At 36.3% G+C, this 123954-nt stretch overlaps 6 protein-coding genes and 1 long non-coding RNA gene across 11 annotated transcripts; 2 read left to right on the plus strand and 5 right to left on the minus strand.

Moving 5' to 3' along the window:
- The first annotated feature begins 4295 nt into the window (after nt 1-4295).
- On the plus strand, nt 4296-11212 carry LOC149136252 (uncharacterized). The gene is made up of 3 exons (XR_016241688.1): nt 4296-4407; nt 6564-6674; nt 11079-11212. It is a non-coding gene; the product is annotated as an uncharacterized LOC149136252 (long non-coding RNA).
- LOC106872459 (DNA excision repair protein ERCC-6) lies at nt 6477-44571 on the minus strand. Of its 3 annotated transcripts, none has more exons than XM_089351459.1 (23): nt 44470-44571; nt 40339-40676; nt 39809-39908; nt 39466-39580; nt 37727-37820; nt 36533-37057; nt 34067-34262; nt 32847-32984; nt 31223-31375; nt 30365-30500; nt 29317-29487; nt 27522-27698; nt 26240-26356; nt 25644-25739; nt 23448-23663; nt 19933-20043; nt 18984-19198; nt 17643-18250; nt 16907-17050; nt 15372-15570; nt 14563-14647; nt 13282-14281; nt 6477-12607 (listed from the first exon to the last, which is right to left on the minus strand). In XM_089351459.1, the coding sequence occupies exons 2-22, from the start codon at nt 40652-40654 to the stop codon at nt 13886-13888; spliced, it is 4308 nt and encodes a 1435-aa protein (XP_089207585.1). In that variant the 5' UTR covers nt 40655-40676; nt 44470-44571; the 3' UTR covers nt 6477-12607; nt 13282-13885. The 3 variants fall into 3 exon arrangements, with proteins under 3 accessions (XP_089207585.1, XP_089207584.1, XP_089207586.1); XM_089351458.1 differs by lacking the exon at nt 44470-44571 and adding an exon at nt 44317-44382; XM_089351460.1 differs by lacking the exon at nt 44470-44571 and adding an exon at nt 44317-44377 and having other exon boundaries at nt 34067-34259.
- A 5545-nt stretch (nt 44572-50116) lies between these two features.
- Nucleotides 50117-61916, minus strand: LOC128247633 (uncharacterized). Its single transcript, XM_089351474.1, has 4 exons — nt 58365-61916; nt 56958-58319; nt 56230-56286; nt 50117-53205 (listed from the first exon to the last, which is right to left on the minus strand). Exon 4 carries the CDS (start codon nt 52828-52830, stop codon nt 51295-51297), a length of 1536 nt encoding a protein of 511 aa, XP_089207600.1. The 5' UTR covers nt 52831-53205; nt 56230-56286; nt 56958-58319; nt 58365-61916; the 3' UTR covers nt 50117-51294.
- A 1001-nt stretch (nt 61917-62917) lies between these two features.
- Nucleotides 62918-68128, minus strand: LOC106872452 (uncharacterized). The gene is made up of 2 exons (XM_014919460.3): nt 67878-68128; nt 62918-65376 (listed from the first exon to the last, which is right to left on the minus strand). Exon 2 carries the CDS (start codon nt 65022-65024, stop codon nt 63645-63647), a length of 1380 nt encoding a protein of 459 aa, XP_014774946.3. The 5' UTR covers nt 65025-65376; nt 67878-68128; the 3' UTR covers nt 62918-63644.
- Nucleotides 68129-71556: 3428 nt separating this feature from the next.
- LOC106872504 (uncharacterized) lies at nt 71557-79984 on the minus strand. The gene is made up of 3 exons (XM_089351470.1): nt 79011-79984; nt 75994-76084; nt 71557-75147 (listed from the first exon to the last, which is right to left on the minus strand). Exon 3 carries the CDS (start codon nt 74856-74858, stop codon nt 72570-72572), a length of 2289 nt encoding a protein of 762 aa, XP_089207596.1. The 5' UTR covers nt 74859-75147; nt 75994-76084; nt 79011-79984; the 3' UTR covers nt 71557-72569.
- Nucleotides 79985-84882: 4898 nt separating this feature from the next.
- LOC128247632 (uncharacterized) lies at nt 84883-109576 on the minus strand. Of its 3 annotated transcripts, XM_089351471.1 has the most exons (3): nt 108507-109576; nt 101794-103791; nt 84883-87160 (listed from the first exon to the last, which is right to left on the minus strand). In XM_089351471.1, exons 2-3 carry the CDS (start codon nt 103381-103383, stop codon nt 85376-85378), a joined length of 3375 nt encoding a protein of 1124 aa, XP_089207597.1. In that variant the 5' UTR covers nt 103384-103791; nt 108507-109576; the 3' UTR covers nt 84883-85375. The 3 variants fall into 3 exon arrangements, with proteins under 3 accessions (XP_089207597.1, XP_052823446.1, XP_052823445.1); XM_052967486.2 differs by lacking the exons at nt 101794-103791; nt 108507-109576 and adding an exon at nt 90744-91496 and having other exon boundaries at nt 84883-87740; XM_052967485.2 differs by lacking the exons at nt 101794-103791; nt 108507-109576 and adding an exon at nt 89639-90276 and having other exon boundaries at nt 84883-87740.
- On the plus strand, nt 90316-94243 carry LOC106872433 (uncharacterized). The gene is made up of 2 exons (XM_052967681.2): nt 90316-90453; nt 91760-94243. The coding sequence occupies exon 2, from the start codon at nt 92062-92064 to the stop codon at nt 93175-93177; it is 1116 nt and encodes a 371-aa protein (XP_052823641.2). The 5' UTR covers nt 90316-90453; nt 91760-92061; the 3' UTR covers nt 93178-94243.
- Nucleotides 109577-123954: the final 14378 nt, after the last annotated feature.

Here is a 123954-nt window from a genome sequence, read left to right on the forward strand (position 1 = left end):
CAGGGTAGTCGTTCCGTAGTTGCGGTTAAGGACATGAGAAAAACGTTGTATTAATAACTTTGGTAGGAAATATATTTCTCAATCGTTGCGAAAATATTTTCCAGCTATTTCTTTTGATATTTTCTGAAGCAAAATTTATTGTCGTTTACTTCCAAAAATATAAATCTAAAGCCCGAAATACCTGGTATCAGTGAAATACAAGTTCCTAATTGCCCTTCACATATATATGGCCCAATAATTTATTTCATTAACAGGTAATTATTAGGCAGCTTTGTTTAAAAAAAAAAAAACAGCAAAATGAAGTTCTTTTTAACCTTGTAAAAATTTGAGATATAAATTCATGTTTAAAGTAAAGGATATAATTTAGTGAATACAGGAATCTTATAAGAAGCCTGAAGTGCGTAAATATTAAAATTAATTTTAATTAAATCAGTAAGTGCTACGGTTGTTTCGTAACAGAGTTATCCACTCCTCTTCACTGTAGGATAGTTCCATAAATTTTCCTTTATATGAAAAAAGCGGGCTTTTTAAATTGTATTTTTTATTCTAATCTAGAATACATGAAAAACAAATCTTACTATTTTTGTTTTAGGCTTTTTGAACTCATGATTAATGGTGTACCTGTTATAATTCTTAGTTATAAGATTTTCTTATAGTTTTAAGTATAATTTTAAATTATTTAATTTTGTTAATAAAATAACTAGTGCTTAAAGATAGTAATCTAGAAAGTATTTAGTTTTTTTTGCTTGTTTGTTTGTTTTTTTTGTTTTGTTTTTTTTGCATAGGCGTAAGAGAATTAATAGAGAAATATCTCAACCTAGTGAGTAAATGACAGACTCTCACAGGCTCAAAACATAATGTTGTTTAGCATCAAGTCAGCTTTTATTTCACAGGTCTATAGGTCCATGATAAAAGTTTTCTGTGAGCATTCTTAATTTTGAATTCATTACTCACTTTGCATCCAATGACAGTACCAAATTATCCAGTAATTTGCATAGTATTTTTGAATAGAAGTCAATCCATTTCAGTTGCATGTTATCATTTTGAGCAATATCTGTATATTAAAGATTACATTCTCTGATATACTCTTTCTTTTTGAACATAGTAGTAATGCATAGTGTATATTGTACGTAGAACACAAGTTTCCCATACTTGTATCCAACAATCAGGTCTTTCCCCAGTGATTCTCCTTTTAGTAGTTTTGCAACTACTATGTAAAGAATTTCACAGGTGATATAATATCTTTTAGGAGAGACATTTACTCAGTAATCACTCCATAGCTCATTTAAGCATTAACAATGTGAGTGTATTGCTTATTTACATTCGCTCCTAGATTAACTCCAGATCATCCTAAGAGAAACATTTACAGCTTTGATGGAACTACCAACTTTTCATGCTCCCGTGTACAGTTTATGTTTGAAGCAAACTTCCAGTTGCAACATCTTACTGTAGCAAATCTTTTGACTTACCATAACTCTTAGTTCATGTTTAAAGAGACAATATCATACCTTTGACTATTTCTTAGCAGCAGTTCCTATAGATTTTGGAATTTTATTTTTATTTTTGCTGAGCCCTAGGACTCAGAAGGCTGATTACACAGTTTCAATGGCATATTAATGATGAAGGTCGCAACATTCCTCTGAACAAGATACCATTGATTGATATTTAACGTCTGTAACCACTAGGAGTTGTCGATCATGCTGTAAATTTGTCCAATGAGTAATTCCATGTTCGCTTCACTAGATGGTAATGATATGTAGAGAACCACTCACATCATTGATGCCAAAATGCAAGGATCACTATACATTCCACATTTTGGTATTTTTTTCTCCAAAGCAAATTTTTAATTTTTAATTCGTCTGAAGAAAATGTTTATTTTTGTTCATGATGTAGTCAAATTATTCATCAATAAAAAAACACGTCTGAAACAGCTGCAGTGAATCTTTAACCCATTTGTGTTCTTATGGTAAGAGCAGCCGTGATGGATATTTAATACTATACACTTCAGGTCATACATACATACATACATACATGCATACATATATATATATATATATATATATATATATATATATATATATATATATATATATATATGAATAAGGATAAGATCATTATTTAAAATACCAATCTTATCAGGTGGCCAACATGGGAATAAGAACCTTCAAAGGTAATAATTATTACTAAAATTATAATTTAGGGTATCTAAGAGATACCATCACGCTGGAAATAGCAGCCAAAACTTGACTCTAAAACCACATTAAATGTTCATACATATATATATATAAAAATAAAAGGTGAGCTGGCAGAATCGTTAGCATGCCAAGAGAAATACTTAGTATTTTGCCTGCCACTGAGTTCTGAGTTCAAATTCTGCCAGGATCCACTTTGCCTTTCATCCTTTCAGGTTCAATGAAATAAGTACCAGTTACATACTGGGGTCAATGTACTCGACTATCCCGTCTCCCAAAGTTTCAGACCTTGTGCCTACTATGGTAGAAAGGATTATATGTATATATATATTACTTATCTGTACTTTGCACTTTACTCCTTTAGAGGGTCTAAAAATATATTGCATCCCTTTCTACAAAACTTGAATTTCTATCAAATACCCTCTTTAGGTGTTCTTTGCGAAATATTACTTATGGACTATAGCACAAAAATTGAATATTTGTTTGCTGTATTCTATTCTTGTAGAAACATATACTCATGTATCCATCTCAACTTTATGTTACTTAATTAAAAACATGACAGACACTATTGTCACAAGAAACGATATTAAAATTAACGTTCACATACCTCATGTTGTAAGCATCAAAGATTTAAGTAAAAATGCATATTAACTAAGGAAAAGACTACAATAAGCTCAGTGAATGTTATTTTAAAATTTTGGATAAGGCGAATAACTACGGACATACTTTTGTTTCATTACATATGTAGTATTTGATTAGAGTGATAGCAGTTGAGGTCAACAATTGAGCAAGAACCATAAATATCAATGGAGAAGTGAGTGGATAAAGAGATCAGCGAATAAACTCCTTTTTTTTTTTCCCCCCACAAGACATTGTCACAGTTCTGAAGAAGGTTAAATTATTTTGGTAACAGCAAGAAGGAAGAATTGTGGCCAATGAATGAATAAATATATATATATATATATGTATGTATATATATATATATATATATATATATATATATATATATATATATATATATATATATATATATAGGAGTGACTGTGTGGTTAGTAGCTTGCTTACCAACCACATGGTTCTGGGTTCAGTCCCACTGCATGGCACCTTGGGCAAGTGTCTTCTACTATAGCCTTGGGTCGACCAAAGCCTTGTGAGCAGATTTGGTAGACGGAAACTAAAAGAAGCCTGTCATATATATATATGTATGTATGTATGTATGTGTATATGTTTGTGTGTCTGTGTTTGTCCCCCCAACATCGCTTGACAACCGATGCTGGTGTGTTTACGTCCCTGTAACTTAGCGGTTCGGCAAAAGAGACCGATAGAATAAGTACTAGGCTTACAAAGAATAAGTACTGGGATCGATTTGCTTGACTAAAGGCAGTGCTCCAGCATGGCCGCAGTCAAATGACTGAAACAAGTAAAACAGAGTAAAAGATACTTTTCCTAATAGGGGAGAGTTTGGAGCCTGAGACACACCCACCTCTCCTCACAAGGGTCTTTGATGTCGTCACTTCATCTTCATCCCCTACATTGCTCCCAAAGATGTGAGCACAAAGATTCTGGGCACATGGGGAAAATATTGCAGTTTTCATTATTACCATCACTAACATTCATTCTGTTTTCATCACCTCCAGAAATTAATTTTATGTCCTATGGGCTGCCCAACTAATCTTCAGCACAACCACTACACTCTTGGAGTGGTTGGCATTAGGAAAGGCATCCAGCTGTAGAAATTCTGCCAGATCAGATTGGAGCCTGGTGCAGCCTTCTGGCTTGCCAGTCCTCAGTCAAATCGTCCAACCCATGCTAGCAGGGAAAGCGGACATTAAACGATGATGATGATGATGGACAATAAATTGCTGTTATGTATAACATGAATTCATATGAGGGCTTTTATTTATTTATTTATTATGTGAATTACTCTAGAGGAAAAAGCTGTGCCCATGACTTTTGTAGGCTGTCCTAGATGAGTGAGTCAAGTCAGTGAATGTTCCTTTTGAAGAGTGAAGATCATAAGCAGGGAAAACATCGACACGAAGAGAATCCCTGAAGCAAAGAGGTTAGAGCATGGACATAGGTGATGCAAGGAAGAGAGGTGTGCTGGAGTAAAGGTGGCATGAGACCAGCCATCTCCAATGAGCAGAGGCCACCTTGACAGAAAAGGCACAGAGAGGACATAACATGTTTGTCAGCCAGGAGTTGGAGTGTACTGGTGAGTAGCCAATTTCGAAGTTACTGGTTTGAATGAGCCAGTTGAAATCTAATGCTTATAGGTGTGATAAGACCCTGGGGGAAGAGAGATTGCAAGATTATGCACCAGATGTAGGGTAGCTGTCATACTACTATGTACCACAGCTATAGAGCAATTCTCATACAATCATGTACCATAGTTACAGTGCAGGACTCTTACTATCATGTACTACAGCTTTAGGGCAGCTCCAACATGTATTATTATCTCCCAACTTGGCCTGAACACATGCAACAGAATAAACTTTGATAAAGGCACCAAGAGCCAGGAAGTAATGTTAAACTTGGTGGCAAGTTTGGACCAGTTGCTTTTGATAGAACTTGTCATTAATCTTCTCAGTTGGACTCAGCAGTGTTAGAAAAGTTTTAGTCATTCAAGAATATTAAAGGGAGAGAATCCTATACCATGTTAGACTTTATATTAAAAGACTGCATATGTATAATATTCAGTAAAGCCTTTAAGGAAGAAGGGAGTCTGATGAGGGATGAAATAAGGGTTAGGGTACAGTCAATAAGATCTGATTGGCAGAATTCATTATCCAATGTTAGGAGAGAGAGGTTTTTTTTTTTTATTGGACTACTTAAAGTATTGTCATGTCTTGCAAACAACTCGCACATGCAAGTGCTACCAGTCGAGAACTTCACATACTGGAAGCCAGCAAGTGTATGGGGTCATCAGGAGAGAATGCACACCGTTTCGGGGCCTACCTCTCGACGGCATCAATGCGCACCGGCCCCCCTCACTGATATGAGGCCCCGCTTGCTAGATCAACTGGTTATTAAAAACAAAGCTAAATATTTCTCTAGCCATCGCTCATCGTCTCTTTTTAACCAAATCCAGAGGCTAGCCTTCTCCACTGTAGTTTGGATATCACTAATGTTGGTATTTACCTTACGATGAGTTAGGCCTAACGATAACAGCAGTTGTCTCACACTGTGTCCTACAAACCCTCTACATCCAACTTCGATTGGAAAATGCTCCGCTTTCCAGCCTGTGTCTTCACATTTCTCAAGGAGGTTTACATAACGGTCAATCTTTCGAGCCCGCTAACATTAGACAGAATTCATTGAAGCAGATTTTCTAGTTATATAACCTTCATGTTGGTAACCCTCACCTGTTCCCATGCAAGGTAATATTTCCCCATAGTCAGACACAATTTTCATGGTAGAGTGGAAGCCAACAGCATTGCTTGTATGATAGCAGCACTCATTTTTAGAACCATTCAGTGATCTCAAAGCAAATGGGTATCCACACGCATTCATACATATTTTTTTTATCTTACTCGTTCAGTCATTGGACTGTGGCAATGCTGGGGTACCACCTCGAAGAGTTTAGCTGAACAAATCAACTCCAGCACTTTTTTTTTTAGTCTCTTATTTATTTTATTGGTTTCTATTCCAAACCACTAAGTCACAGGGACATAAACAAACCAACACCAGTTGTCAAGTGGTAGTGGGAGACAAACACACACAATGGTTTCTTTCAGTTTCCATGTACCAAATCCACTTACAAGGCTTTAGTTGGCCTGAAGCTATAGTAGAAGACATTTACCTGAAGTGCCACTCAGTGGGACTGAACCTGGAGCTATGTGGTTAGGATGGTCCATGGCTATAGCACAAAACACTAGCTCAAGATGACATACAATTAACCTGAGCCAGAAACCATACGGTGTGAAGCAAACTTTTTAAACCACAGAGCTATGCCAATGGAATGACCATGACATTTCTGTAGTTAGTCTTACTGGGTCAATGAGAAATAAAGCTATCATTGTTTGTTGAATATCATCTCATAATGATGTTACTATATTGTTTCTTTCTTTATTGCCATTGTGTCTAACTAAGTGAGAAAAGAATGATACTTATTTATCAGTAGATTCACAGCTGGCCAACATTGTAATGTTATCAAACTAGCTGAAGAGTCGATCCATATTTCTATCTCTTCACTCGCGTTGTACCATATCCATACCTCAAACACTTAACTCTCTTGTCCCTACTAAAATGTCATGAGTCAACATTAAATAACAAAAATGAAACCACATTAAATCAATCATTTTATTGGGTTATATAATAAATTATATTTCTTTTTTTTTTTTATATTACAAAAAAATTATTTTTTAACAGATTCATAATTAAATCAATGGGACATTGACAAATAAAAAGTGTCTGAAAATAATAAAATACATATATGACCTGAGTTAACCAGATATCAATATAACATTGATATGCATTTAAGTAAGTTATGAAAGAATTTTTTATTTACATCATTATTACACTTGTTAATTAGCTAGCATGACTTAAATGATTTAAAAAAAGAAAATGTAAATATTTTATTAAAATGCAGTAAGAATTTTTACAAATAAATGAGCATACACACACACACACAAAGTAAATCCAACATTTACTTTATACTCTGTAGAATTATATTTCACGAGAGCATTTAGTGAACTATTTAAGTATTTGAGAGCTGCATGTATGTGATAATTATCATTAGTCACCATCATTATTCAAGGTTACAAATAAAATAATTCTAATATAGAATTAATTCATATGCTCTATTAAGTGTTGTATAATATTCACCACATATTAATTGGTTTCAAATTTTGACACAAGGCCAGCAATTTCAGGGAAGGGAAAGGTCGATTACATTGACCCCAGTATTCAAATGATACTTGTTTTATCAACCCTGGAAGGATCAAAAGCAAAGTCAACCTTAGCGGAATTTGAACTCAGAATGTAAAGATGGATGAAATGCTGCTAAGCATTTTGTCTGGCATGCTAACGATTCTGCCAACTCACCTCATATTAACTGACAATCAACCAAGCTGGATAAGTTTATACAAAAACGAATTATATAATGACAGCCATCCAAGAATTCAAACAAATATAAAGAAAAATTAAGTAATTCTATAAGGATCTATGAACACTTAAAAAAATATGAGAGTGAGAGAAAAATAAGGAAACTAGTTAAAAATAATTTACACTTAAAAAAAAATGTGTGAGAGAAAAATGAGAAAACTAGTCAGAAATAATTCAAGAGAAACATTATCATAAGGCCTCCTTCCTGGCTTTTGTTGTCAACCTGGATTCATCAGTCCTTCGACATGCTGGTAGTCAACCAAACAATGAGGTGTGCCCCACATATCCAGCTTCTCTTATACCAGGTCTTTGCCTAAATGGAGACCATACTACAGTTTGACAAGCAATCCTGTAATGTAAAAGCATGGGATGCAGTATGATCGTCTGGACATACTGCACTCTCTCCATTACATGGAATCTGAGTAATGTGGACTTGGTCAGATTATAACAGATACTTCTCCTCTGTACTTACTGTTGGTTGTATGTTATTCATTTGGCCAGGCACAATGAAACCACACATGTCCTAAACTCCATATATTTGTAGTTTATGAATGTATTATATGCCAAGTATTTATTTTATCAACCCTGGACGGTTGGAGAGGAAATTGGATCCTAGTAGGATCTGGGCTCAGAATATAACTAAATACCACAAGGTGTTCAATTTAGCACTATTATTTCAGTTACCTAACTTTCTGACATGACTTATTCCGTTAAGTTGGATTCAAAAGAGGTTTATCTAAAAGACCCAGTTTTAAAAAATCACTGGCTCTTTTAAGGTGGACATGTCTTTCACATGGATTAAAACTGAATCAAGACAATCAGAGTTATCTTACTTGATTATTATGTAACCCATAAAAGAAGATACAAATTCTTGTCATAAATTGTTGTACTTCATTCTGGCAGTTGTAGAATCGTTAAAAGTTGGCAATGACCAAATGAATATTTTATGCATCAAACTAGAAAGTAAATCTGGAATCAAAACACGGCCATTTCAAGATGATCCATTAGGTTATCCTGAGATAATGGTTGCTGCCAGCTATGATTATTGTGATAAGAGAAAATGAACAGGATTGTTGGCAACCTGATGAATAATCCCTAGGTAAAAAGCATTTTGAAGATGATATTGTCTGTAATGAAGAATGAATTGTTCTACTAATCTACTTGAGAACCTTAATGATGAAAGGTATACATGATGATGTACATTGTGGAACAAAGGTAACAAGGAATTGGTTGAAATTCGAAGCATGGTAACCAGCTTACTGTGAAGATGTGGAACGATATTTAAACACCCAGCATGTTCTAGATTTAAAACGGAATTACTTCACAGCACACACGTGGCCTAAAAAAAAATTATAAATGCTCGGAGTGGTTGGCGTTAGGAAGGGCATCCAGCTGTAGAAACTCTGCCAAATCAGACTGGAGCCTGGTGTAGCCATCTGGTTTCACCAGTCCTCAGTCAAATCGTCCAACCCATGCTAGCATGGGAAGCAGACGTTAAACGACGATGATGTGTCTAAGGATCGTGCTTATTTAGGACTATTCACAATACTTGCTGATGTACATTCTAGGTGGCCAGAAAAGAATTATGAATGTAAAAAGTACAAAAAAAGAAAAAGAAAAGAAGCAATCAATCTTTCTTGGGCCCCTCAATTTCTGTTGCAGATACAGTGATCCTTATCCAGACTGCATATCACTACTTGCATCACTTCTTATACATGGTGTCCCACTTTTGTTGCAAGTCCAATAGTAAAGAACATCTGAGCACATAAAACTGGTGTTGGTATCGGAGCCAGTTGTCCAGATTAATGATGTTACAAAAGAAATTACTAAAAAGACTAATACAAGTGAAAAGGTTATATCAAGAATACTTTCACAAAACAGACATCCAGTACTAACCACAACTGAAACAAGAAACAAGATACTAAAATTTGGAAAGGGAAGCCATGGAGATTGTATGGCATATTTGAAGAGTAGAGAATTTTCTGCTTGTTTTTTGTTTTGTATTATAGGCTATTAGAATTTATTTTTTAAACAAAATTTGCTGTTTACCAAAAGTAACATCTGTGCATACTTTAAGATGGACTTGACAAATAACAGAATCCAATTATGAAATATATAAAGGGATTTCAAATACCACATGTTGATGCATTATCACAGTTAGAATTTATTAAAAATGTTGGTTGGAATGAACATCATGATGATGATGATGATGATTCTTTGAATCATCTTGAAAAAATTGACACAATGTAAAAATATAAGATTGGATACTGTCAATTAATCATGTTTCATCGGGCATATTAAAAAGGATTTTTAATAATAATAATCGAAGCAATAATTGCATTCAAAAGTCATTTAACCATTTAGCATCCAGATTATTGTCAAATATAATGTGTATTTATTCACATTATTTTGAATTAATCATGCACTATCTTGTAGCTTTGAGATTATGATGACGCATTTGCTTACTTTCGGAATGATATTGCAGGATAGCCGTGAGAGGCCTGATCTAGTCAGTTTGAACACAAAACACATAGAATATTTGGGTTCGATATGGTTGGTTTGAATGCTAAAAGGTAAAGTTATTAAAAAATAAGTAATAAATGGATTTAAAAGCATAGTCATAAAGTAAAGGTTCTATTAGTGCAATATTCATATTGCATGTTTTTTGAGTTATCAGACAACCTCTTGTGCACAATGACTTCTTAGTTCATCTGCTTCAATGGATAAACAAATATGATAACCACTAACAATGTCTTATGAAGATTGCAGCTCTAGTTTGATCTCAATGCAGAAGAACCACAAGAAGTTGAATTTATATGTCAAGTAGGAAATAACACAGCTGTGATTCTTAAGGGTGAACAGAATAAACCAGTTGATACAGATCAAATGAAATAATACCTGCCATAAATATTGAAAGTGAACATAATGTAGATTCAGTCTCTGAAGTTTGGAGTGAATCTATTAATTACTGATACAGGAACAAATGGTAATTAATGGTATTAAGTGCAATTAGTGGATAATGGTGCAGGTATGACACTGTCGTAAGAAGCTTACTTTCTAACCATATGGTTCCAGGTTCAGCCCCACTGCATGGCACCTTAGGCAAGTGTCTTCTACTATAGCCTGTAACCTCGGACCAACCAAAGCCTTGTGAGTGGATTTCGTAGATGGAAACTGAAAGAAGCTTGTCGTGTGTGTGTGTCTGTTTGTCCCCCCCACCACCACTTGACAACATCCCCACAACTTAGCAGTTCAGCAAAAGAGACTGACAGAATAAGTGCCAGGCTTTAAGAAATAAGTCCCGGAGTTGATTTGTTCGACTAAAACTTTCAAGGCAGTGCCCCAGCATGGCGGTAGTGACCCCTCATGGTAGCAGTCCAATGACAGAAACAGGTAAAAGATAATGAAATATAAAAGAATGAAAGCAATCAAAACAATTCATTTGCAGGAAATGTGAAAGTAATGATTTCTCTAATGTTGTTGTAGGGACTGCATGTTTTATATAATGATTAAGTTTATTTAAGGTGGTTACTAGTTCAATGTTGAATGAAGTTTATAAATATATGAGATCACATGTACTATGGTTTCACTTGGATAAATGCAGTATGACAAGACAATAACAATTTGTTCTTTAGATACAAGGCTAACCTTTTCTAAGTTCATTAAGGTAAGTGAAATTAGGGATCTTTTCTGCTGCTGTCACAGTTTTCTATTTTCTTAATTTTGTTCTAATTGTTCTCAAATTTGATGTACTGATGTAGTTTTGTATGCTAATTACAGAAACAAGGAAGAACAGAGATCATCAGTGATCCAATTTTTCTGGTCTGAAGGTGTGTCAGGGGCTGAAATTCATAGTAGGCTTTCAGCACAATATAAGGACAGCACTCTATCATGCAGATGTATGTATAAGTGGAGTGAGAAGTGTAAAAATAGCCAGACAGGTATGAAGCACAATGACGATGAAGATTCAACAAGCTCAAGAGATGGTTCTGATGAACTAACAAGTGACTACTGATGAAGCAGTATGTTCTCTGCAAATTAGTCACGGTTTTGTATACAAAACCATCCACTTCCAGAAAGTGTGCGTGAGATGGGTGTATGACAATGCACACCCACACCACTGAAACCACTGAAAAATTGGGTTTCAAGTTACCGGAACGCATTGCTCACAGCCCAGATTTCAACCCTTCCAACTATCACCTCTTTAAACCACTCAAATATCCTTTACAAGGTCGTTGATTTGCTATGGACTAAGAAGCATAGAAACCGATGCATAAATGGCTGCACAACCAGCCGTAAACCTTCTCCAAAGAAATAAGCAAGCTTGTGGACCACTGGAAGAATTGCATCAAAAAGCAAGGAGACTATGTTGAAAAATGATATAATTGTTCGACTCTTGCTTTTGTTTTAATAAATTACAGAAACAAGAGTGTGTATGATTTTTGACTTACCCTAGCAGAAGAAACTGAAACACCTTTTATCAAAAACCAGCTCAACTAAGCTAATCAGGGGCTTAACAACAACAACATGCCATGTTGGTTAACAATAAATAACATTCTATTTAAAATAATCATTACAACAATATTCCCTTCTATGTTATCATATCTGTTTTTAGCTTGACTATATTCTGTATTGCATAGTGCCTATGCACTGTCCTCACAGATTCAGCATATACACATGAGACTTTTCTTTGCTACAATTACAGCCAACACGTCTTGGAGGTGATTCACTGTACAAGACTGAATCAGGGGTACTATCATTTATTTCATTAGAATGACTTAAAACCTTGAGTGCAGACCATTCAACAAAAACATTCCTCTTCTCAATTACTGGTTTGTTTAACAGAAGACAGTTGTAAAGGGTAGAAAAGGTCCAGCTGTCTTGTTCTTCCTTACTATTGATATAAATTTTCGTTAAAAAAATAGTGTAGTAGATACTGTTATGATTTAGCATCCATTTTGGTTGCCCTAATTTCACTTAGACATTTTGTCTCTAATCTTACTTACACCATCAGATTTTCTTATTCTATTTGATAACTCAAACACTTCACTCTCAACCAATCAACAAACAGAAATTAAACTGCAGCATGAAAAGGAAATTTCCTTTTGAGATCTTTCTTTAGTTCAAGGACAAGTTTGTAAAAGAAGACAGATTTTTGTGTTGTTGATCTGCTCAACTCCTGTATATTATTGATATTCATTTTACCAATTCATGGATGTGATGCAATATGCTTGTGACGTGACAGGCATTCCCTATCCTCGTAAATCTATTACTGTTATCTGCTCAGCCACTGTATTTCTTGAAGCCATCTGAAATATCAAAAGCAATAAGCATCAATGTAAATAACAAAAAAAGTAGAATAGCTTTAGATTATTGAAATTTTATGATGATGATAGGCCATATGAAAGACATAGTTATGATAAAACATAAATTGTGAAAAAAAGCTAGATTGAGTTACGTAATTGAAATTATGCATAATTTACAGAAATAGAAGTCATGATTTGCTTCTCTAATCTCAAAAATAAGTACACCTTCTCCTTGACTTACAACCAAGCTCCGCTCCAACTGACAGGTTGTAAGTCGATCGGGTCATATGTCGGATTTATATTTTTCAACACTACCTCGTTTGGCAACAGGTGGGGGTTGGTGGCAGGAAGGGCATCCGGCTGTAGAAAACTTGCCACACAAATAGCGCTGCACTATTTTCATTCAAACGCAACTGATGCTTGAAAGTGACTGAGTGAAGGACAGTGACTGAGTGAGCTTGGGTCTGAGGGAGGCCTGCATTGCCAAGATGCTGCCATAGTGATCATATGTGCAGCTGCCCAACGTCCAAAAATCTATTTGCTATTTATTTATTTATTTTTTAATTTATTTTTTGTGGTCATAAATGCAGATGGTCAGTAGTCACATAGGTTGTAAGTCAAGGAGAAGGTGTATAGATTATTCTTTGGTATGTATAACCACTCTAGAATGTACTTACCAAGCACCATTTGTATTTTTGATGGCCCACTTTATACGTATATGTTCTTATCACATCATCCTGCTTTCACATACAGTTTCTTGAATATTTCATATTTTTTCATTAACAGCATTCTGTTCATTTCCCTTAGTTTTCTTCATTATTTTGTGACATAAACCTGTCCTTTTAACAGTGCAACTAACGATGAGATACTTTTGTTTTGTCCTTGCTTCCATGTGTAACATAAAACAACACAGTCTGTTTCATAATTCAACTTGTATGTTGAATATTTGAATAAACCTTTGAAATATCTAGAACCTTGATTAGAGGCGACCATTGAAAGATTTTTCATTAATATTTGTCAGTTTTCCCTTAAGTATTCCTCACATTTTATCTCATCTTTGAGAGCTTTCTATTTTTAATCCCAACGACCATTCACTAAAGTGAAAAAATTAAATATTGCTATATTCAAAGATAAAATTCATTTTCTTCAACAAGGCAGAATAAGAACTTTTAATGTCAATTTTTGAGGTGTTAAATTAATAACAGTTTCTGACCAAAAATATTTGACCAAATTGAGAAAATGATTAAATTATTATTTCCTTTTTGCAACAAAGTTGATAATTCATCGAAAGTCTTGTTTAAGTCTCCAAAAGCCAATTCCATTTTTCCTATTAAAGTTACATATTTCTTTAAGCATTGCTTTAAATTTAGCTGAATCACTGACAGGTATTTTAGGTTTGAATTCTTTTATGAGTTCCTCAGTCGTTGCTTCTCCATTGATGTTACATTGGAATGCAATAAAGTTACGTATGTCAGAAATAAATTCAATGTCAACAGCACTTGCAACATCATCATCATCAACAGAACTGTCTATTAAGGCTTTTCTGGCTTTCATACGTGTCAATAGTTCCTGAGAAGTCATAGGAGACAACGATGAGTCATCAGATGTTTTCTTATTTAAATATTTATTACCAGAAACATGGCCATCAAAGTGTGCTGGTGTTTCCTTCGCAGTTGCCTGAAATATCAAAATAGATTTTTTAATTTTTTATTTCCCTTTCAAAAATTAACAAACTTACCATATTTGATGGTATAAAAGATGTAAAACAATGTAAAATCAACAAATAAAACCTTAATTAAAGAAAATATTAAAATAGAAGATTATTTAAAAGGGACATACAATTTTACAGCTAAGGATATGAGTAAATGCTTACGCAAAGAATTATAAACAAAGGAATTTGAATATCTACACTGATTACAAATGGAATTCACAAATGGAGAATTTAAATAGTTCCTTACATTAGTGGGAATTTGTTTGGCTGGACTCTTAGGTTTATGTGCATCCTCTAATAATAATGAGTTCTTTTTCTGGCCAAATTTGGGTCTGTAATAAGAAATTGATTTAAAATAGATATAATATTATGTGTTTACACACACACACACACATGTATATGTACAAAGAGATATATGAAAACAAAGTTAATAGATATTGGTTTCAAATTCTGGCACAAGGCCAGCAATTTCAGGTTGGTGGGTTAAGTTGATTACATCGACGCCAGTATTCAACTGGTACTTATTTTTATCGACCCTGAAAGGATGAAAGGCAAAGTCGACCTTGGCAGAATTTGAACTCAAAACGTAAAGACGGACAAAATGTTACTAAGCATTTAACCTGGTGTGCTAATGATTCTACCAGCAAAGCTAATAGGTATTAACATCAACAATAACAATGAGATGAATATAAAATAGTTGTTAGATATAATCTAATAACAAATGTTTATCATATTGGTCTCAGATTTTGGCACAAGGCCAGCAATTGGGGGGGAGGGGGGTAAGCCGATTACATTGACCCCAGTGCTCAACTGATGCATATTTTATCGCCCTGACGTGACAGGCTTCCAGACAGTTTCCAGTTACCAAATTCACTCACAAGGCATTATTAGGCCTGGTGCTATAGTAGAAGACACGTGCTCAAGGTGTTGTGCGGTGGGACTGAACCCGAAACCATATGTTTGCAAAGAGAACTCCTTAATCAGACAGCCAAGCCTGCACCTATTAACATAATTGCTAAAAGAAGGAAAAAAAGGGAAAAAGTGTGGAAGACATACTTTGGCATATTCATTTTGTTGCCTCCATGGCTCCCAGTCCATGTTGGTATTCCGGAGGTTGCCCTGTTACACCGCTGCCTGGAAAGTTTCAATGCATTCATTGCTTGTTTAGCAACTCTATTCGCTTCTGATTCAACCAGCAGATAATCTGCTTGTGACGAATCCATGACTGTATCATGTTTTAGCGCACTGTGGACACCTAATGAGGAAAAAAGAAATTTAATTACAAATCATTGATCATTAACACCATCCACATCAGAATCGTTGCTACCAAGGTTGATTCTGAGACTAAACAATAACATTAACTCAAGCAATTAATATTGGTTTCACATTTTTACAGAAGGCCAGCATTTTTGAGAGAAGGGGAAAATCAATAACATTGACCCCAGTAATCAACTGGTACTTATTTTAGCGACCTTGAAAGGATGAAAAGCAAAGTCGATTTTGGCGGAATTTGAACTCAGAACATTAAGACAGGAGTGGCTGTGTGGTAAGTAGCTTGCTTACCAACCACATCGTTCTGGGTTCAGTCCCACTGCATGGCACCTTGGGCAAGTGTCTTCTACTATAGCCTCAGGCCGACAAAAGCCTTGTGAGTGGATTTGGTAGACGGAAACTGAAAGAAGCCCGTCGTGTGTGTGTTTGTGTGTCTGTATTTGTCCCCCAACATCGTTTGACAACCGATGCTGGTGTGTTTACATCCCCATAACTTAGCAGTTCGGCAAAAGAGACCGATAGAATAAGTACTAGGCTTACAACGAATAAGTCCTAGGGTTGATTTCTTCGACTAAAGGTGGTGCTCCAGCATGGCCACAGTCAAATGACTGAAACAAGTAAAAGAGTACATGAAATGATGCTAAGCATTTTGCCCAGCACAGTAACAATTCTTAGACAAGCAATTAATATTAAAGTGATGTTTATTCTGCCTAAATCAATCTTGCCTTTCACTCTTTCAGGGTCAATAAAATAAATACCAGTTGAGCACTGGGGCTGATGTAATCGACTTACCCTGACCCTTGAAATTGCTGACCTTGCACCAAAATTTGAAATCACTACTAAAGTGGTGTTTGGAACATAACTGAACAAAATATTCTCACATAAAATTATCATGGAAGAATTTAATTTAAATCAAAACGCTTTTAAAATGGATGGTTTTGTATTGGAACTATAGGTAGTGTAGGTTGGTTAGCATCGAAAGGATTAAGAAGAACTGAGATGCATCAATACAAATACTTCAAGAATTCACATAGACATAAAAAGTAATTATTTCAGAACTTTCAAATGATGCTAACTGGGAGAAATGAATATAAATGAACAGTGAGAAGTACCATATTTTATGGCATATAAGACACACATTTTTTTTTTTTTTTTACTAAAGTAAAAAAAAAAATCACTCTGGACCCCATATGCAAAGTTTGGTTTCCATAAGCTGTAATGCACTAAAAACGCCTTTTCCTGAATATGCAGTGCTGAAATCAGGCAGCATCTGATATGCCCATGTGTCTTTTATGCTACCAAATACAGTAATTATTTACCTGATTTTTTGAAAAGTTTCTGCAACACATAATCATCCATCATATTATTTAGTTCCTTGTCATTTGTTTTGTCTTCAGGATCATCAACTGCACATTTGTAAGCAGATTTCTTCACCAAATTAGAAATCACCTCACCATCACAATCTAAATTAATAAATACATGATTGTTTTAAATACAAACATAGAACGAAAATAGAACTAAATAACAAAAAAAAATATCAAATAATAATTGGCTTATGGCCAAGTGGTTAGTGTTGGGTTCACAACCATAAGGTTGGGGGTTTGATTTTCATGTGAAATTAAGTGCCTTGCTCCAAACACTCTTTGTAAATATATATATATAATTCAGTGTGAATTGGAGTCTTTTTGTCTTTACATTATGTAATTATTGTAAACAATACAATAAGTGTCACTATCATACTAACAGTACCCTTTGAAACCAATCCTCCATGGAAACATGTTTGGCCGTGGAAAAATATATTACCCTACTTGGAAACAGGTGAAGGTGAGTGTTGGTGACAGGAAGGGCATTCCATTGCAGAAAATTTCTCACAACAAATTCTGTGTGATCCATATGAGCATGGAAAGATGGACATTAAAACAAGAACAACAATTATGATTATGATTGTCTGACCATCATTACTAGACTTCATTCCACTTCCCATCTTCTCCATCATAAACTAAACAAATGGAAACTAAACATACAGTATAATCTGAAAAAGAAAAACACACTTACAAATATCTTTTTGTTTTTTCCGTTTGCTTTTGTGTTTTTCATGTTTGCTTTTGTGTCTTTCATGTTTTCTTTTTCTGTGTTCTTTCGAAGTATCTGAGTCATAACTGGTTCCAGGTTGAATATCTGCTTCAGTATGTCGATGATGAATACTGAGTGGAACCATTTCACTGTTTTTGTTATGGTCTGAAACCTTATCAGTTTGGTCAGAAACAATTTCATCTTGATCTGCCACATTACCATTCATTATCTCACCTTCAGAATTTTTCTCTTTTGAATCAGAAGCATTTTGCTTGTTAGCTGCCTCTAACTTGGACTTCTCTATTTTCTGGCTCAGTTTCTTCACTAATTTTCTCATTTTCTCTTTTTGTTTATTACTCAGTTCAAAATTCACAGAATCCTCATTCTGTTTTAAGAGATCAAATCGATTTGGCTTTTTAGGCTTAATATCAACTTCGGAGCCAGTTCCAGCAAACATGGCACCAGTTTCGGTTCCATTAGTTCCATCATCAGTTAGTGTAAAAAGTTCATGAAGTTCATTAGATTTAAAGAACCGTCGTTGTTTTGGATCTTTCAGGACTCGGTTACTCAGAAATTGTTTAAAAATTTGTCTATAATTTACAAAAAGAAAAAGGAAATAATAATAATAATAATAATAATGGTTTCAAATTTTGCCACAAGGGCAGTACTTATTTAATCAACCCTCAAAGGATGAAAGGTAAAGTTGACCTCTGCGGGATTTGAACTCAGAGCATAAGGCTGGAAGAAATGTCATTAACCATGTTGGCCAACATGCTAAAGATTCAACAAGCTCACCACTTAATAATAATAATAATAATAATAATAATAATAATAATAATAATAATAATAATAATAATAATAATAATCCTTACTACTCTAAGCACAAGGCCTGAAATTTTGGGGGTGGGGGCTAGTTGATTACACTTACCCTAGTGCTCAACAAGTACTTAGTAGGTCCAGTCACTCTGGCCATCCTTGCAACAAACACCCACCTTTCAACAAATTTACTGGGGGCAGCATATCCTGGCTTTAATGGTAGCAGGAATTAGAAAAACTGAAGGACCACTGTAATAAGTGTGCGAATCTGAGAGGGGAAGATATCGAATAAAATCATAATTAACTGATTCTCCTGTATTTTCTTTTACCCAAAGCCAGGATCTTTTCAGCACCCCCTCGTATTATAGTCATCCCACCCATCATGCTAGCAGTGAGAAAAGCATGTAAAAAGAAAAAAAACAATAAAATTTCATTAACACGAGAACAAATAAAAATGCTTTTAAAATTAATCATTAGTAAAAAAAACATGAACCAGCATTAACATACCTGTGGTAAATTTTTTCTTCGATGGTACCTGATGTAAGCAACCTATATATTGTGACTTGCTTTTTCTGTCCAATTCTCCAAGCACGTTCACGGGCTTGCGTGTCAGTGCTTGGGTTCCAGTCTGGATCATAGATAATAATACGGTTGGCGCCAGTCAAATTTACACCTAGTCCTCCAACTCTTGTTGTTAAGAGAAATATATAAATAGAACTGTCCTGAAAGAAGAATTTATTGGTGGCTTGTTAACAAATATTGAATATGTAACTCCTATTTTTTTTAATAATCTAAAATATAAGTGGATTTGTTAAACATACAATCATTGACTATTTTTTTCTTCCTAATGAGATAAATTAGAGAATACAGTAAAAATATTTCTAAAGAAAACAACTTTTTATAATACAGCTCATAGATGCAGGCATGGCTGTGAGGTTAAGAACCTCACTTTGTAATCATATGGTTTCAGGCTTAGTTCCATTGTGTGGCACCTTGGGCAAGTGTTTTCTACCCTAGCACTGAGCTGATTAATGCCTCGTGAGAGAATCTGACAGATAGAAACTGTGTGGAAGCCTGTAGCTGTTGCATGTGAGAGTGTGTGTGTGTGTGTGTGTGTGTGTGTGTGTTTCTATGTCTATGTGTGTCTTGGTGTCTGTCATTACACCCACCACTGCTTCACAACCAGTGTTGGTTTGTTTACATTGCCATAACTTAGCAGTTTAACAAAAGTGATCAATAGAATAAGTATCAAACTTTAAAAAGAAACATAAGTACTGGGGTCAATTTTTCAACTAAAATTCTTCAAAACAGCACCAGCATGGCCATAGTCCCAGGACCAAAAGAAAACATGTACAAGGTAAAAGACACAGATAATGCTTAATACAAAATGCTTAATATATTAATTTATTTTCATTTTTTTACTCCTTAAACTTTCTAGTGAAAATCATTAACTTACTTCATTGTAACGAGTAATAAGGGGTTGCCTGGCAGAGATTGCTGTCGTTCCATCCATTCTTATGTAGGAGTAGTTGTTATTTTTGCAAAAACCTTCAAAGATATCTAACATCTGCAAGAAATAAAGAAAACAGGACTTTAGTCTTCACCACCATCTTCTCTCTTTGCCAACTGGGGTAACCATGTGTCACCCTTACAGCAAGATAGCTGTTCCAGTTTCACTATCAAACTTTAACCTCTCATCACCTGGCATAAAGCTACCTCACTTAAAACTACTTCCCAATCATTCGAGGGGTTTTGTCTTGCAAGTTGTTTGGTGATCTGACTAGTGCTGGTACCATGTAAAAAAGCACCCAAAACACTCTGTAAAGTGGTTGGCATTACAAAGGGCATCCATCTATAGAAACTATACTAAAGCAGATATCAGAACTTGGTGCAGTCCTCTGGTATGCCAGATTCTGTTGTGTGTGTGTGTATGTGAGATACTCCAGCATGGTCACAGCCTAAAGGCTGAAAAGTATAAAAGATAAAGGAATGTATGTATCATCATCATCATCATCGTTTAACATCCGCTTTCCATGCTAGCATGGGTTGGACGATTTGACTGAGGACTGGTGCAACCGGATGGCTACACCAGGCTCCAATCTAATTTGGCAGAGTTTCTACAGCTGGATGCCCTTCCTAACGCCAACCACTCAGAGAGTGTAGTGGATGCTTTTTGTGTATATTTGTGTCTCTTGTCATGACATCACATGATTGCTGTAAATAAATGTCCTTCATTTTCAAAACCCTGTGAAAACGTCTGGCCATCCAACCAGAGAAAATCTGCCTCAGTAAACTTTATCCAACCTGAGCAAGCATGGAAAAGTGGATGTTAAAAACGACAATATATTTATATATGTCCAAATAGCATCAACCTTCCATATTGACATGGGTGGGGTGATCCAAGAGGATCCAATGAACTGCAGGGCTGCATTGAGTTCAATGCAGTCGTGTGTGTGCCTTGCCTTGTTCTATGTCTTCCTGGGTATATTTCTTCCACAGATTCCCTCCACAATTAGTGATCATCACTTCTTGACACAACTGTCGTCATATGAAAAAACATTACTCTAATTTAAAATTACATGAAAATCATTTTAGTCCTTCAATGTATGTGTCTTTCTTTAATAAAGAAAAGAAACAAGACATGTGAAAATGTACAAGAGAAACTGGGAAAATTACTGCTTATAGCTTTGGGAAATGAAAATTAATGCTGAAAAGTGACAAAAGATGAAAAAAGATTTCAGTAATTTTCACTCTCATTTATCCATTTTCCCATAGCTTGTGTGTCTCCTTTTCTTTTTAATGTTAGCCTATCCTATCAACCAGGAAGTGCATGTGGTACCTATTTTTCATTTAAACAAATTAAATTAATTCAGAGTACTGAACAAAAACAAAGTTAATGAAGAAGCCTCAATGTGATCACTAGACATGCTAGAAATAGCAACTAAATCTCCCTCAAACCATACTCTAAAATCTTAAATAGGATACTTTAGATCAGTGCTCCATAACATTTTTCAATTGTGGTACACTTATATTCTTCTCAAAATTCAATGGCACATATCTGAACTAAAAATATAACTAAAAGCACAGGGAAAAAATTATATTCAGGTTACATCACGGCACACCTAGCATCATCTTGTGCCACACCAATGTGTTGCAGCATACTGATTGCGGAACACTGCTTTACATCATTGTTTCACATAAGGATAGCCAGACCACCCCCACTAGTGGTGAGAACAGTGAAGACTAAATAGGAAACAACCAAATGAATATTGTACTTCTAACATTTTTTGCATATAAGGAATTATTTAATTACAAACTCTATTTTGTCTTCTCATTAAAAAAAAAAAATTTAAAAAAAAAAAACAAAGAAAAATTCCACTAATATAGTTTTTTTGAAAACATGGTTAGTGGCATAGCTAGAGTATCTACCACCAAGAGCAGCCCTTCAGTTTTCCCAGCCTGTCTCACCCCACCTCCTTTACAGGCTTATACAGCAGACCCAAAATTGCTGCTCCCATAAAAGCATCACCTAACTCCCACCCCCACTCAGCTATGCTACCAGACATCATATTTGTCTGCTTGAGATTCTCCCACTTTGGATGATGTAGTTGCATATATTGTACACATTGCTAAACAGATGGGATGATCATGACTGGAAAGCCTTTTATCACTGAACTACCATGGCTGACATGGAGATTAACAACAACAAATAAAAATAAAGACAGTAACATTGCTGAAGACTGGGTCATTGATTTTGCTTGTGCCAAATTTCAAATAATGTAAATGATGCACAGCAAGTGGGCGCAGACATGGCTGTGTGATTAAGAAGTTTGCTTCCCAGCCACCTGGTCCCAGGTTCACTCCCACAGCATGACACCTTGGGCAAGTGTTTTGTATTATAACCTCAGGCAGTCCAAAGCCTTGTGAGATGGGAACTGAAAAAATAACAGTCACGTGTGTGTGGAAATGTTTGTGTCTCCTTATCTTGACATCATGTGATTGTTTGTCAATGAATATCATTTATATCCAATATCCTGCAAAATCAAGTCCAGCTAAGGAGGAAATATTGCCTTACTTGAAAACAGGTCAGGATTGACAACAGGAAAGGCATCCAGCCATAAAAAATTTACCCCAATAAACTCCATCTGACCCATGCAAGCATGGAAAAGTGGATATTACAACAATGCTGCTGTTGCTGCTGATGATGATGATAAAGTGACAGGAATCATTTGTCCCTGTCAGAGAAAGGTCTGAGAACAAAGTTAAGAAAAATGATTCAGTTGAGAATCAAATCACATACAGAGCATCCTTATTATCAATGCTTTATAGGGCATATAGAAACATCTCTCTACTGAATTTATAACAGAGGAAGTTCAGTGTTCATTTAACAGAAAAAAGAGCAACTTTTGATAATAACATAAACAAGTAGGTGTGGTTGTGGCTGTGTGGTAAGAAGCTTGGTTCCAGTAGCACCTTTTCAAAAATTGTATTATATGTCGAAAAAAAAAAACCCAAAGAAAGTAGTAAAATTGTTTTAAAACAGAGATGGGTGTACATACATCATTTTGCTACAAAGGAATAAACATGCACCAGTTATCATTTAATGTTCATTTTCCGAGTTCAGTCATACTGTGTGGCACCCTTGAGCAAATGTCTTCTACAGCCTCAAGCCAACCAAAGCCTTATGAATGGATTTGGTAGGTGGAAACTGAAAGAAGCTCATCGTGTGTGTGTGTGTGCCTTTGTGTCTGTGTTTGTCTCTCACCACTGCTTGATAACAAGTTTTGGTGCGTTTACATCCCCGTAACTTAGTGGTTTGGCAAAAGAGACCAATAGAATAAGTATCAGACTTCAAAAAAAAAAGATTAGTAGTGGCATTAATTCATTCAACTAAAAATTATTCAAGGTGTTGCCCCAACATGGTCACAGTCTAACAATTGAAACAAATAAAAAAATAAAATATATACTTACTACTTTGCTTTGGGAAAATAATAATGTTCGATGACCTTGCTGTTTCCAAAGACGCAAGAGACCCTTAATGACAATCATCTTTCCTGATCTGCGCCAGTAGCCAAAATCAAGAGTCTCATCCTCTTCTATGTCGTCTCCAATGTAAACCCGTGGACCTCCTGTGCTGATATCAGGATGGTTGCAGATTTTACGAAGAGTTATCAAACCAGCAAATACCTGAGATAGAAATTTTAGTTAAGAATACAAGAAGCTTCTGTTGATTCATTCATTCAATGTGTAATTTTTCCATGCTTGCATGGCTTGAATAGAAATTGATTTCGAAGCAGGATTTTACAGATGAGTGCTTTTCCTATCACTAACCCTTACCTGTTTTTTAAGTAAATGATTTCCAAGTAAATATTTTTCATTCCAGAGCTCTTTGAAAGCATAGAGTGATCAATCACAATGTCAAGAAATGTTAACATCAAATAGTAACAAGGAAATTACGAATATGAATATTCATGCAAATTTACACTGAGGCGTAGGAGTGGCTGTGTGGTAAGTAGCTTGCTTACGAACCACATGGTTCCAGGTTCAGTCCCACTGCATGGCACCTCGGGCAAGTGTCTACTACTATAGCTTCGGGCCGACCAAAGCCTTGTGAGAGGATTTAGTAGACGGAAACTGAAAAGAAGCCCGTCGTGTATATGTATATATATATATATATATATATATATATATATATATATATATATATATGTATGTGTGTGTATATGTTTGTGTGTGTATATGTTTGTGTGTTTGTGTTTGTCCCCCCCAACATCGCTTGACAACCGATGCTGGTGTGTTTATGTCCCCGTAACTTAGCGGTTCGGCAAAAGCGACTGATAGAAGTACTAGGCTTACAAAGAATAAGTCCTGGGGTCGATGAGTTCGACTAAAAGGCGGTGCTCCAGCATGGCCACAGTCAAATGACTGAAACAAGTAAAAGAGTAAAAGAGTATACACTGGCACTCTGTTGGTTACAACAACAGGGGTTGCAGTTAATCCAAGCAATGGAACAGTCAGCTTGGAAAGTTGATGTGCAAGTGGCTGAGCACTTACAAATGCAAGTAGTCTTAATGTAGTTCTGAGAGAGTCAGCATGATATAGAATGTGACAATGCTGGCCTTTTGAAATACAAGTACAACTCATTTTTGCCAGTTGAGTGGACCAGAGCAATGTGAAATAAAGTATCTTGCTCAAGGACACAACATGCTACCAGGTATCAAAATCACAACTCTACGATCATGAGCCAAATACCTTAACTACTTGGCCACATCCCCTTCACAAATACACACATATACAGTTTACATCAACCAAATTCACTCATAAGACAACAGTAGAAGCCACTTGCCCAAGGTGCTGTGCAGTGGGATTGAACCTGAAACAATGTTGCTGCAAAACAAACTTCTTAACTACACAGCCATACTTTAACTACAAAAAGGATACAGAGATCGTTTAACGTCCGTTTTCCATGCTAGCAAGGGTTGGACGATTTGACTGAGGACTGGTGAACCAGATGGCTACACCAGGCTCCAATCTGATTTGGCAGAGTTTCTACAGCTGGATGCCCTTCCTAACGCCAACCACTCAGAGAGTGTAGTGGGTGCTTTTACGTGCCACCAGCACGAAGGCCAGATTATTCTAGAAGGCAGCAATTGTCTTTTTTATATCTTTTGTGATGTAACATTTTCAGTGCTTTGTAACAATTTACTGTGCCTTTTTAAAAATTGTATTATACGTCTAGTAGCACCTTTTTAAAAATTATATTATATATCGAAGAAAAAAAAACAAGTACTAAAGTTGTTTTAAAACAGAGATGGGTGCACACACATCATTTTACCACAAAGGAATAAACATGCACCAGTTATCATCATTTAACGTTCATTTTCCATGCTGGCATGGGTTGGCCTGTTTGACAGGAACTGGTAAGCCAGAAGACTGCATCAAGCTCCAATGTTCGCATTGGCATGGTTTCTACATTTGGATGCCCTTCCAAACACCAGCTACTTTAAAACAGATACATGTTAGCATCGGCAATGCCATCTTGCTGTAAAACAATGCCTCAATAACATATTTATCTAACCCATGCTAGCACGTAAAAAGCAAGCATAAAACAAATGATCAACAAATAAATACACAAACACATACAAACATGTACTAATATGTACATACCTTATAACGGCCATCTAAGATGTTCTGACACTCACGAGAATCAAGGTATTCTTGGTAAACATCTCGTTGTTCTTCTGTAAGTTTGCAGAACAGTACCTGAATAATAAGGCAGACTCTGATAACGGTACGGAAGTGACAATCTTTTCGTGATGCTGTCAGTCAACACAGAAAATTCTATGTATTTGCACAAAGACATGTAGATTAGAATTATCTGCTCTGATATACATTATAATCAACAGAGGAGTCCTGTGTAATCCATAGGCAGAAGTAGCTGAAGCGTAGAAAGTCCAGTAGAGAATCCATAGAAGTTCATAAGTGATGAGAGGAGACAGGATCAACTGGTGTGACCACATGAGCGTGTAGTATATGGGAAGAATTCGCAAAAAAAAACAAAAGACAAAGACAGGTAGTGTAGACAACAAACAGATGTATTAGTATAATGCTTGGGAAGTGAAGAGGTCTTTAATGTTTCGAGCCTACGCTCTTCCAAAGAAAGGAACACAGAAAAAAACAATGCAATAACTTAACCTAACCAGGCAAGATATAGAAGCAGATATAAATGCCTGATTAATAACATCAGTCACAAAAACACTTACTTGTTCATTTTTATCTGGAAGATCCAAACTGATTTTCACATCAGATTTCATCCTTCTTAAAAGGTATGGTCCAATTGTATCTCTGAGTACACAAGCACATTTATATGCTGTTTTGACCTGATAGAAAAGTGCAACAAATTATTATCTCATTTCTAATTAGAATACAATGGAAAAATTTACAGTTACCACTAAGCAGTCTTTCACATCTCACACTTTTTGTTTATTTCCTGAGCTGTAGTAAGAAGAAGGATCTGGTTTTGTCTTTTCCTTTGTATAGGAATTGGACATGTTGGAAAAATTAGACATATAAGACAGTTCTGGCTAAATAACACTAAAGAAATATTATTTATGTGTGCTAAACTGAATGAGATACATGGAGATGGGTATGTAACCTACGAGCAAAGCACAGAGTATGGATTGGACTTCTAACTATGTGTTCAATAATTTGAATAACTTAACCTAACCAGGCAAGCATTGTGCTTCCCTTAAAAGCAGACATAAATGCCTGATTAATCTCTTAAAGAGATTTTACAATGAATGAACAGCTCAGTATTACCCTGTTTATTAACCCTTTGCTTGTCCAATGTATAACATGTGATACACAGCATGTTTCCGTGGCATTCATGCATCACATATGATAAAAAAAAAAAAAAGAGTAAAGGCCCCTTTGGTCATGAATGACCATGGGATTGCACCTAGAAAGTTTCCCTTCTGAGGTGCAAATCCAGGCAAGGTTGTTTGTGGAAGACCAGCAGTCACCCATGCATACCAGTCTCCTCTCTCCATGTCACCAATGTTATTCAAGGGAAAGGCAAAGACTGAAACAGCTTGGCACCAGTGACGACGTTGCAACTCATTTCTACAGCTGAGTGAACTGGAGCAATGTGCAATAAAGTGTCTTGCTCAAGAACGCAACACATAGCCTGGTACAGGAATTGAACTCACTACCTCATGATTGCGAGCCCAATGCTTTAACCACTGAGCCATGCACCTTCACTCACATATAATACACATTCCCAATTTTTTTCAATCATTAGACTAAGTTAGGACTTATAAAAGGAAATCTTAACAATACTCAGAATGGATGAAACAAGATTTAACTAAAAGTCTGAAAACAGGCATGGATGTTTAGGATAAACTTACAAAAATGTTTTGGACAGGCAAAGGGTTAAGTATTTTAATAACATAATAATACTATTTTATTTACATATTCATTTACATATGAAGTTTTTTTTTAAGATGGTGTATAATACTATGATTAAACAAATATGTTAAAACTTACTTGTACTTCTGTTGCATTAGAATATCCACCTTGAACAATAGGGACAGAGAAATGCTGCATGAAATCTGGGAGGGTCCCAAGCTTTCCAGGGAACACAAAATCAAACAGAGACCATAGTTCTTTCAAGTTATTTTGAATTGGTGACCCAGACAAGATTATGCGGTGAGGTGTACGAATCTTGGAGAACAAAGAAAAATTAACATTAAACAAAAAAAAAAGTGCACAGAACATAAGTAATTAAATCCTAATAAAATTTACAATAACGTCCAAAGTGATAAAATGATATACACTCTTTTTACTCTCTTTTCCTTGTTTTAGTCATTTGACTGTGGCCATGCTGGAGCACTGCCTTTAGTTGAGCAAATCGACCCCAGGACTTATTCTTTGTAAGCCTAGTACTTATTCTATTGGTCTCTTTTGCCAAACCGCTAAGTTACGGGGACATAAACACACCACCATCGGTTGTCAAGTGATGCTGGGGGACAAACACAGACACACAAACATATACATATATATATATATATATATATATATATATATATATATATACGACAGGCTTTTTTCAGTTTCCATCTACCAAATCCACTCACAAAGCTTTGGTCGGCCCGAGGTTATAGTAGAAGACACTTGCCCAAGGTGCCACTCAGTGGGAATGAACCAGGAACCATGTGGTTGGTAAGCAAGCTACTTACCACACAGCCACTCCTGCCACTTCATATGCAAACATCTCTAAAATTAAATTTAGTTCTTTATAGTCAAGGGTTAGGGTTAGGGTTAGGGTTAGTTCTTGTGCAAATATCCAAATGAGCAGGATCATCCGGCAGAGGGGAATTGAACTCTAAGATGTATATCATCAACAGTTTTACATCCATCTTTAGGATAAATTACAGAAGTCTGCAATACAACATTAGTGGTGTTTTTAATTATATTTCATTTCATGAAGATCGAACAAAGGTTTTTTTTAAGCCTAGTAATCCTTCATATTGCTAAACGATGAGACAGACTGACAAGCTCTATATATTTTGACACCAATATTAAAGAAAATACATCTTCAGACTTAGTAGTTGGATCATTTCTATTCTCATTTTGGTTTAATTTTGTTCTTTTGAAATCTTAAGAAGCACCTTATCTTAATTCTGTGAAAATTGAGATATAAAAGGAAGAAAGAGAAAGCAAGATACAAACAGAGTACCTGGGTGTTGTTAAAATCATTATAATAGAGAACGAAGCAGTAACTCATATGTTACTAGCATACACTTAAGTTTATCAACCAAGCTGAGAAAAAAACTTGATAAGAAGTAAGTATGCAACACCTGGGTTTTGCAAGATGGCAAATTGACAACTGAAAAGCCAATGCTTAGAAACAGCATCATGTCATTAGTGTTGTGTTATGATGCACGAGTTACTTAACTTACAAATATAACAGTCCATTTAGCTGTAAATTATCACCTGTGTAAATAAAACCATTGTATGCAGTAGCAGTAGAAAATAAGTGACAGATATTTAGCTAGTTTGCAGTGCTAAGTTCAGATCATACCAGAAGACTAGTCTTGAAGTGTGGTCTCGCTCAAGAGATATTAGATAACATCAGATGAAAACAAAACTTTCAGTGGTGCCTCAATGAATTGAGAATAGAAATGATCCAACTACTAAGTCTGAAAATGTATTTTCTTTAATATTGGTGTCAAAATATGTAGAGCTAGTTACCAATGCTACTGAGACCAAAAAGCTGCTTAGAAAAAGCGAAATAAAAATTTAATAAAATGATGATGATTAATGAATTACCATGACTTACCATTTTACATGCAAGAGTAGCTTGAGCATCAGGATTTCGGATCTTGTGACCTTCATCTAAAATCACATAATGCCATTTGTGTTTGATAACGATGTCTTTATGAGCAACAAGATTATTGTATGAAGTTATTAGGATACCACAGCAGTTGTTGATGCTGTAAACAAGTTTTTCCTGATTAAGAAAAAAAGAAAAATTGAGACAAAGATAGAGAACATGTTCAAAGTAAAGAAAATTTCATTACAGAATATAATTAGAAATGTTCACGATCTCATCACCATGAAAATCATCGTTGTTTAAACATACACTTCTTCATGCTTGCATGGGTCGGGTGGAATTTGTTGAGACAGATTTTTTACAGCCAGATGCTGTTTGTCACCAACCCTCAAGTGTTTCAAAGGTCATTTTTTTTTTCTCCATGGCTGAACATGTTTCCACAGAAGCTTGGAAATGAAGGACACCACTTGTGTAGCAGTGACACTCATTTACAACAATCACACGATATTAAGACAGGGATACATCAACTCACACACACACACACCCACACACACACACACACACACACCCACACACACACACACACACACACACATACATACATACATACATACATACATACATACATACATACATACATACATATATATATATATATATATATATATATATATATATATATATATATATACATGACAGCTTTCTTTCAGTTTCCTGAAAGTTTTTCACAAGTATCAAAAAGTTTAACCATTTTGCTTCCAGCCTTAAAGATTTGATTCCTTATATCCAAATGTTTACATAAAGTATTTAAAGATTTAAATGATAAAAAAAATACATTGGACAATACAAAAATCTATATCTTAATAAAGTGCAAACTTGAGAAAATGCTTAAATGCAAGTAAATGTTAAGAAAGAAGTTAGGAAAAAAAAATTGATATTAATCAACAAATGAGCAGAAGGTGAAGTGGAGACATTTGGAGAAATAAGGAATTTGAGAAGAATAAGAAAGCTTATAAAACAAACAAACGAAACATCAAATAAAAGTGTACAGTACCTCACTTCCTGTAAATGATCCAGTAGCATGAAGGACTGCCACTCGACATTGTGGCCACCAACTATGAAATTCACGAACCCACTGATACATGACAGTTGTTGGACAGACGATTATGCAGGGACCCAGACCAACATACCTTCAAATTAAATAAAGCAACAATATATATAATGAAAACATATATTTTCAAGAATTCTGATTGTAAAGCAATGCAAATAAATTATTTATCTACACTTAAATTGCTTTTTTGAATATTTCATGTAATATTGAAATTTACAGTTTCGAACAAATCTTTGCAGTAAAAGAAAAATACAAGCATAAAATAAATCTGTAAACATATGCTTGAGTATATGTCCTGCAAGTCTATATATGCCTTGCATTGAAGATTCCACCACAAGGACCGTCATGTTGTTATGTGGTGGCTTGCAGGCATCAATGACCCTGTGAGTTGAACCAGCAAAGCACAAGGTCCTGCCAGGGCCTCCTATACTTGACAGGTCACAAGATTATTAAGAATCACCTCTTCCCAGATATAAAAATGAGTTTGCATAGGGCCAACTACCCTACCTAGAGAAAAACTAAGTTACAAACACATCAATAACAATTGAAAACCAACAAGATCTGGGAAAAGAAAGCCTTCCCTCCTGGAAATATATGAATCTACAGGAGTGAGGGATACTGAAGCAGAGATAAAAAAGCTGCTGGGATTTAACAGGAGCAAAGTGAAAAAGACAGTCCAAGGTTAAGAACAGTGAAGAAAAGTTGTCAATGGTGCATGCCCCAAAGCGAATGAAGGATTTAAGAATATTTTAGCATTTTGCTTGTCTTTTTTTTTTTTGTTTTTTTATGCAGTTAACTTACCCCAAAGATTTATCATGCAGCTGACTGTGATGGAGAGCAGCTAAAAAGCTAATTGTTTGTATTGTCTTTCCTAAACCCATCTCATCACCAACAATTCCGCCAGCTTGTTGGCAGTGCAACTCCCATAGCCAACGAACTCCAGTCTTTTGATACCTTCAACAAATAAAAGAAATCTCATTGAAACAATATACAATCAAATTTAGCTTCCATTAAAAAAATATGTACAACTTTATCATCATCATTTAACATCTACTTTTCTAAACTTGTAAGGGTCAGACGGAATTGGTTGAAGCAGATTTTTCTATAGCCAGATGCTCTTTGTATCATTGCTAGGTTCCAAGCTGGGCAATATTTCCCAATGGCCAGACAATTTTCATGGAAGACCTAAAATGAACACCATTGCTTGTGTGACAGTAAAGCTCATCTACAATCATCACATGACATCAAGACAAGGGTACACACACACAGACACACACACACACATATGATGGGCTTCTTTTAGTTTCCATCTCCCAAATCGACAAGGCTTTGGCTTTGGAGAGTTTTTCTCTAGTTTGGATATTTAATCCCTACTATATGTGAGGTAAGTATATTCACTTCCATACATGTGCATTTGAGACATAGGAACTGAGTTAACTGATTTCTGATTGTGGGGTGCTTTCTGGAATTCTCTACATTTCATATGGCATTAATACATACATTTTATTTTACTGCCATGTTGTCTGCGATGAGTCTAAGCTTAATTATTCTGTAACATACCCTCAATATCCTCAAAAACAATGAAGGTGCTGGAAAATCAAGCATGTATTCATGAGTTCAAATCTTATGATGGTCATTGTGTCCCTGATCAAAGAACATAGTTGCTTGCTCAAATTTGCCTAATGGTTGAGTACTTAATGGTAGAAATGGTATCTAACAGTAGAAACAAATGCATCAACAAATAAACAATTTTGCCAATACAAGTATGAAAAGAGATGTTAAATAATAGAAAAAAATTACAAAAATTATATAAAATTACTGGACGTAACAATTTCCCATAAAAGTACAAAGCCAGAAATTTGGTGGGAGAGATATAGTTGATTATATCAACCCTCGTACCTGACAGGAGGCACAATGGCCCAGTGGTTAGGGCAGCGGACTCGCGGTCGGAGGATCGCGGTTTCGATTCCCAGACCGGGCGTTGTGTGTGTTTATTGAGCGAAATACCTAAGCTCCACGAGGCTCCAGCATGAGGTGGTGGCGACCCCTGTTGTACTCTTTCGCCCCAACTTTCTCTCACTCTTTCTTCCTCTTTCCTGAGTAATGCTGCGATGGACTTGCGTCCCGTCCAGCTGGGGGGGGGGGGGGACACATACGCCATAGAAACCGGGAAACCGGGCCCATGAGCCTGGCTAGGCTTTGAAAGGGCGAAAAAAAAAGTACCTGACTAGTACTTTATTTTGTTAATTCTGGAAGGATGAGAGAGGAACTTAATATTGACAAGATTTGAATTCAGACTGTAAAGAGCTAGAACAAATACAGCAATGAATTTTGTCTAAGGCTCTAATGAATATTAGCTATATGAAAAAATTAAAAAATAGTAAAAAGGAAATGTCAAACAGTGTAAAAGAAAAAGAAATCTCACTTATAAAGCTGCTTCCAGGTTTTCTTTGGTACTTTTAATCCGCCATCAAATTCTGCATCAGAATAACCTTCTTCATCAGAATCTGATTCCTCAACGTCACCATTAACTTTCTCAAATATTTTCCTTGCATTATATTGTCTGGAATTATCGAAAAAAAAGTATGTTGGAACAGAATGAGTATCTCATTATTATTATTATTTCATATATGCACAACAGGTTAAACTGTTGGAAAAACAAAAATTCCTAACATCAGGCTACAACAAATAACCTTAGAGGTCAAGAACCTTCCTAAGTATCCTAGCTGTCCCTAATAACACTGTTTTCTGAAGCTGCACTAAACTAGGTTTTATGCCTATTTCCTCTATTCATCTGTTCAAATCATTAGGGATAATTCCTAATGCACATATAACAACAGGGATACATTTCACCCACATTTTCTGTAGCCTCTGTAACTCAATAGTTAGGTCATCAATAATAATAATAATAATAATAATAATAATAATAATAATAATAATAATAATAATAATAATAATAAAGAAATGGAAAAACTTTCAAAATACAAAGACCTGGAAATAGAGGTAACTCAAATGTGGAATCTAAAAATAGAAACAATTCCTATCATAGTAGGTGCTTTAGGAATAATAAAAAATATTCAGACAAATACATAACAAAAACACCAGGACTTACAAATATATAACATACAGAAAATTGCACTATTGAGCACTGCACACATCCTACGCAAAACACTTTCAATACAGTAACCATAAGAGCATCACAGCAAACCGCAGCACATACCCAAGACGTTATAAAAATAAAACTACTGAACAATAATAATAGTAATAATAATAATCCTTTCTATTGGAAGCGCAAGGCCTCAAATTTGGTGGAAGGGATTAAGTCGATTATATCAACCCCAGTACACAACTAGTACTTAATTTTTTGACCCTGAAAGAATGAAAGGCAAAGTCGACCTTAGCGGAATTTGAACTCAGAACGTAGCGGCAGACGAAATACCACTAAGCATTTTGCCCAGCGTACTAACAATTCTGCCAGCTCGCCACCTTAATAATAATAATAATAATCCTTTCTACTAAAAACACTTGCCCAAAAAGCCATGCAGTGGGATTGAACCCAAGACTTCATGATTGTGAAGTGAACTTCTTCACCATTCAATCAGACAAACATTTGTGATATGGAACAATAACTGAAAGTAAACTTACTTCAATCTTTTCTTATAAAAGGCAAGGTTACCATCGTCCCTAGCACGTTTGGCTGATACTGTCTTAGCCAAACGACACTTGCCATCATCGTCATCTTCATCATCATCTGAGCAGCTCAGCTGAGCAGCTCGAATTTTGTTTGTTTTTGTTTTTGAACGGTTTATTTTCTTCTTTGGTGTGGTTCTCACAGGTGCTTCTGGAACAAACAGAGAAATTAAACATATATATATTCACACACCACACACACATTTTTATATGTATAGGCGCAGGAGTGGCTGTGTGGTAAGTAGCTTGCTTCCCAACCACATGGTTCTGGGTTCAGTCCCACTGCGTGGCACCTTAGGCAAGTGTCTTCTACTATAGCCTCGGGCCGACCAAAGCCTTGTGAGTGGATTTGGTAGACGGAAACTGAAAGAAGCCTGTTGTATATATGTATATATATATATATATATATGTGTGTTTGTGTGTCTGTGTTTGTCCCCCCATCATCGCTTGACAACCGATGCTGGTGTGTTTACGTCCCCGTAACTTAGCAGTTCGGCAAAAAGAGACCGATAGAATAAGTACTAGGCTTCCAAAAAATGAATCGTGGGTCGATTTGCTCGACTAAAGGCGATGCTCCAGCATGGCCGCAGTCAAATGACTGAAACAAGTAAAAGAGTAAAAGAGTATATGTATTCAAACACTCTTGCACCTCTTCAAAAGAAAACAAATTCTGTGCAGACTGATCTTAGAAGCAAATGTACTTCATGTTTGACCTAAAATATCCATAAATATAGTAGACAGGCAGGGCAGGGCTGAGTGGTTAAGAAGCTTGCTTGGCAATCATGTGGTATCCAGATTCAGTACCTTGGGCAAGTGTCTTCTACTATAGCCTTAGTCTGACCAATGTCTTCAGAGTGAATTGGGTAGACAGAAATTGTGCAAGTCCATAATATGTGTGTGTGTGTGTGTGTGTGTGTGTGCACATGTGCATGTTTGTGCATGAGCATGTGTGTCTGTGTTTGTGCTTATCCCCCTGCCCTACACTTGACAATTGGTGTTGCTTTGTTTACATCCCTTAATGGTTCAGTCAAAAAAAAAAAACCCAATAGAATAAGTACCAGGCATAAAAATAAGTACTGGGATCAATTTGATCAGCTAAACCCTTCAAGGCAGTGCTCCAGCATGGCTGCAGTCCAATGATTGAAACAAGTATAAGTTAATTCTATTTGATAGACTGATTTTCATCACCTCACCATATTTCCAAGAGCCACAAATCCAACATTCCTAAATAGGTAGCAAAGTAATGTGACATGGTCCATTGGATGGAATTCATAATATAAAAGATCAAAAATCAAAACTTTCTCAGTCAATTAATCAATACCCCTACATACTACAACTTGAGTATTCCATCACAGAAATATCATTTTTGCCAACTGAGTGAATTGGAGCAATCATCATCATCATCATCGTTTAACGTCTGCTTTCCATGCTAGCATGGGTTGGACAATTTGACTGAGGACTGGTGGACCAGATGGCTACACCAGGCTCCAATCTGATTTGGCAGAGTTTCTACGGCTGGATGCCCTTCCTAATGCCAACCACTCCGAGAGTGTAGTGGGTGCTTTTACGTGCCACCGGCACAAAGGCCAGCCAGGCAGTACTGGCAACGGCCACGTGCAATATGAAATGAAATATTTTGCTCAAGAACACAACACATCACCCAGTTCAGGAATCAAAACCACAATCTTACAGTCATGAGACCAACACCCTAACCACCAAGACATGCACCTCCACCAAAACATCCTGTTTTAAAGTGATCTGAATTAAAATCCTCCATCAAAATTTCTTGTTAATTTAAGCTCCAAATAACAGTTAAATAATGATGGTTATTTCAGTAAATTCTTCATTATTTTCAAAATTAATTGAAATGAAGGCAGTATTTTTCAACAGAAATATGCTAACAAAAGGGCTAATCCTTTAGCATTCAGTACCGCCTGACTGGCCTCCATGCCAGCTGCACATAAAAAGCACCCACTACACTCTTGGAGTGGTTGGCGTTAAAAGGCATCCAGCTGTAGAAACCTTGCCAGATCAGATTGGAGCCTGGTGCAGCCTCCTGGCTTGCCAGTCCTCAGTCAAACCGTCCAACCCATGCCAGCATGGAAAGCGGATGTTAAACGATGATGATGAGGAGGATGATGATTACTTTATCAAATATAATGTTTATTTATTCACATCGTTTTGGAACTAATCCTGCATTATCTCACAGCTTCAAGATTTCAATGACATGATAATATATTTTTGAAGTGACATTGTGAGATAGGTGTAAGAGGCCAGTTCTTTCCAGGTTGAAAATAAGACAAGTAAAATATTTGGGCCGGATAAAGCTGGTTTAAATGTTAAAGGGTTAAATAAACACCAGTATAAAACCAAATAAAATCAACACAAAAAATGAAAATTCAGAGACTAAAAGAATCTTACCATTATCAGGGTACCACTCGTCGTCACTATCATTGTATCCTCTACCATCTCGACAATCTTTGACTGCAAATTCATTACCAGGTGAATCCTCATCACTGTCATCACTTACTTTTATTGTTTTGCTGCTTGACGATGGCAAAGGTTCGCTTCGAAATTGTTTTTTCCTTTCATCAAACCAATTGTTTTTTTTTTTCTTGCTTGGGCTTGGGGTTGGAGCAAAGCGAGAATCTTGCATGACAGAATTACGTTCTTTCAAGGTTGCTAATGTTACTGTTGATGTCTTCTGGTGCTTAGGAGGAGTACGTTTAATTTTGGTCTGTTCTTTTTCCATTAAGAACTTCTCAAAAGGTGACATATCAGACTCCGATGTTAAAGAAATACCTTTAGATTTTTTGTCGCTGGGATCTTTAGTTACAGAGCCAAATGGAGTCATTTCCCCAGTTCGAATAAGCTTTTCCTGTTCAGTTTCTTGTTCAGAATTGCCAAATGTCAACATCTGATGCAAAACGGAAAGTTCTTCAGTTTCTGCAGAATGGAAAATATTTACTTTAATGACATAAATTATTGGGGTGTGAGGAAACAACGGGGTTTATTAGAAATATAACAATCAACATCATTTTGATTTTGAGTGAGCACCACAGAGTAAGCTCCTGGGAATTTCAATTTCTTTTCATAATTACAGGTGTCCTCAATGTTACCAAGACATTGCATTCATGAAGATCTTGTGTTAGAATTCATCACCATCATTATTATCATTTAACATCCATGTGTGTTGTGTGTGTGTGTGTGTGTGTGTGTGTGTGTGTGTGTGTGTGTGTGCGTGCATGTGCGAGTGTTAATGTCATATCATCATACTAGCAGTGTCATTCATTTTCAATCTTCTGTGAATACATATCTAGCTATGGAGAAATAAAACATCGTTTTAGAAACAGATGAAGATTGGCAACAGGAAGGGTATCCTGCTGTAGAAAATCTGCCTCAAGGAATTTCATCCAAGCATGGAAAAGTGGACATCAAAATGATGATGATGGTGATTGAATTTAAGTTCCACAGTAACAGTATCACCTTCCTGCATGCCATGGGAAGCATGATATGTAGTATGGTGACATAAGTAGGATATTTATTTACAGAGTATAAAGACATATGAAATCTTAGTCGGCAGATTGATTTTTCCTCTTTTTACTTAGACATTACCTTGCTTAACAAGTTCCTCATCTGCTTCCAGTCCATCAGCATTGCCATAGATCTTAAGATGTAGTGCTTTCATCTTAGCTTTAATTTCTTTCATCTATCCCAAAATATTTGAAAAACAAAAAGAGCAAAAGCAGAGATCAAAATATAGAACATATTAGCCCTTTTGATGGGAACCCACCTGAAACAACCCCTGGATCTGTGACACAAACTTCCTGTTTTAAAGCGATCTAAATTATAACTTTTTATCAAAATTTCCCAGTAATTTATGTTCCAAACACCAGCTTAATAATCACTAAGTTATTTTATTTAAATATTTCATTATTTTAAAAACTAATTGAAACAAAAGCAATGTAATTCAACAGAAATATGGTTAAAAAAGAGTTAAAATGGTTTAGAATGATGAACTAGAAACATCACACTTCAGTGAATCAATCTATTTTTCGGAGATGTATTTGCATAGCAAGTGACCTGATCTGAGATCGTGTGCTGGAACGAAAACAACTGCAGCGTGGAAGGTGTTTATAAGCCATTTAAGAAACACAAAAAAAACCGTTAGATTCACTTCAACATCTAAATTTAATTTGCCAAAATATTTTCATCGCTTTGAGACCGCGACCTGTTCACTGACCATTTATTCAGAAAGCATTCAGTATTATTTTAGCCATATCCAAGAACTTTACAGCTTTTATAGTATCATGACTATGATAATATATTATAAACAAAAAAAAACTTGTTACATAACACCATAAGCAGTATGTAATATCTCAGATTTAATTGCTGTAGTTCAATCAAAGATGAGCTGCCATCTTGGATTGATACTGGCTCGGGAGCAGAATATATCATAACCATTAGTGTCAGAATGCAAAGAGCCAAAACAGATACTGCAAGGCACCTAGTGTGACTGTTTAATTGGGCTACCTATCAGCCTTGAAAGGACAAGGGGCAAAGCTGACCACAGTGGCATCAAGTGTTCAACAAAAGAGACAATGAAATGACTATAAACATCTTAACAGAAGGCTATGGTGTCAGTAAGGCTGTGTGATAACTAAAATGTTGTTATTTCAAATTATCTGAGAAAAATAGATATTTTATGTAAAGGAATATTTTCATGGAAAATATTTCAGAGAAAAGACATTAAAGTGCAGACATGACTGTGTGGTTAAGAAGCTCACTTTAGACAACCATGTGGTTTCAGGTTCAGTCCCATTGCATGACATCTTGGGCCAGTGTCATCTACTACAGCCCTAAGCTAACCAATAATTTGTGAGTGACTTTGGTAGATGGAAACTGTGTGAAAGCCTTGGAAAGTATATATATATGTATGTGGCATGTAAAAGCACCCACTACACTCTCAGAGTGGTTGGCGTTAGGAAGGGCATCCAGCTGTAGAAACCTTGCCATCTGGTTTCACCAGTCCTCAGTCAAATCGTCCAACCCATGCTAGCATGGAAAGCAGACATTAAACGATGATGATGATGATGATGTGCACATGTGTGTGTGTGTGTGTGTGTGTGTTTATCCCCACCACCACCACCATCACCATCATTGCTTGATAAATATATTGGTTTGTTTAAGTACCAGACTTAAAATTAAGTACTAGGGTCAATTTGTTCAACTAAACTCTTCAAGGCAATGCTCTAGCATGGCCACAGTTTAACAACTGAAACATGTAAAGATTATTTCTTTTATCTTTTAAGCAAAACAACTCGATAAATATATATAAAACAGTTTATACTCACTCTTTTTTCTTTATGTTGTTTAACAGAATCTAATTTTCTAATCTCTTTCAAAGGCGCACTCTTACGCATACTTGCAAGTACTCGGTCAACTCGAGCAATTTCTTGCTTCAACAGCCTAAAAAAAAAAAAAAAAAACAGATTAAAAGTATATTCATTATATGAATATTATAGAGATGTTAGTTATCTAATTCTCTGAACGCAAACTTCAGAAAATGAATAAAAATCATGAAACTAAAAACCATGTTTTATAAAACAATGAATTTTGCTCTTTAGAGACTCCCTCTTTGGATTTTAAAATTCATTGAGAGAAGCTAATTTGTGAAGTCCAAACTGTTTAACTTACTTGCAGTCATCTTCAGCCGCTGCTAACTGTTTAGTCATCTGTTTCTTTCGTCTTTCCTCTTCTTCTTTCTCAATAGCATTATCCACCTGGGCAATGACATCTGGAGGATGTCATTAAATTATTCAAAGAAAGATATATATGATTAACGGGGAATAAAGATTTATTTAAAACACAAATCTGAACATATGATGCTTCATTTACAGAATCATATCACGAAATGAAATATTTACAAAGTTAAAACTTCATGTAAAATTTTAAAATAAATGAACCTGTACAAAATTTGTCGCATGTGTGCATACATGAATGGAAAAGTGGGTATCGTTGTGGCAATGGTGCCATTGCAGCCAATGAAGTAAAAAAACTTCAAGTAAGGTAAATTAATAGAATCCTACAGGAAACCAAATAAAATGCAGTTTAACACAATGAAAAGAACAAAAAGGAATTATATCCTTCTTTCTATATACATTTACATGAAAGAAAAAAAAATGTTAATGTTAATGTTGTCTAGGAAATAGAAAATAGAAGCTTACTTTGTTCAAATTCTTCCTGATTAAAAACTGTAAGACCAAGAGAAGATAGTTCATCATTAACTTGACCTTCCAGATGAGCTTTTGGTATTAAACTTGTATCCACCTTAAATGTATCTGTAGCTTTATTTCCAGAGCTACTTTCACTTTCTCTCTCATCAGGATTGAAACTAGTATCCATACTGGAATTACCAGGAGTTTCTAGAATCTTCATGGATAAGAATTTACTTGACTTAACTTCGGATGTGGAAGGTTTTTCATTGTCCACATCAAAATTATCAGCATTATCACTGTCTGAGAATGATTGTTGCATATCCATATTTACCTGGTACTTTGACAGCCTATAAAGAATAAGAAAAAATTTTCAGAAAACTCATAATTTTCATTTTAATCCTCTCAGACCTAGGCCCCTGTGTCTAACTTTACCCTACCCTCCACCTGGGCTTCTGAGCAAAAAAAAATGAATAGTTGTACACACAGCTCAAGAGTAACATATGCAGGCAAATTAATGGACAGAATCACAAAAAAAAAAAAAAAAAGATTCAGGAGAATAACAATAATAGGCATATCTCTCAACTTGCATATTTCTTCACCCAAATCACTACTTTCTTCATCACTTTCACCAGCTTGATTGTCCGAATCACACTCATTGTCTACGTAAGGGTAAATTCTTCATCCGAAGAATAAATATCATCAATAATTTCCTCAATTGTAAAGAGTCTAGGCATTGCTTGTTTACCAAAGTGCTGGGTTCATCACATGCTTTTCTTATTGCAAAAAAAATTTGTTTTTTCTCAATTAAAAACAAAAGTAGGTAACAGCTATGGGGGATATCATTAACCCTTTTGTTATCACATTTATTTTGAGACGTTCTGTGTTTCTTTCAGTTAATTTTAAATATAATAAAGGATTTAGTAAAATAACTTAGTTATCATTTAGCTGGTGTTAGGAACATAAATTGTGACTAAGGTTTCGTGGAAGATTTTAATTCAAAACTTATGAAAACAAGACATTTGTACTACAAAGCCAGAGCCGGTTTCAGCCGGGTTGGTATCAAAAGGGTTAACGACGATTCATAAACACACTTGACTACAGAGTTGCAATGTAATCAGTTATCTATTTTTAGTACTTCATCTTCTTTTTCTACATGTATTGTTCATTACTGCTTTAATAGGAATCTAGTGGAGATTACATTTAGACGATTCCTACTGTACTGGGAACACAGCACAAATGAGTTAATAATTTTCATTTTAAAACAAGGAATTTTTTTTTAATCATTATTTTGTGCAGTGAAACTGCCATTAGCTGCATACTACTGAATTAGCTAGTTAATGATACTGGTATGACTGAGTGGTTAAGAAGCTTGCTTCTTCACCCTTTGATCTTAGGTTCTAGGTTCAGTCCCACTGCGTGGCACCTTGGGCAAGTGTCTTCTACTATAACCTTGGGCCGACCAAAGCCTTATGAGTGGATTTAGCAGACAAACCGAAAGGAGCTGTCGTATATATATATATATATATATATGTATCTATACGTGTATGTCCTTGTGTCTGTGTTTGTCCCCCCACATCATCGCTTGACAACCGGTGTTGGTATGTTTACGTCCCCGTAACTTAGCGGTTCGGCAAAAGCGACCGATAGAATAAGCACTAGGCATAAAAAAATTTCTGGGATCGATTTCGGAAAGACTTCCTTTTGTACCCCACCGCCCATAAAATTTTTTTTTTTAATATTACAACATGATGGAAAATTGATTTCCTGTCATGTCTTATAATAATAATAATGAGAAAGTCATAAAAATTAAGAATTTCTATTAAAAAACTTCATTTCTGTATTATGTATAGTCATGTCCCAATTTACCTAACGTTAAGGCCTAAATTGCCTAACTATGAAATTTGCGTAACCTTGGGACATGAATATACAGAATAAGAAAAGTTTTTTTTTTAATAGAAATTCTCACCATCGTTATTATAAGATATGGTAGGAAATCAATGCTCCACCAAGTCTAATATTGAAAAAAAAAAATTACAGGTAGGGTACATAGGGAAGTCTTTCCTCGATTTCTTCGACTAAAACATTTCAAGGCAGTGCTCCAGCATGGCCACAGTCAAATGACTGAAATCAGTGAAAGAGTATTATAAGCTGGAGCACGCTAAATACAGTAATATAACTTTTTATCAACTTGCTTGTTTTACAACATAACAACAGTACGTATATGAATGCGCGTGTTGTTATACAAACTATACATTTATTAATGGTTTAATTTTGTTAATAAAAAAAAAATGGAATTTATCGATCTTTGATCAAGAGAAGCAAGTAGGGGAAGAACTCTCTATATTCAAAATTAAGTTGACCTACTTTATAGATCGTAATTATTTCATCATGATTATATAAGATGACATTTATAATTCATACCCATATGTAAATAGCGGGTCAGTTTACTGAAGAACAGACTGCCAAGTCCTACATACCCTATATAGTCTATAACCGATAGGTATATTTGTGTGTATGATATGCCGTTTTACATGAGTAAATTTGGATTAAAAACCAAAAAGAAATTGCTTTAAGGACTGTACAATTTTAACAAAATGTTAGTATTTACATTTTTGATAAAATTGTAAATATTTTCTTTTATTCAATGATAATATATATCACCTGAAATATAGATGATAATGATGATGTTTTTTTTTTTTATTAACTACTAAGGATTCTCAAAACATTAATTCTTTATCTCATTTGTCGGTGCCAGTTTATCAACTTAAGATAGGATTTATAATCAAAGTGTAGGGAACACATCTCATTCAAAATATACAATACTGTTTTAAAAAGGAATAATGTAGTTTCTGACATACAAAACGATGGGATGATCATGTCAAAAGTTCCACTTAAAATGATCGAAAGGTTTAAAACCGAGAATCGAGATCAGTTTACAAAATACTACCGAATAAACTGTCTGCAATAATATTATACATGTATGTGAGTCAAACGCTACAGTGGTTGTATGTCCCCATAAAACTAGTTTCGATTGTCGCTTCTAAACCTTTCACATGTTTGATGAAGCTTGCGTTATTTATCCGCAAGTCAACCCGGGTCGAGCAAACATATATATATATATATATACCGGAGTAAGCACATAAATGTGCAACAAGGTGGGAAAAAGAGTACTCAAATACCAGAGGTAGAGTAATATGCTTTATTTAAAAGCAGCAGAAATATAACTAAAAACTGTTACTCGGAGTTTCGCGTTCCCGTTCATCGGACAATTAGTTTTGATTGCATCGTAATTTCTTTCCCATTTCTAACTAAACTGTCCGATAAATGGGAACGTGAAACTCCGAGTAACAGTTTTTAGTTATATTTCTGCTGCTTTTAAATAAAGTATACACATACACACATATACATATATATATATATATATATATATATATATATATATATGACGTTGGTAAAGAATACGCACACCCGGTGTTTAGGGTTAGGGTTTAATATATCGGGTATTATATTCCCCAATATGTCTTTCTTTAAGACGGTCGGGTGCGGCGATCTGAGGGAAATGTGGTCGCAAATTTTAGCAGGCAAATATTCCTCAAATAGACATGTTTTCCATCCATTGATTATATAAATCTAACCACGAGAAGTCGAAAAACTGGTTGCAAAAAATCGCACCATCAAATGAGATAAAGAAATAGAACAATTTATAAGTTTGTATCTCAGAAATAAATTAATGTGAAAAGAAATGTAAGGAAATCTCAACAATAGATGTGAAATAAATAATTTTAACTGACTCATCAATGTGCTTTGCTGGCTTGTCAAGTGAGTCAAAACTATTAGCTATTATATGAAATATTTAATTTTAAATTTAACTGTATGTATTTAGATTTACATTAATTAAAAATCGAACACGTTTGCTGTTTCAGAAAAAGTTTAAGACTTTAAGAAACAAAAATACAAGGCTCGAGAGAAAGCAGAATGGTAACTTACGGCAAACACCGCAGTTGAAGGACCAAAGTATTTATGTACAATGAGAAGCGATAACTCTCGAGAACAGAAGGTAGAAAATAGAGCACTTCGTCTGTAAACAAGTTATTTAGGATGAATGAAATTACTATTTGTTATTAGATTTGAAAAACACACCTCTAAAAATTTGCATTCATCATTTCCAATTGTTGGGGGTTTATATTTGCTTACTTTCCTTTTGTTTCGCATTGTCGTTTGTCGTTTTATCTATTACTTGTTTCAGTCACTGAACTTGCGGTTATGTTTGGGTACATCGAAAAGTTACCAAAACGTTCCGAAAGTGACCATTGCACCTTTTAAAAGTGTTTCGACCATTATTTCCAGCTATTAAAGTATTTTTAGTCTAGTTTCGATTTGGTTCACAATGATGATGATGACGACGATGATGATGATGACGATGATGATGATGACGACGACTACCACTCTTTCTTCTAAAGACACAAGATATGAAATGTTGGAGGCGAGGGGCAATTGGTTACATCGAACCCAGTGCTCAAATGGAACTTATTCTATCGATCTCGAAAGGATAAAAAGCAAAGTCGACCTAGGTGAAATTCGAACTCAGAACGTAGCTTATTGTGTACCGTGCTTCTCATTGGAGAAGCTAAAAACAGGGACTATAAGCTGTTGTAAGTCGAATAAAAAAATTACAGGAATGAGAGCCAAAAACAGAAATGTGGAAAATAAAAGAGCCATAAAGAGGAAAGGATGCATAGGCACATCAAAAGTAATGTTAGTAAATTTTGAAGGATGCAATGTCCTGGCTGTTAAACAACAAGGGTAGATTAATAATTAAACTTTAATTCATGCTTTGACAATTTTGCATCCAGGAACGCTACGAAAAAAATATATATAGAATAAAAATGAAGAGGACCATGGGATCATACAGCAGACCTCCAGACCTTCAATCTGAGTTCTGCTGTATCTGAGTTCTGTTGTATCTGAGCTGACATGAGACTAAATGACAAACAGCGAAAGAACCGGAGGAGCGGGGGTTACTGCCATAGCACAACAAGCTGAATATAGCAGCAATTTTCCTCGTTAATACATTAATTCCAGTGTTAAATTAATCAACAGACATATTGAAACCCAAAACCTTATTTTAATTAAGAAATCGGGGGAAATAACAGGATTGTTATTGGAAATAAAAAGAGTGAATTTGGTTGACTGGAACTATACAGAGGCCCGTTTAATATATATATATATATATATATATATATATATATATATATATGGTAATCTTCAAGTTTAGGGGGATAAAAAAAAATAAATAAAAATATTCAAGGGAAGTAACTGAACGTCTTACCAGTATTCTCCGTACATCTCTGTTTATAAATAAATCACACATGTGATTTGATTGACGTTAGGATTAGGGTTAGGGTGTGATTTATTTATAAACAGCTGGAAGAAAACGGATAATACTGGTAAGTCGTTCAGTTATTTCCCTTGAATATTTTTATTTATTTTTTTATCCCCTTAAACTTGAAGATTACCTATATATATATATATATATATATATATATATATATATATATATATATATATGTGTGTGTGTGTGTGTGTGTGTGTGTGTGTGTGTGTGTGTGGAGAGAGACAGACAGACAGACAAACAAACAAACCTCGTTTGGCCCTACCTGAGATTCCAAATCGAATCTAGAAATTCTCCCTAGCCATACGGCCTATTGTTCTGTCAAGGAGGAACGCAGATTTATGTGCTTTCCACTCGACTCGTAACCTTTTCCATGCCATGAAAAGTTGAAATAGATAATCACTAGCGCAACTAAAGTGTGTATCACCCGAGGCAGCTTTTCCGTTTGCTACCCCCGGACCCCACAAAAAACACATATTGCCTACACCAGACCCAAAAGTGCCGCCCCTACCGCCCCGCCTAGCTACGCTAGTGTAGATAATGAGTGACCTACATTAATTTAACTATTGTTAGAACAGTATGTCTATTTTCCTAGCTAATCAGCATCATTATAAATACTAGCAGTTACAAGATAAAATCAGTTAGTGAGAGCAACCACAGAGAGTAGGTTGACCGGCTGCACGAATGCCATCTCAATTGAAGTAACGTCACAGAGGGACAACTAATGGAATTCACCAACGATACAGTTGTCTCGTCACACCATTCTCTTACTTTCTCACTAGCTTATTTCCTTTCTACAACATCTCTCTCTTTCTCTCTCCCTCTCTCTGCCGCTTGAATGACCCGGGACATGTAAGTCTTACGCTATCCATTTATAAGTGAAAATATAACGCTCGTTACCTCGCATGCTTTCCGATTTACACGCGACTGCCCATTGTGGTTAGGCTATACATATTAAGTAACGGTAAATTAAATTTGGAGTCAATATCAACTTCGACCACTGTCCTTATTCCTTGAAATCCTATACAACGACATTCACGTCATTTTTCTTTTCTTCAATATCATAACCGCTACATTCTGGTAACCACAACTGTTACATTTGGTGACACCGACGTCTAACTCCGTTACACACACACACATACTAGCAGAAATACTCATTGTCGACTGGGTTGAAAAAAGTTGCCAAAATTGTACTATGAATATTGAAAGTTATTCACTACGATTGTATTGAATATAAGGGCCACAATGAATTGCAGTGGTCGCAAGACACTGCCTTGTGGAAAACCACTCATTATTTGTTTTCTTGGAGGTGGCCCCATTGACCACCACTACCTGACTTCTATCTTTTAGAAAGTCGTGTAGTCATTCTCAGAGTTTTCCAAATATGCGAAGATTTCGGAGCTTGTGACAAATCATAGCTTTTGCAAAGTCGAGGTATATCACGTACACATTCGAGTTGTTGAGCAGCTGCTTTAGCACCCAGTCATAATGCTGCAAGTGCTGTGTTAGGCAGCTTGTACTTGGTCGAAAACCATGCTGGATGTCAGTCACCAAGTCATTCTCTTCAAGTAATGCAATTAATTGCCTTCGGACTATTCGTTGCATGACTTTGCTAATGTGCAAGGTCAGAGTGGTAGGCCTATAGTTTTTAGTATAAGCTCTGCTTCCTGCTTTATAGATAGGGCATATTATTCCCTTCTTCAATTTGTCCGGGAGCTTACCAATTTCGAGGAAGCTCCGAAGAAATAGCTGCAATGGTTTTGCAAGGATTCGTTTGCATAACCTGAGAAAGATTGCTGGGAATCCATCAGGACCAGCAGCTGAGTTTGCGTCTATATCATCTATTGCTAGCATTATATCCTTTTCTTCGATGTAGATGCTATCAATTCTTACTGCCTCCTGTTCAGCTTCTGTAGCAGTAAAGAATTCTGCAGCTTTGAGCATATAAACGTCTTATCTATGATCTCTAGGATTTGAGTCTTCAAAGTTATTATTCATTCTGCAAATTTTAGTTTGTTGATCTCATGTTAAAAACTTCCTTATAGGCAATGTTTTGGATTTTAGCAGTAGGGACGAAAATGAAAAGATTGTTCTTGCTCCCCACTCTGGAGCCCCAACTGACTGTGTGAAAAACAATACTCCTCTGATTACAAAGCAGTAACTTTCGAAGTCTGATGTTGGGACTTATTAATGGGCATCGCAAAAGACAGCCGTATTGGGAATTGAAGTAGTTTGAATTGGAAGGACATATTAGAAGGTATTAAAGGTAAGCGAAGAATAAAAACATCTTTGCCTTTTCCACAAACAGAAATTATTGTGGCCTCCAAAATATTTCTCAATTTCTTCACAAGTCTTGTGCAATTGCACAGTTTTGGCTGAGAAAAGTTTTGCAGAGACATGACAATGAGAAGGAGCTCCTTGAGTCTCCAGCCAGTTTAAGAAGTCAACGGTGTAATTATCAGTTTCCGAATCATCAACAGTAGAGTTTATAGATCTGTAAACTTTCTCGAGCCTTTCATTTAAATTATTCACAGTAATGTTCTGTGCTGCCGAAGTTGTATTTAGTTATTTCCCTTTGATCGGTCATCTGTGGTCTTCCGTTTAAATTATTCACAGTAATGTTCTTTGGTGCTTAAGTTTTATTTAGTTATTCCCTTTAGACCGTTAATTTATTTGGGGACTGAGATATGTACATGTTGGAAAAGGGCCAGTAGTTCTGTACAGAGGACCACTTCCATTGTCTTCGGCGTAACATTTTACACAAGAATTAGCTTTTGGTTTTTAGAAGGATGCTTTTGCCTTTCTTACTATAGGTGGACACACACACACACACACGCACGTTCATTTTTATTATGTGTATGTGTGCGTGTGTGTATTTATTCTCACAGTATTTGGTAGTTTACTTCCCTAGCTGTTCGACAAAAGAGACAATAAGAACAAGTACCAGATTTTTAAAATAAGCTCTGGGTCAATTCGTTCGATCAGTATACCAGCATGACCACGGTACCCAGGCTGAAACAAGTAAAATTATAAAAGAATGTCATTGCTATTACAGTTTAACATTTTTCTTGATTCCATCCAACTTAATGTCAAATTCCTTCAGGAATGTATAAGTAGCTTGCTTACAAGCCACATGGTTCCGGGTTCAGTCCCACTGTGTGGCATCTTGGGCAAGTGTCTTCTACTATAGCCTCAGGTTGACCAAAACCTTGTGAGTGGAGTTGGTACACGGAAACTGAAAGAAATCCGTCATGTGTGTGTGTGTATATATATATATATATATATGTTTGTGCCCCCATCATTGCTTGACAACCGATGCTGTCTGTTTATGTCCCCGTAACTTAGCGGTTCGGCAAAAGATACCGATAGAATAAGCTTACAAAGAATCAGTTCTGGGATCGATTTGTTCAACTAAAGACGGTGCTCCAGCATGGCCACAGTCAAATGACTGAAACAAATAAGAGTGTGTGTGTGTATGTATATATATATATATATATATATATATATATATATATATATATATATATAGAGAGAGAGAGAGAGAGAGAGAGAGAGAGAGAGAGAGAGAGACTAGGTGGTTCCAAAAGTAGCAAGAAGAGTTTCTCCTCCATTGTTAAAAGCAAAGAAAATAGAAATCCCTGATTATAATTATGTATAATGTTGATTTTAATTTTAAATGACTCTAGGATTTTCATTTCCTTGCCTCTATCTCTTCACTCCTTTTCTCCACTGTCAAAAGAGTAAGAAAACAAGTAGAAAAGAAAATCGATCATATATAATTCCTAAAGGTTTTAAATGAACATAGACCAACGAATTTCATTATCCCATGTTATGCTGTGCTGAGGAGTCCATAAGAAAGGCTATCTACAGCTACTAGGACACTTAAAAGCAAAAAAAAAAAAAAGGATTATGTGGAAATATTATTTCATATGCTCTCTAATTCATAAGAAAAAGATCTCTCGTAATAGTGAAAAAAAAAAAAAAAATTCTAAACCCTGAAGCGGTTCTTTCCCCTTATACGGAAACTTCACCCGCTCTTCTATTTTTTTTTCTTGGTAAACTCTCTCTCTCTCTCTCTCTCTTACTCCTGTAGATAGCAGCACCGACAGTCACTAGTCAAGTTTCCCATATATATATATATATATATATATATATATATATATATATATATATATATATGAAAACTTACTGAAAGTGCCGTAAATTCCATATCTGCTACATATGTGTATGTGTATGAAAGTTTAGCCAACTTCATCCAAATCAATAAGTTTCAAATATCTTAAGACTTGTTCACTATTTCAGTATTATTGTTGGCGGATGCTTGGTATTTGATATTGCTGGAAAACAAAAACGTCTTTCTAGGGCTGTGTTTAAAAATAAATAAAAACACTCATGAGCAATTAACGGTAACTTTATTTACTGCATATGGTGTTTTCTGTGTTGGTCTTTTGATGTAAAATAACAGCGACAATTACACACCAGAGAGACGTACTACTAAGGGCTATGACAATTTCACTGCTATATAGCAAACTGTGGCTGCCCATCATAACTGGGAAATAATCACACTATATCCTGATGAAAAAACCTGTGCCTTCTATCTGCCAACAGCTGGTGATGCAATGAGAATGCAGATGTCGAGTGGTAGTCTCATGATTCTATGGGAAAAGGTGAGATGTGTAAAGAAATTGACCAGTCTCAGCACTCTGCAAATAGTTTTGGTACTAAAAGCGACTTTATATAAGGCACGAAGTCAAAGTTACGTCACACGATGGGTTGATGCTGATTGATTGGTTAATTGGCCGATCATGTGAAACTGCTGTGTCTTAGCCATGATATCTACTCAGTTGTCCAGCGGGTTGGTTTCAAATCTGCAACACTATTCTTAGAATGAGATATAGATGTCTTTGTGAAGGTGCATGACTTAGTGGTTAGGTTACAGCACTCACGATCTTGCAATCATGATTTCTATTCATAAACCGGACGGTGCGTTGTATTCTTGAGCAAAACATTCAATTTCGCATTACTCCAGTCCTCTCAGCTGTAAATGAATTCTAGCAATAGCTGGCAAGTTGATTCTGCAGAATAAATGCTGAAAGAATGTCTCTGTAAGTATAAGTTCATAAGACATACAAAGTTCCACAAGTCTTTTACTTTTTCTTTTTTTTAGTGAGGATGGAGGAGTCTATAAAAAGAATTTTCCAACTTCTCTTGAGAAGTATTTATCCATGTTGGATTATAATGCTTAGGTTAATGGTTGAAGATTGGCATACATGTTAAACTTCAAGGTGGACTGCGATTGATTAAGAGCAGAAATTCTGAATGATATAATAGTTGTCTGCATGTACCATTTCGTTCAGTTTCCCTTTTATCACTCCTTTCATTTTCTTTACATTTCCATGTCTTCTTGCACTCAAATTAGATACTGAGCGCTCACATTTGTAAAACCACTTGTCTTTCTTTTGGCAACAATTGTATTTATATATAAATTCGTATTTCTTCCCTGATTTATTATGGGAAATGGTTTTAAAATGTTGGTTATTGTTAAGATGTAATAAATTTTGACTATGTTACAGTCAGTCATTTGTATGGATAGATATATGTGAAGTTAAGTTGCATTTCTGAGCAAATGATTTACCACACATATTACAGTGAAATGGTTTCTCTCCCGTATGGATACGTCTGTGTCTACTTAAGATACTACTTTGAGAGAATGATTTACCACAGATATCACAATGATATGGCTTCTTCCCTGTATGAACACGTTTGTGAGTATTTAAGGAACTACTCAAAGAAAAAGATTTACCACAGATATCACAGGGAAACGGTTTCTCACCTGTATGAATACGTTTGTGAGTAGTTAAGGCATTACAAACAGCGAATGATTTACCACAGATATCACAGTGGTATGGCTTCTCCCCTGTATGAATACGCTTGTGAGTGGTTAAGGCATAACCTACAGAGAATGATTTACTGCAGATATCACAATGATATGGCTTCTCCCCTGTATGAATACGCTTGTGACTAATTAAATTACCATCGGTAGAAAATGACATACCGCAGACATCACAGTGGCATGGTTTCTCTCCTGTATGGATACGTTTGTGTTTAGTTAAATGATCCATTCGAGAGAATGATTTGCCACAAACTTGACACTCAAATGGTTTCTCACCTGTATGTATACGTTTGTGTTTAGTTAAGGTGCTATTTTGTGAAAAATAGTTTCCACAGATATCACAGTGATATGGCTTCTTCCCCGTATGAACACGTTTGTGAATAATTAAGATATTACAGTTAGAGAATGATTTACCACAGATATCACAGTGATATGGCTTCTCTCCTGTATGAATACGCTTGTGAGTAGTTAAGGCATTACATACAGAGAATGATTTACCACAGACATCACAATGAAATGGTTTCTCTCCTGTATGAACACGTCTGTGTAAAGTTAATAAAGAATTTTGATAGAATGATTTACCACAGATTTCACAGCGATATGGTTTCTCTCCTGTATGAATACGTTTATGAAAACTTAGTTGACTTGCAGTTGAACATAATTTACCACAGATATCACAGTGAAATGGCTTCTCCCCAGTATGAACTCGTTTATGAGTAGTCAAACTACCATTTAAAGCAAATGATTTACCACAGATATCACAGTTATATGGCTTCTCTCCTGTATGAATACGTTCATGTTTCATTAATGTACTATTCTGTGAGAATGATTTACCACAGACACCACAGCAATATGGCTTCTCCCCTGTGTGAATACGCTTGTGATTAATTAAGACATTACTATGAGAGAAGGATTTACCACAGGTGTCACAGGGATATGGTTTCTCTCCTGTATGAATACGCTTGTGTCTAGTTAAGATACCATTTTGAGAGAATGATTTTCCACAGACATCACAGTGAAATGGTTTCTCTCCTGTATGAATACGTTCATGAATATTTACTTGACTACTTGTACTGAATGATTTACCACAGATATTACAGTGAAATGGCTTTTCTCCTGTATGAATCAGTTGGTGTTTAGTCAAGACATTTTTTCCAGAGAATATTTTACCACATACATCACAATGATATGAGGATTTTCGTTTGGCTTTCGGCATCTCATCAAGGGATAAAAATAGATCGAATCCTTAAATTTTTCCACTATTAAATTTAGTTTCAGTTTTCTTCTTTTAGTAACAGTTCATTCCTTACAAATATTTCCACTGCTATTAACTGTAACCTTCACTGAAATCTAAATATCCTGAGAATTCATCCAAGTTTAATTAGAATTCAAAGAAACCAGATGAGAAATAGAAAATGCTGCTGATAATCTCAGTTGAGAGCAAGTATTTCCCAGTGATCCTGTCATAGATTTATCATAAAAGGATTGTATCTCTTCTGTATATCATTCTCCTTAATCTTTAAAAGATGATAAAATTAGAAGATATATCCTCTGTGAAAAAAGTTCTTTTATGCCAATGTCATCTGTTAATCTGAAATAACAAAGACACAATATAAGATACAAGGGATAGATAAACACGAAAATTTAACAACATTTCTATATTGATAGATAAATTATGTCCTAAAAAATTGTATGAAATCTACATGTTTGTAAGCTACAGTTACATCTTCACATTGTGTACCGTTATATTAAACAACAGAATAATGGACATTAACATTCTTCTTTCATGACAAACACCATTTGTCATTATTGTTTAGCTCCAGATCAGTCCTGATTGAGCAAACCAAAGCCTTGTGAGTGGAATTGGTTGACAGAAACTAAAAGAAGCCTGTCGTATATATATATATATATATATATATATATATATGTATGTATGTGTGTATATGTTTGTGTGTCTGTGTTTGTCCCCCCCCCCACCATCGCTTGACAACCGATGCTGGAGTGTTTACGTCTCCGTAACTTAGCGGTTCGGCAAAAGACACCGATAGAATAAGTACTAGGCATCCAAAGAATAAGTCCTGGGGTCGATTTTCTCGACTAAAGGCGGTGCTCCAGCATGGCCGCAGTCAAATGACTGAAACAAGTAAAAGAGTATGTGTGAAACATTCAGAGGTTTTAGCTTTCTGAAAGTAGGGAGGTGATGGATGGGCGAGGTGGGTGGGGGGAGCATTGAGTGTTTCTTAAAGAAAAACTAAAACTAAAAAAAAAAAAGAATCTCAGATTTGTAATCTCTGTATTTTTCTATGTGGATTAAAAAAAAAAATCTGAAAAAAGTTAAATTAAGAAACTGGGATGAGGATGGGAAAATTAAAATTTTGAAACATGACTCTTGGGCAAAATTGTATTCTCCTATATTAAAAACATAGAAATTCGAAGAAATTTTTGAAAAAAAAAAAAAAAAATCGGAAATGGGTGGTGTGCACATGCTTTACCTTTTCCCAGTGGAATAAAGAGTAAGCTATCAGAGAAAGTAGTGTTTGTATGTGGGAGAGACACAGGAGCCATAAAAACTAGATACTTCAAGGCTCTAAACCTAACCCTTTCCAAAGATATTGCTATGCGTATCTCAATTTCTTAACATTCAGTAAGTTTTTTTTTCCAACAGTTCATTCGTTTTCATTTCATTTCAGCTGTGGCAGATTGAAAATATTAAGTCATCAGTTTTCTTTTAATTTAATTCTTATAACAAAGGAAAAAAAAAAAAAGAAGGCCGTTGCCAGCACCGCCTGACTGGCCTTCGTAGGATTTTCGAGCGAGATCGTTGCCAGTGTCCCTGGACTGGCTCTTGTGCGGGTGGCACATAAAATACACCATTTTGAGCGTGGCCGTTGCCAGTACCACCTGACTGGCCTTCGTGCGGGTGACACGTAAAAGCACCCACTACACTCTCAGAGTGGTTGGTGTTAGGAAGGGCATCCAGCTGTAGAAACTCTGCCAAATCAGATTGGAGCCTGGTGTAGCCGTCCGGTTTCACCAGTCCTCAGTCAAATCGTCCAACCCATGCTAGCATGGAAAGCGGACGTTAAACGATGATGATGATGATATTATTGACTAACAACAGCTTTGCCCAGGTAGTTTGATATTTCAAGTATGCAATCATATGAAACAGACAATCTGTGTTCAAACAGTGTATCCACTAACTGTTTTTTTCTGAGACCTTGAAGACAGAGACAGTCCCAAGTAAACAGGTAAAGGCTGTTCTCTCTTCTTCAAGTGTCTGTTCATTTGTAGCTGTGAGTTTTTCTTGGAACAGAAGTTGACCTGTAACAACTGAGCCATTGTAACATCAGCTTTTGACGCCTGATCCATGGGTAAGACAGGTGACAAAATGTTGCAGCTCTGGAGGGACACTTGAGTTCAGGTACTGGCTATCAAACATCCAAACGAATGAGCTGAAACACTGGAGCATCTTTTTCCTGAGTATATCAGCAGTTTTCGAGATAAGTATGGCTTCATCATAGCTTATTCTGCCAAAATTTGAAACCGTTATTATGCACGACTTACAGTAAAATTAACCGTCAAATCATTTCAGCAACAAGTGACACTCTGCGTAGTGCCGTAGTTATTTTTATTTTTAAGTACGTGCCTTGTTTCAGTTTTCTTTATAACATTTACAAAAATAGAAATAAGAAAGGAAAAAGATTTTAAAAAAGGGTGGGTAAAGCAGGAGATGGAGAGGGAGGGGCGATGGTTCACATACCCTACAATAAATGGTGTGCATAGCCGCGCCCCACTGGTTACGACCACAGTGACATTGCCGCGGAGAATTATAACCGTCAACTATTTAAATGCCGCCGAAGTCGACATTGCCTTTCATCTTTTCGGGGTCAATAAGATAAGTACCAGTTGAGCTTTGAGATCGATGTAATCGATTTATTCCTTCCTCAAGAAATTGCTGCCCTTCTGCCAAAATTTGAAACCAATATTAACCGTCGACTTACTTCAGCAACAATTTATGACTTTCAATGCTAGAAATGTTTGAACACAGGGTGACTTGGTTTTCGATGGAAACGACACGCAACCCTCGCCAAATATCCATCTACCATCAAACAAATTCCATATATATATGCATGCATGTGTGTATGTACATCAGGGATTATATTATATAATATGCCTTTCTTTAAGACGATAGAGTACGATTTGAGGGAAATGTGATTGCAAATTTTAGTAGGCCAATGTTACTCAGCTAGGCAAATCCTTCACCCTTTGATTATATAATAACCAAGAGAAATGCAAAAATTGCAACAGTAAATGAGATAAAGAAAAATTAAAAAAAGCTATGAATTCATATCTCAGATTTAAATTAAGAGAAAAGAAACAAGAAAATCTCAAAAATAGGTGTGAAATAAATGACCAAAATGAATTTTAACTCACTCATCAATGTATTCTGCTAGCGTAACAAAGACTATACGAAATATTTAATTCTAATTTATCTATTTGGATTATATTAGTTAAACCGAACACGTATTTGTTTTTATAAAGAAAAAGTTGAAAACTCAAAAAGAAGAAAAACAAACACATCAAAGCTCGAGAAAAAGCAAAATTGTTAACTTACAAGGAACGACGAAGATTAAGGACAACGTTCTGAGCACAACGATGGTTGGACGACTTTCTACAATAGAAGTTTAAAATAGAGCACTAAATCTGTAAACAAGTTATTAGGAGAAATAGAAATGTATTTCTGTTATTATGTGGAGGCGCAATGGCCCAGTGGTTAGGGCAGCGGACTCGCGGTTTCGATTCCCAGACCGGGCGTTGTGAGTGTTTATTGAGCAAAAACACCTAAAGCTCCACGAGGCTCCGGTAGGGGATGGTGGCGAACCCTGCTGTACTCTTTCACTACAACTTTCTCTCATTCTTACTTCCTGTTTCTGTTGTGCCTGTATTTCAAAGGGTCAGCCTTGTCACACTGTGTCACGCTGAATATCCTCGAGAACTACGTTAAGGGTACACGTGTCTGTGGAGTGCTCAGCCACTTGCACGTTAATTTCACGAGCAGGCTGTTCCGTTGATTGGATCAACTGGAACCCGCGACGGAGTGCCAACAACAATCTGTTATTACAGTGGAAAATACGGAACTACTTTATTTCATATTAATTTGCCATAAAGGCATTACACAGAGGGGACACTACAACACATGTGGGGACATATAACAATTAAAAGTATAGAAATAAAACATGATATAATGAATGATACATGAAAATGCACGTGAATAACAAATTTAAAAAATATGATAACATGAATGATATCTGAAAATGATATTATGAAGAGTGTGCTACTCACCCAGAAACTTACGTTCCCATGCCAGAAATCGAACCCTGGGTGAAAGCCAGGAATCCTAACCACTTGACTACATGGGAAAATACAATACGGAACTACTTAAATACAGAAGCCCCGATGCATCTACGTAATGATATGAAGGGAGGTAATCTTGTTTTACCAAAAGTACTGTTAAAAGTTTTAGGGTTAGGGTTACGTGAAGTCACAGTAGTTTGGGTAAAACTAGATTACTCTCCCTTCACATCGTGACGTAGATGCGTCGGGACCTCTGTATTCAAGTAGTGTCGAAAATACGACCTGGAGATAAATAAAACATGAAATGCCTGTTTAAAACATTGTTTCCAGTTATTAAGAGTTTGTTTTTGTTTAATGGTTAAACTCCACTGTTTGACCTGAGCAAAAAAAATAAGTAGTGCAATAGGGGTAAAGCAACATGTAATAAGCGAATATGAAAAAGAAAATTACGCCGACGAACGGGGAAGAGGTTGAGAGGACTCGGAACATTGCTGATGTGAATTTTCCGAGTCGTCCACCTCCGTTCGCCAGTGTGCATTTTTTAAAATATTCATTTACAATATGTTGTTTTACACCTTTTACACTATTATTTTCTTTTTCATTTTTGTGACCAGGTGTTAACGTTGAGTTTTCGGATGCTGTGAGATTGATCGTGCGAATTTTCCGAGTTCTCTCCCCAGTCCTCCTCGTTTGCCAGCGCGCATTTTTTTTTTTTTCATATTCGTTTACTACATGTTGTTTTACACCTATTACACTATTTTTTTTTTTCATTTTTGTGACCGGGTGTCGAAGTGGGGTTTACTGGATCGTGTGAATTATCCGAATCTGCACAAAACCAACCCACCCCGTCACAAAAATTGAAAAAAAAAAAAAATAGTGTACTAAGTGTAAAATAATGTGTAGTAAATGGATATGAAGAAAAAAGAATTTCGCCGACGAACAGTGAAGTGGTGAGAGAACTCGGAACATTCCCGATGTGAATTTTCCGCGTCGTCTCCCCAACTTCCGTTCGCCAGCGCGCATTTTTTTTTTTCATATTCGTCTGCGGCATGTTGTTTTACACCTATTGCACTATTTTTTTTTTTGTTTTGCTCGGGTCAAACACTGGAGTTATCGAAAAGTTCCAACGTTCCAAACGTGACCATCCTATCTTTTTGAAATATTTCACACACAACCATTCCGTCATTTTAAAAAACATTTCAACTACAATATTCCTGATATTTATGCGTCACACTGCATCTTTTTTCCAAGCCCAAATTTCATTCATGTTACATCCTATCATCTTTTTCCTTAAGACATTCTTTTGTCTTTCAGTTGTTTCAGTCATTTGACTGCGGCCATGCTGGGGCACTGCCTTGAAGGGTTTTAGTCGAACAAGTCGACCCCAAGACTTACATCATATTTTTTTCAAAACCTAATACTTATTCTATTGGTTCATCTTGCTGAACTGCTACGTTCGAGGATGTAAACACACCAACACCAATTGTCAAGCAGTGATGGGACACACACACGTGTATGTATATATACAACAGGTGTCTTTTAGTTTATGTATCATATCCACACACGAAGCTTTGATGCACGCAGTGAGACTGAACCCGGAAGCATGTGGTTGGGCAGCAAGCCTTTGACCATGCAGCCACTCTTTCTATTATAGGCAGAAAGCCTGAAATTTTGAGGAAGGGAACGAGTCGATTACATCGACCACAACACTTATTTTATTGACCACGTAAAGATGAGAGGCAAACTCGACCTTGGCAGCATTATTAATAACTTTGTATTAATTATCTCCAACTATTACAGTATTTTTCAGCTAGTTTAGGTTTGTTTCACAATATCACAAAAAGTATATACAAAGATCAAAAGATTATGTGGAAACTATATTTTATTTTCTGGGCTGAAATTCGAAACCGAATCTAAGGATTCTCGCTCACCTGATCCACTGCTATTTGCTGACCAGGCGCAAAAAAATTCTTTGTCCTGTGAGAAAGTGATGGATGAGTTTCCACTCGACCTCTGACCTGAGCTGTGTCACAGAAAGTTCAGATGGACAAGGGACCTCAATAAACACAAACTACTCTTATGGTAGCTAAGATCATCATCATCATCATCATCATCGTTTAACGTCCGCTTTCCATGCTAGCATGGGTTGGACGATTTGACTGAGGACTGGTGAAACCGGATGGCAACACCAGGCTCCAATCTACTTTGGCAGAGTTTCTACAGCTGGATGCCCTTCCTAACGCCAACCACTCAGAGAGTGTAGTGGGTGCTTTTACGTGTCACCCGCACGAAAACGGCCATGCTCGAAATGGTGTCTTTTATGTGCCACCCGCACAAGCCAGTCCAGGGGCACTGGCAACGATCTCACTCGAAAATCCTGCGGGAGCCAGTCAGGCGGTACTGGCAACGGCCACGCTCAAAATGGTGCATCTCATGTGCCACCCGCACAAGAGCCAGTCCAGGGGCACTGGCAACAACCTTACTTGGCTTGCCGGGTCTTCTCACGCACAGCACATTTCCAAAGGTCTCGGTCAGTAGTCATCGCCTCGGTGAGACCCAATGTACGAAGGTCTTGCCTCACCACCTCAGCCCAGGTCTTCCTGGGTCTACCTCTTCCACGGGTTCCCTCAACTGTTAGGGTGTGGCACTTTTTCACGCAGCTATCCTCATCCATTCTCACCACATGTCCATACCAGCACAATCGTCTCTCTTGCACACCACAACTGATGCTTCTAATGTTCAGCTTTTCTCTAAATGGTTTCCTTGGACACACACCAGTTAGCCAGTAACGAGCAGACAGGCAGCATCGTGATTGAGATGGTGACCACTGTGAGCCAAGGGACCAGAAGGTAGCAGTTGCAGACCATGAACAGACAAGATAGAAAAACAACACAACACGACCAAATGACAAACACACACAGACACAAATTATGTTTCATACAATTTTGTCCCATCAACATTCTCTTTTCTCATTTTTTTTTCTTCGCTGACTTAAAGCAGTTGGTAACTTTATGTAGCAGCATATTTGTTCATATTTCAAATCAAGCTTTCTGCATCCAACATATAAATGCAACTGTAACCAAATAAATTATGGAAAATGCATATCTATTCTTTTTCATTTGTTTTCCTTTGATGTCGGTCCAACATGCCTACCATCATTCTGCTACACCCAACAACTTACACAGATCCATCAACATCACATTTCATCACACATTCCACTACAATTACCAAAAAAATTCCAAACATGAAAATCCGCCTTTCAAAACAATTTCAAAACCATTGTCGTTTTTAAAAGCGTTCCAACTATAACAGTCCCAAAGTCTAAATGTAACCATTTAAAAATTTTTTTTCAAACTACAAACTCTTTCATGTTACATTCTACCATCTTTTTTAATGACATCTAAGATGTTGATGATGATGATGATACTTTCTACTTTTGGCACAAGTTCTGAAGCGTTGGTGGAGGGGGTGAGCTGATTACATTGACCCCAGTGGTCAACTGAAACTTTATGACTTTCAATGCTAGAAATGTTTGAACACAGGGTGACTTGGTTTCCGATGGAAACGACACGCAACCCTCACCAAATGTCCATCTACCATCAAACAAATTCCATACATATATGCATGCATGTGTGTATGTACATCAGGGATTATATTATCCAATGTGCCTTTCTTTAAGACGATAGAGTACGATTTGAGGGAAATGTGATTGCAAATTTTAGTAGGCCAATGTTACTCAGCTAGGCAAATCCTTCACCCTTGATTATATAATAACTCAGAGAAATGCAAAAATTGCAACAGTAAATGAGATAAAGAAAAATTTAAAAAATTATGAATTCATATCTCAGATTTAAATTAAGAGAAAAGAAACAAGAAAATCTCAAACTTATTCTATCAACTCTGAAAGGATGAAAGGCAAAGTAGGCCTCGGTGGAATTCAAACTCAGAGTATAGCTTATTGTATACCATGCTCAGATGTACTACAGTTCGTTAAATATATGTAAAAGATGGACTATAAAGCAGTAGTAAGCAGAATAAAAATTTATGGCAATGAAAGACAAAAGTGCATGCACAATTCACTGGATGAAACACAATAAGACAGAAATGTGAAAAGCAAAAAAATCCATAAGGAGCAACGGGTATCTGGACTGCAGTTATTCCAATTTTGCAGAAAAAATCAGCAGTGCAGGGTCCGAGAACATGATGTCTGGATGGTGACTAGTACAAACTAATTTGATTTGTTAGAATAGGTTGTTTTTAAATACTGAAAGTCATCATCATAGGCTAAAACTTTCAATATGAAAGCAACTTCAGCATTATATGTGTTATTAATGTTGTTTGCCATGTCAAATAGCATCTGAACGACACAGTGCCTGGAATGTTATAAAATATATCTATACAGAACACATTCCAATGTCTAAATACAAACAACTTCACTCAATACCCTTACAAACTGTCATCCTCCTGGAAACACCAGCAGATATCGTCACTCAGACATTCAAGAACATCATCAGACAGGATTGATCTAATTGTAAAAGTCATGAACAATATCCCTACATCTTTATTAAACCATAAAACACCAACTCTATGTGAGTATGAGTGGAACTGTTTGCATGAGTAGGCGTATGAATATGTGCAAGTGAATGCTTATGTGAACTCCATCTGACGTAGTTATGATTCTTACGATAAAGAAGATTCCCTAGATTTCAGTGTTTATTGTAATATGCTTTACATACATCCAAACAAAATAATCAACCATATCAATGATTAGTGTTGGTGTAATGTATATTTTGTTCAGTTATTTTCCTCAAACTTATGTTGTTTAATATCTTTTCTCTTGTAAAGTGCAATGCTAGGACCTCATTAAAATATGTCATGTATCACGTCTCAACGCCTTTGAAGGCAACTTTGTTTTTTCCATTGATCACTAAAAAACAAAAAAAAAAATTGTATGATGTCAGGTATAGTAACCAATTTGCAGACTAATGAAAACATGGCATCAATGATGGTAGAGATACAGGTAAACATGCAGCTTACCATCATAAAAAAGTGCAAGTAAGGGCAGAGATACACCAACATTTTTTAAAAGGACCCAAGAATGCCCCGACAGTATGCCTGAAACACTAACTCGTATAAGCCATCGAATATAGCCAGGAATACTTTTGGGTGCAGATGAGTGGGCTTTATATGTAGGTCTCACCAACTTCTACACTCATGAAGTTGTCAAACATTGTCTTAATTTTTTTATCCAAACGATGAGTGTATTTATACATAGACTAAAGAAGACCGATGGATGCTTGCCAAGAAGGAAATTAGCCAACAACGTGGAATTAGTAGTGAAAATAAATTGCCCATCATCACTTCAATGATGAAGGCAATCTTTCACTTTTTTTAAAATGGTAAACTGCATTTTAACTCAGACTTGGCCATCACCACCAACGTGAATTAAGTAAACAAGATATTCATAGTTTATTTTACAAAAAATGTGACTAGTTAGAAGAGAATCATGAGGAAATTGTGAAGAATATAAGTTTTATGGGTGGTATTGTTACAACATGCTAAGTGTATTGGTGCATGTAACCCAGCAACTTATGCTGCTGTCATGGGTAAAACCTGTTTGAAAGATTACCAGAGCAGTTAAAACTGAAGATATGAAATTCTACAAAAATGCAAGATTTTGTATCCAGTGAAAACATATACAGCAGTTGACTTCATTTCATGTTCAGTCACACGTGGTCCATGTGCCAATCATGTACAGACACCATTTTCAACCAATAAGGCTCCAGAGTTCATGTGATAATTTTAGAGAATTCCTGCATTAACGGCATTACAAGAAGCAGAAAAGAGGTAATAATTTATAGTCAATCACCAAAGAAAAAGGTATATGTAAGACAAAATGATAAAAGAATGTACAGTATAAGTAGATGGTTGAAATGGAGCAAAATGTGTAATTTTAAAAAGTATTTATTAAGAACGTTCTTGTTATTACTATGTAATATCTTGTCTGCATGAATACATTCATTTCATACACAATGAATTTTTTTAAAAATAGCAAATGTCCAAATAAAGTATGCGTATCCAAGGTAAGACATCACTACAGGGGCTGAAATAAGGAAGTGCTTCAGGCTATAGAACATTACTTCAAAAACAGTACCATCATGTATATAATTATTCATGGACTACTTTTATGTGCATAAAGCGAATCTGATTTATTACGGAAAATGTTTTTTTTAAATATTGTTTGCTGTGGTAAAATATAATTAGTTTTGTGAATGCTGCAGTCACATATTTTTATGGATAGATCCATGTGAAGCGAAGTTGGATTTTTGAGTGAATGACTTACCATACATATCACAGTGAAATGGTCACTTGTCTGTATGAATACTTTTGTGTTTAGTCAAATTACCATTTAGAGAGAAGGATTTACCACAAACATCACACTGATAGGGCTTTTCACCTGTATGAATCCGTTTGTGCTCAATTACCTGATGTATTCCTGAGAACGATTTGCCACAAATAGGACACTCAAATGGTTTCTCTCCTGTATGTACAGTTCTGTGTCTACTTTGAAAGAATGATTTACCACAGATATCACAACGATATGGCTTCTCCCCTGTATGAATACGTTTGTGATTATGTAACATGCTATGGTTAGTGAATGATTTGCCACAGATATCAGTGATACGGTTTCTCTCTTGTATGAAGACGTTTATGTCTCATTAATGTAGCATTCTGTGAGAATGATTTACCACAGGTGTCACAGTTATATGGCTTCTCCCCTGTATGAGTACGCTGGTGATTAATTAAGATATAATTATCAGAGAAGGTTTTGCCACAGGCATCACAGGGATATGGCTTCTCTCCAGTATGAATACGCTTGTGAGTAATTAAGGCACTACTTACAGAGAACGATTTACCACAAACATCACACTGATATGGCTTCTCTCCAGTATGAATACGCTTGTGAGAAGTTAAGGCACTACTTACAGAGAATGATTTACTACAGATATCACAGCGATGTGGTTTCTCTCCTGTATGAGTACGTTTATGTATACTTACATTACTTACAGTTGAGAAAAATTTACCACAGATATCACAGTGAAATAGCCTCTCTCCAGTATGAACACGTTTATGAGAAGTTAAACCACCATTTAAAGCAAACGATTTACCACAGATATCACAGTCATACGGTTTCTCTCCTGTATGAACACGTTTATGTCTCATTAATGTAGCATTCTGTGAGAATGATTTACCACAGGTGTCACAGTTATATGGCTTCTCCCCTGTATGAGTACGCTGGTGATTAATTAAGATATAATTATCAGAGAAGGTTTTGCCACAAGTAGCACAGGGATATGGTTTCTCTCCAGTATGAATACGCTTGTGAGTAGTTAAGGCACTACTTACAGAGAACGATTTACTGCAGATATCACACTGATATGGCTTCTCTCCTGTATGAATACGCTTGTGAGGAGTTAAAGCACTTCTTACAGAGAATGTTTTACCACAAATGTCACAGCGATATGGTTTCTCTCCTGTATGAATACGTTTGTGATTACGTAGGAGATTATGCTTAAAGAATGATTTACCACAGATATCACAGTGAAATAGCCTCTCTCCAGTGTGCACATGTTTATGAGAAGTTAAACCACTATTTAAAGCAAATGTTTTACCACAGATATCACAGTGATATGGCTTCTCTCCTGTATGAATACGTTCATGTTTCATTAATGTACTATTCTGTGAGAATGATTTACCACAGACATCACAGCAATATGGTTTCTCCCCTGTGTGAATACGCTTGTGATTAACTAAGGCATTACTAAGAGAAAAGGATTTGCCACAGGTGTCACAGGGATATGGCTTCTCTCCTGTATGAATACGTTTGTGTCTAGATAGGATACCATCTTGAGAGAATGATTTGCCACAAATATCACAATGAAATGGTTTCTCTCCTGTATGAATACGCTTGTGAATAATTATGTGACTACTTGACCTGAATGATTTACCACAAATATCACAATCATGTGATGATTTACATATAGCTTTCGGCATTTCTTCAATGGATGAAAATAGATCAAATATTTAAAATTTTCCACAGTATTAAATTCTAATTACAGTTTATTCTTTTCAAATATTTCCACCATTATCTGCTGCAGTCTTCTCTGAAACTTGAATATCCTGAGAACTCTTAGAAATCCATATAAGTTTAATTGCAATTCAAACACACCAGGCTGTTGTTCTTCTCAATTCAGAGCAAGTATTTCACAGTGATCCTGTCATAGATTTATCATAAAAGGATTGTATCTCTTCTGCTTAACATTCTCCTTAATCTTCAAGAGATCATAAATATAGAAGATATATCCTCTGTGAAAAAACTTCTTTTATGCCAATGTTATCAGTTAATCTGAAATAACAAAGACACAATATAAGATACAAGGGATAGATAAACATGAAATTTAACAACATTTCTATATTGATAGACAAATTATGTCCTAAAAATTGTATGAAATCTACATGTTTGTAAACTACAGTTACATCTTCACATTGTGCACCGTTATATTAAACAACAGAATAATGGACATTAACATTCTTCTTTCATGACAAACATCATTTGTCATTGTTGTTTAGCTCCAGATCAGCCTTGTTTGAGCAAACTTATGATCAAAAACATTGCATCCATGACTATCCTGTCTTTTGTCCACTTGTTATGTATTTGTCAATATAATCATTTTATGTCGGTTTCCATGCTGGCATGGGTTAAACAGTTTGATAGGAGCTGGCAACGACAGGGCCCAAATCAGTTTCCATTATTGTCTGTTTTGGCATGCATTCCACAGCTGCATGCCCTTCCTAACTTCAACCACTTAACAGAGTGTACTGGGTGCTTTTAACATAGCACCAGAACCAGTGTTTTTTATGTGATACCAGCATTATCTTCAAGGTCAAGTTACTTATAACCTCTGTTTAATACTAATATCCTTAACTGCACCATGACACATAGTTCATTTCCTCACTATCCTTCTCCACTTCTTGGCCCTTTGAAGTCTATACACACTTTGGTTGTATCCCTCAGTTTTTTTCCTATGCACACATAACAACATCCCCACATCTCTAGATTATTCTCTCATACACTCCTTTTGTTCCCTTTGTACTCTATCTCATCTTATATCTCTTTCTCTCACAGTATATATTGACATATACGTGCATGTACACACACACACACACACACACTTTTATAATTCACTTGTTTCCCTTATTAAACTCTGGCTATGCTGGGGCACTGCGTTGAAGAACTTTCAGTCGAATGTATCAACCCCAGTACTTATTTTTATATGCCTGGTTCTTATTCTACCGTTCTCTTTTGCCAAACCACTAAGTTATGGTGACGTAAACACACCAGCATCAGTTGTCAAGAGGTATTGGTTGACAAAGACAGACACAAAAACACATACACACAGATATATATGTGCATATATACAACAGGCTACTTTCAGTTTCCGGTACTACTAAAGCAGCGCGAACCCGAACGCGCAGTCGCGCGTCCGCGCTAGCTAGTCGTGAGTGGTCGATCCTAACCCTAACCCTAAACACGTATTCATTTGCACACGCGGGTTAGAGATAGGGTTAGGGTTAGGGACAGGGTTAGAGTAAGGGTTAGGGATAGGGTTAGGGTTAGGATCGACCACTCAAGACTAGCTAACTCGGACGCGCGACTGCGCGTTCGGGTCCGCGCTGCTTTAGTAGTACCTCAGTTTCCTCGGTAGAACACTAGAATGGAATTACTACCGATCGCATTGCTCACCTGGCGGAGGGATGTGAGCACTTGAAGTGCCAAATGCCCTTCCTCGGTCTACGCCTAATCCAGGTTTGCAGCTCAGTCAAAGAGACGAGCTGTGGCAGAGCGAGTCTGACAAATGGCGACCACACCTGCTCACCGTCCAGGAAACGATAGAGATGCCATAGCTTGAGTGCATGTCTGCGCATAGGCAACTACGGCATGCCCAGCCCTCCATTCAGTGGATGTTGACAGCAGATGGAGCGCCTGACCAGTGGAACGCGCCTCTTCCAGAGAAAGTAGAAGTGTAAGCGCACCAGCTTGGTCAACCAGCAAACGGGGCAAGGGATGACAGTCGAGCAGTAATAGGTAACAGATGATAGATGCGGTGTATCCATTCGCCACCACCGCTCGACCTTTCGGGGACAGCTTCCGCTTGGCCCATTTCTGGGTGAGATTAGCCACCCTGTTTCGTCTACTCGTACCAGTTTCTCTCCACCTAGAGGTCTAGATTGAATTTATGACTTTCAACGTTAGAAATGTTTGTGATCACAGGGCCACTTGGTTTAAAATATGAACGACAGGCAGCCCTAACCAAACACCCAACTACCGGCGAAAGTAAAGCATACGCACACCTGGTGTTTAGGGTTAGGGTTTTTTGTTACCCCGAAAACGGATGGTGTATGTATTCTTAACCTCCGCCATGAGATATTTAATTTTAATCTAACTTTAATCAGTTTGGATTCATATGAATTAAAACGAACATTTTTTGGTACTACTAAAGCAGCGCGGACCCGAACGCGCAGTCGCGCGTCCGGGCTAGCTAGTCGTAAGTGGTCGATCCTAACCCTAACCCTAAACACGTATTCATTTGCACACGCGGGTTAGGGTTAGGGACAGGGTTAGGGTTAGAATTAGTGACAGGGTCAGGGCTAGGATCAACCACTCACGACTAGCTAGCGCAGACGCGCGACTGCGCGACCGTGCTGCTTTAGTAGTACCCATTTTTTTTCTCTTTTCAAAACGGAAAATCTATAGCGACCGCGAGAAGCTTCGCTACAAATCTAAAGACTTAGAAAGAAGGAAAACAAAAATACCAAAGCTCGAGAAAAAGCAAATTGATAACTTACAATAGAAATGAAGATTAAGACTTGTGCTCGGCAAACAACGCTGGTTGATAAGTCTCTAGAACAGAAGTTAAAAATAGGGCACTTCCTCTATAAACAAGTTACGACGACGAAGGTGGATTTCTGTTATTATAGTGGAAGATTGTTGTTGTTGGCACTGCGTCGCTTACGACGTCGAGGGTTCCAGTTGGTCCGATCAACGGAACAGCCTGCTCGTGAAATTAACGTGCAAGTGGCTGAGCACTCCACAGTGTTATTATAGTGGAAAATACGACTTAGAGATAAATAAAGCATGAAATGTCTGTTAAAAAAAATTGGGCGGAGGTAAAGATCATGGACTGCACTCCTTTTGCAATTTTTTTAGTGTTTTATTCTTACGGGAACACACTATATCGCGGGCGAAGATTCCGAATCTGCCAAAAAATCAGCATTTCATAATTTAAATCCCCCCATTCACACACACACCTAAATTTCTTAAATTTTCACTTTCTTTAAAATTTTTTTTTTTTTTTTTTTTTTGGCGGAATACGTAGAAAAATATGGAGATAATGATTCTGAAAAAAATTTTTTTTAATTTAAATTTTCCAAAAAGAAAAATATAAGAACCCCACCCCCTCGCTTTATGACAAGAAGTGAAATTAAAGTGTTTTTTCTACGAATGTTTCACGCATTCATAGAATTTATATAATAGCAGACGCAAAAAATATCTAAACAGAGAACCTGACATGCTTAGAAACGCGTTTTCAAAATCTTAATACGAGTTACTCACGAAAAAATTTCAAAATTTAAACCCGCCCCAACAGGAAATCTGACAAGCTAGAAACAACAGTCAAACTGAGGATCAACTTTCAGACGAATTACCAAAAGAGGAAAAAAAAATTTTAATGTCAAAGGATTACCGAAAACGTTTCCATCCCTTTTTAAAATATTCCCCAAACAAGCATCCTGTTGCTTTTAAAAGCATCCCACTTGTGGAAGTCCTGATGTCTAAATGTAATCATTGCGTTTATTTTATTTTATTTTTTCAAACTTATAAATCTCTTTCCTGTTAAGTCTACCAAATTTTTTAATAACATCGAAGAGGGACGCAAGTTTTTCCCCCACGGACCCGACTTGCGAACTCATTTGCATACAGCCAATCAGAGCTCAACTATCAAACTAATTTATGAGCGCATAACAAGTGTTGGGCAATAAGTTAAGGTCGCTTGAATAAGGAATAACCATGGTTTTCTTCTCTTTTGCTGAGGCTTGTGTTTCGACCATGGCTGCGTCAGCATAGTTACTTGTGTTGTTTTTTACTTTCTAAAACAGTACGGGGAGAAGGTTGCTAGCACATCACCCTATGCCCACATTTTTCCCCATCCACATCTTTACCATATGGGGCCCTAGCAAAATCCGATAATAGGTATCGATACAAATCCATCTAATTACTTGTCTCCTTGCGTAACTTGGTGATCGGTCAACTTACAACACCGTTCTTCATCTTGAGTTTACTTGGTAGAGATTGTTTGTTAACTTGAGAGGGTCAAGGTTAGCTCTGATATCGGCTGTATGCAAATGAGTTCATTACTGGGGTCCGAAACTCTCGTGGGGAAAAAAAGTTTGCTAGCGGGACACGTGATTATTTCACAGAATTAAGGGTAAACTTACCGGGTTTCTTCTGAAACCTTTATCCAAAAAACCTGAAAGCATAGCCGGTGCTGTGTCTGAATAGAAAAATAGTTGCTCACCTGATTCTTATTGAAAAGCGAAACACTGCAATATGATGATTACTTAATGCACTTTATATACATTATGCACAACTTTATTATAGACTTAATACAGAAATCTCATCAAACAAGTACTAATTTTTTTTCTTCTTCCATTGTTCTCATAAAGACAAAAGTATATTGCTGTACATATTATACAACATTCTGTTACATTCCATGTATCTGCCATGTAAATAAGCGTGAATATTTCACGGAAAGCTCCTGGAATGTGATTATCTATACAGTTATACATTCCAACATCTAAGCACAAGCAACGTCACTCATTATCTTTACAAAACGCCATCTTCCTGGAAACACCAGCAGATCTCATTTCTTCCTTGTAGATGTCACTCAGACATTCAAGATGTAAAAGTTATCAACAATCTCCCTAGATTTTTACTACGCAATAAAACATTAACTATGTATGTATGAGTGGAAATGTGTGCATGTGTAGGTGTGTGCTTATGTGTCAGTTTGTACATGCACTTGAATGTGAATATTTATGTGAGTTGTGTTTGACATAGTTATGATTATGACAATAAAGAAGATTCCCTAGATTTCCATGTTCATTGTAATATACCTTACATATGTCCAACCATATCAATGATTACTGTTCCACAAACTTATTTTGTTTAAGGTAATTTTCCAGTTTCGGGAGGTAAAAAAAGTAAATAAAAATACAAGGGAAATAACTTAACGTCTTACTAGTATTATCTATACTCTCTTCACCCCACCCGTTCGCGAGCGCGCATTCTTCATATTCGTTCACAGCAAGTTGTTTTAGACCTATTACACTAATTTATTTTTTTATTTTTGAGCTCGGGTCAAACGCTTTAGTTTGACCGTTATTTCCCTATACTGGAAGATTACCATAAGTTGTTGTACAGCTGGTACTATGATATTCAATCTCGTGTGTGATTTATATATAAAGTTAACTTCAATCACGTGTGTGATTTTATTTATAAACAGCTAAAAAAAAAAACATTTCAGAGTAGTACGGATAATACTAGTAAGACGTTAAGTTATTTCCCTTGTATTTTATTTACTTTTTTTTACCTCCCAAAACTGGAAGATTACCTTTGTTTAATACATTTTCTCTTGTAAAGTGCAGTGTTTGGAGTCATTAAAATATGTCATGTATCATATACCCACATCTTTGAAGGCAACTTTATATTTTTTTTTATTCAAAACTGAAAAACAAGTACAAAAAAAGGTATTTGTATCACATCTGCTATATTAACCAATTTGCAGACTAACAAAAATGTGGCATCAATGATGGTGCAGGTATGGGTTAAGAAGCATCTTACTAATCATAAAAAAAAGTGCAAGGAGTTGTCCTAAAAAAGACTCAAGTCAGGGCAGATACACCAACATTTGTAAAAAGGACAGGAAGAACTCACAGACAGTATGTCTGAAACACATTAACTGATATAAGTCATCAAATATAGCCAGGAATACTTTTGGTAGCTGATGTGTGGGCTTTATATGTAGGTCTCACCAACTTCTAGACTAATAAAGTTGTCAGCGACTGCCTCAATTTTTTTAACCTAACAATGAGAATATCTATGCATAGACTAAAGACCAATGGATGCTTGCCAAGAAGGAAGTTAGCCAACAATGTGGAACTAGTAGAGAAAATAAATTGCCCATGATGAAGGCAATCATTCACTTTTTTTTAAATGGTAAACTGCATTTTAACCCAGACTTGGCCGGTACTACTAAAGCAGCGCGGACCCGAACGCGCTAGCTAGTCTTGAGTGGTTGATCCTAACCCTAACCCGCGTGTGCAAATGAATACGTGTTTAGGGTTAGGGTTAGGATCGACCACTCACGACTAGCTAGCGCGGACGCGCGACTGCGCGTTCAGGTCCGCGCTGCTTTAGTAGTACCGACTTGGCCATCACCACCAATGTGAATAAAGTAGACTCATAGAATAAAGATACTCATAGTTTATTTCACAAAAAAAGTAACTAGCTAGAATAGAATCACCAGGAAATTATGAAGAATATAAGTTTTATAGGTGTTATTGTTACATGTTAAGTGTACTGGTACATGTATCCCTGCAACTTATGTCACAGGTAAAACCTGTTCAAAGGAGTACCAAAGGCAGTACCAAACTGAAATTCTACAAAAATGCAAGTTTTTATATCCAGTGAACAGAATCTGTTTCAATTTAATGTAATATTCACAAGTACGAGTGATTCCCAGTAGTTTTGATGGTCAGATTACTTCCAAACACAAAAACAACTCCTTCAGAAAACATATACAGCAGTTGACTTCATTTCATGTTCAGTCACACGTGGTTCATGTGCCAATCATGTACGGACACTATTTTCAACCAATAAGGCTCCAGAGTTCATGTGATAATTTTAGAGAATTCCTGCATTAACGGCATTACAAGAAGCAGAAAAGAGGTAATAATTTATAGTCAATCACCAAAGAAAAAGGTATATGTAAGACAAAATGATAAAAGAATGTACAGTATAAGTAGATGGTTGAAATGGAGCAAAATGTGTAATTTTAAAAAGTATTTATTAAGAACGTTCTTGTTATTACTATGTAATATCTTGTCTGCATGAATACATTCATGGTTATATCAGTCATTTCATACACAATGAATTTTTTTTAAAATAGCAAATGTCCAAATAAAGTATGCGTATCCAAGGTAAGACATCACTACAGGGGCTGAAATAAGGAAGTGCTTCAGGCTATAGAACATTACTTCAAAAACAGTACCATCATGTGTATAATTATTCATGGACTACTTTTATGTGCGTAAAGCGAATCTGATTTATTACGGAAAATGTTTTTTTTAAATATTGTTTGCTGTGGTAAAATATAATTAGTTTTGTGAATGCTGCAGTCACATATTTTTATGGATAGATCCATGTGAAGCGAAGTTGGATTTTTGAGTGAATGACTTACCATACATATCACAGTGAAATGGTCACTTGTCTGTATGAATACTTTTGTGTTTAGTCAAATTACCATTTAGAGAGAAGGATTTACCACAAACATCACACTGATAGGGCTTTTCACCTGTATGAATCCGTTTGTGCTCAATTACCTGATGTATTCCTGAGAACGATTTGCCACAAATAGGACACTCAAATGGTTTCTCTCCTGTATGTACAGTTCTGTGTCTACTTAAGATACTACTTTGAGAGAATGATTTACCACAGACACCACAGCAATATGGTTTCTCCCCCGTGTGAATACGCTTGTGAGTATTTAAGGAACTACTTACAGAGAAAGATTTACCACAGACATCACAGTGATAGGGTTTCTCTCCTGTATGAATACGCTTGTGGAAAGTTAAGGCATTACATACAGCGAATGATTTACCACAAATATCACAGTGATATGGCTTCTCTCCTGTATGAACACGCATGTGGGTAGTTAAGGCATTACCTGCAGCAAATGATTTACTGCAGATATCACAATGATATGGCTTCTCCCCTGTATGAATACGTTTGTGATTACGTAAAATGCTATGGTTAGTGAATGATTTGCCACAGATATCACAATGACATGGCTTCTCTCCTGTATGAATACGCTTGTGAGTAGATAAGGCACTACTTACAGAGAACGATTTACTACAAATATCACAGTGATATGGCTTCTCTCCAGTATGAGTACGCTTGTGAGTAGTTAAAGAACTACTTACAGAGAATGATTTACTACAAATATCACAGTGATATGGTTTCTCTCCTGTATGAATACGTTTATGTAAACTTACTTTACTTACAGTTGAGAAAAATTTACCACAGATATCACAGTGAAATAGCCTCTCTCCAGTATGAACACGTTTATGAGAAGTTAAACCACCATTTAAAGCAAACGATTTACCACAGATATCACAGTGATATGGTTTCTCTCCTGTATGAAGACGTTTATGTCTCATTAATGTACCATTCTGTGAGAATGATTTACCACAGGTGTCACAGTTATATGGCTTCTCCCCTGTATGAGTACGCTGGTGATTAATTAAGACATAATTATCAGAGAAGGTTTTGCCACAAGTATCACAGGGATATGGCTTCTCTCCTGTATGAATACGTTTGTGCCCAGTTAAGACACTACCCTGAGTGAATGATTTACCACAGATATCACAGTGGTACGGCTTCTCCCCCGTATGAATACGCTTGTGAGTAATTAAGGCATTACCTGCAGAGAATGGTTTACTGCAGATATCACAACAATATGGCTTCTTCCCTGTATGAATACGCTTGTGACTAATTAAATTACTATCTGTAGAAAACGACACACCACAGATATCACAATGGTATGGTTTCTCTCCTGTATGAACACGCTTGTGTTTGTTTAAGTGATCCTTTCGAGAAAATTTTTTGCCACAAATATGACACTCAAATGGTTTTTCTCCTGTATGTATACGTTTGTGTTTTGTTAAGGTACTATGTTGTGAAAAGTATTTATCACAAATATCACAGTGATAGGGCTTCTTCCCGGTATGAATGACTTTGTGACTACTTAAGATATTATGGCTAGAGAATGATTTACCACAGACATCACAGTGATATGGCTTCTCTCCTGTGTGAATACGCTTGTGAGTAGATAAGGCACTACTTACAGAGAACGATTTACTACAAATGTCACAGTGATATGGCTTCTCTCCAGTATGAATACGCTTGTGAGAAGTTAAGGCACTACTTACAGAGAACGATTTACCACAAATATCACAGTGATATGGTTTCTCTCCTGTATGAACACGTTTATGTAAACTTACTTCACGTGCAGTTGAGCATAATTTACCACAAATATCACAGTGAAATAGCCTTTCTCCAGTATGAACACGTTTATGAGAAGTTAAACCACTATTTAAAGCAAATGCTTTACCACAGATATCACAGCGATACGGTTTTTCTCCTGTATGAATAAGTTTATGTCTCATTAATGTAGCATTCTGTGAGAATGATTTACCACAGATGTCACAGCAATATGGCTTCTCCCCTGTATGAGTACGCTGGTGATTAACTAAGACATTACTATGAGAGAAGGATTTGCCACAGGTATCACAGGGATATGGCTTCTCTCCTGTATGAATACGTTTGTGTCTAGTTAAGATACCACCTTGAGTGAACGATTTTCCACAGATTTCACAGTGATATGGCTTCTCCCCCGTATGAATATGCTTGTGTCTAGTGATATGACTACTTGTCCTGAATGATTTACCACAGATATCACAACATGATGAATTATGTATAACTTTCGGCATCACTTCAATGGAGAAAATAGATCAAATATTTAAAATTTTCCACTGTAGTTTGAGTTTTCTTCTTTGAGTTACAAGTATATTCCTTACAAGTATTTCCACTTTAATCAGCTATAATCTTCTGAAATCTAATATTCTCAGAACTCTTAGAAATTCATCCGAGTTTAATTAGAATTCAAACACAAATACTGCTGTTAATCTCAGCTGAGAGCAAGTATTTCAGAGTGATCCTGCCACAGATTTATCATAAAAGGATTATGTCTCTTCTTTTATGCCAATGTCATCTGTTAATCTGAAATAACAAAGACACAATATAAGATACAAGGGATAGATAAGCATGGAAATTTAACAACATTTCTATATTGATAGACAAATTATGTCCTATAAAATTGTATGAAATCTACATGTTTGTAAACTACAGTTACATCTTCACATTGTGTACCGTTATATTAAACAACAGAATAATGGACATTAACATTCTTCTTTCATGACAAACACCATTTGTCATTATTCTTTAGCTTCAGATCAGTCCTGATTGAGCAAACTTATGATCAAAAACATTAACATATACATATATGCACACTTGTACAGGCATATATTCACATCTGGTGCGTATATGAATATACATATTCACTCATATATGTGTAATATATATATATATATATATATATATATATATATATATATATATAGGCAAGTGTCTTATATATAGGCAAGTGTCTTCTACTATAGCCTCAGGCCGACCAAAGCCTTGTGAGTGGATTTGGTAGACGGAAACTGAAAGAAGCCCGTCGTATATATATATATGTATGTGTTTGTGTGTCTGTGTTTGTCCCCCCATCATCGCTTGACAACCGATGCTGGTGCGTTTACGTCCCCGTAACTTAGCGGTTCGGCAAAAAGAGACCGATAGAATAAGTACTAGGCTTACAAAGAATAAGTCCTGAGGTCGATTTTCTCGACTAAAGGGGGTGCTCCAGCATGGCCGCAGTCAAATGACTGAAACAAGTAAAAGAAAAAATATGTGTGTGTGTGTGTGTTTGTGTAGACATACATATATAGGGGTCCTTTCATTTGATTTGATTTAATGTGAAATAAATGGTGGATAAAAATGTATATATTTTTTCAAATAACTCACATAATAATTAGGCAGGTGAAGTGGCCAGGTAACCAAAAAGAAGTAGTGAAGAATAAAGAAATGGATAAAAATTGAGGCAACAATTGGAATTCTGCAAGAGAAAGAAATAGAGACAACAGAGTCGACTTGTATAATAATTATAGAGAAGAGAGCCGAGTGAAATGTGAATATGAAAAGGCTCTTGAGTAAATAATGTTAAAAATATTTTATTAATTATCATAATTATTATTTTAGAAAAAAATAAATTTTAAAAAAATGTTCTTTATTTTATGCAAAGAATACAAAAATTCATAATATACAATAATCTAATCCAGGGGTTTTCAAACTTTTTGACTTGCGGACCCCTTCATATTTCAGGCTTTACCTTAGGGACCCCCTTATAAACGCTTATGAAATTTATACATAAATATTTGCTTAAAATAACATATATTTATTTAACAGTATTTAACAAATAGGTTTATTGTCAATTAAAAGATTTCGATTAAAAAACATATATAAAATCAAATTGCCCATAAAAAGTATTTGCTGTCCACGGACCCCCTGTCTTGTCCTTGCGGACCCCCTGTGGTCCGAGGACCACAGTTTGAAAACCCCTGATCTAATCTAATTACTGAGAAAAAGAAATAGAGAAAACAGAGCTGCATTGCATAATTGGTCAAACATTAAACATGTTTGACACAAGAAAATGTTAGGTCGAGCTCAAATAATAAAAATAATAATATATAGAAATGAGTCAAGCGAAATGTCAATACGAAGAGGCTCTTGAGTAAATAATGGTAAAAAGATTTTATTAATTGTAATAATAATTACAATTAAACCTTGGGAGAGGCATTATGCCGGTAATACACATACGAAAGTAATAATAATTATTATGCTATAAAAGATTTTATTAATTGTAATAATAATTATTATGCTATAAAAGATTTTATTAATTGTAATAATAATTATTATGCTATAAAAGATTTTATTAATTGTTATAATAATTATTATGCTATAAAAGATTTTATTAATTGTAATAATAATTATTATGCTATAAAAGATTTTATTAATTGTAATAATAATTATTATGCTATAAAATTTATATGAATATAAATGTTATAAATACAATGAATATTTTAACATAAAGTATATGCAATTTAATCAAGTTTAGGAAAGTTAATGAATTTTCACTAGGGTTTTAGGGTTAGGGTTGGGTTACCGTAACCCTAACCCTAATGAAAATCGTGCGGGTGTTAATCTGAAAATTTACCATACAATGAATATTTTAGCATAAAATATATGCAATTTTAGCCAAGTATAAGAAAGTTAATGGAATTTAAAAAGTTGAAAAAAAAATCGATTTCTTTAATGCGTGGCAAGGTTATGGAATTATAATCAAGGCTCGTTTGAACTCGACCCAATATTTTCTTGGGTCAGACGTGCTTGACCAATAACTTTGAATGGTTCTATCTTGTTAATTATTAACTTTTAGAAGAATTGAACACAATGTTCGTCATCAGCACGCAAAACTACATCTGTTTGCATAATTTGAATACAACAGATTGAAAACTGAAAAATCTTCAAGTAGTTGGAATAAAACGAAAATTATTTCACTTTGAATAGACATTTCCTTTGCATGTTTTATTACGCTATTTATCATCTTGATATTCCGTGATGTATGAACATCTATTCATGACTACTGTGCCATAATAAATCTTATTTAAACGTTTGCTCTGTGTAGTGGTGTCGTTAATATGCACAGCTTAAAAGCAGCGAGCTGGCAGAATCGTTAGCACGCTGGCAGAATCGTTAGCACGCTGGAGAAAATGCATAGCGGCATGTCGCCCATCTGCACGTTCCCAGTTCAAATTCCGCCGACGTCGACTATGCCTTTCATCCTTTCGGATTCGATAAAATATGTACAGTTGAGCACTGGGGTCAATGTAATCGATGTACCTCCTCCTCGGACCTTTCTAACCTCATACCAAAATTAGAAACCGTTATTAGGCACAGCTTACAGTAAGTTAACAGTCAACTCATTTGAACAACAGTTGACACTCTGTGGAATGCCGTTGTTCTTGTTTTGTTTCTTTTTTTAAAGTATCTATGTTCCTTATAACATTCAAACACAAAGAAACAACAAAACAAAAAAGAGATGAAAAAACTAGGTGGTGGTGTAAAGCAGGAGAGGGAGGGTGATGAGCTAGATATCCCAAAACAAATGATGTGCCTTTCGGGGTCGATAAAATAAGTACCAGTTGAGCTCTGAGATCGATGTAATCGATTAACCCTTCCAGAAATTGTTATCCTTGTGCTAAATTTTGAAACCAATATTAACCGTCAACTCATTTCAGCAACAATTTATGACTTTCGACACAAGAAATGGTTGCCAACACAGGGTGACTTGGTTTTAGATGGGAACGACATATAGCCCTAACCAAGCATCCAACCACTCCATCAAACCAGTTACAAACATATCTGCATGTATGTAAGCAGGTAGATCAGGGATTATAATATGGAATATGGTTTTCAACGGAGGTAAAGAATACGTACACCACCAGTTTTCGGCTTAACAAAAAACCCTAACCCTAATCTTAACCCTAACCACCGGGTGTACGTACTCTTTACTTTCGCCAGTGCGATTTGAGGGAAATGTGGCTGCAAATTTCAGTGTTCTTCAGCCAGGCAGGTTCTTTAGCATTTGATTATGTAAATGTAACCACGAGAAGTCGAAAAGCTGCTTGCAAAAATCGCAACAGTAAATGAGATAGATAAAAATAAAAACTTATATCTCAGATATAAATTAAGATAAAGGAAACAGGAAAATCTCGAAAATAGATGTGAAATAAATGACTAAAATAAATTCTGATTCATTAATGTGCTCTACTAGCAAAACAAAGACTATACGAAACATTTAACTTTAATCTATCTGGATTTATATGAATTAAACAGAACACATTTTTTTTTGATAAAGGAAAAGTTTGAAGACTTAAGAAGAAAAACATTAAAGCTTTAGAACGAGCAGAATGGTAACTTACTAGGAACGATGAAGATTAAGAGCAAAAGTCTAAGAACAACGATGGTTGATAACTCTCTGGAACAGAAGTTAAGAATAGAGCATTCCATCTGTAAACAAGTTATTGTTGTTGTTGTCACTCCGTCGCTTAGGACGTCGAGGGTTCCAGTTGATCCGATCAACGGAACAGCCTGCTCGTGAAATTAACGTGCAAGTGGCTGAGCACTCCACAGACACCTTTACCCTTAACGTAGTTCTCGGGGATATTCAGCGTGACACAGTGTGACAAGGCTGGCCCTTTGAAAATACAGGTACAACAGAAACAGGAAGAAAGAATGAGAGAAAGTTGTGGTGGAAGAGTACAGCAGGGTTCGCCACCATCCCCTGCCGGAGCCTCGTGGAGCTTTAGGTATTTTCGCTCAATAAACACTCACAACGCCCGGTCTGGGAATCGAAACCGTGATCCTATGACCGCGAATCCGCTGCCCTAACTACTGGGCCATTGCGCCTCCTCAAACAAGTTATTAAGAGGAATAAAAGTGTATTTATGTTATTATAGTAGAAAATACGACCTGGAGATAAATGAAATGCCTGTTTAAAATACTGGGCTGACCTGGTGCACACTCATCCCCCACATCCAGAAACCGAACTCTACGATGTTTTTTTATTTTTAATTTTACCGGATTCCTATTTTTTTCGATGACAGATTCCGAATATGCAAAAAACCACGTTTTCAAAATTTTCAATCCCACCCCCACATACACACACCCAAATTTTTTATTTTTTATCGAATTTTTTTTTTTCAACCTACGTGGAAAAATACGAAGAGTAAGAATATGGGATGGGGGAACAAATGGTGGACATTGGAATTAGACACTGAGGGAAAATGGCTGTAACTTTTTTATTTTTTAATTTTGACGATTTTCGTTTTCGATAATGTGTTCTATATGTCACGGTCATGCGATTCCCCCTAAAAAAAATTTTGGACCCCCCCCCCCCCACGGGGGGGGGGGGGGGGGCGATTTTCAATTTTGACATTGTGTTCTACATGTTCAGGTCGTACGAATAGCCTTCTCGCAACTTAGATGTGAAAATGAACGGCTTACATTTATATTGAAACAGAAAAAGGATCATATGTGGAGTCCCCACCACGAAACTTGATATGCTAGAAATAACAGCTAAACGCGGACAATCCAAATCTTGCATTGGTCCAGATGGACTATATATAAATAAATATGAAGGAAAAAATGCGCTTTGGCAAACGGGGTTAGGGTTAGGTTTTGAGTTAGGGTTCGGGTAAACCTAACCCTAACCCTGACCCTGACCCTAACCGTGACCCTAACCCTAACCAGATTTGGCTGTTATTTCTAGCATGTAAATAGCCTGCTTGGTGAGGGGGGGGGATTGAAATTTTTCAAACAATTTTTTTTCGGAATCGGAATCTCCATAGCCTAAAACGTGGGATTCCGTAAAAAAAAAAATAATAAGGGGGGGAAAGGTTCAGACTACATATAGTCCATCTGGACCAATGCAAGATTTGGATTGTCCGCGTTTAGCTGTTATTTCTAGCATATTAAGTGCGGGGGGGGGTCCAAAATTTTTTTCAGGGGGAATCGCATGACCGTGACATATAGAACACATTATCGAAAACGAAAATCGCCAAAATTAAAAAATAAAAAAGTTACAGCCATTTTCCCTCAGTGTCTAATTCCAATGTCCACCGAACAAATTTTAATTTCGAATTTTTTTTATAAAAAACTCCAAAATTGATCCACACACACATCGTCACCCCATCCCGCTGTCTAATAGTGAAAATGTAGGACCGTTTTGTCTGTTTCCGCATGCATAGATTTATAGTGAAACTGCAGAAGGGTCACAGCATATGAAGCCCTCGCCGCGAAACGCGATAGGCTAAAAATAACAGCTAAATGTCTGGAGAATTTTTGTGTTTGTGTGTACAGAATAATGGCTATTAAGATTCTTCTTTCATGACAAACATCATTTGTCATTGTTGTTTAGCTCCAGATCAGCTCTGATTGAGCAAACTTACGATCAAAAACATTGCATCCATAACTATCCTGTCGTTCTTTCAGTTGTTATATATCAGCCAATATCATCATCTTCATTTTATGTCTGTTTTCCATGTTGTTGTTGTTGGCACTCCGTCGAGGGTTCCAGTTGATTCGATCAACGGAAACAACCTGCTCGTGAAATTAATGTGCAAGTGGCTGAGCACTCCACAGACACGTGTACTCTTAACGTAGTTCTCGGGGATATCCAGCATGACACAGTGTGACAAGGCTGGCCCTTTGAATTACAAGCACAACAGAAACAGGAAGTAAGAGTGAGAGAAAGTTGTGGTGAAAGAGTACAGCAGGGTTCGCCACCATCCCCTGCCGGAGCCTCGTGGAGCTTTAGGTGTTTTCACTCAATAAACACTCACAACGCCCGGTCTGGGAATCAAAACCGCGAGTCTGCTGCCCTAACCACTGGGCCATTGCGCCTCCTGTTTTCCATGTTGGCATCAGTTAAACAGTTTGACAGGAGCTGGGAAGGCCAGGACCCAGACCAGTTTTCATTGTCCTGTATGTCCTTCCTAACACCAACCACTTAACAGAGTATACTGGGTGCTTTAAACATAGCACCAGAACCAGTGCTTTTTATGTGACACCAGCATTATCTTCAAGGCCAAGTTACTTATGACCTCTGTTCACTACTAATATCCTTAATTCTTTTTCCTTCCTTCTGTACCTCACCTTATATCTCTCTACATATATTCCTTTATGTGTTTGTGTGTATGTACATATATATATATATGCTTTCGAGATTAATGAGTTACGTTTGGTGAAGTTATAATTCTAGTGATAAAAAAAATTCCCTAGACCTCAATGTTTATTGTAATACGCTTTACACATGTCCAAACTGAATTATTCTGGTGTGCATGATTTTTTTTATTGACTGTACGGTATCTTTTGTGAAATATATATGAAAAATAGTCATTCATGATGCTTTTTTATTTCATCTTTAGCACATCAGGTTCTCAAGTTATATAGAAACATTACTTTTCTCTTTTTGCATAAATAAATGATGAAGCGTATGACCTATGAAAATGCTTACCTTACATAGGCTTAAATACTGAATCTAAAATATTTTTCTTTATTGTCTGATTGTGAATATGTCTAGAGGCCTGCATAAATTCACCAGACATATTCCACTATGTCTGCAGGCAATTCACACCTTCAGATACCTGGAGCAATATTACTCTTTGTTGAAGTGCTGCTATTTAGCTTATTTTGGCTGCAACTGTGGAGACCAGGACAAGCCATTTGCACCTCACAAAGTTTGCAAGAGTTGTATTAGTAAGCTCCAAATGTGGTCAGTTGGAAACTTGAAATGAATCTTGAGGACTGCTACTTCTGTATGACTAAAGTAGCTGGATTAAACAAGACTAAGGATTACATAATATACCCAAATTTTCCATCAACAATAAGGCCTGTTCCATACTCAAATGATATTCCTGTACCTGTGGCACTAGAGACATGGGTAAATTTCATCAAAGTCTGGTACTGGTGATACTAATGAGATGGAAGTACACGATGAACCACCAACAAATGACAATTCCAATCTCTTCAACGAAGTGACTTTGTCAGAGACCTTAACATTCCAAAAGAATGTGCACAATTACTTGGCTCTAGACTGAAGGAACACAAGCTTCTAGCTCCTGAAACATTCAGTTGGTACCATCATCATGAAGCAGAATGTTGATGATTCATGATAAACATGAATTATTTCATGTTGATTTGGAATACATATGTTCTTAAAATTAATAGAAGATGCTTTTCCATGATTACTTGCTTCATTTTAATAAAGTAATAATTTATTAAAATTTCACATTTTTTTATCATTAATTTGTATTTTATTGAAAACCCTTATGTGATAGCACAAAACAGCTTTGATATTTAAAATCAGTAATTCAAGAATACAGAAGATCACATCCATGAACAAAAATAAAAATTAAAAAATTCCCAAATGCAGACCAGTGTTATCAACCATATCAATTAGTGCTGGTGCAATTTATATTTTGTTTGTTTATTTTTCTCAAACATATTTTCTCCTGCAAAATACAATGTTAGGAGTCATGAAAATATGTCATGTATCATGTCTCCACATCTTTGAAGGGAACTTTAAACATATTTTTTTTACTGAACACTGAAAAACAATAACAACAACAAAAAAATTTGTATAATGTCAGCCATATGAGGGATGTTCATTAAATATTTACCCTGATCTACTTCCCAAGGACTGGGATAAATGAACCTTAGCTTAATTATTAGTCCTGCTCATCATAACCACCACTAATAGTGTCACACTTCTCCCATCGCTTTATGCAGCTGAGAAGACCTCATCTATGGAAGTCGGTAGGTTGCGTCTGGAGCCAAGACTTTACTTTGGAAATAAGTTCATCATCATCTGAAAAGTGCTTCTTCAATTTATTTTGATAACTAACCTATTTCTATTTCTTTATTGCCCACAAGGGGGGGGGGGGGCTAAACATAGAGGGGACAATACAAGGACAGACAAAACCACAAAAGTGTGTGGGGGGGGGACGAAGGAAAAAAGGATTGATTAAACAATGAAAATGGAAAAATGGAATGAATCCATATCTGAATGACTTCATTTACACTTGTCAAAAACGATTAACTTATTTTTTAAACATTATTAAGTCCTTTGAGAAAACCTATTCAGTACCTAATATGTCTATGTTATAGACTTTTAAAAGTTCATGGTAATTACATTTGCTGGTATCCCTCTGGTATCAGTTTTCTTTTCCCAGGTAAAGACATTTTGGATCTTTTTTAAAACGGGGGCCACATTTTTCATTAACGAAACACTTTGAAACTTGGAACACTGGTAGAATGTGTCATATAAAACATCTTTTTCTCTTAGTCTTCTTAAAAAAAAAAGAAATCCATAAATTATTCCATGTTAAAGTTGTCGTATTTCTGTAATTTCAACCAATCACTGACGTCCATTCAGCCGATATACATTAAGTGCCGACTACATAAACAAACGATTCTGAAACAATTAACCCTAACCCTAACCCTAACTCTAACCCTAACCCTAACCCTAGGGTTAGAGTTAGGGTTAGGGTTAAAGCAAATTTAAAATGAAAAAAGCAAATAAAACGAAGAATCGTTTGTTTATGTAGTCGGCACTTAATGTATATCGGCTGAATGGACGTCAGTGATTGGTTGAAATTATCGAAATAAGACAATTTTTTACATGAAATAAATTCGAATACAAAAATATTTTTCTGTTCTATAACACAAAATAGATAAGTATACGAAGTTTGAAAGTCTTTCGGTACCAAAAACACTACGTAAAACATTAATGAAAAATGTGGCCCCCGTTTTAAAAAAGATCCGACATTTTTTCCGTGTTTTTCATTTAGACTTAGGATGTTCTTAATGTCTGTAATTATCCATTTAAAGTGCAAGGGCACCTCCCCACACTCCTCAATATTTATGTTTATTAAGTCATCCCAATTGTTAATTGCCTTACATAGTTTGACATGCTATTACGAAACACTGACCAATAGAGGAAGAATCCAAGACAGTAAGCAGAGAATATAGAATGTATGTATATACATTACTGCGTGGGTGGGCATGTGTGTGTGTTTGTGGGGTAAAGAGTTGGAGGGAGGACAGTAGAATGTTAGTCAAGTGAAAAGTGCATGTAGAGTGAGAGAGTCACACATTACACAAACAAAACTTTATAACAACTATACAGTAACATCATTGATCTCTGAAAATACATTTCTCAGCTATTTACCCACAATATCAAATATATTAACAGTATCTTTCCTCTATCCATGAAATATGTTACACAGAATATATATGAATATGCTTTTATTGAAAATATCTCAATCCTGTGTTACATAACCAATGAAGATATAGCTGGAGTAATATAAAATATAGTCACAACCACTCGTTATCACTATGCAATATCTTGCCTCCACAAATACATTTATGGTTATGAGTGATTTCATACATACATACATTGAATTTTAAAAATATAGCACGTCCATATAAAATATGTGTATCCAAGGTAAGACACCACTGCAAGGGTTGGCATAAGAAAATGCATCAGTCTACAAAACATAACTTCAAAAACAGAACCATATGTATAATTATTGTCGTGGATTATTTTTACGTGCATAATATGAATCCATGATTTATTATGGAAAATGGTTTTAAAATATTGTTTGCTGTTGTAAAATGTAATTAATTTTGACAAGGCTAGTCACATCTTTGTATAGATAGATACATGTAAAGCTAAGATACATTTTTGGGCGATTAATTTACCACACATATTACAGTGAAATGGTTACTCTCTATGAATACGTTTGTGTTTAGACAAATTACCATTTTGAGAGAAGGATTTACCACAGATATCACACTGATATGGCTTCTCACCTGTATGAATACGTTTGTGATAAATTAAGACATTAGGGTAAGAGAATGATTTACCACAGACATCACAGTGATATGGCTTCTCTCCTGTATGAATACGCTTGTGAGTAGTTAACTCACTTCTTCCAGAAAATGATTTACCACAGATATCACAGTGATATGGCTTCTCCCCAGTATGTATACGTTTGTGAGAAGTTAAGGCACTACCTGTTGCAAAGGATTTGCCACAAACACCACACTGAAATGGTTTCTCTCCGGTATGAATCCGTTTGTGTTTAATTACGTGATCTATTCGAGAAAAGAATTTGCCACAAACATGACATTGAAATGGTTTCTCTCCTGTATGTATACGTTTGTGTTTAGTTAAGGTGCTATTTTGTGAGAAGCTTTTATCACAGATATCACAGTGATATGGCTTCTGCCCTGTATGAATACGTTTGTGACTCATTAATGCATTACTTACTGAGAAAGTTTTACCACAAATGTCACAGTGAAATGGCTTCTCTCCTGTATGAATACGCTTGTGAGTAGTTAAGGCATTACTTACAGAGAAAGATTTACCACAGACATCACAGTGGTATGGCTTTTCTCCTGTATGAATACGTTTGTGTTTAGTTAACTCACTACTTCCAGTGAATGATTTGCCACAAATGTCACAGTGATACGGCTTCTCTCCTGTATGAATATGTTTGTGAGTAGTTAAGGCACTATTTGCAAGAAATGATTTACCACAAACATCACAGTGAAATGGTCTCTCCCCTGTATGAATACGTTTGTGTTTAACTAAGTGATCCATTCGAGAGAATGATTTGCCACAAAATTGACACTGAAATGGTCTCTCTCCTGTATGTATACGTTTGTGTTTTGTTAAGGTACTATTTTGTGAGAAGTATTTATCACAAATATCACAGTGATAGGGCTTCTTCCCTGTATGAATACGTTTATGACAAATTAAGACATTAGGGTGAGAGAATGATTTACCACAGATATCACAGTGATATGGCTTCTCTCCTGTATGAATACGCTTGTGAGTAGTTAAGGCATTACATACAGAGAATGATTTATCACACACATCACAATGAAATGGTTTCTCTCCTGTATGAACACGTCTGTGTATAGTTAACAAAACATTTCGATAGAATGATTTACCACAGATTTCACAGCGATATGGTTTCTCTCCTGTATGAATACGTTTATGAAAACTTATTTGACTTGCAGTTGAGCAGAATTTACCACAAATATCACAGTGAAATGGTTTCTCCCCAGTATGAACTCGTTTATGAGTAGTTAAACTACAACTTACAGAGAATGATTTACCACAGATATCACAGTGATATGGCTTCTCTCCTGTGTGAATACGTTCATGTTTCATTAACGTACTATTCTGTGAGAATGATTTACCACAGACATCACAGCAATATGGTTTCTCCCCTGTGTGAATACGCTTGTGATTAATCAAAACATTACTATGAGAGAAGGATTTGCCACAGGTATCACAGGGATATGGTTTCTCTCCTGTATGAATACGTTTGTGTCTAGATAGGATACCATTTTGAGAGAATGAGTTTCCACAAACATCACAATGAAATGGTTTCTCTCCTGTATGTATACGCTTGTGTATAGTTACATGACTACTTGTCCTGAATGATTTACCACAAATATCACAGTGAAATGGCTTTTCTCTTGTATGAATACATTTGTGAGACCTTAGCTTATCAATTTGAGAGAATGATTTACCACAAGTATCACAGTGAAATAACTTCTCTCCTGTATGAATTAGTTGGTGTTTAGTCAAAACATTTTTTGCAGAGAATATTTTACCGCATACACCACAATGATATGATGATTTCTGTCTATCTTTTGACATTTCTTCAAGTGACAAAATAGACCAAATCCTTAAAGTTTTCACCGTGTTAAACTTTTCCCTTATCTATCTTTTGCCACCACAGTGTATACTTTGATTTTTCTTCTAGTTACCGTTTATTACTTGCAAGTATTTCCACTGCTCTCAGCTGCAATCTTCACTGAAATCTAAATATCCTCAGAATTCTTAGAAATTCATCCAAGTTTAATTAGAATTCAAACACATCAGACAAGACATAGAGAAATGCTGCTGTTAATCTCAGTTGAGAGCAAGTATTTCACAGTGACCCTGCCATAGATTTATCGTATAAGGTTTATATCTCTTCTGTACATCATTCTCCTTAATCTTTAAAAGATAAATATAGATGATACAGCCAATGTAAAAATGTTCTTTTATGCCAATGTCATCTGTTAATCTGAAATAACAAAGACACAATATAAGATACAAGGGATAGATAAGCATGGAAATTTAACAACATTTCTATATTGATAGACAAATTACATCCTATAAAATTGTAGGAAATCTACATGTTTGTAAACTACAGTTACATCTTCACATTGTGTACCATTATATTAAACAGAGTAGTGAATTTCAATACACTTTAGCTCCAGATCAGCCATGATTGAACAAACTTATGATCAAAAACATTGCATCCATGACTATCCTGTCTTTCCTTCAGTTTCTCTGTTTCCAGGACTACATTAGCCATCATCATCATCATCATCATTGTTATGTCTGGCATGGGTTGAATGGTTTGACGGGAGCTGGCAAGACTGGGAGCTATATCCGGCTTTGTTGTCTGTTTTGATATGGTTTCTACAGATTGAAGCCCTTCACAACATCAACTACTTTACAGTGTGTATCGGGTGCTTTTTATGTGGCACCATTACCAACAAGGTCACCAAGTACATTGCTAGAAGAAAAAAAGGGGGGGGCAAAACCCCCAGCTGAGAGGGTGAAGTAGTATTGAGGTGGTAGGGTTTTGTGGCAGATGAGAGATTAAATGTATAGAGGGCAGAGATAGGTGCCTTGCTATAGATACCTGGATGCTCTAGTTGGAAAATACAGGACAGTGAGTTAGAGAGTAAGATGAGGAGAGCAATAGTGGGAGAGATAATGGTGAAAATGTATCTGGACATGACTTTGAGGAACATCGGGCATGGTGAGAATAGGTGAGGTTAAATAGAGGTTTGAATTGGGCTGGTGAGCAGGATAGTGGTGACTGTAGCAAGTGATGGAAAGAAGTGCAAGAGGCTCGGGCAGGTAATGTGGTAGATAGATAAATAAGATGTTAATGATGGAGAGCAGCACAGGGGAGAGAAGATGCAGAAAGGAGGTGATTGATGGAGACAGTAGGCGGGGATAGATAATGGAAAATGGAAGTGGTCTGGGGTGAGGGACGAGAGGTGACTGAGAAAACCAGAGTATGTCATATGTGCCTAGTCTGCTTTCTGGTGATAGAGAAGTGATGGGTGTTAGGGGATGAAATGTGGGGGGGGGGGAAGGTTGATAGGACAGAGAGGATATGGGTGGGGTGGGGTAAAGCCCTTCCCAGATGAGCGTTACCAAGGTGGTTTTAGGATATCAGTTCTGTTGTAGTGGACAGCTGTAAATTTCTATTTCTCACTCACCCATTGTCATTCGTATTAACTCTACTCTTCGTTACCTTTTCTTAAATACTGAATCGAATAGATTATTATAAGAACTAGTTAAATCAATAAGTTATTCTAGACCATCTCTAAATAGACATCAAGAGTCACTAAAACCCATCATTCTCATTGCAGACATTTCTTTCACATTCCATATCCCGACCATCGATGAATTATAGTTATTACAAAAGATGCACATCAAATCAACTTTAACAATAATAAAAAAAAAAAAGATCAGAATTAAAGGCATTCCTTAGTTTTGACAAGTTAGTTTCAGTAACGAAGGAATGTCATCTTATTTATTGTTATTGTTTAAATTATGTTTAATCAGTGATTTCAGAGCATCATGCGGTATGGAAGAGAACATCTATGCATATCTAGCAGCATGAAAATGTTTTCAATTAGCAAATCTGTAATTTACTTTATATTACATGTAACACTGAAGTATCTTATTTCTTTCAAAAACAACAGGTCAACATTTCAGTTTGAAAGTATTATCCTGTAGGTGAAAGTCAACAAGAAGACGGGGACAGCGAGTGAATATCATTGTTCTAACATTGTATTTGTCACTTGTATTGATTTTATGGTTAAAGAGTTCACGTAATAGTTCTATTTCTCATACATATCATTACAGATTTATTCATGTAAATCTTTGTCAACTTACCGTTACTCGTATGTCAAACAGTAAATCAATGTATCAACCAAACTCCAAAAGAAATTATCTTGTTGTAAGATTGGGAACTTCAAACGTTTTATTCCCTTATATTACACAGAATAAAAGTTAGTATATCTGATCTTCTTCAGACATCAATTCGTATCTAATCACAATGAACCAGCTTCGTGTCTTTACTTGCACTTCCCATAAAATATATATCTGCGTATATCTGGCATTACATTTATCCTTTGTTTAAATGTATATTAAATATATGTATTGCTTTAATGTATATTGTTTATAATAAGGTAATGATTCACAATGCTTAGAAGAGAAACACCGAGAATATTAATTCCGATATCAAAATCATTTAATTACGCTGAAAGAAGAATTATTGTAGATCACGACGGTTCTATGTTGTGCTATTCAGTCATAAATAAAAGACGAATTAAACAGTTTTACTTATCAAGCGGTTATTGCTAAATGTAGACCTAATAGTTTGGTCAGTCAATTGCACTGGATTGATATACAAAGAAAAGGCGATCATAACAGAAGTACATTAAATGCAGATGTTTCTAAATTTGCATAAATGCAGATGTAGAAACAATTATGATTAGAATTTCTATATTGATTTAATATCTCTTGTGGAAAATAAATACTCAAATGTTAAAACAATATTTTAGAGACAGATACGAATCGATGTCTACAGATGGAAATTATCAGACCGTTAGTGGCGTAGAATAAAGTGGAAAAATCCATGGAAAAGTCCAAACTAACAACGAGATAATTTCCTTTGGAGTTTGCTCACTGTTGTCATGTTGAAAAAGGTAAGTTGATAATGGTTTACTTGAATAAATCTGTAATAGTGTGTGTAAATCACAGAATTATTACGCGAACCCTCCAAGCATACAGTAATTCTACCATTGAAGATACATTGGAACAAAGATGTTCGCCCGTCGTCGTCTTGTTGACTTTTACCAATAGGATTATACTTCCCAACTGAAATATTGATATGTTGCAGGTTTGCTAATTAAAAATCGGTAAATATTTTGTAATGGACATAATTTTTTTTTCCATGAGCTCTTTCGAGTGCATTCAACGTATCTGATCTACAAACCTGTTGCAAGCCACTTTTTTCCGGAAAAGACAAACGGAGTTTTGTTTTTCTTTTCGTGCTTTTCAGCTTTTCACGGAAACACCCGAAGTGAAGTGTTTTGATTTTGTCGAGTTATATCGAAGGAATGCCTTACTTCACATACTTTCAACGGTAAATATTTCGTAAAAGACCCGTTCGTTGTTGTTGGCATTCCGTCGCCAACAACGACGTCGAGGGTTCCAGTTGATCCGATCAACGGAACAGCCTGCTCGTGAAATTAACGTGCAAGTGGCTGAGCACTCCACAGACACGTGTACTCTTAACGTAGTTCTCGGGGATATTCAGCGTGACACAGTGTGACAAGGCTGGCCCTTTGAATTACAGGCACAACAGAAACAGGAAGAAAGAGTGAGAGAAAGTTGTGGTGAAAGGGTAGAGCTGGGTTCACCACCATCCCCTGCCGGAGCCTCGTGGAGCTTTAGGTGTTTTCGCTCAATAAACACTCACAACGCCCGGTCTGGGAATCGAAACCGCGAGTCCGCTTCCCTAACCACTGGGCCATTGCGCCTCCACGGACCCGTTCGTACCTCGGAGTGAAATAGTTTTTTTCCACAGTTTTTTTTTTCGAGTGCGTTCAACGTATCTGTCCACCAAACGCGCTGCAAGTCACTTTTTACCGGAAAAGAAAGTGGGGGAGGAGTCAAAAAATCATTTCACAGCGAAATATCGGTGGGTCCTTTATCGCAAATAGCTGTTACGTGGTGGCAGGGCGTGCTAGAAACAGCAGCCAAATCTTTCCTTTTCCTTATCCTTGCCTAATCTATTGACTGTGCATCCATTCTTTGTCCCCTGCACCTACCTGTAGTTTACAAATTCTTTTATTCTTTTACTTGTCTCAGTCATGTGACTGCGGCCAAGCTGGAGCACTGCCTTAAATATGCAGATTTCATACAATGGTATTTGATGTCGTTTGTTTTATCTATAAAGAAATGTAAAATCTTCATATTGATCTCTCCTCTGTTTCTTTATTATTTCAGATTAACAGATAACGTTGACACAACAGGATTTATTTTTATATTGGATACATCTTCAGTATTTGTCATCTCTTGAAGACTAAATGGAAATGGTACACCTGACAGATATAACCCTACTACTATTACTGTGAAATATTTGCTCTGAACTGAGATAAAAAAAAAAACATTTCCCTACTTCATTGTCTGGTGCCTTTGCCTATTAATTAAACTTAAATACATTTTTGAAGGTGTTTGCAGCACCTTTTTTTATATTTGAATGAAAATCACAGCTGATAGTGGATTGGGTTTTTATATTCTTTGTAAAAATGTCAAAAATGTTGAGAGATACATCATATCACTGTGAAATCTGTGGTAAATTTTTCTCTAAAGGTATTTCCTTAACAAGACACATACGTATTCATACAGGAGAGAAACCATTTCATTGTGATATCTGTGGTAAATCATTCTCTGAAAATAGTGTCTTAACTATACACAAACGTATTCATACAGGGGAGAAGCCATATCATTGTGAAATTTGTGATCAGTCATTCTCTCAACGTACCAACTTAAGTAGACACGAACGTTTTCATTCAGGAGAGAAACCATATCACTGTGATATCTGTGGTAAATCATTCTCTCGAAGTAGTGACTTACATAAACACACACGTATTCATACAGGAGAAAAACCTTTCCACTGCAATATGTGTGGTAAATCATTCTCTCAAAATAGTGTCTTAACTACTCACAAACGTATTCATACAGGAGAAAGACCATATCACTGTGACATCTGCAGTAAATCATTCTCTGAAAGTGCTAAGTTAAGTAGACATAAACGTATTCATACAGGAGAGAAACCATATCACTGTGATTTCTGTGGTAAATCATTCTCTGGAAGTAATGATTTAAGGAAACACATATGTATGCATACAGGAGAGAAACCATATCATTGTGATATCTGTGGTAAATCATTCTCTCATAATACTGTTTTAACTAACCACAAGCGAATTCATACAGGAGAGAAGCCATATCACTGTGGTATCTGTGGTAAGTCATTCTCTGGAAATAGTGACTTAACTAAGCACATACGTATGCATACAGGTGAGAAACCATTTCGCTGCGATGTCTGTGGTAAATCATTCTCTGGAAGTAGTGACTTAACTAGACACAAGCGAATTCATATAGGGGAGAAGCCATATTACTGTGATATCTGTAGTAAATCATTCTCTCAAAGGGCTAACCTAACCAAACACATACGTATCCATACTGGAGAGAAACCATTTCACTGTGATATCTGTAGTAAATCATTCTCAGGAAGTGGTGACTTAATCAATCATAATCGTATTCATACAGGGGAGAAACCATATTTATGTGATATCTGTGGTAAATCATTTGCTCAAAAGTGCAACTTAACTTCTCATATATCCATCCATACAAAAGTGTGACTATCTTTGTCAGAATTGATTACTACTCAAAACGACAACAAACATTTCAAGATCATTTTCATTGCTAAGTCATGAATTAACCTTGCGGATTTAACAGTAATCAACGAACCCAGGACAAAATAGATACTCATGGTTTACTTGTTGATATATTCTTTTCCAGCCAGTTACCCTTCCTCAGTTTGCTTCTTTTAATTACCTCTTACACAAGATACATGTAATTTATTTGTAGACATGCTCTTTGTTAAAATACATTATATTTAAAAAATAACTTGTAAACTATAAATGTATTCATGCTGGAAAGAAGAGATAGCAAGGTGAAAACAAGCTGCTATTGCTATATTTTATATTACCACAGCTATATCTACATTGGTGACATGGTGTATTATTGTGATATTTTAAAAAATAAAAGCATACTTGATATATATATTCCATAAACCAGCATGGCTGTGTGGTAAGTAGCTTGCTTACTAACCACATGGTTCCGAGTTCAGTCCCACTGTGTGGTACCTTGGGCAAGTGTCTTCTATAGCCTTGGGCCAACCAAAGCCTCGTGGGTGGATTTGGTAGACAGAAACTGAAAGAAGCCCATCGTATATATATGTATATGTATGTGTCTGCCTGTGTTTGTCTCCCCCCCCCCATCACTTGACAACTGATGTTGGTGTGTTTACATTCCCGTAACTTAGAAGTTTGGCAAAAGAGACCAATAGGATAAGTACTAGGCTTATAAAGAATAAGTCCTGGGGTTGATTTGTTCAACTAAAACCGGTGCTCCAGCATGGCCGCAGTCAAATGACTGAAACAAAAGAATACCATATTACTGGGACAGAGGGAAGGCACTCTTGATTAATGTATGGGTAATTAGCTCTGAAATGTATTCTCAGAGATCAATAATAATACCGCTGTACAGTTGTTATGTTATCAATAAATAAATATAAAGTTGTGTATATATAAAAATATAATCTTACACTTGATTGTTCTTTGTGGTAAGAGAAATATCTTGCCTGTAATCCATATTTTTCTATTAAATGTATTTGAAAGAAATAAAATGTATTTTTTTAACTCATTTATTTGATTTTAATTATTTTACTTTTTCTTTTAAAAATAATCTTTAACATTCACATATTACTGATATTTTCATCCTGTAGTGAAGAATCTAGTGTCTCTTAACCATCATATATTAAATTAAGTTACTAACTTCACAGCAGGAGAAAGATGGGGAATATGTGCAAGTATCTGTACATATATACATGCAATTCTATATTTTAACTTGAATTTTATGGAAATCTATGTATGAATTTGTACTTTAACATATATGATGTAATACGCATATGGTTGCACAAAAGAGAGAAAAAGGGAGAGTGAGTGAAGGGATGTATTGTCATGTTTACGTACATACATCCATACTTTAATTCACCAAGAAGTAATAAATTACAGAACTCAATGTACAATTTTAGATTGTCCTTTAATATATTATAAATGAAAGATCTATCATTCCAGTCCTGCAAATTACACATTTTGGATCATTGGATTAAAAATCTGAGCCTGTTTTGCCTTAAAATATCTGGTGTTTGAATATATTTTGCCATATATGAAAAAAAAAATAAAGGAAAATTGCTTATCTTTATTCATTTTAAAATACCTCATCAACAACTTGTGCAAAAGTGGCTATTTCAAGCCTACCTATGTCATTTGATTTTTGGCTGTCTTAGAATACTTCAGATATCAACTTCAGAGAAGCGAGTACACTCCTGTAAGTTTTCTTCTTCTTTTCTTAAACAACTGCAATGTTGTTTAAGTAAATGTTTGATAACATTGTATATAGATAAGAAATGTTTACTCAGAGTTCAGTAATATCACTGTATAGTTGATATTAAAATTAAACAAAACGTGAAAGTAGATTTCATACAATATACTCTTACTTTACAAACTGATAAGAAACTCTTAGAGCTGAATAGCAAGTCTTCAGAGAAGAAAACCCCTCATGTGTTTTGGCCCTTAAATTTTACACTCTAAGTGGAGGCGCAATGGCCCAGTGGTTAGGGCAGCGGACTCGCGGTCATAAGATTGCGGTTTCGATTCCCAGACTGGGCGTTGTGAGTGTTTATTGAGCGAAAACACCTAAAAAAGCTCCACGAGGCTCCGACAGGGGATGGTGGCGAACCCAGCTGTATTCTTTCACCACAACTTTCTTCCTGTTTCTGTTGTGCCTGTAATTCAAAGGGTTAGCCTTGTCACACTGTGTCATACTGAATATCCCCTAGAACTACGTTAAGGGTACATGTGTCTGTGGAGTGCTCAGCCACTTGCACGTTAATTTCACGAGCAGGCTGTTCCGTTGATTGGATCAACTGGAACCCTCGACGTCATAAGCGAAGGAGTGCCAACCAAGTTTACACTCTAAGGAGACTGGGCAACATCCAAGTCATGACCCCTTGAGGCTCTTCTGCTGACACTTTTTATCTATGTATTTAAAGCACTTGGAGATTTCATCTAGCTGCAACTCCGCTCAGTTGACTCAGCTTTCAATCTTATATAAGAAGAGATAATGTTGGTTGTCATGGTAGAGGTGAAACGACAGCACTATCACAATGTGTCACTCAGAGTTACTTCCCTTAGTGTTAAGATATAGAACTACTGCCTCCAAATGGCATGGAGGTTGTTCTTGTTTCTCCTCAGCTAGATCCGGCTGGAACACCTCTTTGCTTTAGGGCTTTGGTCCTATTCTTCCCAAATACTAAGACTTGTTTCATTAGATCAAAAGCAGATTTGCCCACAAAACCTCTGTGGTGAGAACTTTGACCCAAGATTTGGCTGGCTGTTGGTCAGACTGGCATATTTTTCAGTCTTGAACACATGTGCTTCTTCTATTCAACTTTTAAACTGCACAAAGTTCAATCAAAATCAGTTGCTTTGATGAAATGGAATGGAATATGATATCCTGCCTCAAGCTATTCTTCCTGATCATTTCTGGTTGTTTTGTTGGTCCTGGGAGGTCTACTGAGCACTCCCAGAAGACTCCATTCCTGTGCCCTGTATGGCATAGCTGTTTCTGGCTACAATTTACTGCTTCCTGCAATGTAAAATGATGGAGCATGTGTTCAGCAGCTCAATAAGATCCAACAGGATGAAGGACTACTTTTTGTTCGAAAGATTTGGTTTCGGCATGGTTTGTAAGACTATTTATTCCCTTCCAATTGAGAGATTGTACTGAGTGACATTTTCAGGACATCTACATTTGGAAAATGATCACATGAGTAGCAAGAGTAAGAAGACACTGTAACTGGGTATGAGAATAACAGAGATAGATGTGGTTTTACGAAAGATGTGAAAATGCTGAAGTTTGATAGAAGAGACAGAAATAAGTTCATTGTTGTAAAGAATGTATATGGCTACAGAACATTTTAGAAGGATGGTTTTGAAGAACTGGAAATGATGGGGGATCTAGAAGGAGAAGTCAAGATGGTGGTGAAGTGTCAGAGAGCATTTTGTATTAAGTGAAGAGAAGAGAGGTTCAAGAAATACAGGTGGATAAACATTGGAAATATGTCAGGGAAGAAATAGAAATGGTTGGAGATGGAGGTAAAGATGTAGTGTGGTATGAGCAAGAGTGATAAATAGATCGACAACAAATGTGAGGTGAATGAGGGGTGGCTGTCAATAGAAGTGGTTCAAAGGAGGTATTCATTGGCTCTGCAGAAAGGATAATGTCATTGCCCAATGTTCGAAGATCATGCTTCACCACCTTGTCCTATGTTTTCCTGGATCTACCTCTACCACAGGTTCCCTCCACAATTACAGGTTGGCACTTCTTTACACAACTGTTCTCGTCCATACGTATCACATGACCATACCAGCTTAGTCATCTCTCTTGCACAGCACTCCAGTAACCTTGTTCCCTCTTTGTTTTGGGGACCAATTCCCTGGCCCCCATGTACACCATGGAAGATACCAGGCTGCTGTCCGACATGCCCATTGAAATCTCCTACCATGAAGATGAGATCTTTGTCACTTGTCTTTTAGGTAGCCTGCAGGATATCATAAAAGTAGTCCTACTGTTAATTTGGTAGGCCCGCTTTTGGGGCATAGACAGAGATAATTATATATATATATATATATATATATATATATATATATATATATATAATATATATACACACACACACGAGTGGGGGTGCAGAAAAGTTCCCGGCTTTGGGTAAAAGAAAATACAGGAGGATCAGTTAATTATGATTTTATTCAACATATTCCCAGCTCAGATTCACACACTTATTGCACCAGTCCTTCAGTTTACTAAGCACTGTGAAAAACTCAGGTCAGGCCTACAACCAGGCCTTTCACAATACCCTTAAAGCCAGGAACTTTTAAGCACCCCCTTGTGTCTGTGTATACACACACACACACAAATATATATTATGTCTATACATATATATGCTACTTATATACATCTTTACATATACATACATATATAATTATTTATATACATATATATGGACAAAACTAGATTAAAATATCACCAATATATGAACATTATAGACTATTATTAAAAGAAAAAAACTTGAAGAAATAAAATTTAACTAAATTTCTTTCATATATTTTTAAAAGAGTGTAGTAACGCCGTGCGCATGCGTAGTCTCACGCATGCGTGGAATTCAACATCCAAGCTTTCCCACTTCATTCTGTCTCTTTCTTGCTGGCCAGCGATTGAGCATGGACGTGTCTAGCTGTCTTCTCTCCATCTTTCGAACTCACGCCAGACAGCTCACATCAACATACCGATGTCTCAGCAACCATGTTCTCACACACAGAAGACGTCTCAACAACCAAGAGTAAAGCTGTATATATTCCACCATGAATAAATATTGTTGAGTTGATAGTTTGGAGTTCTGCGTTCCGTTCATTCTAATTTAATATAGGAAATGGTGTATAACCAATTTCCTACAAGAGTAATAATATAAGGAGGATTGGCAAGATGATTCTCTGTCTTACCATAGAGAAGCACAATTAACTGCAGGATTATATATATATATATATATATATATATATATATATATATATATACACACACATATATATACTACCAGGTAATAGGTATTTATAAATCCAGGCAGATATCTTGTAAACACTTGGTTGCTATGCAAACTTGGCTGTGTCAAACTACTGGAGACATGATAAATCCAAATAGAGTTAATATCCTTGGCAACACTTCCAGTGCGATAAGTAAATCCAAAGTTCACTTAAAAGAATTTTTAAAAATTCCAAAATATATTACAAGACAAATACAAGAATAAAGAACACGAAAAAGTGCCACACCCTAACATGCGTGAAAAAGTGCCACACCCTAACAGTTGAGGGAACCCGTGGAAGAGGTAGGCCCAGGAAGACCTGGGCTGAGGTGGTGAGGCAAGACCTTCGTACATTGGGCCTCACCGAGGCGATGACTACGGACCGAGACCTTTGGAAATGGGCTGTGCGTGAGAAGACCCGGCAAGCCAAGTAAGATCGTTGCCAGTGCCCCTGGACTGGTTCTTGTGCGGGTGGCACATGAGATGCACCATTTTGAGCGTGGCCGTTGCCAGTACCGCCTGACTGGCTCCTGTAGGATTTTCGAGCGAGATCGTTGCCAGTGCCCCTGGACTGGCTTGTGCGGGTGGCACATAAAAGACACCATTTCGAGCGTGGCCGTTTTCGTGCGGGTGACACGTAAAAGCACCCACTACACTCTCTGAGTGGTTGGCGTTAGGAAGGGCATCCAGCTGTAGAAACTCTGCCAAATCAGACTGGAGCCTGGTGTTGCCATCCGGTTTCACCAGTCCTCAGTCAAATCGTCCAACCCATGCTAGCATGGAAAGCGGACGTTAAACGATGATGATGATGATGATGATCTTTAATTCAGGATAACATTATACAAAGGTCAACATGTGTTTCTATTACATAAGCATTTTTTGATATAACAAATAGTACATATACAAATAGGTCCAAATTGGATAGGTTGTTTAGTCAAATATAATACAAAATTCTGCAAACATAATGTTTGCAAGGCAACCCACACAGGCATGAATCTCATGAGAACTGAGAATTTATCAACAATATAGCAAAACCACTGAAATCAAGGAGAAGGAATGCACAAAGATACAAAGCTAAGATGAAATATATGCTAAGGAAAGCCTAATTGGTATTTAAACTTAAGCCAACCCAGTAGGCATCATCATCATCCTTTAATGTGTTTTCCATGCTGGTATGGGTTGAATGGTTTGACCAGAGCTGGCAAGCAGGAGAGCAGCACCAGGTTCCAGTCTGATTTGGTTTGGTTTTTATGGCTATATGCCATCTTTTGGAGGCGCAATAGCCCAGTGGTTAGGGCAGCGGACTCACGGTCATAGGATCGCGGTTTCGATTCCCAGACCGGGTGTTGTAAGTGGTTATTGAGCGAAAACACCTAAAGCTCCACGAGGCTCCGGCAGGGGATGGTGGTGAACCCTGCTGTACTCTTTCACCACAACTTTCTCTCACTTTTACTTCCTGTTTCTGTTGTGCCTGTAATTCAAAGGGTCAGCCTTGTCACACTGTGTCACGCTGAATATCCCCGAGAACTACGTTAAGGGTACACGTGTCTGTGGAGTGCTCAGCCACTTGCACTTTAATTTCACGAGCAGGTTGTTCCATTGATCGGATCAATTGGAACCCTCGACATCGTAAGCGACGGAGTGCCAACAACATGCCATCTTTAATACCAACCACTTTAGTGTGTGCTGGGTGCTTTTAATGTGGCACCAGATGAGCACTTCCAAGTGACACTGGCATAAGTACTTTTTATGTGGCACTGGCACACAACTCTTGCAGGCCAATCCTTTTTAGCAGAAGTGGCCTTAACATTTCTACTGTGGCGGATGAAAAATGCAGAAAGAGTACCTCAATACACGTGGGTAGCTGGTTACTTAGGTTTAGCTAGAAATAAATTTAAAAGATCACTGAAACCAATAAAGTGATATAAAGCAATATTTTTTAAGATGAGACAAAACAAATATGATAAGTCAAGAAAATAAAATTAAATATATCCTACAGGAAGTAAATAGACATATTCATAAATAAAAAATAGTAATGGGTACAAAATCAATAATAGGAAGGCTAAAATCAAGGATTGAGAAGTAGAAGGAAGAATTCAAAGAAAAATAAAAAGAAGAAAGTTGAAAGCAAAAAATAAATAAACCAAGAAGCAGAAGTAAAACATAACAGAATGCTAGTCTTGCATTAGAAAAAACACAATTAAGGATAACAAGGGTCAGTAATTAGAAATTCAAGAAATTATCCTTATAAATGTACCCCCATTTAATTAAACAATAAGTTAGTACAAAGAGGGTGCTATTTAATAGTGAAATATTTGAAGGTTCTTCTGTACCTATACAAGCAGTTCATTGTATGAACTAATCCTCTATTTTGGAGGCCTGCATTTTGAAAGGTTGTTTTTCTCATCTCCACCCTAAAGTGTTTTAAAATCAGTTAGAATCAATTGTTTTAACTTAGGTGTCTTTGAAAAATTAGCAGGAGTGGCTGTGTGGTAAGTATAGGCGCAGGAGTGGCTGTGTGGTAAGTAGCTTGCTTACCAACCACATGGTTCCGGGTTCAGTCCCACTGCATGGCACCCTGGGCAAGTGTCTTCTACTATAGCCTCAGGCCGAACAAAGCCTTGTGAGTGGATTTGGTAGACGGAAACTGAAAGAAGCCTGTCGTATATATGTATATGTATGTGTATGTTTCTGTGTCTGTGTTTGTCCCCCCAACATCGCTTGACAACTGATGCTGGTGTGTTTACGTCCCCGTAACTTAGTGGTTCAGCAAAAGGGACCGATAGAATAAGTACTAGGCTTACAAAGAATAAGTCCTGGGGTCGATTTGCTCGACTAAAGGCGGTGCTCCAGCATGGCTGCAGTCAAATGACTGAAACAAGTAAAAGAGTCAAAATTTTTTTAAAAACACAACCAAAAACTTAAGCTCTGGGGGAACAATTTTCCAAGAATTCAAAGTTTTAGCAGCTCTCACTCTATGAGTATGTTCAAAACACTCCGTTAACTCCACTCTGATGGTAGACTTGTCACCCAAACATACAAAACCCATTTGGTTAGAAGTGTCTTTCATCCTTTATGGATGGGGTGGGGTGGGGGGTTAACAAGGCAAAGTAATCAAAAGTCTGGAAAATATTTAAAATATCACAATATATTATTACACCAATGTAGATACAACTTTGGTGATGTAAAATATGGTGATAGCAGTATATTGTCACACAGTTATATCTTCTTTCCTGTGTGAATACATTTATGAGTTAGACAAGTTATTTCTTACATACAATAAATTTTAACAAACAGCAAGTGTGCAGGTAAACAGGTAAAATGTGTATCTCAGGTAAGAAACCATTAAAAGAGTTGACACAGGAAAGGACACCTGGCTTAAAAGAAACATCCAGAGTATGATTATTGTCACAGATTCAAGGATTACTCTTAAGTTCACAAAGTTAATCTATGATTTAAGATGGAAAATGGTCTTAAAATGTTGAAGGTTTGCTGTGCATTTTAATGTATTTTGACACTCATACAATCACACTTTTGTATGGATAGATATATGTGAAGTTAAGTTGCATTTTTTAGCAAATAATTTACCACAGATTTCACAGTGATATGGTTTCTCTCCTGTATGAATACGTTTGTGTCTACTTAAGATACTATTTTGAGAAAATGATTTACCACACATATCACACTGATATGGCTTCTCACCTGTATGAATACGTTTGTGATTAATTAAGACATTAAGGTGTGAGAATGATTTACCACAAATATCACAGTGATATGGTTTCTCTCCTGTATGAATACGTTTGTGTTTAGTGACGGTACTATAATCTGAGAAGGATTTACCACAGATATCACAATGATATGGTTTCTCTCCTGTATGAATACGTCTGTGATTAATTAAAACGTAAGGGTAAGAGAATGATTTACCACAGATATCACAGTGATATGGCTTCTCCCCTGTATGAATACGCTTGTGGCTAATTAAATTACCATCGGTAGAAAATGACATACCGCAGACATCACAGTGGCATGGTTTCTCTCCTGTATGGATACGTTTGTGTTTAGTTAAATGATCCATTCGAGAGAATGATTTGCCACAAACTTGACACTCAAATGGTTTCTCACCTGTATGTATACGTTTGTGTTTAGTTAAGGTACTATTTTGAGAGAATGATTTACCACAGATATCACAGTGATATGGCTTCTCCCCAGTATGAATACGCTTGTGAGTATTTAAGGAACTACTTACAGAGAAAAATTTACCACAGACATCACAGTGATGTGGTTTCTCCCCTGTGTGAATACGTTTGTGAGTATTTAAGGAGCTACTTAGAGAGAATGATTTACCACAAATATCACAGTGAAATGGTTTCTCTCCCGTATGTATACGTTTGTGTCCAGTTAAGTCATTTCGAGAGAATGATTTACCACAGATTTCACAGTGAAATGGTTTCTCTCCTGTATGAATACGTTTATGGAAACTTACTTGACTTGCAGTTGAACATAATTTACCACAGATATCACAGTGAAATGGCTTCTCCCCAGTATGAACACGTTTATGAGTAGTCAAACTACCACTTAAAGCAAATGATTTACCACAGATATCACAGTGATATGGCTTCTCTCCTGTATGAATACGTTCATGTTTCATTAACGTACTATTTTGTGAGAATGATTTACCACAGACACCACAGCAATATGGCTTCTCCTGTGTGTGAATACGCTTGTGATTAACCAAGACATTACTGTGAGAGAAGTATTTGCCACAGATATCGCAGTAATATGGCTTCTCTCCTGTATGAATACGTTTGTGTCTAGATAAGATACCATTTTGAGAGAATGATTTACCACAGATATCACAGTGAAATGGTTTCTCTCCTGTATGAATACGTTTGTGAGTATTTAAGGAACTACTGAAAGAGAAAGATTTACCACAGATATCACAGTGAAATGACTTCTCTCCTGTATGACTATGTTTGTGAATGGTTAGGGCACTATTTTCAGAGAATGATTTACCACATATATCACAATGATATGTTTTTTCTCCCGTATGAATGCGTTGGTGTTTATTTAAAACATTTTTTGCAGAAAATGTTTTACCACAGATGTCACAATGATACACTTTTCGTATCCTTTTTGACATCTTTTTCAAGAGATAAAAACAGATTGAACCAGTGAAGCTTTTTTTCTTTATTGAAGTTTTCCTTTATATCTTTCTTTCTCTTTCTTCAAGTTATAGCTTATTCCTTACGGATATTTTCAGAGTTATCAACTGTGATCTTCTGTGAAATCTAAAGTTGTTGCAAACTCATTTATGAATCCATTAAAGTTTAATAAGAATGAAAATATATCAGACAATGAGATAAAGAAATACTGCTATTTATCTCAATTCGAAGCAAATATTTCAGTGTTCGACCCATGCCAGCTTGGAAAACAGACATTAATAATGATGATGATCCTATAGGAACAGGGTTATATCTTTTCTGTAAAACATTTTCCTTTTGTCTTTAAAAGACAATAAACATTAAAGAGGTATCCAATGTAAAGAAATCTGAAATGATAAAGAAACATAAGATATGAATGAAAGACAAACAGAGAAATTTTACATTTCTATATTAATAACAAATTACATTGTATGAAATCTAAATGTTTGTAAATTACAGCAACACCTTCACATTGTATAACATTACATACACTTTAATCTAAAGACTAGTGGGCAATAACATTCTTCTCTTCTTAGAAACACCATTTTTCATTGTTGCTTAGCCCCCGATCAGCCTTGAGTGAACATACTTATGATCAAAGACTATCTTGTCTTTCCTTCTGAAATTATATATTTAGTATTACATCAACAGATATAGTATTCAATTTATAAGACTGAAAGTTGAAATGAAAATGGGAAATGGCTGCTGTTTCTAGCAGATAAAGCAAGGATATTGTGGCTTTCTTGTTTAGCCCCAGGTCAACCTTCACTGAGCACACTCATGATGAATGCATACATATACATTTAAGTACATCTTTATCAGATACACTTGTGCACGTTTGCATTTATGTCTACACACATGTGTATCCACGTATTTATATATTTGTTTGTGCACATTTATGTGTATATATCTATATGGTGTTTATGTCTCTCTGACCAGGCTTGGAAGGACTGGAAGAACGGTGGTAGCAGGGAATTGTACCAATGTGCCAGAAGGGAGGCTAGGCGACAGGTTTATTTAGCCAGAGGGGAAGCAGATAAGGAAAGATTTGCCAATGTTCTGCGCCGTGAGGACCAAAGACTCGAGGTATTTCGTGTTGCAAGACAGTGTAGGAGAGAGAATAGTGATGTTGTAGGAGAGAAATGTGTTCGCATGGATGATGGTACGCTTGCACTAAATGAGGATGCAAAGAAAGAGGTCTGGAGATGCCACTACGATAGATTGCTTAATAAAGAGAATGAATGGGAGAAAGAGAGCCTGCCGTATGTCGACCCAATAGAGGGACCAGCTATCCGAGTTGATAGTACCAGGGTAGATAAAGCAATTAAGAGTATGAAGACCGGGAAAGCCCCCGGCCCATCAGGAATCACTGCAGAGATGCTCAAAATATCTGGCAGTGTTGGCTATAGCCTAGTCACCCGTATTACGAACCAGGTGATACACGAAGGAGTCATACCCAATGACTGGTGTAGCAGCATCATAGTCAACTGCTACAAAGGTAATGGTGACGCTTTAGATACAAATAATTACAGAGGCATCAAGCTGTTAGATCAGGTTATGAAAGTTACAGAGAGGGTCATAGCCCAACTAATTAGGGAGCGAATCAATTTAGATGAGATGCAGTTTGGGTTCGTGCCAGGTAAAAGCACTACTGATGCCTTATTTCTAGTGAGACAGTTGCAGGAGAAATACCTAGCTAAGGATAAACCTCTGTACCTGGCTTTCGTTGACATGGAGAAAGCCTTTGACAGGGTCCCCCGATCCCTTATCTGGTGGTCAATGAGGAAACTTGGGATAGAAGAATGGTTAGTGAGAGCTGTGCGAGCCATGTACAGAGATGCTGCCAGTAAGGTGAGGGTTGGAAATGAGTACAGCAATGAATTCCGGGTAGAGGTAGGGGTCCACCAAGGTTCCGTCCTCAGCCCCCTCTTATTTATCATAGTCCTCCAGGCAATCACAGAGGAGTTCAAGACAGGTTGCCTCTGGGAGCTCCTCTATGCTGATGACCTTGCCCTAACTGCGGAGTCACTATCAGAACTAGAGGAGAAGTTTCAGGTGTGGAAGCAAGGTCTAGAATTGAAGGGCCTTAGAGTCAACCTAGCTAAAACCAAAATCCTAATAAGTAGAAAGGTAGATAAAACACAAACCCCTTCAGGTAGATGGCCCTGCTCAGTATGTAGAAAAGGAGTAGGTAGTAACTCTATAAGATGTACCCGGTGCAAGCTATGGACACATAAGAGGTGCAGCAACATCAAAGGCAGGTTAACTAGCAAGTTAGTTTTTGTTTGTGGCAGATGTTCAGGTGCAATAAAGACTGTAAACAAACAGGAAACAACTTCTATCTCATTCCAGGGTGAAAAACTAGAGGTAGTCGATAGCTTCCGCTATCTGGGCGACCAAGTTAGTAGTGGGGGTGGGTGCGCTGAAAGTGTAGCTGCTAGAATAAGAATAGCCTGGGCAAAGTTTAGAGAGCTCTTACCCCTGCTGGCGACAAAGGGACTCTCACTCAGAGTAAAAGGCAGACTGTATGACGCATGCGTACGAACAGCCATGCTACATGGCAGTGAAACATGGGCTGTAACTGTTGAGGACATACGTAAGCTCGCAAGGAATGAAGCCAGTATACTCCGTTGGATGTGTAATGTCAATGTGAATACCCGTCAGAGTGTAAGTATCTTGAGAGAAAAGCTGAACATTAGAAGCATCAGTTGTGGTGTGCAAGAGAGACGATTGCGCTGGTATGGACATGTGGTGAGAATGGATGAGGATAGCTGCATGAAAAAGTGCCACACCCTAACAGTTGAGGGAACCCGTGGAAGAGGTAGGCCCAGGAAGACCTGGGCTGAGGTGGTGAGGCAAGACCTTCGTACATTGGGCCTCACCGAGGCGATGACTACTGACCGAAACCTTTGGAAATGTGCTGTGCGTGAGAAGACCCGGCAAGCCAAGTAAGATCGTTGCCAGTGCCCCTGGACTGGTTCTTGTGCGGGTGGCACATGAGATGCACCATTTTGAGCGTGGCCGTTGCCAGTACCACCTGACTGGCTCCCGTAGGATTTTCGAGCGAGATCGTTGCCAGTGCCCCTGGACTGGCTTGTGCGGGTGGCACATAAAAAACACCATTTCGAGCGTGGCCGTTTTCATGCGGGTGACACGTAAAAGCACCCACTACACTCTCTGAGTGGTTGGCGTTAGGAAGGGCATCCAGCTGTAGAAACTCTGCCAAATTAGATTGGAGCCTGGTGTTGCCATCCGGTTTCACCAGTCCTCAGTCAAATCGTCCAACCCATGCTAGCATGGAAAGCGGACGTTAAACGATGATGATGATGATGATGCTGATAAATCTGTAAAAATACATTAGTAGAGGAGGGCAAATAGCAATGATATAAGTTGAAGCAACTAGCTATGTTTGAGAAGTAATCACTTAGACATTTTTCCTTTCAGATGCAAAACAGACACAAAGCTGTGCACTCGTGGTTGGAAGCCCAACTCTAACTGGCAGGTTTTAAACTATATGGCTACCACCATAAATGTACCCATGAAATGGTTAGAACAAGTGGAAAATGTGCTGGAATAAAGCTGAATGGATGTATGTGCATGGAAGAGCTAACATAGAATGGGGTAGGACTCAGTGAAACTCTTCACAAGAAGAAACAAACATTTCTTAGGCCAACCATTTTATAAATTGAACCGGGTGCATTTAATGTGGTACCAACTAGTAAATTTGCTTTGCAATACAGAATACTTCATGTCTCTCATCCACATGTCATAGAACATTGGTAATGTTCTGCTTAGCTTCCTTTATGTCTAACCGTTATAATTCTCTGCTATCTCCATTCTTCCACTCTTTCCAGACCTGCCTCTTTGCTGTAATGGTTATGTCCACCTCACTGTTCTACTGTGGAGGCGCAATGGCCCAGTGGTTAGGGCAGCGGACTCGCGGTTTCGATTCCCAAACCGGGCGTTGTGAGTGTTTATTGAGCGAAAACACCTAAAGCTCCACGAGGCTCCGGCAGGGGATGGTGGCGAACCCTGTTGTACTCTTTCACCACAACTTTCTCTCACTCTTTCTTCCTGTTTCTGTTGTGCCTGTAATTCAAAGGGTCAGCCTTGTCACACTGTGTCACGCTGAATATCCCAGAGAACTACGTTAAGGGTACACGTGTCTGTGGAGTGCTCAGCCACTTGCACTTTAATTTCACGAGCAGGCTGTTCCGTTGATCGGATCAACTGGAACCCTCGACGTCGCAAGTGACGGAGTGCCAACACAACAACTGTTCTACTATGATCTCATCTTTCGTCTGACAAGACCCCTGTCCCAGTCCGAGACTTGGTCCGTAGACTTCAGCAGGTCCCGTAGGAATTTCCATTTATTTTTTAAGCTGTAAATTTCTATCTCCCTTTCTCTATCGTCATTCATATTAATTCTACACACCATCACTTTGTCTCAAATACTTAATTAAATAAATTACTATAACTACATAAATCAATAAGTTTATTCTGGACCATCACTAAATAGACATCGGAAGTCACCCAAAATCATGTTTCTCATTGCAGACAGTTCTGTCACATTCCACACGCCGACCACCGGTGAATTGGGGTTATTACAAAATATACACATCAAATCAACACACACGAAAAAAAAAAAAAAAGAAGAGATTAGAATTAAACTTCCTACACAAATAAAAATCGTTAGAATTTTATGTATTCTTATTGTTTAAATTATGTTTAATCAGAGATTTCAGAGCATCATGCAATGTGGAAGAGAATATCCATGCATGACTAGCAACATGAAAATGTTTTCAATTAGCAAATCTGTAATTTACTTTATATTACATGTAACACTGAAGTATTTTATTTCTTTCAAAAACAACAGGTCAACATTTCAGCTTGGAAGTATTATCCTGCAGGTGAAAGTCAACAAGAAGACGGGGACGGCGAGTGAATATCATTGTTCTAACATTCTGTTGTCACTTGCATAGATTTTATGGTTAAAAAGTTCACATAATAATTCTGTTTTTCATACATATCATTACATATAAGTAAATCTTTGTCAGCTTACCGTTTCTAGCATGTCAACAGTAAATCAATGTATCAACCAAACTCCAAAAGAAGTTATCTCGTTGTAAGATTGGGAATTTCAAACGTTTTAACCCCTTTTATTCTACGACATAAATGTTGGGATATCTTATCTTTTCCAGTCTTTAGACATCAATTCGTATCTAATCACAATGAACCAATCTATCTAACTTCGTTGTCTTTACCTGCTCTTTGCATCAAAGATATATGTGTATATCACGGCATTACTCTTATCCTTTGTTTAGACGTATATTAGATATATGTGTTACCTTACTATATATTGTTTTATAATAAGATAATGATTCACTATGCTAAGAAGAAAAACTTCGAGAATAATAATTCCGATATCAAAATCTCTTAATTACGCTGAAAGAATAATTATTGTAGATCACGACTGTTCTATGTCGTGCTATTCAGTTTTAATTAAAAGAGGAATTTTACTTATCAAGCGGTTATTGCTGAAAGTAGACCTATTAAAAGTTTGGGCACTGTCATGCTATTAGCTGTCAGAAGTGAAAGTGCTCACTGCTAGTGAAGTATCTGTCTGTCTGCCTGCATGCCTGTTGCTGGTCTGTCGATTCTTTGGCTACTGACAGCTAATACCATGACTGGCCGGAGCGAGCTATATGTCTGTCTGTCTGTCTGTCTCTCTATCTATCTATTACTCGAAAGTTATTGGAACAAATTTGACACCTATATCCATGCGTTTGAAAACACACAGAGTATAAGGGTACTACTAAAGCAGAGTGGTCCCGAACGCGCAGTCGCGCGTCCGCGCTAGCTAGTCGTGAGTGGTCGATCCTATTATTTTTAAACTTCAAACTTCATTTGTTTTCTATTTTGATAAATTCTCTCTGTTGAAAATTATATTTTTATATTTTAAATAATTTGCAATTTCAGGAAATATGTTTTTATATTAAATTTGTGTTTTCTAATAAGGTGGACGAGTGATTGATAGATAGATAGATAGATAGTAGATAGATATCAGTAAGTAAGTAAGCCAAAGTATCAACTCAAACCAGCAGGCAGACAGACGGACACACAGAGGCATGCAGGCAGACAGACAGATACTTCACTCGCAGTGAGCACTTTCACTTCTGACAGCTAATAGCATGACAGTGCCAAAGTTTGGTCAATCCACAGCACTGAATTGATATACAAAGAGAGAATGTGTATAATTAAATGCAGATGTTTCTACACAGAATTATGGTTAGAATTTCTATATTGATTTAATGTCTCCGGTAGGAAATAAATACTCAAATGTTAAAACCATATTTTAAAGTGATACTTTAAAAATAGAGACAGATCCGAATCGATGTCTAAAGAGAGAATTTACCTGAATGTTAATGGCGTTAAATTGGCTAACTTTTTTTTTTTTCAGAGTGTAAGAGTTATGCGAAAAGAAGAATCGATTGTAAGTCTTACCAATCATTCTTAGACAATATCCAAAAATAAAAACGGAAAAAGAGGAACAAGAAAAGAAAAAGAAGGGAAAAACATCAATTCAACATCTGAGCGCAGATTGTCCTATACTCTCTGCTTCCGTCTATCCTCAACTGTAACAGTAACTGATAAACCCAGCTCTCTCCACTGCAAGAGCTTCAGCCACCTCCCTCTTGGAACTGTACCATGTTGGAGGGGAGAGGATGCTGCCTACCAAAGGGGAACAAGCGTTGGTGAAGGAAAGAAAACAGGGAAGAGATAGAAACAAGCACTTGCTCGTGACGCTCAATTACCCCAAGGTTTTTCAAAAGTTGCTCAAGGTTAGTCATCTTGAATCAAAAGATGGACTCAAAAGCTCGGCCAGTAATTGGGGCTCCAAGAGGACAACACACTGATGAAGGAGGAACCGCGATAGATGGGGAGGAGTTTGTAAACAGGTTTGTAGTCTACTGATGTGAAACTGGATGGTCGAGGAACTCGCATTTGGAACTGTTAACATTAAGGCCCCTATGACCAAGTTTCTCAATCATCGTCTTTGCAGTTGCAAGGACCTTATCAGGAGCCCCTCCCCACAGACAAGTATCATCAAGAAACCAAACAATTAAGTCCAGGTCAGCTCCCATCTTGGAAGCATTATCAATACCCAGTGCAAAAAGAGCAGGTTCAAGTGAGCTACCCTGTTGGACTCCAGATGCAGATGTGATGAGGTGGTCACCAAAGTAGAGGCAGGAGGCCTCCCGATAAGCTTGCCAAGCAAAGTGATAGGGCTGTGAGACATTTTCTTTTACTGCACGGAGGACGACATTCCGACTAATAGAATTGTGGTACGAGGGGACTGTAATGCGAGGAAATAAGATACGATTCACCTACCTCTCGTTGTCAACTGTCCAGCTGTACTAAATTCAAAACACGTGCCCTGCCCGTCGCACCTAATGCTAGCAGCTGCTACTACCAATCCCTCTAGCTTGCTTCACTGATGTTCGTTCGCGGCAACTGCGCCAGGCCAAAGGAGGACGACCCTGGTGTTGCTTCCCTCATTTCCTCTTTCCCACCTCTTGTTCCGGTCAGGCCGCTTGACCGTTGACGTCACATTCCTTTCCTTCCGACTCATCTCATGCCCACAGTGGCGAAAAATCATGAGTCTGTGCCATGTTTAATTATGTATAGTATAATAAACACTGCAAGCTCATGAAACGGTAATTTTCATTATGTTTTACTTTTCTTTCTTTTTAAGACGTGTTGTTTGTATCAATATCTGTTTTGTTCGCAGCAGTTTTAAAAAAAATTCCCATAATTAACAAATGTCTTATTTTTATCCAAATGTATATCTTAACTAAACTGAACGCTTGAAGCACACGTATGTAATAATTTCACTTGCCTCATTATATGTGTTTTAAGATGTTTATTTTACCTAATTTTCGTACATACATTATACAGTTACTGACACCCGCTTATATGAATTTAAGCAAATGTCCAGCCTACCTGCTTACACCAACATCCCTATTATTTGAGACCTGAGAGTACGCAAAAATGAAAAGAACACTGACAGTTCATTTTAACAGATATATTTATCAAAATTACATTAAAATATCTTGAAATACCAAAGAGTAAATTTATTCAATAAAATTGCCATTGGCTTCAACGACAGCCTCCAGACGACTTCGGAATCTCCTGCAACTCTTTTGGACGATCTCCTTGTTTAAGTGAATGTTACCATAATCCTTGCCTTCAGTTCATCTTTGGTGTTACAAGTTTTGTTGGCCTCTTGCATAATAATCAAGGGGGTTGCAGTCTGGAGAGTTAGGTGGCAAGGTGTTAGGAGTGATGTGGTCACAGAAATTATCTGGGTTCTCCTGCTCGTGTGGCATGGTGCAGAGTCCTGTCTTCTAGCAGCCACCCTCTTGACCCAGGGCAGCACTACCTTCTCCAGACACTTGATGTAGGCCAGAGGTTCTCAAACCTTTTGGGCCACCGCCCACCTCATGGCCACATAATATCCTCAGTGACCCCACCCCTATTTTTATGTATAAATAAATAAATATTTTATATTTTACTAATTTATATACACTATGAATTTATTTGATATTTAATATAATTTGTATACAATATCTTGTATGAGGAAAACCAAATATCTTCCTTCATTACCTGCCAGGTAAGAAACCCAGACACCCCCATGTCCCTGGTTGATTTCAAGGGATTGTTGTCAATCATGACCTGGATCTCACCAACAAATTCAGGAGTTCTTATCAGAATGATCAGAGTGAGTTTTCCGAGCTGCTGTACCTTCGTAATCACCATTAGATTCGTCCAACTCTTTCCGAATCCTCTGCACCGTTTTCGGATTGACACCCAAACACTGAAATGTTTGTATTGGAGCTTCCAGCACAAATGCCAAGCAGTACAGCATGTCGTTGCCAAATTTCTGGGAGAGTGAATTGCATTATGGTGCTGTTTTTTTAAATTTTTTTTGTTTTACAGACAGTGGTCTATTGACCCTACTATACTGTGTAGTCAACAACAACAAAAAAACAATATAATGCGCATAATTAAAAATATAAAATGGTGACAATTTACCTATCACACCATGTATATATACATACACACATATACATAATTTCATATATGTATTTATATGTCTGTGAAACTAATAAACTAAAACAATTGCCTGCATATAGCATCTCTGTCACTCCCACTCCAATTGTTGTTTTAGTTTTCTTTTCTCAACATAACTGATGCAATAGAAGAGTGACCAGTCCATAAATTATTCTCACAACTCCCACACTTCTGAACTTCAAATTCTAAAGGTAATTTAATTCCTACTCTCAACTCAGGATTTAAAAAAAAAAAAAGACCATAATGAACATGACAGAGGTCAGATTAGTTGAAAATACACACAAAAAAAAAAAAAAAAAAAAAAAAAAAAACTTATCAATTTTATTTGGTGAAATTAGTGGTCAATGTACAGACAACTTTTGCTTTTTATAATTTATAGGAACACAAAAGACAAAGACAGGTGTATGAACAACGAGCAGGTATATTAGTTTGACGCTCGGGAAAATGGAAAAGTCTTTTTTCGTTTTGAGCCTACACTCTTCAACAGAAAGGAACATGAGAAAATAAACAGAGTGAAGGGAAAAAAATCTTGTAGATTTAGCAGTCAAGCATTGGCGAATGATTAGAAGAAAAAAAATTGAAAGAAAGGGAGATAATAAAGTGCTGGTAGATACAAATACTCAATTCAAAAAAACAAATAGAGAGGAAAAAGAAAACGAAACGCGTGTGAGGACGTGCACAAGAATTATATTAGTTAGATGCTCAGTGAACGAAGGGAGTCTTTAATGTCTCAAGCATGGCTTGAGAAAGGAGAAAGGGAAAAGTCTGGAGAAGAAGGAAAATCGTCAACTGTCCATATACATATATGTATATACACGCACACACACACACACAGAGATCTGCATTTTGAAGGCAATTTCAGAAAATTATCTCTGTTCTCTTTCAGCATACAAGACAAATTTCTCAATTATTTACCTATATCATATATAGGTATCAGTGAAGGTGCATGGCTTAGTGGTTAGGGTAGTTGGTTCATGATCATAAGTTCAATTCTCAGTGACATGTTGTGTCCTTGAGCAAGACACTTTATTTCACGTTGCTCCAGTCCACTCAGCTGGCAAAAATGAGTAGTACCTGTATTTCAAAGGGCCAGCCTTGTCACACCCTGTGTCACGCTGAATCTCCCTGAGAACTACATTAAAGATACACGTCTGTGGAATGCTCAGCTACTTGCACGTTAATTTCACAAGCAAGCTGTTCCATTGATCGTATCAGCTGGAACCCTTGTCATCGTAACCAATGGAGTGCTCCTTTTTTTTTTTTTTTAGATATAGGTATCAACAGTATTTTTCACTGACCTGGAAAAATATGGAATATACATAAGTATGCTTTTATTTAATATATCATGTTATCTCAGCAATGTAGATGTAATTGTGATGATAAAAAATATAGTCACTGCAGCTTGCTTTCACAATGTTATATCTTCAGTCCAGTTTGAATACATTTATGGATATACAAGTTATTTTTTTTTAATATTGTGAATTTTAACAAAGTGGATGTGTCCAAATAAACTACATATATCTCATATGCTGCAAAAGAGTACCTCAAAAAGGGAATCATGGTGAGTATATAGTATGTCACTGGTTCATTAATTACTGTTCAGTTCACGTGGCTAAACCAGGATTTAACGATGAAAATGGTCGTAAAATGTTGACTGTTGTTGTGAGCAGTAACCAATTCTAAGAGACAGTCACATTTTTGTATGGATAGATATATGTGCGGTTAAGTTGCGTTTTTCAGCAAAAGACTTACCACAGATATCACATAGATATGGCTTCTCCCCTGTATGAATACGATTGTGTTTCGTTAAGTCACTACTTCCAGAGAATGATTTACCACAGATATGACAACGAAACGGTTTCTCCCCACTATGAACACGTTGGTGGATAGTTAAAACACTTTTATGAGTGAATGGTTTACCACAGATATCACACTGATATGGCTTCTCTCCTGTATGTACACGTATGTGTTTCGATAGGATACTAGCTCTGGAGAATGATCTGCCACAAACATCACAGCAGAATGGTTTTTCTCCAGTGTGAATACGCTTATGTTTAGCCAAGTCACTACTTGCAGAGAATGATTTGCCACATGTATCACAAGGAAAAGGTTTCTCACCTGTATGCATACGTACATGTTTAGTTAAGTCACCATTCCGTAAGAATGATTTACCACAAATATGGCAGTGATGTGGTCTCTCTAACGTATGAATACGTTTATGGTTGGTTAAAAGATCATTGTAAGAGAATGATTTACCACATAAATTACAGTGAAATGGCTTCTCCCCTGTGTGAATATGTTTATGTCTAATTAATCTAGGGTTTTCAGAGAATGATTTACCACAGACATCACAGCGAAATGGTTTCTCTCCTGAATGCATACGTAGGTGTTTAGTTAAGGCACTACGTCCAGTGAATGATTTACTACAGATATGACAGTGAAATGGTTTCTCACCCGTATGAATACGCTTGTGGGTAGTTAAATCAGTGGAATGAGAAAAAGATTTATCACAGATATCACACTTATATGGTTTCTCGCCTGTATGAATACGTTTGTGGGTAGTTAAATCATTGGAATGGCAGAAAGATTTGCCACAGGTATCACACTTATATGGTTTCTCTCCTGTGTGAATACGTATGTGCTTCCATAAGTCATTACTTCCTGCGAATGATTTACCACAGGAATCACAGTGATATGGTTTTTCTCCTGTATGAATACGTTTATGTCTACTCAGTTTAGTGCTGTCAGAGAACGATTTATCACAGATATCACATTGATATGGTTTTTCTCCTGTATGAAGACGTTTGTGTCTACTTAAGGAGCTACTTGCAGAAAATGATTTACTACAGACATCACAATGAAATGGTTTCTCTCCTGTATGCATACGTACATGTTTAGTTAAGCCACTACTTGTAGAGAATAATTTATCACAGATATGACAATGAAATCGCTTCTCCCCTGTGTGGTTATGTAATTTAATCATTTTAGAAGAAAATTTTCCACAGATTTCACAGTGATAAGGGGTTATTTTTCTAACATTTTGAACATCTCTTCAATGAATATAAAAACTCAGTCTATTGTTATCAACTGTAATATTCACTGATATCTAAGAGGTGTTGTAAACACCTTCAAAAATTTAATCAAGTTTCATTAAAAGGGAAAGGCATCAGACAGTGAGGTAGAGAAACGTTGCTATTAAAGCCAGTATTTCACAGTAATTCTAACATCGATTAATAGCAATGGGTTATATCTGTCATATATGAAATTTCCCCTTAGACTTCAAAAGATTACAAATATCGAAGATGAATTCAATGTAAAAATATATCCTGAATGCCAACGTTATCAGTTAATCTGAAATAATAAAGAAACAGTATAAGAGACAGAAGATAAACATGGAAATTTTACATTTCTGTATTGATAGACAAATTATATAAACATAGTACAACTGGTTGTAATGTCAAGGTAACGTGGCAGATGTCAGAGATAGGTAGTACCAAGTTGCAGTTTCTCCGTTTTAACGGGAATTTTTTAATTTTATTTTTCTTACGTTGCCTTTGGAAATGAACTGGAGTAATTACAAAAAATTTTTTTTATCGAAAAATGGTCTCATTAATAGCATAAACTCGTTCTACGAAAAAATGATGACAATTTATTTTTATCAACCTTACTGGTTGTGTGATATGCTAGAAACAACCGCCAAATCACCGTTAAATCACACCTGTTCGTCTGAAAAATATGTACATTTTTTTTTAACCGAAAAGGCTTCAATAGTTTTCGCAAAATTTTTTTGACAAAATTTACCCAGAGCATTTCCAAGGGCACCGTAAAAAAAAATCTGAAAAATCCTTATCAAAACGGAGAAATTCCAACTTAGTGCTATCTATCTCCAATGTTCGCCGGATATGTTATTTAATTCATATCACATGTAACAGTCGGGGATTTTTTCTTTTTCAAAATATCAGATCAACATTTCGGTTTGGAAGTAATTACTCTGAAGAGTAAAAGTCAGCTAGACGACGACGATGGGCGAATATTTGTTCCAATATGCGTTTTCACTTGTATAGAATTTTTATTTATTTTGGGTAATTCTTCAGATTAACACCTGCACGATCTTCACTAAGGTGTTATAGGGTTAGTTTTAGGGTTACGGTTAGTGACGGAATTCCCTAACCCTAACACCCTAGTGAAGATCGTGCGGGTGTTAACCTGAAAAATTACCTTATTTTGTAATGAGAGATGATTTTTTTTATTCAAGATATAAACAAGAATATATTTTACAAAAGAAAGACAAAGAAAGAAAAGGAGAAAAAAAAGGACAAAGAAAAGTATAGAATTATGTTATGGTTAATAATTCTGTTATTTACGCACGTTATTAGAGATTTATACAAGTAAATTTTTGTCAACTTACCTTTTCCAACATGTCAACAATGAATCAGTGGTGCCGACCATACTCTTAAAGCAATTAATTATTTAGTCGTTAAAATTGGGTTTTTCAAACGTTTTATATACATTAACGTTCAGAGAGCTTCTTCGTTCTTTAGACATCAATTCGTATTCGCCTCTATTTTTAACGTACTCTTTGTTGAGTGTAATTACATTCATCTTTATATACATACACATATGTATACACACACAAGTATATGTATATATATATATATATATATTAATATATAGTATTATATATAAATTATATTAATACATAGTATTATATATAAATTATATTTAGTATTATATATTTTATACTGTGAAGCTTAATTTAATTTTAATTTTTAATAAATTGATTTTAATTGAGTTTTTACCTGTAATTTTGGATTTTATCCCTAATATTATTATTATGTATATATATATATATATATATATATAAGATGGGTACTACTAAAGCAGCGCGGACACGAACGCGCAGTCGCGCTAGCTAGTCGTGAGTGGTCGATCCTAACCCTAAACACGTATTCATTTGCACACGCGGGTTAGGGATAGGGTTAGGATCGACCACTCAAGACTAGCTAGCGCGGACGCGCGACTGCGCTGCTTTAGTAGTACCTATAAGATGTTCTAAATGATATATATTTTATAATTTTTTCTCGTCGTTTTTAACATTTCTAATCTCCATCAAGAAGGTAATCCCAGTAATTATTCAGTTTACGTTCGTCAAAGAATAAATAATTAAATTAAGTAAAGGGAAATAACTATATACAACAAAGTAGATTGTCTGATACCTTACTAACCCTTGTCACCCCGCATCATCTTTATCTGTAATTTACAACTGATTTCTAGCTTCGCTTTGGAGAAAATGATTATTTACTCGACTTATAAAACCATCTAGTTGTGTCTTCCACACATAAATCTGTATTTCTGACAGGTTATCTAGTTAGCATTCCTTACTGCTTTCTTCTTTCCTTTCATAAAACAAACTTGGGATCTATTTCAAAACGGGGGCACCAGTTTTCATTTATGTTTTATGTAGTGTTTTTGGTACCGAAAGACTTTCAAACTTCGTATACTTATCTATTTTGTGTTATAGAACAGAAAAAAAATTTTGTATTCGAATTTATTTCATGTAAAAAATTGTCTTATTTCGATAATTTCTACTAATCACTGACGTCTATTCAGTTGAAAACAGTTAGCGCTGTAACGGTGTATATCGTATTAATACCCTAACCCTAACTCTAGAATCCGAACTCTAAAATTGTTACACACAGATACGCACAGCGTAATTTATTATATAAACAATATATGCGTATAAATTACGATTAAACCGGATGAAATATGTCACAGGGAATAACATTTTTATGATCGCCCAGCAGTAACTCTATTCAGCTGAATAGACGTCAGTGATTGGTTGAAATTACAGAAATACGACAACTTTAACATGGAATAACTTACGATGTACATTTTTTTGTTAAGAAGACTAAGAGTAAAAGATGTTTTATATGACACATTCTACCAGTGTCCCAAGTTTCAAAGTGTTTCGTTAAGAAAATACTGGTGCCCCCGTTTTAAAATAGATCCCAAACTTGCAGCTAAAAGTACGCCTAAAAAAATATATAAAATAAACAAGTACTAAGAAAAAACAAAAACAACTGAAACTAAAATCAAAGTTATCAATACTGTCAACAATACGTTTTGATTCTACGAACGTAAACTGAATAATTATCGGTGATCCCTCTTACATGGTAGTTGTAAGAGTATGATTGTAAACTCCTCGCTCTGCTTTTTGCATTTGAGTATTTATTTCCGAGTTACGATATTAAATCAATATAGAAATACAAATAATTTTTGTGTAGAAACATTTGTATTTAATGCTCGTTCAGTTTTACACGTTTTTCTTTTTTTGCATCTATCCAGTGCAATGGATTGACCGAAGTCCTCGAGGGTCTACATTTAGCAACAACCGATTGATACGTAAAACTGATTAATTTCTCTCATTTATGTCTGCAAAGCTAGCAGAACATAAAACTCCAGAACTGTCGTGGTCTACAATAATTCTTTTAGCGTAATTAAATGATTTTGATATTGAGCTATTTTTCGACTTTTCTCTTATTGTGAATTATGAAACTATTAAAAAAAAAAGCCTAAGGTGGTTTGGACGACCGAGAATTCTTAGATTCGGTTTCGAATCTAGGCTTGGAGAAGGAAGTGTTAATTTTTACAAAAAAACATTTATTCAATCTTGCCTTACTCATTTTGCCCCACCTAAATTTAACTTTTATATGCTCAAAGAGAACGGAGATAATTTTCTGAAATAATGTCCTGAATGTGTTACAATGTTTTTAATGCATTTAAAGTACGCGTAATCACGGAGATGTGAGTTCGAGTCTCATAGCTGGCCACCTACACTTTTTTCTGCAAAATAGGGGTTGTTTATCCTGTCCAGGCTCTATTCTTAGCATTATCCTTAAAAATCACTTCTGTAATAATATGTTTAAATAATAAAATTATTACATCAATTCTCCAACCATACAGTAATTCAATACTAGTGCAAACACATAAACACATTGGAACAAAAAGTATTTCCACATCATGGTTGTTTTGCTGACTTTTATCCTACAGGATAACACTTCCAGACCGAAATCTTGATGTGTTATTTCTGAAAAAAAAAAAAAAGCACCCAAACTTGACTGTTACATGTAATGTTACATGGAAAAATTTGAGCAAGAGAAATAATACTGGAGGCCTACACTGGCAGGCTGCACTCATCTATCTTGATGACATCATTGTATTTGGTCGAACATTTGATCAGATACTGGAGAAGTTATTGGAGGTATTTAAGAAGTTTCGAGCTGCAAACCTCAAGTTGAACCTGAAGAAATGCTGTCTGTTCCAGAAGAAAGTAAGATACCTGGAACATGTTGTGGGTGAAGATGGTGTCCATACTAACCCAGAGAAGGTGGCAGCCGTGGGAGATTGGCCAGTTCCTACTTGTGGAAGCGAGTTGAAGAGATTCCTAGGACTGTGCACCTATGACAGGTGCTTTGTAAAGGACTTTGTGACGGTGGCTGCACCGTTTTACAAGCTGCTGGGAAAGAGCCAAAAGTTTGAATGGACTGCCATGACACGGAACGCTTTTGACAAACTCAAACAGGCGCTAATAAGTTCTCCTGTATTGCCATACCAGGACCCAAGCCAGCCTTTTAAAATGGATTGTGACACCAGTAGCCATGTTATCTGTGGAATACTGTCTCAGAGGGAGGGTGACAAAGAATATGTGGTGGCGTAATACAGTAAAAAGTTTAGTCTACCGGAACGAAACTACTGCGTAACTCATAAAGAGCTTTTGGCAGTGATGAAGAGCATTGGCTTTTTCTATCCGTACCTGTATAGTTCCCACTTTACCATCAGAATGGACCATCCAGCACTCAAGTGGCTGAAGACACTGAGGAATCTGGAGGGACAATTAGCATGCTGGCTAGGGAAACTGAACCAGCAAATCTATGAGATACAGCATCATCTGGGGCAGGTAAATGGTAATGCTTACAGTTTGAATCATCATCCTTGTAACCCGGACTGCAAGCATTATGCAAAGTGCCCTTCACTTCAAGACAGTAAACTTCTCTTATCAACAGATTTAATTGCTCGCTGAACTTTTCCACGTGTTTCTTATTCTAGCTACTTTCTGAACAACCACTTTCCCTGTTAATTAAGTCCCCTCTCTAAGAGAAGCAATCAACTATTTCTAATAAGTGAGCTGGGCATTTCAGAGTATCTATTTCCAGTGTGTATTTATCTGGTTCATCTGCTAGATATAATTCTTACCTTCTCTGTAAGTCCACCTGTGACTCCATCACCCTTCTTGTATGTCCACAGCTTATATGTATGGAGTTCCCACCTATGCTCTTCAGCATAGTGAACGAGGTCATCTACCTGATGATACTGAGGTCTTGTCTTCTTTCCTAGAGACCAACACTCTAGTCTTTGCTCTGTATACCTTGATGCTGCTCAGTTCTAGAAATTCCATGCTTGGAATTTCTTTTCTAATTCTGCTATCAATTCTACTCTCAGAATTAGATTATTAATGTACAGCAGATCGCATAGGTACACATTTTTAATCTCTTCTCTGATGACTCGCAACACTATAATGAATAGGAAAGATCTGAAAATTTAGCATTGATGGACACCTACTTTCACACTATATTCATTGCTGACTCTCACTAAATACAGCAATTTCTCTTTTACAAGTAATTCTCCAGCAGTTGTCTCTCCAGGAACATTGCATCTGTCTTACCTCTTCCAAGCATAAAATCAAATTGTATTTCATCAGGACTAAATCTATTTTTGATCAAATATACTGTCATATTCTGCATGAACTTCATAACCTGATCCAGTATTTTGATGCTACTGCAATTCCTTCTCTCTAGTGCACCCCCTTTGACTTCAGAGCAGTTTACAATCATATTGTTACTCCAGTCATCAGGGCATCAAACTAGAATGATGGCCACTGTTCAGTAGATGAAAAAAAAAAAAAGTGTCAAACTTTCTGAGTGGGTGGAAATACCAGGGTGATTGAGGGATCCAGGCACGATATGTGTCAGATTTGGATTAGAAGTATGCGAATTAAGTTCTCATCCAGAACTTTCAAATGATATATAATTTTCCATAGAAAAAATGCATTTTGACAAGAAAATGATCAAGCAGAAAGTGAGTTTTTGCATGGTCAAATTATGCTTGTTTTCCTTCAATGGCACTCTATAGTGATACATATTTCTATTCATTTTTACAAATGCTGCATATATGTATGTATAGAGAGAGAGACAGACACACACACACAAATTTATACATATATTCTATTATGCTGTGATGAACAAGTCTCTTTTACATTTTATTTATTGATAACATAACAATTGAACAATATTACTGATCTCTGAGAATATATATGATTATGCTTTTATTTAAAATATCACAATATGTTATTTCAGCACTACGGTGATAATAAAATATAGTCACAGCAGCTTGTTATTATACTTCTGTATCTTCTGTCCATTTCAAATACAGTTATAGTTATACAAGTTATTTTAAAAATAAATTTTAACACAGAGCATGTGTCCAAATAAAGTATGTGTATTTCATGTAAGAGGTTATTAATAGAGTTCACATAAAGAATGGCATCTGGCCGTAAAACACTACCTCAAAAGGGAAACCATGATGAGTATATAGTTTGTCACAAGTTCACTGATTGCTGTTAAGTCCATAAGGCTAATCCATAGTTTAGCAATGAAAATGACCTTGAAATGTTATCGGTTGTTGTGAGTGGTAATCAATTCTAACAAAAATACAGTCACACTTTTGTAAGGAGAGATATATGTGAAGTTAAGTTGCTTTGTTGAGCAAAAGATTTATAATATATATTGCACAGATATTGTTTCTCAACTGTATGAATATGATTGTGGTCACTTAAATCACTAATTTTAGAGACTGATTTACCTCAGTATGAATACGTTTGTGGTTAGTTAAAATACTATTACGAGTGAATGATTTACCACAGATATCACAGTGAAATGGCCTCTCTCCTGTATGCATACGTACATGTATAGATAAGCTACTACTTCTGGAGAATGATGTACCACAGACATCACAGTGAAACGGTTTCTCTCCTGTATGCATACGTCTGTGTTTAGTTAAGTCACTACTTGCAGAGAATGATTTGCCACAGGTATCACACTGAAATGGTTTCTCGCCTGTATGCATACGTATATGTTTAGTGAAGTCACTATTTCGCAAGAATGATTTATCACAAAAATGGCAGTGATATGGTCTCTCCAACGTATGAATACGTTTATGGTTAGTCAAAACATTGTTATAAGAGAATGATTTACCACAGAAATTACAGTGATATGGCTTCTCGCCTGTATGAATACGTTTATGTCTATTTAGTTTAGTGCTCTCAGAAAATGATTTACTACAGATATCACAGTGAAATTTCTCTCCTGTATGAATACGTTTATGTCTACTCAGTTTAGCACTCTCAGAGAATGATTCATCACAGATATCACAATGATATGGTTTTTCTCCGGTATGAAGACGTTTGTGTCTAGTTAAGGAACTATTTAAAGAAAATGATTTACCACAGACATCACAGTGAAATGGTTTCTCTCCTGTATGGATACGTAGGTGTTTATTTAAGTCACTATTGGCAGAGAATGATTTACCACAGATACCACAGTGAAATTTCTCCCCTGTATGAATACATATGTGTTTATGTAATTGAATCATTTCAGGGAAAATTTTACCACAGATTTCACAGAGATATGGTGTAGTTTCTGACATTTTGAACAGCTCTTCAAAGAATATAAAAACTCAGTCTATTGTTATCAACTGTAATCTTCACTGACATCTAAGAGGTGTTGTAAACACCTTCAAAAATTTAATCAAGTTTCATTAAAAGGGAAAAGCATCAGACAGTGAGGTAGAGAAACGTTGCTATTAAAGCAAATATTTCACAGTAATTCCACCATCAATTAATAGGGTTATATCTGTCATACATAAAATTTTCCCTTAGACTTTAAAAGATTAGATATTGAAGGTGTATCCAATTTAAAATAAATCCTGTATGCCAATGTTGTCTGTTAATCTGAAATAATAAAGAAACAGTGTAAGAAATAGAGGATAGATAAACATGGAAATTTTACTACATTTCGATATTGATAGACAAATTATATAACATAATACAACTAGTTGTAATGTCAATGTAACACTGTTTCACTCCAAACAAAGCCATGGAATGTTGACACACACACACACATACATACATATATACATATTTATTTATTTATATAAGAGCATTACTATATATGAGTCCCTCTTAGCATGAGGCATTCATGTATAGTAATGCCCTTATATAAATAGATATATTTATAGGGAATAAATGATGGATTTTTCCC

This window comes from Octopus bimaculoides, chromosome 4 (assembly GCF_046866305.1).
Source record: "Octopus bimaculoides isolate indiv1 chromosome 4, ASM4686630v1, whole genome shotgun sequence".
Lineage (NCBI taxonomy): Eukaryota > Metazoa > Mollusca > Cephalopoda > Octopoda > Octopodidae > Octopus > Octopus bimaculoides.

Excerpts from the sequence above, each read along its gene's own strand:
- LOC106872459 (XM_089351459.1), bottom strand. The coding sequence starts at position 40,654 with ATGGATATGCAACAATCATTCTCAGACAGTGATAATGCTGATAATTTT. Across the intron at positions 39,909-40,338 it reads TCAGGAAGAATTTGAACAAA|ATGTCATTGCCCAGGTGGAT; the intron begins GTAAGCTTCTAT and ends GACATCCTCCAG. Across the intron at positions 20,044-23,447 it reads TATTTTCCCAAAGCAAAGTA|ATGTTAGATATCTTTGAAGG; the intron begins GTAAGTATATAT and ends TATTTCTTGCAG.
- LOC106872504 (XM_089351470.1), bottom strand. The coding sequence starts at position 74,858 with ATGCCGAAAGTTATACATAATTCATCATGTTGTGATATCTGTGGTAAA.
- LOC106872452 (XM_014919460.3), bottom strand. The coding sequence starts at position 65,024 with ATGCCGAAAGCTATATGTAAATCATCACATGATTGTGATATTTGTGGT.
- LOC106872433 (XM_052967681.2), top strand. The coding sequence starts at position 92,062 with ATGTCAAAAATGTTGAGAGATACATCATATCACTGTGAAATCTGTGGT.
- LOC128247633 (XM_089351474.1), bottom strand. The coding sequence starts at position 52,830 with ATGCCGAAAGCCAAACGAAAATCCTCATATCATTGTGATGTATGTGGT.
- LOC128247632 (XM_089351471.1), bottom strand. The coding sequence starts at position 103,383 with ATGTCAAAAAGGATACGAAAAGTGTATCATTGTGACATCTGTGGTAAA. Across the intron at positions 87,161-101,793 it reads AATGCAACTTAACTTCACAT|AAATGTATTCATACAAGAGA; the intron begins ATATCTATCCAT and ends CTAAGGTCTCAC.